Consider the following 117,491-nt stretch of genomic DNA (forward strand, 5'->3'; position numbering starts at 1 on the left):
GCTCGGCAAACGAAACTTTTATTACAGACTCGAAGGGATACATCGAGGGCTCAATCAGATCAAGCAAGAAAGGAAACATTACACAAAAACTTCCAACAGAACGTTGGAGGAGACGCACCTCACCTCACCCAAACTGCAAGCAAATTTTACAGTTTTAACAACCTAATTCCATCCAAAAAAAACTTTAAAATCCTCCACCGTATACACCTTAATGTCGAACTTTGCCTTTATCCACATAGCAACTCTAGCTTTTACCTTCTCAACCACGACCTCAGTTGTCACTGTTGCATTGTTAAACACATACTCATTTCGCACCAACCACAACGACCACAGCGTCGCAAAGAAAGAAATTTCCCACAAACTTTTTTCCAAATTTCTGAACCGATTATCCACCCACCACCTGAATAAAGTTTCCAACGATTCGGGGCATACCCATTTCACATGCCACCAATCCAGAATCTGCGACCAAACCTCCCACGAAAACTGGCAATGCAAGAAAAGGTGTTGTGGAGTTTCCAAAAACAAAGAACATATTGGGCAAAAAGAAGATTGTCCCTCTGGAATCATATTTCTGCCCAATAACACTGATCTCGTAGCCACCTTGGATTGAATAGCCATCCAAACAAAAATTTCCACCTTAGGGGGGCTAAGGTTCTTCCAAATGGATTCCAACCCCGGACTACCTATATGCCCATTACTTTCCCACTGATTGTACACCGACTTAACCGAGAAACGATTATCAGAAGACCAACTCCAATACAAGGAATCATGACTAGACGAATCTAAACAAACTGATTGAAGTCGCTGCTTTAAAACCTCCACTTGAACAACTTCCCAATTGTGTAATTCTCGACTAAAGGTCAGGTTCCATCGATCAACTCCCGGACCATTCCAGAGAGCATTGACATTCGCCTCCTTGTGAGTAGAGATTAGGTACAAACGAGGGTAGTCTTCTCTAAGAGTTGTGTCCCCCAACCATACGTGGTTCCAAAATGAAATCTCCGTGCCGGAACGAATCTGGATTCTAAATCCCTCCTGGATTATGTTCCCAATACACGAAGATACTTCCCCGAGTGCGCAAATATCCTTCCATAACTTCGTAGCTTTACCTGATATCGGCATACGAGGGAGCCAACAATTCTGCTCCAGGTTATACTTACCTTTGATCACTTTCACCCACAATGAGTCAGGTTCCTTATTGAACCTCCACCACCACTTGGCTAGGAGAGAAAGATTTTGAATCATCAAATTTTTCACACCTAAACCTCCATTCTCCTTTTTCTTACAAATCATCTCCCATTTGACAAGGTGGAGTTTTCTCTTGTCTATCGTATCCCCCCAAAAAAAATTTCTTTGAATTTTCTCCAACCCCTTTGCTACTGACGCTGGCATTTTGAAAATAGACATGAAGTAGCTCGGCTGGTTGACAAGAGAAGAATTGATTAAAGTGAGTTTGCCCCCGGTAGAATTGTATCTCCCACGCCACACGCTTAAACGCTTCTCCATCTTTTCTACAACTGGATCCCATGTTTTGATCCTATTGGGGTTAGCACCCAATGGCAAGCCCAAATACTTAACAGGAAGTTGATCAACTTTACACCCCATGACTTGCGCTAAAGAGAGCATATCCTGTTGAGAGATTTTAATACCACATAAGGAGCTTTTGGAGAAGTTAATTTTTAGCCCAGACATGAGCTAAAAACATCTAAGGATTCTTTTGATGTTGGACATCTCCTCCGAGTCATTGTTGCAAAATAAAATTGTATCATCCGCAAACTGTAGATGCGTCACCGTCACCCCGTTGGCCCCTATTCTTGTATATTGCGAGGTAATCTTTGCTTTCGGATATGTTTGAATGAATTAACTGATTTCATCAACAAAAAAAAACCTATCACCTATTTTTCTACTTTTTTCTTAAACTATCAAAATCACTCATTTCATCATTAAACTATTCAAATCCCATCCATTGAGTCCAATTAGGCCTTTAATGAACTAATTAATCCTTTAATGTGTCGTTTAATGAGTTCAAATAGTCCTTTAATGAGTCCAAATCTCATTCTTTGGATTCAATGGGTGGGATTAAGATTTTTTTTTTGCCAATCGATAAAAGAGATCATTTTACATCAGATATGAAGTACAGAGTACAAACCCGAGACACTACATCAATTATGAAAGTCCACGAGACAACCAAGCCCAACAACTCAACTAATACAAAAAACAAGCCCATTATAAAGTAGAGAAACAAAGAAAGGAAGGAAAAACCCTATAAGAAAAGAACACTCATATGCAGGTGGGGAGACTTGAACCCCTGACCTTCTAATAAGATGCAAGAGTCTTGACCAATTGAGCTAATTCCAGTTGGTTAAATTAAAATAGTTTAAGGACAAAATATGTGATTTTGATAGTTTAAGGATGAAATAGGTAGTTTTAGTAGTTTAAGGACAAAGTATAAAAAATGGTTGATAATTTGAGAAATAAAAACATTAAAAAAAATCTCATATGCGTGTGTATATATGCAGTGGCAGATCCACTTGGGCACCTAAAAGTAGCACCTGAAGTTATTTCCTTTTCCATTCTCGTTTTATGGAAATGGATCCTCTGCCCGGTCCAAATCTTTGGATTGGACGAGACAATCCATATATGGATCGTGATAGGCGCGCGGAATTCATGAATTTAAGCACCTAAGTAAGAGAAATTAGCGCGTTAGACGTGCTATTAATTCTCATTTTCCATTTAATACGTGCACATGGTTGGATTTTGTGTTTGAGCTTGATTTGCAGGAAATTGAGATGTTTTGGCGCTAATGAGAAGTATTCGGAAAGACCATGATGGAGTTAGAGCGCTAGGAAGGCTTTGGAGACTAAATGTTGAAGCAGAACTCGAGAGGAAGTGATCAGAATCTCCGTGAGCTCTACAGGGGAATGAGTTCAGCGCTCAGAAGTGGCATAGCGTGTTGCACAAAGTGATCAGAGAGTTGGCTAGCGCTACACCCTTTTTGGTGTAGCGCTACCTAAAGGTTAAGAGAAAACAACAGCCAAAGCTAGGTCAACGGAGTCAACGCCTCAAACAAGTTCGCGAGCGCTATACCATTTGTTGTATAGCGCTACCGAGGGGCTTAAAAAGGGCCTAAAACGTTGACGTTTTGGGTTAAGCCGGTTCCAATTCCGATTAATTTTAGGATTTTTATTGTTTTTAACGGGGATTAATATAAATACCTCGTTTTAAGTTAGTTTTAGGGTAGATTTTTCATTCCAGACTTTTACGTAGCAGCTTTTTCACTAACGTTGTTTTGTTTTCTCTCAGTTCTTAAGTTTTCTGCACTATTTCTTTCAATCGCTTGGATTCTGGTAACGTTTGTCGAATTTCTTCGTTAATTAAAGTTGTTCGTTATTATCTATTCTACGTGGATCTTTCTTTTATTTTTTTTCCGTCTCTTCTGCAATAGATGATCATGTTTCGATCTAGGGTTTTATTTTCTGTTATTTCAAGCATGCGTGAGTAGTTCCCCAGGGTGCAGCCACGGGACGAAGGCGTCCTGTGACTAGTTTAATCAATGTTTTACCTCGGGTACGAATTAATTCGTTTTTCCAACAGTTTTGGGATATGAAAGAAAATCCCTTTCTAATAAACAAAACCCAGGCATCATCAGATTTTAAATGCGCATGAGAGCTGGTGACAAGTGGTGGGCATTTATTAGGAACCCCTTTTTTCTTATTCTGAGATCAGTGAATTGAATAATTGTGTCCCGAGTAAATATTGGTTAGGCTAGTTGCAGACGCTGGGTTCCCACGGCTGTACTCTCCTTTAAATTTATAGTTAATTAAATCAATTCAGTGATTTAGGTAGTAAATCAATCAATCAAACAAAGGGTGGCTACCTAAGAGCCAGATTAAACTAAAGTTCATCACAATTGAGTCAACACCGTCCGTCCGTCTCTGTGGTTCGACTCCGATACTTTCGGAATTATTGTGCTACATTGGTCGAGAGTCCTACGCTTGGGACGCGTTTTTAGTCTTTATTTATTAACACCCGGTCGGTCAAGCAGATCGTTCATTTATGTAATGAATGGGTGAGATTTTTTCAAAAAATCTTCTAGGTAAGAGTTAAATAAATCCAAACCGTTAGTTATATCAATGTACTGTCCCAATCTGAACTGTTTTGTCTAGTCCAAACCGTTGGACGGGAGAGGATCCGACCCTCGTTTTAAAAATTACACACTTGGTGTGGACGAGAATTTCTTTGGGTTGTGGATTCTTTTCTCTCTTTTTTTGATTTGTAGCACTAATTTTTAATTTTCCAGCATGATTTATCTATAATGAAGCTTTATTTTGCTCAATTTTCATGTGAATCTATCGATCGTATCTTGAAAGTATTACTTTTGATTCGAAAACTAACTCTTAAGCATTTATATATAAATCATACAATTTAGATATCTGTAAAATTCGGGAAAGACTACAATACACACCCCTTATTTAGGTGTGTATCATATGCGCCTCCAAAATGTTATGAATTATAGAGAAAATGTTACGAATCGTATTGCTAAAAAGTTACGAATCGTATAAAAGTTACGACATATACCAAAATGTAATGAATCATAATGAAAATGTTACGAATAGTACTGCTGAAAAGTTATGAACTCTAGGACAAAAGTTACGAAACACACTAAAATGTTATGAATAAACCATAAAATAGGTGTATATAGTACACCTTTTTAAGGGGTGTGTATTGTAGACTTTCCCTTATAATTCATGTTTAATAGGAGTATGTAAAAATTTGGAATTTTCTTTAATTATGATAAACCATCCTTAAAACTTATAAAACATGGGTTGAAAACAAAACATCGGACTAAGGAAAGAAGGGAGAGAACCAAGGAAGTCTGGAGAGTTCTATAGAGAGAGAGAGTTCCCAGGGGAGGGTTTCCCCTCCTCCCCATTTCCGCCGCCCCCTTCCCCTCTTTCCCCTCTTCTCTGTTCCCCCCTTTTTCTTCTCTTCCTACCTCTCCACCTCTCAGTCCCCCTCTCTTTCGATCTCTCTCTCTTCTCTGGTCTCTCTCTTGTCTCTCTTTTCCCTTCCATAGTTGTGAGGTGGTTGAGACTCTCTTCTTTGGAAGACGAGATCTCCCACTCTCCCCATCATTTTTGGACTCATGAGCCAGAGCTAGGGTTCTAGATCTGGTTTTTCTTGGAATCAGTGTACCGGCGACGAAGACGGCGTCTGCAGCGTCTTCTGCCTTTAGTCTGTGGCGGGACGAGTTCAAGTTGGTGCGGAGGGTCATCCAGGAGGGGTGTTCCTACCTGGCCTCTCAATTGCGGGCTCTCCAACCCCTCTTCACGAGTGTGTTCGACGGGTCCGGCTTCGGCGTCGTGGTTCCATGCGGCTTTTTGTTTTCTTTTTTCTTTTTATTTTTTTGTTTGTTGTTTCTTGTATTTCCGGATCGGTAGTGTCCTTTTGTTGTACTGTTTTCTTATATATTATCTGCATTTTATGGTTGGTCAAAAAAACATCGGACTTGATTGTAAAGACCGAAATGAAATTCAATTAAAGAGCAATATTTTGCTAAATTCAAATGCAGTGTTATTTTCTGGGGTACTTTCCTGTAAAGTAAAACGCCAATGGTTGGCTTCTAATTACCAAAGGATAATACAATTTCTTTTCCTTTTTTTTGTTCGAATGAACATTCAGTTGCAAAAATTGATATGGCAAGGGCTTTTTTTTCCTCACATGAAAGTCATATCTTCGTTAGTGTTTTGTTGATCAAATCAGCTGAACCAACAAACACTAGCGCTCTTGGAATAAGCGAAAGTTGAAATTTATCGTGTCACGGAATTCATATTTCTGAGATTTTGCGGAAGTCACTACTACAATAATAAATATGTATCACACTAAAGAAATTCACAAAAATCACGGTTTTCAGTGAAAGTGTGATAAAAAGTGATACTTAAATTTTTATATCACAGTTTAACTCCAAAACTGAGATAAAAAATGGGTTTTAACACGGAATAAAAGACCTCGCTTTTGCGGCTTGATAAAAGATTTTAGGGCGAAAAAATGAGATAAAAGATCTCACTCTTGTGGCGAGATAAAAGAGAAAAAATCTCACCCTTGTAGCGTGATAAAGATTTTAGGGCAAAAAAGAATGAGATAAAAGACAAAACTCTTGTAGCGAGATAAAAGACAAAAGATCTCACCCTTGTGGCGTGATAAAAAAGAGAAAAGATCTCACCCTTATTGCGTGATAAAAGATTTTAGGGCGGAACAGAATGAGATAAAAGATCTTGCTCTTTTGCTGAGATAAAAAAGAAAAGATCTCACCCTTGTAGCGTGATAAAAAACTTAGGTTGGAAAAAAGTGAGATAAATAATCTCACTCTTGCGGCTAAATAAAAAGCCTACCCATTTAGGCGGGCAGTTTGAATTTTCACGTGGGCGGACTGATACTCATTTAGGCGGGTTTTGAAAAGTTATGTGAGGAAAACGATGTCGTTTAAGGACTTTGAAAAATTTTTTTTTTTTTTAAAGGTAAGAAAATAAGCCCTAATTACACTCATCCGAAAAAATCTTTACATTTCATTTTCATCTTCACGCCCAAAAAGATATATAGAGAGAGAAGACAAATTCCACGAATGGGTTTCACCAATGCCAGTTGTTTCTTCGACGATGGTGAGTCGAGAATGGAGTTGGGTTTTGAGATTTTGGGGTCCGAAGTTTCTTGAGGGGCCTATTTGGCTCGAGATCATCGTCGTCAATGGGTTTCTGAAGTTGTCTTATTTTTCAGCTAAAGAGATCGTTGGTCCAGTTTTCGGTTGGATTTGGATAAAAATTAATCTTGATTTTGTGTTTAGTTTTTTTTGAAGCCTATTTTGATGTGCCACTGGTCTTACTCTGTTTCATTACTGATCACAAGAGGATTAATTAGCAGAGAGAGAAAGAAGTATTCTTGGATTCTCGTCTCTTAATTAAGCAATGATGAATTGGTTAAGTTGAAACTATTTGCCAAGTAATTCCGCAATCTGTGTTGCTGTGTATGTAAGGATGGAACCAGAGGGTTTAGTGGCGGCGGCCGCCATGTCAAGAATTTTAGAAAATGCAATTATTATATGTGACAATTTTTTTTATCTCCAACTTATATAGTCTCGCCACTGCTAGGTTTTTTTTTTTATTTTTTTATTATATTCTAGTAACAAATCTTCTATTTTTTTTTCAAGAAAGAGGACCCAAAAAAGTATTCCAAAAATAATTTAATGGACCAAAGTGAAATAATATAAATGATGATGTGTAATTAAGAAAAAGAATTCCACACTCTAACCCTAAAACAACTTAACCTAAAAAAATTAAGGGAATTTAATTATTATGCCATTATCGATGCCCAAAATTAAAATTAGTCCTTTTTCATACTCCATGTGTACATGACAAACATCATTTAGTTTAGTTTTTGTGTTATTTTAATTTTTTCTGGAGCCGATGACTATTAATATTGTAATGCATTTTTGTATTGAGGTTCAGTCTTTACGAACTTTATCTTGACTTCAATTGAAACCCCACTAATAAGCGGTGGATGAGATCTATCTCCAAATTAGTCATTCTATTAGGTTGGATATCGAGTCAAGCAGAAAGATACCCCATTGAATTAATAGGTACCCACCTTATCAACTTATTGCTGACAAGTACGTATGTGGACTATTCAAATAGTATTGGTCTCTCTTATTGGTTTCATTTAATTAAGAATGATGGTTTGGTGTCTGATGAGAAAATATTATCAACTTATTGTTGAACGAGGGAATCAAAAGGACTGAATGAAATTCATTTCCCATTAAATTAATAGGTCCCCACTTTATCAGCTGGTGGCAAACAAGGACCTCATACGTTGTCATTGAAGCTGATTGTAAAAGTCTTCACTGAAAGTTTGCTAAAATAAACAAACGAAATGTCTCAATTGCACATTAAATGAGCTTATCCCCACACACGGTCATTCTTGTATTTGAGAAGGATTGTGTGTGGAATTTTTTTGCTCAAATCCAATATTGGAAGACTTCCGCACTTCATTAATTTATTTATTTGTTTATTTGTTTGATTGAAGATTCGTCCATTTGGATTGGAGAAGCCAATAAATGTTATTTTTTTATTGTTGTGGAAATTAGTATTTTGCGAGACTTGATTTAAGTGAGAGTTTTGGTTAAGAGTTTTTTATTGCACTTTTGGTGAGAGAATTTATAATAAATGGTCATACAATATAATATTGCAGAATGAATGAGCATTGGATCCACATTATAATATTGCATCATTATAATGTATGACCTATAATGACTTGCGCCCAACTGACATGCTAACAAAGGATGGAACAAAAGGAGTCTAATGGCGGCGACTGCCACGACGAGAATTTTAGAAAATGCAATTATTATATATGACAATTTTTTTTATCCCAAACTTATATAGTCTCATTACTGCTAGGTTTTTTTTCTTATTTTTTATTATATACTAGACATAAATCTTCTATTTTTTTTCATGAAAGAAGACCCAAAAAAATATTCCAAAACTAAATTTAATGGGCCAAAGTGAAATAATAAAAATGATGATGTGTAATTAAGAAAAAAAATATTCCACACTCTAACACTAAAACAACTTAACCTAAAAAAATTAAGGAAATTTAATTATTATGTCATTATCGATGCCCAAAATTAAAATTAGTCTTCGTTTGTACTCCATGTGTAAATGACAAACATCATTTAGTTTAGTTTTTGTTATGTTACTTTTATTTTTTCCGGAGCCAATGACTATTAATATTGTAATGTATTTTTTTTTTTTTTAGTATTCATTTCGCCACTGTTAGGGTAAAATCCTGGTTCCGTCCTTATGTGTACGTAATAGATAGGCATGCAATGTTATGCCAGAGGCATTTCCAAATCACTCACTTTCTCTAATTGGAAATCAATTCAGTGCTAAGCACATGACTATATTGATGGCATACGTAAACCTCTGGATTAGACCAAATGGGAAGTTTCAGCGTATGTATTTTTATATATATTTTAATATCATGTTAATTGCATTTCAAAAAATTCAGCAAATTTTAAAGAAAAAAAAGTTTTTTCACTTTAGGAAGTAAATATAAATATTTTTGTTTTCCTAATGTAACAGAAGTTCTTGGCTAGCTTAGTGGTAAGGATTTGATAAATCAACCATGAGTGCGTGGGTTTGAAACTTGGCAATGACAAGAAAAGATGGTCTAATAGATTCAAAGAAAAGATCACGCGCAATAATTTTTCATCTTAGTTTATGGTGTGATTATTTTAAATTTTCAATCACAGTTACAGACCGTGATCTAAAGTGACATACAATCACTTTCAAAAAAGAGAAACAATCACGCCCAAGAGAAACAATCACAACTCATAATCATGATAAAAGAGAAATGATCACGCCTTTTGGCCGTGATTGTTTCTCTCCTTCAATCATGGTTTATAACCGTGATAAAAGAGAGTGACTTACAATCACACCCAGATCCATCACGGTAGCAGAAGCGTGATAAAAAACTTACAATCATAACCAATAGCTGTGATCTTTATGGTTTATTGTAGTAGTGAGTTTTCCAATTTAAAATATGTCAAAGAGAAAGGTCATAAACACGTATAGTGTGGTCATTAGCTAGATCGGATAGTGAGGTCATGTAACGACCCAAAATTCAGGCCAATTTTTTTCAAATAAAATAAAATACTTTATTGGGTTATTTTTTTATTGATTCAATTGTTTTGTTAAACACTAAACTAAACCGAGACTAGATTTCACATACACATTAGATACATGCATGCATACACCCACCATATCCTATTTTCCTTCTGTGTTTGTCTCCTTCCTGACAATAAGCCTAGTCTAGTACCTAAACCCTTAATTTAAGGAAATAGCTGATGGCAAATATTTCTATAAAATTCATCTCCACATTTCTTTAAATTTTCGGCAGAGAGAGAGAATGAAGGAGAGTAGAGTTTATCTCTTGCATGTGTTGTCTTGTCAACCATTTTGGATAATGTACAGGGAAGAGATTGGGTTTGATTTTATCTCTTACAACCCTACACTATCCTGTACTTGAGTAGCCTAATTAATAAGCCTTTACTCCCATGCTATCCTATATTATAGACCTAGACCTACACATAACTAGGGACAACATCCCTCAAAATGAGAAAGAGACATGCATGTGCCGAGAGAGAGAAAATTTGGACTTGGTTTGTTCTCTTGCATCTACACAACCCTACAATATGTAGCCTTATAAGCCTAAAAGTGTGGAGATCAAGAAAAATAAAAATAGAGAGAGAGAGAGAGAGAGAGAGAGGGAGGAGATAAGATTTCATTTATGGCAGGCACATGCCATGTTTTCCCTTTTCTTTGGGCCCAAGGCAGGAGAGAGAGAGAGTAATTCGGAGGGAGAGAGAGAGAGAGGGAGGAGATAAGATTTCATTTATGGCAGGCACATGCCATGTTTTCCCATTTCTTTGGGCCCAAGGCAGGAGAGAGAGAGAGTATGAGTTGCCTATAAATAGCCATACATTCTTTGCCATTCCTCACCACCTCACCCATTGCCACTTTTAGAAAGAAAGAGAGAGCCGAAAGAGTGAGAGGGAAAAGGGAAAGAAATTTACTATATACACGCACCACCTTTCCACCACCACTCAAAACCACCGTTCGATTTTTCAAATCCAAAATTATAAAAGTTGTTCGGGTTTGTAGTAAAAAGAAAACTATTTTTTTTTCTTTTTATCAAATTCCAACCGAGGCGACGTCACTTTCTTCATTTTTCGACCAGGCGAATCCGCAACCCGCTACCGCCAAGAAGAACGGTAGAAACCTCCTATCTACTCACCTAAATATAGTAGTGTTACGTGATCATTTGATTTTTTTTTTAAGAAAGTATTGTTATACGAAGTAGAGTTTTATATTACAGTAGATTAATTGGAATGTTGGCTCGAAAAGATTAACAATGTGGATTTCTAATAACTGAAAACGTGAGTTAAAAGGAAATAGAAAAGCATGTGTTATTATTATTAAAATCAAAACTCTAGACTTAACTGTTACTACATGGTGAAATCCATAATGTTTAAAGTGGAAATGTTCGATTGAATTGATAGGTGATGTCGCTGGAATATTTTTTTTAGAGATGCATGAGATTAGATATTTGATGTTTTATCGCATGATTTTAGCAAGCTTTGAAAGAATAATGTGATCGCGAGAAAATGATGCATGTTTACGAGACACGAGAAACGAGACAAAAAGAGACGAGAAAACGGAATGTGAAAAGATTAATAATTGTGTGAGTATGAGAGCCCGATGGGATCAATAAAGCTGGTCGGCAGAATCATGATTCGGGTGTGCGTGTGTGAGCATGAGAGCCCGATGGAATCTGAAATGGTTAGCGGAATCATGGCTCGGGTGTGTGTGTGTCTGTGTGTGTGTGTGTGAGCATGAGAGCCCGATGGAATCTGAAATGGTTAGCGGAATCATGGCTCGGGTGTGTGTGACCTAGGAGCGTGTGTGAGCATGAGAGCCCGATGGAATCTGAAATGGTTAACGGAATCATGGCTCGGGTGTGTGTGTGTCTGTGTGTGTGTGTGTGTGAGCATGAGAGCCCGATGAAATCTGAAATGGTTAGCGGAATCATGGCTCGGGTGTGTGTGACCTAGGAGCCCGATGGAATCTGAAAGGATGGTTAGCGGAACTAGTGTCGTGTGAAAATGGTGAAAGAGCCAATGAAATGAATAAGACTGAGAACCCAATGGAATCTGAAAAAGACGGTTAGCGGAATCAGTGCTTTTGGGTGGAACAAATTAGCCTGGGAGCCCGATGGAATCTGAAAGACGGTTAGCGGAACCAGTGCTCGAGAAAATAAAATGGAAAGTGAAATCGATACTAATAAAATGGTGACACGAATTACGATACACTGCGTTGACTCTGAAAAGACCTTGACACTCTTGTTGAATTGTTGTTTATATGTTGAACCGTTAAATTTCTGAGTTTTACTTTGCAAAGTTATTTATATTATTTTTGCTAAAGTATGGGACATAGAGGTAGGAGTTAGCTATTGAGCTTAATTGCTCACGGTGCTACTTTTTGTGGCTCTGGCATCTTATGCCAGAGTTTAGAGATATACAAGTTTAGTACTATCCGTCAGAAGAGTACGGTGCTGATCGGAGACTTGCTGAGAAGGAAGAAGGATACGAAAAGTAGATTACCTTAGAGCCCACCTCTATCTGTTAAATAGATGAATTTTGAATTTGTGGATTTATGGAGTTTGTAATGACCTTATATTCATTTTTATTTAATAAATGTTAGAATTTTTTTTAATCTAACGTTCCCAAAAATCGGGGCGTTACAGGTCATATCGGCAAACAAATAACTAGTAATTGTTGATCAAAGTCATTTGAACCAACAAATAGTACTAGTGCTTATGGAATCGACAAAAGTTGAAATTTATTGATTTATTGTATCAGGCAATTCATATTTCTACAATATCGCGGAAGTTTCTCTATCTAAAATATGTCAAAGAGAAAGGTCGTAGATGCGTATACTGAGGTCATTAGCTAGGTCGGCAAACAAATAACTAGTAATTGTTGAATAGGTCGGCTGAACGGACAAATAACTGTCTCATTCAACTAATTTTTACTTTAAATACTTATTTTTTGAATCAAAGATACGTGATGTATAGTAAGAGAATGACTTGTCTCATAAGGAAAAAAATAAGGAGTACTTAAAAAATAATAACTTTAAGTACTAGTCCTTATTTTGATCCAAACTAAAAATGACTTGTCTCATATCTAACCTATCCTTCGTCTATATAGATTACATCTCGGTGAGTCGAGTTTAGCCACAGTTCGTGAATCTTGATCCAAACCCATGAACTCATCTCAGTTCACCTACTCTATACAAGTACTTTGGAAATATCCGAGAATAAACCAAAAAAAATTAGCTTTTTTTTCTCAGATATTTTTAAAATACTTGTGTAAAAGTTATACTAATTTTTTATTTTTCTAATTCATCTCGTCGAGTCGAATCAATAATACACAAAGGTTTTACGCAAAATTAACAAAGGCTAAAAAAAAATTGAATTAAAATAAAACCAAAAAATTGTGGTCTACAATCCATCAAATTTGACTCGTTTTTAATGAGTCCTAAATGGATTGATTAAATGAATCAAACAAGTCAACGTAACCTATATTACGAGATAAATTAATTATTTTTTGAATATAGATAAATTAATTATTCAAACCTTATTTACTTTATTACTCTTGTCACATCAAACTTAATAACACCACACCGAATCGTACTAATTCAATAACAAACTTGTCAATGCTGCACCAAAAATAACTAGCGCTGCACCAAAAAGTTACTAAAGCTACCCAATAGTATATATTAACGTCACAAAAATTTAGAAGAATTCCACGCCATTTTTTTTTTTTGTGTTTGTGTAATAATTATGACAAATCATCCTTAAAACTTATAAAACATGGGTTGAAAACAAAACATCGGACTTGGTTGTAAAAAACGAGTTTTGAAATCATGACCCGTAAGCTTCTTTCCCTATGTCGATTTTTGGATTCGCCACTATATATATACGTACATGTATTTACTAATTTCCTCTCGATGTGAAGCAAACCTATTCAATACTAATAGGTACCTTCTTTAAAGGGTCACAAACAGAAAATCCGTTTGCATTTTGTCAAAAGCTGAAACCAACGCGCCCATCTCTATCTCTATATATTAATTCTCCTAATTAAAGAGATTTTTCAACATCAAATTCAGCGCAGCAAGAAATGAAGGGGCAATGTTTCATCACCTCCTGTTTTCTCATCAGCTTCCTTCTCTCGGCCTCATCTGCTCGACTCCAGGTATAATTTTTCTCTTCCGTATGATTCTCGGACGGATAACGTATAACGTTATGTGAATAAAAGTAAGATTTTCTCGAACTTTTTTTCAATAAACGGATCGATGTCCGGGTCATTGTTTAGCTCAAACTTGAAAAAACTCGTGTAACTACGTTGCAACGGAAAATGTTTCATGACCAATGATTTTGCATTCGTATTGCCAATTTTCTGTATAATCGAGCTCTGTATAGAATTTTTCTTTCCTTTACGAACAAAAAAATGGACTTCCTTTTAGCAAATAATTTTTCTTCTTAGACATTTCGTAGTTTATTTGTGTTGAATATATTTGTAATGAAACAAACAAAAAAAAAAAACACACCTATTTTTTGTTGACTTTTGGGTGGCTCCACCCTCCTGTTGCTAGCACACCAGAAGAGACTTTGTGTGCAAAGTCTGCACTTCCCTGTTCACCAGCACACCTCCGTTGATGATTGAAAGCAAGTGGCCTACAAGTGGTCATTTAGTCCTCATGCAGCCATGGAGTAATGGCTTTGTCTGGCATGGAAAATCTCAGGCGTGGGTTAGCATTTTTGCAATTGATTCTCCCATGCTTGTGAACAGTGCACTGAATTGTGCCTATAAATGAAGGCACTAGTTTTCTGTAAGATGTATCTCTCTTGAGTGAGAGACCAGAGAGTGGGAAAATCAGTGAGAGTTTGAGAGCTGCATATGTATGCATTTGTATCAGTCTGAGAGTGAGTGTGAGTTTGAGTGATTTGTAATCCTCTTCCTCCTAAATATAATCTGGCTGCCCCCCCCGTGGACGTACCCGATTTTGGGGAACCACGTAAATCTTTGTCTCTGTGTTTGTGTGTGTCCCCCCCCCCCCCGTGGACGTACCCGATTTTGGGGAACCACGTAAATCTTTGTCTCTGTGTTTGTGTGTGTGTTTGTGTTCTGGTTTGGTCCTTAGTTTCCGCAACAATTGGTATCAGAGCTTGGGAAGCCAAAACACAAAGCAACATTCTGTTTTTGCCTCTGTTCGAATCTGCGTTTTTTCGAAACAGCTCGAAAATACGATCTGATCTGTCCATCTTGTTTGTCTCGTCGAGACGATTTCGGGAAGGTATAATAAGCCTTCATCCGACGACGGGGTGATCCGCACCTTCCCGGTCAAAGTTGCGCGTAAACAGTCAAATCAGAAAATGGATCTGACGCGCTTGTGATACGTTTCCACACGCAGCTGCAGGTTGAAGACGATGACATCAGCAAGATGTCATCATCCAGTCAGCGTGCACAGTCAGCATGCACAGTCAGCAGAATATTCCCTTGGTTGAAAGGAATATTCCATAATTTGTTTTCTCGATTCCGGAGCCATTCGGACTCCGTTTTTCGCCCGTGAGTAGTCGATTTTGACTATCTCGACGTTCCAGATCCAACCCCGTGCCCCGTTTTTTCGAGATTCCGTTCCGAAAAATCTGTTGGGAGTATTTTCAGCGGTAAAACTCTCGTTTTTGACTTCGTTGGATGTCCAGCATCGACGAGGAGAGCCCTAGTGTTGTTTCTTCAACACCTATGGACAAATCATCAGATAAGAAGACTTCAGACGAGCCCTCGGTCAGTTCCTACATGAGGAGGAGCTCGGTTTCGAATGCCAAATTCGAAGTGGATAAGTTCGATGGCACAATTAACTTCGACATGTGGCAATGCGAAGTTTTGGATATTCTAAATCAACAAGATTTGGAATTCACTTTGGAGGATCGTCCTGAGGATATGTTCACCTCTGATTGGGACAAGCTTAATCGGCAAGCTTGTGGCACGATCCGTCTTTGTTTGTCCAAAGACATCAAGTATTCGGTCATGAGGGACAATTCAGCCAAGGAGTTGTGGCAGAAATTAAAGAGCAAGTACATGACGAAGAGCATAGAGAACAGACTCTACTTGAAGAAGAGACTGTATCGTTTTCAGTATCAACAAGGTGCGTCAATGAACGAACATCTAAATAGTTTCAATAAAATTTTGGCCGATTTGCAAAACCTTGATGTTAAAATTGACGATGAGGATAAGGCACTTTTGTTGATAAATTCTTTGCCTGATACATATGACCACTTGGTTACTACCTTACTGTATGGAAAAGATGAAATTCGTTTTAATGACGTTTGCTCTACTTTGATTAACAACGAGGTACGGAAGAAGGATCAACAAGTTCATCGGGATCCCTCTTCATCAGCACTATCAGTAAGGGGAAGGACTGAATCGAGAAATAGACAGTCCGGGAGGAGACAGTCCAGGTCCAGGTCAAAAGGCAAATCAGCTGAAAGGAATCAGAAATCCGGTGACAGGAAGCAGATTGCAAAGGATGAGTGTGCTTACTGTCATGAAACGGGGCACTGGAAGAAGGATTGCCCCAAAATCAAGGAACAACAACAACAACGAGCGAACGTTGCAAGAGGAGAGGTTGACGACTTGGCATCAGCCTTGATTGTTTCATCAGACACAAATTCAGATGAATGGATTCTAGACTCGGGATGTACTTACCATATATGTCCCCATCGGGACTGGTTCTCAAACTTTCAGGAGATTGACGATGGCGTAGTTTTGATGGGCAACGACAATGCCTGCAAAACTCAGGGGATAGGTACAATCCGACTCAAGTTGCGCAACGGTACAACCAAGCTTTGACAGATGTCCGGTATGTCCCGGATTTGAAGAAAAATTTGATTTCTCTTGGAACCTTGGATGCAAAAGGTTACAAGATTACTTTAGAAGGTGGAGTCCTGAAAGTAACTCATGGTGCATTAGTGGTCCTGAAAGGCACTCGGAGGGGAAATTTATACTTCCTCGACGGGCGCACAGTTACAGGAGGAGTAGCCATCTCCAGCAGCAGCTCAGATGATGCTACAGATGACATTTCCCGACTCTGGCACATGCGCCTAGGTCATGCCGGAGAGAAAGCTTTACAAGGATTGGTGAAGAAAGGTCTCCTTAAGGGGGCCAAGACAGGGAAGTTTGGATTCTGTGAGCACTGTGTTCTGGGCAAACAGACCAGGGTCAAATTTGGCACCGCAGTTCATCGTACGAAGGGCATTCTGGATTATGTTCATTCAGATGTTTGGGGGGCCCACAACGACAGCAACTTTTGGTGGCAAACGGTGGTTTGTCACGTTTATTGATGATTTTTCACGGAGAGTATGGGTTTATCCCATGCAACGCAAGGACGAGGTCCTTGACACTTTCCTTCGTTGGAAGCAGAGGGTGGAGACTCAGACTGGCAGAAAAATCAAGGTACTTCGGTCAGACAACGGTGGTGAGTATACTTCAGATCCCTTTCTCAAAATCTGTCAAGAGGAGGGGATAGTCCGACATTTCACCGCCGCGAAGACTCCACAGCAAAATGGAGTTGCAGAGAGGATGAACCGTACTTTGGTGACTAAGGTGCGGTGTATGTTGTCCAATGCCGGTTTGAGCAAAGTATTTTGGGGAGAGGCAGTCGCCTATGCCTGTCAGTTGATCAACAGGCTACCGTCAGAGGCACTTGGCGGACGGACTCCCATGGAGGTATACTTTGGTCAATCTTCGATTGATTACGATCGGCTGCATGTATTTGGTTGTCCTGCTTATTTTCATGTCACAGAATCTAAGCTGGATCCTCAAGCTAGGAAAGCTATATTTGTTGGCTTTACTCCAGGTGTAAAGGCCTATAGACTCTGGTGCCCGGAGTCTAAGAAGATTATTACCAACCGAGATGTTACTTTCGATGAGTCGGCCATGCTTCAAACCAACTCTCGAAAGGTTAACACCATTCCAAGGTGTTCAGATCAGGTGGAGCAGTCAGAGCAGGTGGAGCTAGAGGTTCCTGTAGTTCAAGTTCCTACCATTTCGCCACCACAGGAGCACCACAGTGATGTTTCAGATTCAAGTTCTGAGTCTGATGATGTTTCAGTTCCCGAGGCTATAGCGCCAACACAGTCTATTGCTACTAGCCGTCCGAGGAGGGAGATTCGAAAACCTGCCCGATATGATGGTATGGTTGCTTACGCCCTTCCGGTTATCACAGGTGTTCCGAATACGTATAGGGAGGCCGTTTCAGGTTCTGACAGTTCTCAATGGAAGCAGGCTATGAATGAAGAGATGAGTTCTCTTCACAAGAATAAGACTTGGGAGCTGGTACCACTTCCCAAAGGAAATAAAGCAATAGGATGCAAATGGGTCTACGCCAACAAAGAGGACAGTTCGGTCAAGGGTGGTGTTAGACATAAGGCCATATTGGTGGCAAAGGGTTATGCTCAGCGCAAAGGGATTGACTACAATGAGGTCTTCTCTCCAGTGGTGAAGCATGCATCGATTCGCATTCTATTATCTTTGGTTGCGCAGTACGACCTCGAGTTACAGCAACTCGATGTTAAGACTGCATTTTTGCACGGCGACTTGGACGAAGAGATCTATATGTCACAACCAGATGGTTTCAAGGTCTCCGGAAAGGAAAATTGGGCTTGCCGTCTTCGCAAGTCACTATATGGCCTGAAGCAGTCGCCACGACAATGGTACAAGAGATTTGATCAGTTTATGGCTACGCAGAGGTATACTCGCAGCAGTTTTGACCATTGTGTTTACTTTCGTAAACTTCGGGATGGTTCCTTTATCTATTTGCTCTTATATGTTGATGATATGCTAATTGCATCTAAGAGCAAGGTGGAGATTTCTCGGTTGAAGGCACAACTGAGTTCAGAATTCGAAATGAAAGACCTTGGAGAAGCAAGGAAGGTCATTGGGATGGAGATTCAGCGCAACAGGAAGCAGAGCACAGTTTGCTTATCGCAGACTCAGTATCTGAAGACTGTACTTCAACGGTTTGGCATAGATGGCAAAGCTAAACCCGTGAGTACACCGTTAGCCCTGCACTTTAAGCTCAGCGCTTCGATGTCACCTCGTACTGATGCGGAACGAAAACAGATGGCCCAAGTTCCGTATGCCAACGCTGTGGGATCCTTGATGTATGCAATGGTATGTACCAGACCCGATATTTCACACGCTGTCAGTATGGTTAGCAGATATATGCATGATCCAGGAAAGGGTCATTGGCAGGCCGTGAAATGGATTCTCAGATACATTCAGGGAACAGTTAATGTTGGCCTAAAATTTGGGAGAGATCAGAAATTTGGTGATCAGCTTGCAGTTGGTTATGTAGATTCAGATTACGCTGGTGATCTGGATAAGAGGTGGTCAACTACTGGTTATGTTTTCACTATGGCAGGAGGACCAGTTAGTTGGCGTTGGACTTTACAGTCCACGGTTGCACTATCTACTACGGAGGCTGAATATATGGCTGTGACTGAGGCCATAAAAGAAGCCATCTGGTTGCAAGGTTTGATTGGTGATTTGGGTGCCAAACAGGAGCACGTCAATGTCTATTGCGATAGTCAGAGTGCCATTCATTTGGCAAAGAATCAGGTGCACCATACCAGGACAAAGCATATAGATGTCCGTTTTCACTTTGTTCGGAAAATTCTAGAAGAAGGGGACATATTGCTTGAGAAGGTTGCCACTGCAGACAACCCAGCTGATATGTTGACGAAGGTTGTTACTGGGATCAAGTTCAATCATTGTTTGGGCTTGATCAACATCTCTCTAGTTCAGAGCGCCTAAAGGCGCATTGGGGGCAGCATCGGACCTTTAGAGGGTTATCGCCAAGGTGGAGATTGTTGACTTTTGGGTGGCTCCACCCTCCTGTTGCTAGCACACCAGAAGAGACTTTGTGTGCAAAGTCTGCACTTCCCTGTTCACCAGCACACCTCCGTTGATGATTGAAAGCAAGTGGCCTACAAGTGGTCATTTAGTCCTCATGCAGCCATGGAGTAATGGCTTTGTCTGGCATGGAAAATCTCAGGCGTGGGTTAGCATTATTGCAATTGATTCTCCCATGCTTGTGAACAGTGCACTGAATTGTGCCTATAAATGAAGGCACTAGTTTTCTGTAAGATGTATCTCTCTTGAGTGAGAGACCAGAGAGTGGGAAAATCAGTGAGAGTTTGAGAGCTGCATATGTATGCATTTGTATCAGTCTGAGAGTGAGTGTGAGTTTGAGTGATTTGTAATCCTCCTCCTCCTAAATATAATCTGGCTGCCCCCCCCGTGGACGTACCCGATTTTGGAGAACCACGTAAATCTTTGTCTCTGTGTTTGTGTGTGTGTTTGTGTTCTGGTTTGGTCCTTAGTTTCCGCAACATTTTTCTCTTGCTTCTCTATTTTTTTGGGACCGAAATGACATCCAAACAGCAATATCTTTGCTAAATTCAAATGCAGTGTTATTTTCTGGGGTACTATCCTGTAAAGTAAAACACCGGGCAATGGTTATGGCTTCTAATTATCAAAGGATCATACAATTTCTTTTTCTTTTTTTGTTCGAATGAACATTCAGTAGCAAAAATGATATGGCAAGGGCTTCTTTTTTTTCTCACATGAAAGTCATATCTTCGTTAGTGTTTTGTTGATCAAGTCAGCTGAACCAACAAATACTAGCGCTCTTGGAATCGGCGAAAGTTGAAATTTATCGTGTTACTCATGAATTCATATTTCTAAGATTTCGCGGAAGTTTTCTTGTTTAAAATATGTCAAAGAGAAAGGTCATAGACACGTATAGTGTGGTCATTAGCTAGATCGGATAGTGAGGTCATTAGCTAGATCGGCAAACAAAGAACTAGTAATTGTTGATCAAAGTCATTTGAACCAACAAATAGTACTAGCGCTTATGGAATCGGCAAAAGTTGAAATTTATTAATTTATTGTATCACGCAATTCATATTTCTACAATATCGCAGAAGTTTCTCTATCTAAAATGTGTCAAAGAGAAATGTCGTAGATGCGTATAGTGAGGTCATTAGCTAGGTTGACAAACAAATAACTAGTAATTGTTGAATAGGCCGGTTGAACGGACAAATAACTATCTCGTTCAACTGGGGTCATTAGCTAGGTCGGCAAACAAATAACTAGCAATTGTTGAATAGGTCGGTTGAACGGACAAATAACTGTCTCGTTCAACTGACTTTTACTTTAAGTATTTATTTTTTGAATTAAAGGTGCGTGATGTATAATGAGAGAATAACTTGTCTCATAAGACAAAAAATAAGGAGTACTTAAAAAATAATAACTTGAGCGGAATGGGGCCTTACCTTCGTCTATATAGATTTCATCTCGGTGAATCGTTCAGCCACAATTTGTGAATCTACTCAGCCTATGCTTATGTATCAGACAGATATGTCAAAATGAGGGGTCCACAATTTTTTGATTTTGTCTTTATTCAAATTTTTTTCGTGTTTTGTTATTTTTACGCCTAACTTTTATGTAATATTGGTTCCTCTCGACGTTGAAAAATAAAAAAAAAATTATGATTCTTGTACATGTATTTTGGGAAATATCCTTGGAAAAACTCAAAAAGGTTAGTTTTTTGAACTTTTTCTCATATATTTTCAAAGTTCTTGTGTAAAAATCATAATTTTTTACTTTTCTGATTCCTCTCGTCGAGTCAAACCAAAAATACACAAACGTTTGAGGCAAAATTAACAAACACGAAAAAAGAAATTGATTAAAAATAAAATCAAAAAATTTTGGTCTACAATTGATCAAATTTGACTCGTTTTTAATGAGTCCTAAATGGATTGGTTAAATGAGTCAAACAAGTCAACGTAACCTATATTACAAGATAAATTAATTATTCACACCTTATTTACTACTTTACTCTCTCTCTTTTTTTGGTAAGTAATTTACTTTACTCTCTCTCTTTTTTTTGGTAAGTAATTTACTTTGCTCTTGTCACATCAAACTTAATAACACCACACCGAATCGTACTAATTCCAGAACAAAATTGTCAATGCTGCACCAAAAATAACTAGCGCTGCACCAAAAAGCTACCCAATAGTATATATATTAACGTCACAAAAATTTTAGTATCATTCCACGCCTTTTCTTTTTCTTTTTTTTTTGGTGTATGTACAAATCTATGGTTTATTTGTAATCGGGATAGTGAGCGGATTCGGTTTTCTCTCTTTATAACTAAGCTAGTCGGGTTAGACGTGGTTATTCACAAATCTATGGTTTGTGATCAATATAATAAGCGGATTCAGTTCCACTATTTATAACTGGGTCGGGTTAGACATGGTTAATAATTATCCAGCTAAATAGGTTGTAAAGGGATCGATCAATGACTCATTAAAAAACTCAACTAATTAATATACATCGCACATAAATTTTTCAAAACCCATCCATTTGACACCCATAAGCAATGGACGGACTCACGGGCGCTACCAAATGCCCAAAACAACGCTGTTTTGGGCAAGAAAGGGACACCACACCATAATGCAAAATGACGTCACTTTGGCAGGGCACTTGGTAGTGTCCCCGAGTCCATAAGCGACGCTAATCAAGCAATGATGCACCTATACCTATCCAGTCCAGTTCTAGAGTTGCACCTATACCTATCCAGTCCAGTTCTAGAGTTTGTTATATATATATATATATATATAATTTTCAGTTTCATTTTTCTCTCTATTGGTACATTTTTGGTTGGAAGCCCTCATTTTTGTGTTTCAAAATCTAATTGTGAGGGCAGGTTTATATTGTCTACATTGGAGAGCACAGAGAAGGAAAGATGTCAAGCGAAATAGAAGATGATCATCACTCTTATCTACAATTAGCAAAGAATAGATCCAAACTGGAAGCTAAAGCTTCTCTGGTTTACAGTTACAAGAACATAATCAATGGCTTTTCGGCCTGGCTCACCCCACATGAAGCTGCCAAGTTATCCGGTATATATACCCAAAAACGTTTTTATTCATTTTCCTGCTTCCTGTTGGTGAATTGGACGTAAATTATGTAGTCATGTTCTATTCAATACGGTCAAATTAGCATTTGTGTCCACTCGATGCAAGGTTAATTTGATGTTTTCTTATCTCTCTCGTTTCTTTTTTGAGAGAATTTTTTTATTGTCCCATACATCAAACGGACACAATTCTATTAATAAATTACTCTAGTCCAAAATTATAAAAAAATAAAAATGTAGGATACACAAATTAAAGAAAACAAACTAATACTAAAATGCGTGATTTTTATACTAATGGAAAATTACTTCTAACAACGAAGTCATTGGGCAAGACCCGGCGTAACTTTTTGCCCTTAGAACAGTCGATCCCCAAAGCTAATTCCCAGGCCACCTCCCACAAATCTCTCACCCCTTTCCACGTTCTCTCTCTCACTTCCACCCACCCCACGTTCTCTTAATTTCTAAAAAAAAAAACAAAATGCTGAGAATTTAGAATTAGGAATTTGGAGGTTTGAGAGGCACAAACACATTTATATATAGTATATAGATTGATTGATTTATACAATAAATTCCACTCGGATGATGGTGAGACCCGTCCGGACGGCCAGGGCTAGGATGTGAAGACTGAGGCCTCTAAAAATTCCATCCGGACAACAATGAATCCCATCTGGACGGTCGGGCACAAACGGAAAGGCAAAAACATGCAGTATTTTTTTAGGGTTTCTGATGTATTGTATTGCCTTGGGTTATAAAACGAACACATAGAGCAGTCCCGTTGTAACTTGAAACTTTTGTAAAAAAATCCTAGCATCCCGTGGAGTACGTACGATTAAGCAAATTACTTAAGTCAGCACAACGTTCTTTTGCTTGTATATATGATTTTTCTTGCCCTAACACACTTATACCCCTATGGTTGGCCTTCTGCACCCATTCATTTCCGTTAGTGTTTTTTGCATTTTTTTTTTTCCGTTGATTAGGTGTGTCTTCATGTTTCACAAGCCAAAGGGCGTGGATGCACAAAATTAAATCTAATGGGGTGTATCTACCATAACCCAAACCACAGGGAGGCATAAGTAGACTTTACCCTATCTTAAAATGGTTTTCGAGATTCAAAATTACTCTTTATTTGGGTCCTCGTTTGAAAATTCGCAGAAAACAAATTTGAATGAAAACTTCAACCAGGCACACATTTATTTCCCGCCTTTCTTGTTTGTATGTAAATCGGCTTATTTACCTTTTTGTCCCAAATGTATTGGACGAATACTCGTTATGTACATTGGGTGCCAAAGAGGTCAATTTAAGCCTGCTCTAATTTAATTATTTGTTGTTGAAACAGAGATGGAGGAAGTGGTTTCAGTTTTCAAAAGCCGGCCGAGAAAATACAGTCTTCAAACTACTAGATCATGGGACTTTGTGAACTTACTTGAAAGGGAACAACATTTGAATGGCATTAATAAAGAAGAAGAAGAACTCTTACAGAAAGCCAACGGCGGAGAAGATGTTATTGTTGGGGTCTTGGATAGTGGTAATCTCAATTCCAAGCTATACATATGGTATTTGTTGCATAGCTACTATAACAAATCTTTTTTCCTTATTTAAATTCCCGTTCTGCTAGGGCAAATAAGTACTTATTTGAATTAAATATGATGCGTTGTAAAAGAATGACCTATTTTTCAAAACAAAATGCAACATACTCACGTATATGTAAATATGTGACCAAATTAGGAGTAATGTTTTGCAAACATGTTCATCTTGCGTGTTTTGGAATATTAATGGTTCGGAATATGTTTGTGAGCTCGGGATGAGTCCGCTATATGTGAGTGCGGAATGGTGGTTGTGATCGAGTGTGGCCAAGCTCAAAGTGTCCTCTAACAACAGAGTTAAAAGAACCAGTTCATGTGCGCTGCCCAAAATCTTCTTCGGTTAGGCAATTTAACGTCCATGGACGGGTGGTTAAGAGTGCTACAATTTTAAAAGCTCAACATCTAAAGTTGGAAAAATTTTAAACCTAGGGTTTGATCTGTTATCAAAGTCAATCTCTGGGGTTACTTCTATAATTTTCTCAATCATATAAGTTCCCTCTTTCAGGAATGACTTCGGTGTCCCAGGTCATTTTGGAACACCGTAACTTTTGGAATAACAAAATTATTATGAGCATAACCAAAAATCATGACAAACGTAACAGAATCATAGCAAGACATAACTTGTTTGTAATGTCTTGGTTGGGTTTGGTTATGCCTTAGTTGATTTTTTGGATATTCCTTGGTTATGCCTTGTTTGGATTTTATTATGCTTGCAATAGATTTTAGTTATGTTCATAATGGTGATATTATGTCAAAAATTACAATGTTTCCAAAAAAAACCGATGACACCATAACATCATGGATGATGCTATGATGTCTCCGGTCATTTTGGGGACACCGTAATTTCTGGCATAACCGACCATTACAAGCATAACCAAGACCAATGATATGTATAAAACCAAGACCATACAAAGGCATAATCTCAAAATTCCCAGAATTTTTGGAGATTTTGGGAATTATACCTTTGTAAAGTCTTAGTTATACATATCACCGGTTTTGATTATGCCTATAATGATCGATTATGCCAAAAATTATGGTGTTCCCAAATAGCGGGTGGACACCCCTAACATCACCACCTTCTTTCATAACTCGAGTTTCGTCAGGAGCGCACTTTTTTTGGACTAACTTAATTGACTACTCCTAACCCCCCGTTGATTCCTAACCCCCGTTTATGTGTACCGCTTGGCCAAGAAAAATCTGACATCCACCAACGGGTGGGCTCTCGTGCCAGGCCAGGATTTTAGGGCGTTTGAGATTCAGGACTTGCTGATTTTCCCCTAAACCCCTTAAATCCCAATCCAACACAACCTCTCCTCTCCCCTGTGGCAATGGTCCGACTTCTTCAGTTTCATACTGGACGACGAATCAACGATCTCTCTCGAGTCCGATCAGTACCCGACCGCTTCCAAATCGATCACATGGTTGCTGTGCTTCCGTTCCATAAGGTAATTTTTGCAATTTCTCCAGTAGTAGTATTGGGAATGCATGTCAGAATGGTGCAAAAGGAAACGATCGCAAGTTTGCTGTTGCTTTTGGTCTGTTTTTCCTAGAGGTGCCAAATGGGCTGGTAGGAGTGATAAACGAGCTGAGCAATTACGCATCCTGTTCCTCTTAGCTTTTTGGGCTTTTTGAGCGTTTTGTCCTTGTTAAAAAAAATCGTGTTTACTAGTTTTGCATCAAACTTTTGTAGATTATTGGTTCGTCTCAGTCAAGACAAATCAGAGAAGTAAAAAATTATGATTTTTACCAAAATATTTTTTAGAAATATCGAAGATAAAGCCCGAAAAATCCAAAATTATTTTTTCGATTCCTCTTGTCGAGATGAATCAATAATCCACAAATGTTTGACATAAGACTAACAAACGTGAAAAAATATTGAATGAAGACAAAACTCAAAAAACCCATAAAGCAAAGGAAAACAACACCAATTGGGTGTCTGAAAGTTCAAGAGAGCTTCATCTTTGAAAGGGTGGTGAATGGTGATGAGGGTGGTTAACAAGCTTCATTTTTAGTGGGATTTTTCATATTCCCATCTTTGAAAGGGGAGCATAAAGGGTTAAGGATCCCTTTGTTAGTTTGTTTAGCAACTATACTGGACTAAATAGTGAAGGGATACGTATGGCATTGTACTAATTGTATCAGACTATCGGAGTTTTTTGAGTAATAATACCACGTCCTCATGGTTTAATAATCATCATAGTGTTGTTAGATTTCATGTGCGACCGATTCGATCGCAGAAGTTTCAAACACATACGAAAAGTACGTGGTCCCCTTAGATTAATAGTCAATGCGGTGTTTAACACCGGCAAACATATGCATTAAATCAAGAAAAATTGAGGCATTTTGTCGTGATTAATAGTCCAATGTGACGTTCAAATCCAGTAAACAAATGTATTAATCTCCGCTTTCTTTAGTAATGATTGATTAACAAACGCGGATTATATAACCAAAAAGGCTAAGGGGGGTCAATTGAATTTGTTCTAATTTTTGGAACTCAAGGGGAGATTCCCTTCACAGTTGGAAACCTCTGGGAGTCGACAGAATTTACTCTAACAACACTTGTTTAAGCAACCCACAATACAATTCTCATTTCTTATGCTCCTTTTTTTGTAACTGATGATCCTAGACCTTAACTTTTGGTTTTTTTCAATTGGCATGGTGGTAGATCATGTTTCATTGGATTCTATGTTTCCATTTTAACTGACACAAATATCTCTCAACTTAGAAATCATCTTCATTAGGAAGGTCATAGAGTTATGATGGAACTTGTGGACGGAAGGAAAACAAAATCAAAAATGTGACGAGATAATCAAATGGAAAAAAGAAAGGAAAGACCCTATCTGGTTGCAGTTTCTAAAATAAGTTTTGCAGAAACTTTTCACAAGAAAACAGCTTGTTTTTTTGCCCAAAGGTTTTGAGAGTATCCAAAATTACTCTGTGTCTCCAAAAAGTGACTTGTTTTGCTGCAGTCTTTAAGAAATAATGTCATTTCTAAACAAATTTGATGGTTTCTCATGATTTTCCTTGCACTTGGTAATCCCTCCACAAATCCATGATGCAAACAGCGTAAAAACTGAAGTTTCTGTCTTTGCATTAACTGCCTGTGTACTTGTTGATTAGTTCATAGGACACTGACAAACTTGTTCTTGCTCTCTATCAGGCGTATGGCCGGAGTCACAAAGTTTTAGTGATGAAGGGATGGGTCCCGTTCCACCTTCATGGAATGGAACCTGCGAACTTGGGGACGATTTTGAAGCATCTAATTGTAACAGGTAACTGCAAATTAACCCCTACCTATTGTCCATTTGGATGTTCAATCCAACATAAAACTACAAAGAAAAAGGAAATGCTTGACTACAGTCATGTTTTTTGTGTTTCATTTGGACACTTTTCACTTTTGTGAACATAATCCAGAGTCTACAAGGGTTACACTATACAGACGTAGTCTTCGTATTGTTTTTTAGAACAGAATCTAATGATACAAACTATTGTAGACTGTAGTGCTTCCATTTCAAACCACAACCCCCACCATTGAGTTGTGTAATTTTGAAGCTGACATTGTGAAACTCTTAAGACAAGTTTCCTGCATAAAACTTTTCTGTAAGTGAATTATTGTTTCGAACACAGTTGGGTACTTGGGTGGCATAAAGAAAAGAGATGAAAAAATTTTACCACTCCTTACCATCACATCTCTCTGCATTCTTGTTCATTGTGGCCTTCTGAGATTGTGGTGTATGTGCGATCGCATGAAAAGATCACCAATTCTTTTCCTGAAGAGGAAAAGAAGGGAAAAATAACTCCCTTTTTGAAAGTGGAAAAGAAAACCTTGGTTTATAGCATGTAGTGAATAAAGTGCTTTCATTAGACCTAACAATTGTTTCAAGTACAGTTTTTCATACCTGCCCATAGTTCAAAATGAAAAATAATGTGATTTTATGTTAACTTTATGCAGGAAAATAATTGGAGCTAGATACTATCTAAAGGGATATGAGGCATATTATGGACCTCTAAACAACGCACAGGATTATCGGTCACCCCGAGATAAAGATGGGCATGGAACTCACACAGCTTCAACCATAGGAGGCCGAAGAGTCCCTGACATTTCATTGATGGGCGGCTTTGGCAATGGAACGGCCACTGGTGGGGCCCCACTTGCCCGCCTTGCCATCTACAAAGTGTGCTGGCCAATCCCAGGCCAGCCTAAAGTTGCGGGGAACACATGCTTCGATGAGGACATGATTGCAGCCTTTGACGACGCCATTGCTGATGGGGTGGATGTACTCAGCATCTCCATTATACCATATAGTCTTGCCCCATATGAAAAAGATGGGATTGCGATTGGGGCATTACACGCTGTGAAGAGAAATGTTGTGGTGGTGTGTAGTGCTGGGAATAACGGCCCTGCTCCTTCAACTGTGAGAAATGTGGCTCCTTGGATCCTCACTGTTGGTGCGAGTAGCATAGACCGAGTGTTCAGTTCCCCGGTTTTACTAGGAAATGGCCAGAAAATTGAGGTAACATGCATTCTATTTTAAACAGACATTTCTAGCCCAGAAAAGGACTTTGTGATTAAGCTCCAAAGCGAAAATATGCCAGAAGAAAAGGATAATGACAAGCAGTATGACATTTAGAAAAGACCACAAAAGAAAGAAACAAAATTGATGACAATCAGAAATAGATTTTGTGTCCTATGAATAATCTACGCATCTACAAGACAAACAGAACTGGTTATCAAAGTCAGCCCCATAGCGGGGCCATTACGCCTTCTATTCCACTGGACTGGAGACTGGAGAGAAACCACAGGGTACATAGATGTCGAATTTGATTCCTGGTGTCTAATTTTTCTTCTCTGATCCATACATAGGGGCAGACGGTGACTCCATTTAAGCTGGACAAGATGTACCCACTAGTTTATGCCGGAAACTCGGAAATCCCCGGTACAACCACCAACGACACAACCGGGTAATTTTCTTCCTTTTCGCATCAGTGAAAACAGTATGAACAAGTGTTTGTACTAATTTCCGATGCCTTAATCATGTACATGAATTTTCCAGGCTATGTCTCCATGGAACTCTCTCCCCAGCTCTTGTCGAAGGAAAAATTGTCGTGTGCCTAAGTGGGTATTCGTTCAATGTTGAGAAGGGTTTGGAGGTGAAACGCGCTGGTGGGATTGGTTTCGTTCTGCAGAATCCTGTGAATGGCATAGGAATAGCCGTTGATGATCATGTGCTCCCGGGAACAGCAGTGTTTTCTAATGATTCAGTCACGATTCTCAACTATATTAGAGCTAGTAATAGTCCAACGGCGATGTTGATCCCTCCGGAAACTGTCTTGGGCAGTAGACCAGCACCGTTCATGGCAGCGTTCTCTTCCATGGGTCCGAATGGCCTCCAACCTAATATACTCAAGGTAAACAAGGATATGGATGTTCGACTTGTCAATTTCATAATTGTAAACGGAATATACTATTGTTTGCGAAATTTTTATGAAGAGTACCCCCATAATTTTTTTGGTTGGATGTAAAGTTTCCATGGGTCTAGCGCTCGACTACCGACACATCTCCCTCCACTTAGATAATAGATCATATCAATGATGTTCTTGCATGGAATAAACTACAATAGTGAAGGGAATATTTTAGTAGCTTTAATATCCGGTTGGTGGTTTTAGAAAATAAGATTACCTACTCCTTTTTCTCTCTTGGCAGCCTGACATCACTGCGCCTGGACTGAATATCTTGGCCGCATGGAGCGAAGCATCCTCTCCCACAAAGCTGCCTGAAGATGACCGAGTTGTGAAGTATAACATTGACTCTGGAACTTCAGTGTCTTGCCCTCATGTAGCTGCTGCAGCTGCACTCATCAAGGCCATACACCCTGATTGGAGCAGTGCTGCAATAAGATCTGCCCTCATGACCACAGGTGCTTTTTTACTTTTTCCCCTCAAAATGACTCAACTAGTCTTTAGTTCTAGATCACGAAGAGCGTAATAAAATTCTTGGAGAGTAAAAGGCAAGCCCAGAGTCCGATTTTATCCAATACTTCGGATGGTGGTGGCCTACACCATGGAATGCTCTCTCCTGTTTTCCAGCCCTCGGGATGATTTATATGGCCTAACACATGGACTTCTCTTCTTCTCTTTGGCAGCCGAGACAAATAACAACGTATATACACCAATAACAGATGCCATGGAAAATCCTGCCACCCCATTTCATTATGGATCCGGCCACTTCCAACCAGCAAAAGCAGTTGATCCCGGTCTTGTTTATGATGCAACGTACGACGACTACCTTGTCTTCCTCTGCAACACCAGTGCCACTAAATTCGATCCATCGTTCCAATGTCCTGAGGGAATTCCGTCACCAAGTGACCTGAATTACCCCTCTCTTGCTATCGTGAGACTCCAAGGCACCGTGACAGTGAACAGGACTGTAACACATGTCAGTAGCACTAGAAGTGTGTACACTTCAACGTTTGTGCCCCCGACCGGGTACTCTGTTGAGATCTCTCCGCTAGTTTTGGAGTTCAGTTACGTGGGGGAGAAGAAGAGCTTCACTGTCACGGTTAATGTGGTAAGCGGGAGCGGGAGAGTGGGAAATGAGTACTCATTTGGTTGGTACATGTGGAGTGATGGGACTCACAGGGTAAGAAGTCCCATTGTAATGTCTTCGGCATGAAAGACTTTGAAATCTGAAACTATAACAAGACTGTGTTAGGGTGCATTAGGCTTTCAATTACACAGAAACTGATTTGGAAGGAATGATGATACAAATAAACTAACTGGGTTGTCTCAGGACAGCTGATATCTGTTTGGCCGAGATGAAATCTGAGCCGTCCATTGCCGAGCATGGACGGCCCGAACGGGGCCAACACCCATGAGCCACTCTTGTGCATTTTTAATTGGGAAGTTAGGATCAACCCTTAAGGTCGACCGTTAGTATTTCCTCCTCCATTTGGTTGTTTCTTCTTTATTTTGGACTTCTTTATTTGTTGGGCTGATTATATACATGATCGTGGGTTTTCGAGAACTTTCTCATTTAGTTAATTCGCCTAGTCAATGCGCTTGTTATTACGGTTGATAAACAAGCCAAACAGTTAATTGTTCAAGTTTGGTTTGAAAACTAAACGAGTTTTAAAATATGTCTGAGCTTGGCACGTTCACGATCCGAAATAAGATTTAACGTAGCTGGAATTTTGTAAACACCACAAGTCGAACGAGCCAAATAGTAATTTGTTCATACTTGGTTTGAAAGCTTAACGATCTTCAAAAAGATGATCATTTGTTCAGGTGAGAAACTGATCCCAACTAAGCTTTTAACGAGTGAACAGTCGCCCCTACACTCCTTAAAATTTTGTTGAGAACTAGCTAGCAGGCAATTTTATCAAGTTCTTCGTATGTATGCAATCCACTTGTACTATGGTCGATAATTTTTTGAAAATTTTCTGCCGACAATCTTGAGCCCTTCTATGGGTGCACAATTTGATGTACACTGTGTTTCGTGGAATTCACACAAATAATCGGAGCTGATCAATTTTTGTAAAGCATTTAAGGGTCCCTTTAAAGAATTAGCTCTGTAAAATATTAATAAAGGCTTGATCAATTCTTTGCTCAATTTTCTGTCAGCAAATTATGTGCTACATTCAGAGGAACGTTTAGTTTTGCAAATTCTCTCGTACTTTTGGGCAAAAATCACCACTGAATAATGAGGTTTGGAGACAAGGAAGCCAGAATTCTGGACTATATACCAGCATCGGTATTTTCGGTTTGATGGGTTCATTCGGTTTAGTCAATTGTGGATCAATAGCAAAGCCCACTAGCTAGCTCACTCGTCGACTAACTAAACAGTAGTACATTAAGGTGTAAACAGAACCTACGTATAAAATTTAAACTCCTTTTTCACGAGTAATTATACATTGGTCTCTTTAACCACACACTCAGGGTTGCCTCGGTGATAAAGGTGAATGCCAGACTTAGGGAGTAATCTCCTTGGTCTGGGATTTGATTCTCTACCAGATGAGTGTTTGGTATTTAAGTGGGGGGTCGCGGTTAGTGTGTTGTAGCTAGCTCTACCCGAAGTTTTGGTTGCACAGTCGAATCCATCTAGTGGCCTAACTGTAGGGTTGTTCCACAATTTTCGAACAAAAATATATGTGGTAAAAAAGGTGTTGGAATATCACTTCGTAGTGCTCCAAGACCCGTGAATAATTTTTCCTTTCTAACATGTCAAACAAAGACTTTCCAAAGAACGTGACCACTCCATGCCACATTAATTGTGCTGTCATTTTGTAAAAACAAAGAAAGAAGAGAAAAGAAAAGGCATATTTTCTACATCTATTAACCGATCTTGGCCAAGTGGCCTTGGCTTGGAACTTAGGTGTTTGCTTCATTTTAAGGTCTTACGTTCGATTCTTCTTGTCATTAATTCTTGAGACCTCCTCATCCCACGCGTAAACGTATAAAACGACTATGGAAAAAGCCTTTTTACCAACGTGTTAACCGTCTTCCATGCACGACCCTTTACATACGTGCCCGGTGTCCCTTACAAAATCGTCTACATCTAGAATTCTGTTTGCTTCCCAAATGGAGACTTAACATCTAGAATTCTGTTAATGATCATTTTCCATGCTAATGATTAACTTATGCAGCACAATTTATTGATTTTGTCCTTATTCTAATTTTTTTCCCGTTTTTAAGTTTTATGCCAAATTTTTATATGAAATTGGTTCGTCTCGACGCGAGGAATCAAATAAGTAAAGAATTATGACTTTTACAAAAGTATTTTCGAAAATATCCAATTAAAAGCTCAAAAAGTCAAATTTTGGACTTTTTCTTGAATATTTTCCAAAATACTCGTGTAAAAGTCATATTTTTTTACTTTTTCGGTTCCTCTCGTCGAGACAAACCAATATCATATAAAAGTTTGACATAAAACTAAAAAATGCGAAAAAAATTTGAATAAAAATAAAATTAAAAAATTATTCTGCATAAATTAATAACACCCTCCGGTCATAATTAAGACTTATAGGGCATGTTTGGATGAGGTATTGTGAAGGGGGATTGTGATATCCCCTTTTAATTTGTGAGTCCAGTCTTAAAACCTCGTTTAGGAAGTAAAATGGAAGGGTATTAGCTAAGCTCCGAATTATATTAAACCCCCTAGTACCCCTGGATGGGGATTATTTATGGGGAGGATCTTAAGTGTTATTACATAATACCTCATCTCTCTTCCATTTCAATTACAAAACAACATTATTCTGCATTTTATTCTTCATTCAAACCGAGTACTATTTAATCTCCCGTCACATTAATGTGAGCCCACCATTCTTACATAATACTATTTACTGTCTTATCCCTTCATAACTGATACCACCAATCCTTATCCTGCATCCAAACGGGTCCATAATTGGTTATCTTTTGCGTAACCAACCATCATTTACATGATTACACGATAACACAGAGAGAGAGAGAGAGAGAGAGAGAGAGAGAGAGATTCGTTTGTAGTTTCTACGTCTAGCTAGCGTCCGTCCACACACAACAGAACAGAACGGGCGGTTCCGGAGACACCCAAAAAAATACCTCATAGTTTCCGATCAATTTTGGATGATCTGAGCCGCTCAATGTGTTCAGAACGTGATTTTAAGGGTACCGGCTAGAAATCAGCAAAAAAAAATAACCAGGAAGGGCTTGATTTAAGCAGTTTTTTCTGAACCGTTCAAAAAAAAACTGCTCAGATCAAGCTCTTTCCGGTCATTTTTTTTGCTGATTTCAAGCGGGTACCCTTAGAATCACGTTCTGATCACATTGAGCAGCTCGGATTATCGAAATTCAATCAGGAAATGTGAGAAATGGGGAGGTGCGGACCGGAGCTTCGGTCCACACCTCCTAACTTGATCCTGACTGTGTGTGTGTGTGTATATATATATATATATATATATATATATATATATATTCAGGCCGGTCTATAAAACCCGGAGCAGGAGGAGCCGTGGGATACGCCGCGCTGCATGGTATAGCTTTGAATCTACAGCTCCCAGAGCCTCTGACCAATACAGGAGTTAAAAAAATGAAGAGCTAGCAGTGATGGCCGGCGGGAGTACTACAGAGAGGATTGATAGCCGGCCGGGGCAGGAGGTCCAACAGAGAGTTACGAAACCTAGCTTTATAGCTCTATTTAAGAATCTAGCGTGTCCTGGATTACATTAGTCCTGTATTGGGCGAAGAGACGGCAATTTCGGCCGCTCCGACCCAACCCGTCCCATTCCCCGCCCCAACTGGGTAGGGGATTCGAGGATTATTTGGGGATCGAATAGGGTATGGGGATAATTTTTTAAAAAAAGTGAGGAACGGATAGAGGGTGGATATGAGGTAGTACCCGACCCATCCCCTCCCCGATCCCCACCCCACTAGCCTACTATATATAATGCATAATTATATATATATATATATATATATGTATATAGAGACACACACACACACATAAATTAGAGACTTAGGGTTCCTGATTCCCGCCCCAGCCCCACTAGCCTACTATATATATATAGATAAGTTAGGGTTTTTCCATTTTCCAGTCGCCACTTTAGAGACTTACGTCTCCAATCCACAGCCCCACTAGCCTACTCATCTTGTTTGTTTGAAACTGTTTTTGTTTCAATTTGATTTGTAATGCACTATGGCAGCAACTATGTGACTGTTTTAATTTAAATTTGATTTATAATGGCATTACGACAGCAGATGTGACTGTTTTCATTTTGATTTGGTTTGTAATGACACTATGGCAGCAACTGTGGCTATTTTCCTTGGCATTTGGTTTGTAATAGCAGTGAAGATTGTTTTTTTGTTTTTTTTTTAATTTAGTTTCTTGGTTCGTATTTTATGGCAGGTGACTTTTTTTTTTTTAAGTTTTGGGATCTTTGGATACCCGATTCCCCACGGGGATCCCCGTTCCCCATTTGGGACAGGGATGGAGGGTAAAAATAAATCCCCGATGGGGATTGGGGCGGGAATGGGGAGGAATTTGAGTTCGAGGATCGGGGACGTGGATAGTGGTATCCGCCCCCGACCCTCCCCATTGCCGTCCCTAATTGGGCGTCATTTGCCACAATAATCCTTGGGGAGTTCATTTCGATGATAGGAATCGATAATTTTTTTGAATCTTTTGCGAAAAACGAATCGCGTAAAAAATTATTGGGAAAGACTATAATACACATCCTTTATTTGGATGTGTATCATATGCATCTCTCAAAATGTTACGAATTATAGAGAAAATATTACGAATCATATTGCTAAAAAGTTACGAATCGTATAAAGGTTACGAGATACACCAAAATGTTATGAATCATAATGAAAATGTTACGAATCGTACTGCTAAAAAGTTATGAATTCGAGGACAAAAGTTACGAAACACGCTAAAATATTATGAATAAACCATAAAATAAGTGCATATGGTACACCCTTTTAAAAAGTGTGCATTGTAGACTTTCCCAAAATTATTTAATAAAGTATGACGTATCACATGTAAAAAGACGTTTGCCGTAAGATAAATAGGTGTCGATTTCGTATGGGTATCAACCAAATTTTTTTAAACAAAATTTGCTTGATAATCTTAATGCATGATTATTATCCAATTACTATAATTTTGTCATGATTGATGTTCCAAATAGATATTAAAAAACAAAAACAAATTGTAAATGCTATATGGGCAGTGGTGAAATTGCACAGATCCAGATGTTCACGCGAAAATGTCCAATTTGTGCGATACCCAAGTGCATAGGACAATTTCGGACAAATTTGTCTGGATCTATATGCACTTCTATTTGTCAGTAGCATTTATATATAGTCTTTTCACTTCTTCTTCTTCTTTTTTATCAAACTCAATTGCTTTTGTTGAGCTTGGGATTGTGTTCATATCTAGAAATAAGGAATTCACTTTTTGTGGAAGCAAAATGAAAGCCAAGAGAAAAGATAAAAGTAATTAGTAGCTTTAGAAACCCCTCTTGCTTTTCCTTTTATTAGTTTTATTAAAAAGACAGGTGCAGAAGAAAACTACAGCCAAAACTAGACATTATAAAAGTTTTATATATATATATATATATATATATATATATATATATATATATATATACACACACACAGTCCGTCTTCCGTAAGAACCACCTCATTTTAATAAAATGCAGACCTCCCTTTCCCGATTGAATTTCGATAATCCAAACCGCTCAATGTGCTCAATGAGTGTTGTAATGATTGCAGGCAACATGAATTTGAGCCACGCATTCAAATTTTTGTGCATATTTTATGCTCCAACGAGACAATTGTTTAATTTTTAGTGCTAATTTTTTAATACTAACAAATTAAGCAAAAAACAGTGGATGAAGTTACTATATATGGTTAGACTTTGAATTGCAATCAATGTCAACAAATATGACTTTTTGAGTGAGTGAATTTTTTTTTTTTTTTTGGTAAGGACCTTTTTGACTGAGTTGTTTGGTAGGAGACAATGCCTAAACTATTAATGTCTCTTTCATTTTAATCACTAGTGTAATGCCCGTGCTTCGCACGTTTCCGCGTGCTCATTGGATGAACTGGTATCGAAAAATGTTTTCGGTTTTCGTAATGATGATAGTAGAGAAATAGCAAGAGGTTATTGAAGCATAAATGTGTGAGTTCTTGAAATACAAGGCATTCATTTTTTTGGCACACAAGACCTTCAGATGTTCCAATCCAAGGGATTCATTATTTTAGCACACCTTGTTTTACAACTCGGATATTCTTATGTAGCTGCATTGAATGTTAAGAGAAATAGCAAGATATTTTGAAGCAGAAAATCAATTATAGATCTTGAAATACAAGAGATTCATTGTTTTGGCACACCTTGTGTAAGATTATATACAAAACTTTCAGATGTTCGGATTCATTGTTTTTGCATACCCTATGTGTTTTACAACTCTGCACTAAATGTTAAGAGAAATAGCAATTATTGAAGCAGAAAATCAGTCAAAGATATTGAAATACAAGGGATTCATTGTTTTGGCACATCTTATGTTAAGATTGATGCTCTTATACTACTAAACCCTGTCTGCTCTATCTCCATTTGCACACCATGGTGTTCGGTGTCAATGATTGTGAGCATACCTATCGGTGGTACTGATGGCAGAGTCCACCTATTTTGGACTGGTTTTTGCCTTTACTTTTTGGACAGGCAACTTGAGTGAAATTAGAACTAACTTTAAATGTATGAAAAGCTGGAAGGTCATTAGACATTCAGGTTAAGGCGTACAAGAGTATTATTTTATCCCAAAAAAAAGGCTTCCAACAATTAGGGATATTCCACAAACTACAAGTAGCCATTTAATTAAGCACAAAAAAAGACACTGAAACAATGAACTGAAGCGCCATAACATCGGTAACCATAATACTGGAAGTTTAGATTAGATAGGTATTACTTCATTGATGATGTAAGGCTGGCAACATAACAAAAGATAGTATGTATGTATCTGCAACATAACAAAAGATAGTATGTATGTATCTGCAACATCCAAGTTGAAATACATCTAGATAATAGATACCAAAAGCCATTGAAGGGATGGAAGAAGTTTAACTGATATTGGGTAATCCTAAAAAAGTAGCACGACAAAAGTGTGAACATATTTCAGTTAACTTTTCAAAAAGGCATGAGAAAGGCCAATATGTAGTGCAGCTAAAAGAGACCTGCAGTCTTTAGTACCAATTATATGTGTTGATGTGCATTCACGTCCAGCTTCATTAAAGATGAAGACACACAATGCAACTCTTCCAACTTCGAGTTCAAGCTCTCCATATCCAACCTATTAGTTACTACCGTAGCTTCCAAATGCTTGATAGTAGTATCTGAGTTCAAGGCAAGGCCGACTTTTATCAATCAAACAAAGATCAGAAGCAGTTTCCTACTATATAAGTGAAAGACTTATTAACTCCTGGACACTAATTCAAACGAAACACGTCTGCAAGCATATAAGTGTTGATTACTTCTGTCTGCGTATCTCTTCCAAATCGGAACGGCACATCATCAGCTTTAAAAATAAAAAAAAACTCCATGGAAACAGCCAGACCTAATCTTGAGAAAAAACCATAGTCTGGTGTTCGATCCAAGCCGTAAAAAACCGCCACACTAAGAGGTAAGACATTTCTACTTGTATCTCAAGATTTGGAATGCCATAATATCCTTGTATGTGATGCACCTCCCAAGGAAGGTAACAACATGAGAGTCCAAATATTGTATCTAGTGTGAGCAAAACCATAACCGCAATTAAATTAAAAACTATTCCTACTTAGACACTTTCACTCTTGTTCCCTTTGTAGGACTCATGAGATAAAATTGGCCAGTGATAATTGATTTAGTATTATATGACCCCTTAGCAGGACTTGAACTAATAGAGGTGTTCAGAGAATTGCCATGTTTTGACAGGGAATTGATGAGAGATATATTATTCTAATTGTCAGGTCATGACTTATGGGGTGGCCAAAAGTGGAAGAGGAAAGGATTGCCAAACCAAGTCCAAAGTATTTAGAGAAGTAATATATCTGCATGCAATCACCATTGAGAGACAAACTCAAAAAAGAAAATAGAATTGCCAACTGCTCGTCCAAAAGTGAGAGAAAACTGTGCACCCGAATTATATTAATGCCTACTCTTGGGGGGAAAAAAATCTAGTTTTGCAGTAACAAATCAGTGACAGAGAATATACAAATGAAATGAAATACATCATAACATACTCCTATCCTTCAACACCAAACGAAGAAATCTTTGACGAGCATTAAAGACTCAAAAGGAGCAGCATAAGCATTAAATGCTTTGAAATCCGTCAAATAAGTCATTATGTTAAATGCGTAAAGGGCTCGTATCATTATCTGAGAAAGGTGGCAGCAGCAGGAAACTGATCATACAAACCAACTCAATTCAACTCGGCAAGAAAACAACAGTGCAGTTAGTCTCAAATTATATTTTGGTCTAATCTCAAGAAATTTCTCAAAAAAGAAAAAGAGGTCACTTGAGGCATGATACAAACCTATAGGTATTTTAACGGGTTTTACTTCCTTTTGGACCTTCTGAATGTAATCTGGCAATGGTCTCCTCTTCTTCCTTTATTTTTTTTTTATCTAAATAAACCTGCTGTAAAGATGGACAAATACCAGTAATAAGTCGATTCGGGCTCCATTGTGAGCTCAACAAGGAATATGTTGTGACCAAATACATAAGAAAGTAACAGCACTACCAGCAAAATTCAATTTTAAACAGGGAAATACCTGAACTGCTAGAGCAGATCAGAATTGCACCAAGTCACCCACTGTCAATCCGTTAAAGGAACCAAGAGCATAAAGCAGCAATGCCAGATTGCAACGTTAGATAAAATATGTGTTGAAGCCCCTTCATCAACAAATGGCAGCAGATTGCAAGAGTTAACCAAGTTTAGAAGAGGCAAAAGGCACATTAGTTATCAAGGTCATCATCGGACGATGTATAGAATTATATCATAGTTAGGTGAAAAGAATAACTAAATAGATTGAATGGCTATTGCATATGCTACTATGTGATACTGATCATTAGCTTTTGCTACTACACTTTAAGACGATAAAATCAAGAAATCCTCACTCTGATATAATAAAACACAAGTGTTAGAGGAACTCTGCTGTACCACAAGATAATTACAGTCATTCATTACAATAAGCCAGGTCTAAAGGTGTCAGAGAGCGCAAAGGATATATAACAGGTAAGATTTTTGCACCTCTTCACTTAGATTAAGGAATAATGGCCCTCCAAAAAGCATAGAAACTATATTGCACATGATCTATTTCATTCAATAAATTTAGAGCTGAGTTTCAAACTGTTACAGACCTTGTGGCTAAACCAGGATTGGTCAATGCTAATCAAGTTTCCAAAAAGTATCCAAGTTGAACTACATCATCTACATATACGTACAAAAGCCAAGTATTGTAAGAAGTTAAACTCGTATTGGCTAATCCTAACCATACACTCAAAAGAAGACGTGTTATCCTTAGTAGTCTTATCTCCCAATCAAGACTGAAGATCATAGTATCATGGCATCTCAAATCATGTGCATTAACCTAAGAATTCCAACCCTGCCCAACAACAAATCCATTAATGTACTGTATTTCCCAAATCCTCATTGTTCTTATCCAGAAACGGTCAAGGTCAAGTTCATTCGAAATTTTTTGAAGTACGCTAGGATTAAATGTATTTATCAAGGGGCAGCTTATAGAAGATGCAAAGTAAATGATTGACAAAATTAGTAACAACGTAAAGATGGAGCTCCAGTTTCAGTTCCATCTTAGAACGGCGCACACAAACAGCTTCTACAAAGTATTGGCAAGTAGATGCCAAACGATCTTGTAAGCTCACAGCCATGTCAAATTAAAGAGACCTTTAGGTACAAATAAAAAATCCCTTAGATAACCAAAATAGGACAAATATGAAGCAACTATCAAGAAATAAGAAAACATCCAATCAACATATTATCCACTCGAGCAAGGTTCTGAATACCGTACCGGCTTAGGTACCGGTTTTCCTAGTGTACATTATGTAATAAATTTCGACTTTCTGTTGCTAACATTGAAAATTGAATCATCACATCTGGTCAATTGCAGCCATCTAATGGAACAGAAATAAAGAGAAATATGCAACATGTATAATGGAGGTAGGATTCTTGGGCGAATGGAGCACACATACACGATTGCACCTAAATTCTTACCGCTTCAAATCTGTGGTACCTACATCATGGAATTGGAATTTGAACCTAAAAACTACTCATATACACTGCAATAAAGAGAATCGAAAATTTGTCTTTTGCCTTATTGACATCAGTAAAATGATTGTGGAGGTGAATCAATTCCAATGACTTACAACTGCAAGATCGCTCTAATCGATCGTAAACGCAAATAAACCAATAACTTACCTTTTCTCACGCGTTCTCTTTCGTCGTAGCCGTAATGAACCCAGGAGTGAGGTGAAGGAATAACAAATCTGCCACCTATTTTGAAGACGGCCACAGCCGTAGCAACAGTATTGTGATGATGAAGTAGAACAGTGTAAACGGCTTAATAAGTACCAAATCTCCATGAAAACTGGGAAAAAGTACCAATCTAGCGAGTAAAACCAGGAGCGCCTTACCAAAACACGACACGAATGAACTGAAACCCTTAAATATCTCAAATATACTCACCAAACGGCGCAAGCAGCAACAACGCGTACAGAAATTCCATGAATTCAGCAAACGAAGTACAGATTTGGAGAGTGAAATCCGGAGAACCGCCCATCGTCGCTCACGCATCTATTGCGCTCCAGCGCCTGCCTCTCGTTCAAAGACGGCGTCAAGCGTAACAAGTACAAGAATTCGGCGAAATCAGCAAATAGAGGACCAGTTTTAGGTGTGAAAATCGGACGACAACGTTTGCTTGCAAGAATAACGTAAGATACAAAACCTCCCTATACACAAACACCTACAGGACCAAATGCAAAGGAAAAGCTCAAACACCTGCAGGACCAAATGCAAAGGAAAAGCTCAGAGGGCATTAATGTAAATTCGCACAGTGCCTTGGCTTACCAACCCAGGATCTTTTATTACAAGTGTATAGATTATCATCAAAACAACTATCCACCGCGAAGCCCTTCAACTTCCAATATTGTGAGCGGAGCTAATTATGTCTCTGACGATCAATATATATATATATATATAAGGACCTACTTAGAGCTAGGAATGGAACGACGGTATCAGGTCACTTGTTCTTATATATTTGCCCTAAACCTCTGTCATGTGTGGCCGACATAAGAGAACAGTGATATACAGCTACATTTTTCGGTACAGATGGTTTGAACTTTGAACAGACAAAAATGACGTTAAGCGGTATTAAAGTACAGGCTAATTAGTTCCAAAGACGTTGTTGGAAGAATAATTCAGTTTGTACTGTTTTCCATTCTTTTTCCATGTAATAAAATCCTAGCTCCCTGTTGTAATTTTAGAGCGTCAATGCATTGAATAGTAAATTAAGCTAGCTGGCAAAAATTTGACTTCTTACCAATTACTATTGGGATCTTATTTGAAGTGGATAAAGGCTGCATTTTTTTATTAATACGCGCATAGGCTGTATTTGTTTGAAAGAGTAAAATATTTTACCCAATTTTTCGATGTTTGATTGAACAAATGACTGGGTAAAACGTTTTACGCGTAAAATTAAACCATTTCATGCAATGGATGTAAAATGAATGACTTACAAGTAAAGCTTTCATGGATCATTATTGCATCAATGATCTTTCCTACCCTCAACTGAACATCGTAAAATATTCTTTTCTAGATAATAAAACCCTTATCCACATATATACATCCTTACCTGTCCATTTTCAATTTGTGGGCCCCACAGATTTATAACCATAATTGGTTTAGTTTGAAGGGAATTAACTAATTTGTAGAACCTACAAGCTAGCTAGCTAGCTAGCCCAATTGCTTGGGTGTTTGTTTCAGGTTCACCTGACTTTTTTAAATGAATAAAATTTGTTTGGCATTTACTGGACAACTTCGAACTTTCACCATTATTCTTTCATTCTAATATTACTTTTTATTGACGGGAAAAAAAACTGCAATTGAAATGGCAAAAAAATTTCTTCCAAAAAAAAGTTGGGCATGATTTTTTTTAAATTTTTTTGGCTAAGCAAAAAAATTTTATTAATGGAAGATTTACTGATTGGTCCTCTACAGACATCTCATAAGCCAACAAATCCACCAGCAAAAACAGATCTAGGGCACACCAGCAAAAATGCCACCTAAAAACCAACAAGGATGGCAAGAAATTAACCAACCCAGAGCTGAATACAGTCAGTCAGTCTCAAATTAGGAATTCCTTATTTTAGTTAAAATGCGGACCTCCTCATTTCTCCTATTTTTCGATCAAATTTCGATGATCCGAGCCACTCAATACGTTCAGAACGTAATTTTAAGGGTACCCGCGAGAAATCGGCAAAAAAAAATGACTTGGAAGGGCTACATCCGAGCAGTTTTTGTTTGAACCGTTCGATAAAAAGCAAACAAAAACTGCTCGGATGAAGCCTTTCCCGGTCTTTTTTTTTTGCTGATTTCTCACGAGTACCCTTAAAATCACATTCTGAACACATTGAGCGGCTCAGATCATCGAAATTCAATTGGGAAAGGGAGGTCGGCATTTTATTAGAATAAGGTGGTCCTTACGGGAGACGGACTGTATATATATATATATATATATATATATATAGAGGAATTTTCAAGTGAGGGATCCTTCATTTTGTTAAAATGAGGAAAATTCATTTCCCGATCAAATTTTAAAAATCCGAACCGTTCAATGTGTGCAGAACGTAATTTTAAGAATCTTCGCGAGAAATTAGCAAAAAAAATGACCGGGAATTGAAGGGCGTCATAAGAGCAGTTTTTTTGAACCGTTCAATGAAAACTGCTCGGATGAAGCCCTTCCCGGTCATTTTTTTTGCTGATTTCTCACGAGGACCCTTAAAATCACGTTCTGATAACTTTGAGCGGCTCGGATCATCGAAATTCAATCGGGAAGGGGAGTCCCGCATTTTAATAAAATGAGGGATCCCTCACCGAAACCTAACTCTATATATATAAATTAGGCTCAAATATAATTAATCCAAGCCTTCTTACAAAAAATGTGCCCAATGCAAATTTTGTAATGGTAAATCTTTTGTAATGGATTTTTTAATAAAACTCTTTGTATTCATTCGATGATTAATAAAATGTTTTTTGTTGTTCAAAAAAAAATCCAAAGAATGGAAGGCACCTTTCTCTAAATCGTCATCATCCTCCAAATCATCAAAAACAATAATTCTCTCTACTAGTTCGACCTCCTGCATTTCAACAAAAGTCTTTAAGATAAAATTTCTCCCCCCTAGAATTGTGCACGAAAATATTTCATTTGTTAATCTGAAAAAACTCAATTACAAGAAAAGAACAACTGTAATATGGGAAAGAGACTACGGGGAGTGCTAAAAAAGCAGAAATTGATCAATATGAAAAACCCATAATGATAGATGCACAAGACATCGGACGCCCAATATAAACTTTTTGTGACAGTGCCTCTGAGTCCCTCAGAACTTCAATTTTGTGACCTTTAAGGGTTTGTTTGGATTAAATTGACTATTATTAGCTGCAGTTAGTATTGGTGTTACGTCCAAAAGATTTAGTTTTCATCAAAATAATACTCCCTCCATCCCATAATATTTGGCATTTTCACTATTTCAACCTTATGAAAAAACTAACTATATCTTTGAATTCATAATTTTTTTTATAAACAATATGGATCTTGTGTGATAGAGTTTAATTTGTTCTATTAAACAAAGTTTAAAAAATTGCCTAAAACATTATGGATTGAAAGATATATGCAATTTAAAAATGGCACGCATTCCTGAAAATGCCAAACGTTATGGGACGGAAGGAGTATGTTTTATGCATTCATCTTGACAAGAGCAACAGAAAAAGGATAGAGATTAAAAAAAATATTAAAAAAGAAGAAGAAGTCAACTAACCTATATTTATTAAGAAAAAATTGTCAAACTTTTTTGCTTTTCAAAATAAACAAATACTCTCTCCATCTCAAAATAAATGTCCATGTTTCACTATTTGTACCTCTTGTATTATATTATTTAAACTATTATTTATATGTAATATGGATCTTGTTTAATAGAGTTCACTTAATTTTATTCTACAAACATTTTAGAATCATAAAAAAATATTACTACAAAAAGGAAATGATAATGCAAAAGGCCAAAAATTATTTTTGTTTGTGCCAAAATTCTAATGCATATAAAAGCCTTGTACCTTGCACGTGGTACAAAGAGATAACCAACATGGGGTTCAGAGGCTGTCCATAGCCCTTAACCCCAAACCTACCCCTCGTGAAGCTCAAACTCCGACCTCCACTTAGGGGGAAAATGAGATAACCAACTGAGCTAACTCGGTTTCTTTCCCCTCAGTATAGTCGGGTAAAACCTTAATAAATGTTTTTTAAAAAGGAACAGAAAAGTTCGAGAGAAACAGTCAAGTCAATATACTTAGATTCACGATCTCCAATAAAAATTGTATTTAGCTAGATTAGATATACGTAATTACAAAACGTGATTATATTAGCAAAATGAAAGCCAAGAGAAAAGATAAAAGTAATTAGTAGCTTTAGAAACCCCTCTTGCTTTTCCTTTTATTAGTTTTATTAAAAAGACAGGTGCAGAAGAAAACTACAGCCAAAACTAGACATTATATATATATATATATATATATATATATATATATATATATATATATATATATATATATATATATATATAGTCTCATTCTCCTAAGAACCACTTTAACTTAATAAAATAAGGACCTCCCTTTCCCGATAGAATTTCGATGATCCAAGCCGCTCAATGTGTTCAGAACGTGATTTTAAGGGAACTCGCTAAAAATCAGCAAAAAAAAGAGACCGGAAATGCTTCATCCGAGCAGTTTTTGTTTGTTTTTTATCGAACAGTTCAAATAAAAACTGCTCGGATGAAGCCCTTCCCGGTCACTTTTTTTGCTGATTCTTCACGGGTACTCTTAAAATCACGTTCTGAACACATTGAGCGGCTTGGATCATCGAATTCGAATAGAAAATGGGAGGAATAGAAAGGTCCTTATTTTAACTCTAAAATAAGGACTTTCTTATTTGAAAATAACTGTGTGTGTATGTATATATCACGCATTCAAATTTTTGTGCATATTTTATGCTCCAACGAGACAATTGTTTTATTTTTAGTGCTAATTTTATAATACTAACAAATTAAGAAAAAACAGTGGATGAAGTTACTATATATGGTTAGACTTTGAATTGCAATCAATGTCAACAAATATGACTTTTCGAGTGAGTGAAATTTTTTTTTTTTTTAATTTTTTTTGGTAAGGACCTTTTTGACTGAGTTGTTTGGTAGGAGACAATGCCTAAACTATTAATGTCTCTTTCATTTTAATCATTATCATCAAAACAACTATCCACTGCGAAGCCCTTCAACTTCCAATATTGTGAGCGGAGCTAATTATTTCTCTGACGATATATATATATATATATATATATATATATATATATATATATATATATATATATATATATATATATATATATATATATATATATAAGGACCTACTTAGAGCTAGGAATGGAACGACGGTATCAGGTCACTTGTTCTTATATATTTGCCCTAAACCTCTGTCATGTGTCGCCGACATAAGAGAACAGTGATATACAGCTACATTTTTTGGTACAGATGGTTTGAACTTTGAATAGACAAAAATGACGTTAAGCGGTATTAAAGTACAGGCTAATTAGTTCCAAAGACGTTGTTGGATGAATAATTCAGTTTGTACTGTTTTCCATTCTTTTTCCATGTTATAAAATCCTAGCTCCCTGTTGTAATGTTAGAGCGTCAATGCATTGAATAGTAAATTAAGCTAGCTGGCAAAATTTGACTTATTACCAATTACTATTGGGATCTTATTTGAAGTGGATAAAGGCTGCATTTGTTTATTAATACGCGCATAGGCTGTATTTGTTTGAAAGAGTAAAATATTTTACCCAATTTTTCGATGTTTGATTGAACAAATGACTGGGTAAAATGTTTTACGCGTAAAACCATTTCATGCAATGGATGTAAAATGAATGACTTACAAGTAAAGCTTTCATGGATCGTTATTGCATCATTGATCTTTCCTACACTCAACTGAACATCGTAAAATATTCTTTTCTAGATAATAAAACCCTTATCCACATATATATATATATATATCCTTACCTGTCCATTTTCAATTTGTGGGCCCCACAGATTTATAACCATAATTGGTTTAGTTTGAAGGGAATTACTAATTTGTAGAACCTACAAGCTAGCTAGCTAGCTAGCTAGCCCAATTGCTTGGGTGTTTGTTTCAGGTTCACCTGACTTTTTTAAATGAAAAAAATTTGTTTGGTATTTACTGGACAACTTCGAACTTTTACCATTATTCTTTCATTCTAATATTACTTTTTATTGACGGAAAAAAAAACTGCAATTGAAATGGCAAAAAAATTTCTTCCAAAAAAAAGTAGGGCATGATTTTTTTAAAAATTTTTTGGCCAAGCAAAAAAATTTTATTAATGGAAGATTTACTGATAGGTCCACTATAGACATCTCATAAGCCCACAAATCCACCAGCAAAAACAGATCTAGGGCACACCAGCAAAAACGCCACCTAAAAACCAACACCAATTTTGTAATGGTAAGAAATTAGAATTTTGGGATGGAGAAGAAATTAACCAACCCAGAGCTGGCTTATAGGAGAAGCCAAGAAAGCCTAAAGTTTAGGCCTCCAAATTCGTAGGACCAATATATATATATTAGGCTCAAATATAATTAATCTAAGCCTTCTTACAAAAAATGTGCCCAATGCAAATTTTGTAATGGTAAATCTTTTGTAATGGATTTTTTAATAAAACTCTTTGTATTCATTCGAAGATTAATAAAATATACGTAGTTCACTAAGGCTTGTGGCCGTATCTTTTGATGAATTCTGAATTCTTCTGGATGTAATTGATTATGCCAAACTTACCTAACTATTTTGTTTTAAGGGGTTGTTCGGCTAAATAAGTCACTTGGTTTATTTTTTTTTTGTCCTTATTTAATTTTTTTTCACATTTGTTAATTTTTTGTCAATTTTTTTTGGGATTATTGCTTCTTCATGACAAGAAGAAACTAAAAAGTAAAAAACTACGATCGAAATCAATTTTTTTTAATATAGACGAAAAAATTGGCTTATTGGCTTATTTTTATCTTTATTAAAAAAAATAGGTTTCGATCGTAATTTTTTACTTTTTAGATTCCTCTCGTCATGACGAAGCAATAATCTCCAAAAAATTGATGAAAAACTAACAAATGCAAAAAAAAAATTGAATAATGACAATAAAATAAGCCAAGTAGCTTATTTAGCCAAACAACCCCTAAGTATGGATGAATGTAAGGGCAGTGGCTTTGCCATATCTTTTGTTAACGGCATGCCTTATGTGTTAGGAATTGGAAGATAGATGGGGTAGGTTTAGCGTTTTATAGCAAGAGGGGGTAAAGTGAAAAACGTGTATAGATAAAGGGAGCAACAAGTAATTAACCCAGACAAAATTCCCAAACAAAATTTATGTGAAACATAATAGAACTGAGAGTGACAACGAATATTTACGTCATTTGGGCAGGCAGGTAGGGCCTGAATAATATAGCGTGCGCGCACACACACTCTCCGTCTCTCTCCAGCTGTTCATGTTGGCTACTTCCCAGTCAATTTCAAATAAATCAAAAAATAAGAAGAAGAATAATTAATATTGCGGTTATGTCCAGCGCAGCATGTATAACAGAAAACCAAATGGACCTACCTGTATAATCTATGCCATACCAATTTCAAAAAAGAATCTAACCATACCACAAAGATAAAACTATACACAAAAAATATTCTAAAAAATTACCTTCAAGGATAAAAAAATATACACAGAATGTTCAAAGCAGAATTTTAACTAATGACGGTCGCGTACGTACGTAATTGGATTTTGAACCTCCGATACTGTTATTTGCTTATATATTAGCTCAGACAGTTTGATATGATCCATTATCAACGGATATACAACCATATCATCAATAGCGTATGTTTTCCGAAAAAGTGATTTATAAACCTAGTTCAAAGTACGCACCACTGGACCAAACAAAATATAGAAGCCCACAATAACTTGGAAAGAGAATCCAATAAACTCGATCGGCTATTTCTCGAATATCAAATTTACGTTTCTGTTTTACTATTACAATCACAACAATTCAATGAATGAGAGAATCCGAACGTAGTCTAATGTTCAAAACCAATCACAAAATCAAAATGACGGGAAAAATCATTAATTTCCTTTTCCTTTCCTTTCCTTTCCTTTCCTTTCCTTTTCGTGCTAGTCTAAGCTAATCCAATATTACGTAAAAAATAGCGTGGAAGTCACGTTTCCAAGAAACCGGTCATTCGGAGAATTGAATTCCGGACTTGGCTCAAATCCCTTCCCTTGAGAGTCCTCCCGTTTCCGGTACACACCGAAAACGCCATTTTCCCGTCGGAAATCCGGCGACCCAGAATCACATGAGGCGGGACGAACTGTTCCCCCTCGTCGTCGTCGTCGAAGAAATCGGTTTCCACGGCCTGAATCCACGGATTCCCGGAGACGTTTTCCGGGACATTGATGGGAATGGAACTCTTCTTCTTCTTCCTCCTCCTCCTCCTCGGCTTCTTACTTCTTGAATTCTGGGATTTAAAATTACCTGGGAAAATGACACCCTCTTCGTTGAGGACATTTTCTTGGAAAATGACCTCTGATTCGAGGAATTCTAATTCTTCTTCCATGAGAGAAAATGGGTGGGGGGCAGAAGATCGAAATTCGAAAGAGCTGAGCTAGAGAGATAAACCGGTGGTGGGTTTAAAAAGATTGGGAAAATGGGGTGGGAATTTATAGGGAAATGGGTATGCGAGAATCCAAACCGTAGTGAGCACACTTTGATTGTGTCGCGAGATGGCGTCATTTGAGTGTGGCCCCCGTTTCCTCTCTCTCTCTCTCTCTAGGTTAAAGTAGTCAAAAGCAACTATGATTGCACCAAATGAACACCGGGTGAATTCTACACAAATAATCGGAAAATATGAATCCGCTTAAAACATGTTTTTTAAGAGTTGATGGAAAAAATCACTTCATATTGATGCAGCTAAGGATTTGATCTATTTTTGCCCCTGCAAGCATAGAGATAAAAGCTGAGTGAATCGATTAATCCTATATAATATCCAAAATATAATATTCGAATGAAATTAATTTTTTATAAGAACACTGAAAATAATATTTTAAGAAAATTGAATGGCTCCGATCATAATGTGCGATTCTAAAATGGGTCTCGTGCCATCCAGTGTATATTTGATGTACACCTAATAGTATACCCCTAGTTTTTTTTTTTTCGTTACTTTAATTTAGTTTTTTGTTTGTTACTTTAATTCAGCTGCCTAAACGGCTCCTTTACTTACTGCTCACGGTTTTCCTCCTTTTTGTCTTTCTTTTCCCTCTTTTTTTATTTTTAAAATAATATATAACGACTTTTTTTTTCTTTTTTATCGAATCATCTAGGTGCAATATAATCACGTTTTGTAATTACGTATATCTAATCTAGCTAAATACAATTTTTATTGGAGATCGTGAATCTAAGTATATTGACTTGACTGTTTCTCTCGAACTTTTCTGTTCCTTTTTAAAAAACATTTATTCAGGTTTTACCCGACTAAGCGGAGGGGAGAGAAACCGAGTTAGCTTAGTTGGTTATCTCATTTTCCCCCTAAGTGGAGGTCGGAGTTCGAGCTTCACGAGGGTTAGGTTTGGGGTTAAGGGCTATGGACAGCCTCTGAACCCCATGTTGGTTATCTCTTTGTACCACGTGCAAGGTACAAGGCTTTTATATGCATTAGAATTTTGGCACAAACAAAAATAGTTTTTGGCCTTTTGCATTATCATTTCCTTTTTGTAGTAATATTTTTTATGATTCTAAAATGTTTGTATAATAAAATTAAGTGAATTCTATTAAACAAGATCCATATTGCATATAAATAATAGTTTAAATAATATAATACAAGAGGTACAAATAGTGAAACATGGACATTTATTTTGGGATGGAGAGAGTGTTTGTTTATTTTGAAAAGCAAAAAAGTTTGACAATTTTTTCTTAATAAATATAGGTTAGTTGACTTCTTTTTTTTTTATTTTAAATTTTTTGGTTTTAATCTCTATCCTTTTTCTGTTGCTCTTGTCAAGATGAATGCATAATACATATTATTTTGATGAAAACTAAATCTTTTGGACGTAACACCAATACTAACTGCAGCTAATAATAGTCAATTTAATCCAAACAAACCCTTAAAAGTCACAAAATTGAAGTTCTGAAGGACTCAGAGGCTCTGTCACAAAAAGTTTATATTGGGCGTCCGATGTTTGGTGCATCTTTCATTATGGGTTTTTCATATTGATCAATTTCTGCATTTTTAGCAACTCCCCCTAGTCTCTTTCCCATATTACAGTAGTTCTTTTCTTGTAATTGAGTTTTTTCAGATTAACAAATGAAATATTTTCGTGCACAATTCTAGGGGGGAGAAATTTTATCTTAAAGACTTTTGTTGAAATGCAGGAGGCCGAACTAGTAGAAAGAATTATTGTTCTTGATGATTTGGAGGATGATGATGATTTAGAGAAAGGTGCCTTCCATTCTTTGGATTTTTTTTTGAACAACAAAACAACTTGTCGGGTTTCCAACAAAATATGGTAGAGCCACTGTCCTTACATTCATCCATACTTAAACAAAATAGTTAATTAAGTTTGAGATCTCAGACTAACAGCAGGCCTTATGTGTTAGGAATTAGAAGATAAAGGGGGTAGGTAATAGCGTTTTATAGTAAGAGGGGCAAAGTGAAAAACGTGTATAGATAAAGGGGTCAACAAGTTATTAACCCTTTTTGTTTTTGTCTTTAGGAGTGTTTCCAGTAGTGAAAAATTTATAGATTTTTATTTGTGGTCGAAAAGTTGTTAGGTATTTTCGATAGTGAATAAATTGTTGATGGTTTGTGAGTAAAATTACTACAGCAAAAATAGTGTTTGTTGACAACTTTTTCTGTTAGTGAAAACGAGATGGTAAAATACCGAAAGTTTTTTGCTAGTGAAAACGAAATGGTAATATGCATTAAGTTTTTAATGATTTTTGTTAAACGGGGCCTTATTCAACTTTTTTCCACATTTATTAGTTTTGTGTCAAATTTTGTGGATTATTAGTTCGTCTCGATGAGAGGAATCAAAAAAATAAAAAATTATGAATTTTACTGAAATATTTTGGAAAACATCCAAGATAAAGCCCAAAAAATTTCAGCTTTTTGGGCTTTATCTTTGATATTTACTAGAATATTTGAGTAAAAGTCATAGTAGTTTTTTAGTTTTCCGATTTCTTTTTACGAGAAAAATCAACAATCCATAAAAGTTTGATGCAAAATTAACAAATGCGAAATAATTTGAATAAGGACACAAAGAAAAAACAGAGCTATGTGAAACAGGGGCTTCATAATATATGTTTATGAAAAAGGAATGATTAAACATATTCTCATTTGGATGTATAAAACTATTAAAAAGTTATGCAATATTGTGAATTCATCTTAATTTCACAATATTTGCATAAAAATTCATAAGATCAAGACAACAATCTATTTTAATTTTTTTTTGTCTTGTTGTTCTGAATGTTTATGTAAATTTTAAGAATTTTTATGTAAGTATAAAGTATCATTAATTGCTGAATTCAAGGTTGCATTGGCTTATAATTAATTAAGCAGTGGCAATATATTAATGCACCCACATTGAGAAAATTATTATTGCAGAGATCGACCTGGGACAGGTGATTCCATTTCGATCTTTCTTTGTATTGGAGAATTTAAAAAAAAATTGCGATTGTGTTTTTTAAAAGAGCATCTGTTTCTTTCTTTCTAAATCACACACACAAATGTGCAAACCTCATCACATAATTATTCTAGTAGATCCGTGGCTTTAATTGGTCTCCTGTTAGTAGACAGTGGAATTGAATTTAAAAAGGCAAGAATCAGTTAATGTGCGCTTCACCTACTCATGAGTAGCTCTACAGGCTCGGCTCTTTAGTAATCGTACTGAGCTCAAGCTTGCGTTTTAAGGCTCATGTAGTAAACGAGCTGAGCTCAACACCCCTTAAGCTCTGCTCGGCTCGGCTCAGCTCGTTTGTATAAACTCGACTCATTTAATAAATAAACTAGACCCCTCTTGTTTATCCAGATTTGACACCCAAGAAGGAAATTCTAATTTTTTTTTCCCATTCGAATCTTATTAGGGTGGGGAATGGCTAGGAGTATGACTTTTGGGTAAACCAAAAACAAATCAATGTACCATTTTTTCCATTCGAATATTCTTAGGCATTCCTTAATTCATGATAAACCCCTTTTGTCAACAATCTACAATGCCGTGCACCTCAGGAGACAAAGTTCTGGTCGGCGAAGCAACAACAAATACGGAGCAAAATAGGGGTAACGAAATTATTCAATGCTACTCCCGATGTATGTATACTCCCTGGTCGCTCCCCTCCCCTCACGTAACATGTGGGACCTGCGTGGGCCCCTCATATTATGTGAGGGAGAAAGTATATACCGAGAGTATTGAATAATTTTTTCCAAAATATGAGGTCGAATGTTAAAGAGATAAAAGAAAAACGAAATTGATTTTCATTTTTCACACTGCCCTTTATATATTCACTACATTTTCTAATTTTGTGCAGAAAAAAAAAATTACATATACTTTCAACACTAAAAAACATTTAAAAAAAAAAAAAGAAGTATGAATATCAAAAAGAGAAGTGTGAAAATCACCCCAAGAAAAAATCAAAAATAATAATAATAATTACGATAGTTAACTTACTTTCCTAAATCTTTGTTGTTAGCCTTTTAGGTTGGAGACGTGTGAAGAAATTAATTGGAAAAAACCGATGGTTATGCAGTATTCTTTGTTTAATTCTTCTTACCTGCAGATTGCTTCTAGAGTTGGAAACATCATTGACCCCCTAAGTATAGGCACAAAAACATTCCAGTAAATGAAAAATATTTGAGATGTACCAAACACTTATCCACTTCTTTGCATGAATTTGATGTCATTGTACATGTCATACTCATATATAGTATTAGGCAAGACAATAAATGTGCTAATGGAATTGATGATTAATATATAGAAAATATAATCCGGCTGAAAGGTACTTCTCTAGTTCAAAAAGGGAAAAATCTACTATTCTTTTATTAAAATAATACTTCGACCACCGGATCGATCCCAATGTGAATGTGATTGTGCGTAAAAATATCCAAAAGTCTATGGCTACCGCTCTTTTTCACACCTTTCCCATTGTATTCAATCTCACCGTTCAGGACCGGTTTAAAAAAAAAAAAAAAAAAACTCTTCCACTGGAAATTTTTTTTTTTTTTTAAATCTTGACCATTGATTGTCAAGACAAACGGTGAGATTGGGGGAGCAGTGAAAGTGAGCAGTGGGAGTGGCACAGCTGTAAAAATATCGAAGAGTGTGTGGATCTCAGCGTCAATATATAGGAGTGTGTGTTTATATGTGTGTAGTGTTTGTGTAATTGTGTGTGGTAGTAGTTGCGTTGTTTTTTGTTTTTTATAGAGTATATGTTTTTCGTTTCTCCGTCAACATTTAATAATTAGAATTCACTACTTCCAGTAAAATAATGTTCGAGTTCCTCAAGAACGACGACCTGCTTCATTTTATTGCTTGTCGTGTTGCAATTACCAAGAGATTATCATATCACATACAGTAGCTAATCCAGAAATCTCACCCAAATATAAGGATGAAAGTGGAATTTCAAATATATAACGAACCCATGAAGAATCGTTAAGATATTTAAGAAACTCCAAAAAAAACGTACATTATTGAGCGACCAAGTGCCGCTAATAGAACCCACCAAAATTTGAGGGGATGTTCTGCATGGAGTCGTTGTCGCGTAATTATTGAGAGTCCATGAGACATTGTTACGTGATACTTTAAATGAAAAATGCGTAATTGGTTACCACAATTGGTCCATGACTTTTGAGTTTATATTATTCAGAATAGAAATAAAGTGGCACGTGATAAATTACCGCTATGTATCTATACCGCTAAATAACCTGTCCCAATCATCCCTATCACACCCCTAGATAAAGGCAGAGAGAGAGAGAGAGAGAGAGAGACGTATTGCATAAAATTGCCCGTGGTTTGCGTTAACAGGTACAATTGGATTATGGGAGTAGACTTTCTCCCATAGACTTTCTTTAATGCTCCTTTGTTTTGTGGGCCTCACGTGTGTGTGAAAGTAGTGTAATAATCGTTGCATTAAAAATTTTATCGAAGCTAACCACCTGATAAGCCATTCTGCGGCTTCAAAGTTTGGAATTTTCGGCTTCCGTAAAATTTGAATATGCAAGCAATCTTGCGAAAAAAGAACAAACACTTATTAGCTTTATCCCGATTTGTTGGTTAGTTGACAATATGAACATTTATTAGCTCACGCTGGTTCAATGCAATACTAATTGCTAATTAACCTTATCCGGTCACTGTTTAAACAATGTATCATATCGACCATTTTTCTCTCTCCCCAATAGAACACAAAACGTCCTAACTACATTTTTCTCTCTCTCACTCTAACCCTAAAGAAACCGCCGCCGCCCATCTCTCTCTTTCCCCCATCGGGTTTTATGCCCCAATGGGTGATGGGAGGGGAAGGATTTCTCTCTCTTGTGGCATTTTTCAATTTCCCAATTCTAGATCTCGGAGGTTTTCTCTCTTTCCCCCTTCACCCCCATCCTTCTTCTCTCCAAACCACCATCCGCCACCCCTCCTCCGCCTCTTCCACCGTGCAGTCCAGCGGCTTTTGGATGTAGTGGCTTGCAGATCGTGGTTGCCGGAGACGTTCTCCTCCCGCCAGAGTGGGAGATCTAGATGAGTGGATAAAGTCTGCTCCGGTACAGCGGACTCCGTCCGATTTCATTACCTGTTTTTCTCTTCTTCTTTTTGTTCTTTTCTTTGGTGTCCCCTGTGTGGGATTTCTCCCTATTTGTAAGACTTCTATCACCCTTTTGTGGGGGTATTTTTGGTTGTTTTCTACAGTGCTCCGTCTGTTTGGAGCGATGGGTTTAGTTGGAATTGGGTGTAGTCCCCTCCTATTTGGTTTTCTTGATCCTTTGTTTAGAGATATAATTTTCTCTTGATGTACTGTTTCTTGGATCTATAATATTACATTTCGTTGTGGCAAAAAAAAAAGAGAGAGAGAGAGAGTTTTGACCATTTCACGTGAAAAAACTGATTGATGAAATCATGTGATAGCGATGAATCATGCAAAGCAAGGGTGACCAAAAAAAAAAACTGCGAAGTGAAATGGTTAAAAACTTTTCTTCCTTTTTTTTTTTTTTGGTGAACTTTTCCTCTCTTTTTTTGGGGTTAAAAACTTTTCTTCCATTTTACTGTTGTAGAGTCTTTTGACTACTACGGAGTACGTAACATATTGGTATCAGTAGAAAAATGCAAAATGCACCACATGGTGTACTAATTTGGAATACTTATTTAAGATCTTTAAATTTATCCCAGAAAACTAAAAATTTATGCGCGAAAATATTTCATTTGTTAATCTGAAAAAGCTCAATTACAATAAAAGACAACTAATGTGGGAAAGAGACTAGGGGGAGTACTAAAAAAGCAGAAATTGATCAATATGAAAAACGCATAATGAAAGATGCATCAAACATCGGACGCCCAATCTAAACTTTTTGAGACAGAGCCTCTTGAGTCCCTCATAAATTCAATTTTGTGACTTTTAAGGGTTTGTTTGGATTAAATTGACTATTATTAGCTGCAGTTATTATTGGTGTTTCGTCCAAAAGGTTTAAGTTTTCATCAAAAAAATATTTATTATGCATTCATCTCGGCGCGCTAGAGCAACTGAAAAAGGATAAAGATTAAAACCAAATTTTTTAAAAAAAGAAGTCAAATAACCTATGTTTATTAAAAACAATTGTCAAACTTTTTTTGCTCTTCAGAATAAACAAATACTCTCTCCGTCCCAAAATCAATGTCCATGTTTCACTATTTTTACCTCTTTTATTTTATAATTTAAACTATTATTTATATGGAATATAGATCTTATTTAATAGAGTTCACTTAGTTTTATTATACAAACATTTTAGAATCATAAAAAATATTACTATAAGAAAGGAAAATGATAATGCAAAAAGCCAAAAACTATTTTTTTTTGTGCCAAAATACTAATGCATATAAAAGTCTTGTACCTTGCACATGGTACAAATATTTGGCATTAGCAACACCTTCTCTTCTCTAATTCATCCCCTCCACTTTTTCTTTTTTGCCAATATTATATACATCACCAGGGTGTTAGTATGTTAGCCAACATGGGATTCAGAAGCTGTCTATAGTCCTGAACCCCGAACTCCAACCTCTTCTAAGGCAAGAAATGAGATAACTAACTGAGCTAACTAGGTTTCTCTCCCCTCCACTTTGTCGGGTAAAGCCTTAATAAATGCTTTTTAAAAAGGAACAGAAAAGTTCGCGAGAGAAACAGTCAAGTCAAATATGGATGTTCGGACAAATAAGTCATTTTGGCTTATTTTTTGTCCTTATTCAAATTGTTTTCGTATCACTTGGCTTATAGTCATTTTTTTTGAGATTATTACATCCTCACGTCAAGAGGAATCTAAAAAGTAAAAAATTTTGACTGAAATCCAATTTTTTTTGAATAAAGACGAAAAACAATCAATAAGCCAATTTTTTCGTCTTTATTCAAAAAAAATTGGATTTCGGTCAAAAATTTTAACTTTTTAGATTCCTCTTGTCGTGAGGATGCAATAATCCCCAAAAAAATGACAATAAGCTAAGTGATACGAAAAAAATTTGAATAAGAACAAAAAATAAGCCACTGTGGCTTATTTGTCCGAACGGGTAACGCTAGATTCACGATCCCCAATAAAAAATTTTAAAAAAAAATTGTATCTAGCAAGATTAGATATACGTAATTATTTTGCACCAAGATGATGCGATGAAAAAGAAAAAGAAAGTCGTTATATATTACTCCATATGGCACAAAGATCAAGTAAAGTAACCAAAAAACAGGACAAAAGGAGGAAAACCTTGAGCCCTAAGCAAAGGAGCTGTTTAGGCAGCTGAATTAAAGTAACCAAAAAAAACTAGGGGTAAATATACACCATATGGCACAAGACCCATATTAGAGTCACACATTAATGATCGGAGACATTCAATATTCTTAAGATATTACTTTAAAGGTCCTTATAAATGATTAACTTCATTGGGATATATTATATAAGCTTGATCAATTCATTCAGCTTAAATCCCTACAATTGTAAGAACGAAAATAGAACAAACCCTTAGCTACATTCATATGAAGTGATTTTTTACACGGACTCTTAAAATCATGTTTTAAGCAAATTGATCAACTCCGATTATTTGTATGGGATTTGATCAGCTCCGATTATTTGTGTGGAATTCATCTGGTGTACATTTGGTGTAATCACAATTGTTTATTTTTTTTGTACTTTAACCTAGAGAGAGAGAGAGAGGAAATGGGGGCCACACTCAAATGACGACATCTCACGACACAATCAAAGTGTGCTCACTACGATTTAGATTCTCGCATATCCATTTCCCTATAAATTCCCACCCCATTTTCCCAATCTTTTTAAACCCACCACCGGTTTCTCTCTCTAGCTCAGCTCTTTCGATCTTCTGCCCCCCACCCATTTTCTCATGGAAGAAGAATTAGAATTCCTCGAATCAGAGGTCATTTTCCATGAAAATGTCCTTGAAGAAGAGGATATCATTTTCCCTGCAGGTAATTTTAAATCCCAGAATTCAAGAAGTAAGAAGCCGAGGAGGAGGAGGAGGAAGAAGAAGAAGAGTTCTATTCCCATCAATGTCCCGGAAAACGTCTCCGGGAATCCGTGGATTCAGGCCGTGGAAACCGATTTCTTCGACGACGACGACGAGGGGGAACAGTTCGTCCCGCCTCATGTGATTCTGGGTCGCCGGATTTCCGACGGGAAAATGGCGTTTTCGGTGTGTACCGGAAACGGGAGGACTCTCAAGGGAAGGGATTTGAGCCAAGTCCGGAATTCAATTCTCCGAATGACAGGTTTCTTGGAAACTTGACTTCCACGCTGTTTTTTACGTAAATACTCCTTTTGGATTAGCTTAGAGTAGCACGGAAAGGAAAGGAGAAGAAAAAAAAGAAAAAAAAAACTATTCCGGTCATTTTGATTTTGTGATTGTTTTTGAACATTAGACTACGTTCGGATACTCTCATTCATTGAATTGTTGTGATTGTAATAGAAAACAGAAAGGTAAATTTGATATTCAAGATTGAAATAAACAGAAAGTCTGTGTACACAGCAAAACTGTGCACAGATTGCATTGTAGGATCCATCACGGGTTCCACATAAATGATCTGAGTCATTCATTATGTTTGAAACATTTTTTCATGAGCAGCCTCGAAAAATCAGCTCAATCCGATACCTATAAGTACTTGATCTAATTGTCTAACTTTTCATGATCCAAAAACCTGGAAAAAAAAAAAGAGTTAGATGATTAGATTAAATACTTATAAATATCGAATTGAGCTGATTTTTAATTACGTCCGTTGAAAAAATGTTTTAAACATAATGAACGGATTGAATTATTTGTGTGGGACCCGTAATGGACCCCACAACACAATATGTGCACAATCTGTTCACAATTTTGCTGTGTCAGTAGCAAGGTTGAGAAATAAACCATTGAGTTTATTTGGATTCTCTTTTGAAGTTATGGGCTTCTATATTTTGTTTGGTGGTACTTTGAACCAGGGTTTTAAATTACTGTACATCAAGTATCAATGATATGGTTGTATATTGGCCGATATTAGATCATATTGAACTGTATGAGTAGATATGTAAGCAAATAACGGTATTAAAGGTCCACAATGCTACGTGACCGTCGTTAGTTAAAATTCTACTTTGAACATTGTGTGTATTTTATCCTTAAAGAGATAATTTTTTAGAATATTTTGTGTGGTTCTATCTTTGTGGTATGGTTAGATTATTTTTTTGAAATTGGTATGGCATAGATATACAGCTAGGTCCATTTGGTTTTCTGTTATCAAGACGCGCAAAACTAACACAAAGGTTATACACCTAATTTTGACCGTCCAGATGTGTTTGGACAGTCTAGATTTTGAAAAAACTCTTTCAGGAAAAAGTTTAACTTTTCCAGGGAAGAGTTTAAGCTAATCTTACCAATTTTTTATATCAATGGACGGCTAAAGATTGGTTATATAACAGTGTTTTATACAATCGTTATGTGAGTACCATTTTTTATTATTATTCTTATTTTTTGATTTACTTGAAATTGTCTGGGAAGTAGCCAACATGATCAGCTGGAGGGAGAGAGTGAGAGTGTGTGTATTATTCAGGCCCTACCTGCCCATTTGAAGTAAATATTCGTTGTCACTTTCAGTTCTACTAATCCCGTTTGTTTTGATATTTTAGATTTGTAGGTAATAAGTGTAGAAAGAAATAGAATAATGAATGAAATAAGGGTAATAATTGGAGAGAGATAGAGAAAAAATAAAAATAATGATTGAAGAAAAATAAGATAATGATTAGTATCCTAAATCAAAACCCTTAAATGAACGGGGTTAGGCTTGTTCATTTTGGTATTTGAATTTTGGATTTTGAGTAGAGAGAGAAATGAGAGTAATGATTGAGAGAAAATTTATTAAAGACCATGTGCAGAGAGAGTTCAAAATCCCAAACCAAACAAGCTTCGGACTCCAAAAAATATATACATTATTCAGCGACTAAGTGCCGCTAATTAATACTCCATCTGTCCCAAAAATGATGACAATTTTTGAAATTTGTGCCATTTTTTATTACTTATATCTTTTAATCTATAATATTTTTCATGAGTTTGAAAACTTTGTATCATAGAACTAATCGAAAACTATCAAACAATATCCATATTGCATATTTTTTAAGATTCATATTGAAAGATATATAAGAAATTAAAATTGGTACAAATATAAAAAAATTTCATCAAATTTGGGAGGGAGGGTGAGGCACTGCCGCGATGCAAAAATGCTACTAGTACAGAAATCTGTGCAAAGATTTTTTTGTGAGGCCCACCACGGGTCCCACACAAATAATCCGAGCCGTTCATTAAATGTAAAATATTTTTTCAAGGGTTTCTGTAAAAAATCAGCTCAATCCAATACCTATAGGTACTTGATCTAATTATCTAACTTTTCATTACCCAAAAATCTGAATGAAAATTTAGATGATTGGATCGAGCACTTATAAGTATTAGATTGAGCTAATTTTCTACGGGAACTCTTGAAAAAATATTTTACATTTAATGAACGGCTCGGATCATTTGTATGAAACTCGTAGTAGGCCCCACTATAAAATCTGTGCACAATCTGTTCATAGATTTCTGTACCAGTAGCAGGGCCGCCATGATGTGATACTTTAAATGAAAAGTGCATAATTGGTTACGACTATTATATTGGTCCATGACTTTTGAATTTATATTATTCAAAAATAAGGTGACACGTACAACCTGTCCCAATCATCCTTATCACACCCCTAGATAAAGGTCGAGAGAAAGAGAGAGAGAGAGAGAGAGAGAGAGAGAGAATTGCCCGTGGTTTGCGTTACGAGATACAATTGGATTATGGGAGTACACTTTTCTTTAATGTTCCCTTGTTTTGGGAATGGTTCCGGAGGCCGATTATGACTTGGTTCTTGTATTTTTTTTATATTTGAGTCAGTTTACGTGCACCTTAATTATCTTCAAAGTCTGAAGTTAACGAAAAAAATTTCAATGCAACGCATTACATATAACACCTTCTCACATGATATGGGTCCCACGTATGTGTAAGTCCCATCTCGTGTGAGAGAGACGTTGCATTGAAAATTTTCTCTAAGTTAATGACATGGTAAACCCTCCTGCGGTCTCAAAGTCTGAAATGTTCGACTTCCTTAGATTTCGAATATGCAAGCAATTTCGCAAAGACAGAACAAACACTTGCTATTAGCTAGCTTTATCCCGACTTGTTCGTTAGTTTACAATATGAACATTTATTAGCTCTCACTGGTTTAATTATACAATACTAATTGCTGATTAACCTTATCCGATCACAGTTTAAGCAATGTTTCATACATAGGGATTAGAAAGTGTTGACCATTTTCCCGTGAAAAAAACTGATTGATGAAATCATCATGTGATAGCGATGAATCATTGCAAAGCAAGGGTGACGGGTGTCTAAATTGACTAGGATTTGAATCAAACATGCATTAGACGTATGATTATAAAGAGCAAATAAATTGGGACGGATAAAATATATCGAGGTTTGAAACAAGACTAGAATGGAAGGTTCCTAAATATCACTATTATATCTATATAATGCTCATTTACTCGGAGGGTTTTTGTGGGATTTTTTCGAGCATACAAAAATTATCAAAACTCTTTTATTTTTTAAATCTCGTCGTCGAGAACATCGGTATTTCAAAAAAATCTTATCGATCAGCACATGTTCGCAGTCTAAAGTTTTTATTTAACTTGAACAGGAATTCAAGGAAATATCCAGTTTTCCAAACGAGAAGATACCAAGGCTTCATATTGGTAAATTAATTTCAGAATTCACGTATCTTGTAAGAAAATATGTACCAATCCACGATCGATATGAATTCTAACATGAGTGATATCCTCAACAAGATATGAACAATGACCTGTCCCAGTTACCATTATTGGCTAAAAAATGACGCACAAATGACTCCAACCTTTGGATGCAGTTTCTTTATAGCGATTACAGACAAGCCAACTCCATTTATAATTCTTAATTCTGATAAATAAAAAAAATCGATTTATAATCGCATACATAAGATTTATAAAATTCACGTTAGTTCTTCCTCCACATTACATTGTTTTAAATCAAACTCTTAAAGCCACAAGAAAGCCAACTCCAACTGTTACTGTACGAAGAAAGGTGATCACACAAGCTTCAATCATGCATGTCCAAGTCTTTTGTATCAAAAAAATGTATGTACCTTTGTTCCCGTGTAATTCTAACCACATGATTGTACAATAGTCTTTCTCGAGAAAAGTATTTTGAGCATTTCTACGGCTGATATTCTATGAAAATAAAGATACGGATACTTTTAGGTACAGGTGATCTAATGTGAGCTTCAATAACCTCTCAAAATGTCTTTTTTCCAAACATCTAGCTGAAAAGGACTTCAACCAAAAACCTAATCTGAGGACAAGTTCACATCAAAAACCAAAACCTTCAATCAATCAAGAATTCGCTCCGTCTTAAGCGAACATGTCAATGTCTACAACTAAAAATTAGGAACACAAATACACACACACAACCTACCTACCCTTTTTGGCAAGCATACGAACATAGGGTCGGAAATATGCACAAGTGGACACCTGAGTGATAAGTTCGGACGCCTGAGTCGTAAAAAAAACAAACTGATTGGTACCCAACTGGAATATCATGGCCTAAACATGTGATAGATATGTGTTTATGTGCACATTACATCATGCAACACTGACGTAACATTACTAAAATTGTAAACTTTTACCCTCCCAAACTTTCTCCTCAAGTGTCCCAACGCGTTCCAGCGTTTCTCACCATAACTAAACAAATCGGACGTGTATGTAGGTGTACAGCGTGTGCTTGACACAGTGCACAGTGTCTGTAGTGTGTCCGTGTCAGGGCACTGGATAAGTGAGATCGGTAAGAAAACAAACATAATACAAGACTCGGAAAATGTTATAGATGCATGCTCCTACAAGAATTGGGTATTTCAAGTCTTTCAGTCCATGTGATCTTATTTTGAACTGTTTCATGGAAAGCAGGCAAAGTAGCGGAGCCAAAGTTTCTGGGCTATAGTACAGACACCCAACTGAATTGGATTTTCACATCGATTGTAAAGAAAAGTAGTTGTCCATCAAACTTTAATTACCGGAAATGTCTACACTACAGCTCTGCATTTCTTTCAATAACACAACATCGCATGAAACAAACAATGAACATACACGAATCTATATTCCACGGCAGTTGATGCTAGGAATAGGATGGCATGAGAGGACCGAAAACTAAAAATATCTTTGCGTAGAAAGAAAGGTTTAACATGCAGAAAACAATAGTAATACCACAGTACTCTAACAAGGAACTATATATAACAGCTCTATTACACGCTTCATGTGCTTCTGTCCACAAAATTCTGTAAGTCGATAAAAATCATTTTATTGCAAGCTCTTGCTCTTTATGCATATTTAGCATTCAAAAATCACCCAAAATCTATCCAAGTACGAAACAGACCATGTAAATTTGCAACAAAAACAAAATCCTTTTAAAGAAGAATGCAATCTTCTGAGCACGGTAAAATTAAGCAAGTAGATTACATAAAGAGTAACAGGTACTTTGACAACAACAAAAAAAAAAGTAACAGGTACAGAGAGATTAGTCCATCATCCAGAAGTTCCAAATAGTTGAATACACCACAAGATACTGTTATATCGCAACTTACAAGCTTATGACATGAAGTGCATGAATCATACATGTGGAAGCATAATCAAAGGCCTTGATCCCTCAAAATGATTCCTCTGTTGTAATGAGCTCTACACAAAATAACCAGAAACAGCTAATCTTCAAATTACAAGAGCAATGATAATGGACGATAGATATCGATGAGGAAATCGCATACCTACAGTTTCTGAAAGAATGGTCGAAAATTGATGCAATGCTGCAAAGAATTCGAACACACAAATTGATGCCCTGCAGGCTACAACATACTTAGGCTTAAATATTTACTGAATCTATCCTCGGCGATGTACTGAGGAGGTCTTCCTTTTAGTTGGCACATAGGCGAAGTCACCAAAATCCACAGCACTATTCAACCTTCAAAAATGCAGGAAAATTTACTAGCTAGTGCTTGTAACAGGAATTTTAGGGAAATAAACTTAAGCGGTCAATGTCAAATCATATTACCTAATAGTACACGTGTTTCGTACATCTTTCAGAGGGGCACGAAGACCACTGGCACGAGAACCAGATGAGGGGCACCTGAATGATGATATTACAGAAACAAACCTTTCAATTGATTTATCTGCTATGTCAGAATAATTTTCCAAGTGAGAGATATTGCATCCAAACTTCCCCCCTGCAGCCTCTGTCTCTGTAATTGTATCTTCAGGGGTGAAAATGATTCTACCTGAAGCAGATAACCATATGAAGCCGACTTTTATTTTCTATAGATCGATTAAATAAGGAGAAGACAGTTAAGAGAATCAAATATGATACAAGAAAGTACATGGATACACCCTACTTTGGGGAAAATGGTATTATTAGTGCAGTGTGATTACTCATCCAACAGAATGAGTAGTGTCATGTCAGTTCAACCCATTTTTTTACATGCCTAATGCGCTTCATGTTGTGCCTAGGCCGGCCCATTATTTAACCTTGTAGTGTTATGTCATCCCGTGCCATTGTAGAATAGAAAACTCTAGGCCCCGCCTAAACAAATATCTATACTGTGTCGTGACTGACCAATCGGCTCTGTAAATCCAAAAGCAAAATTATTGAGGAAAATTGCCTATAATTTGTTTGTTTTCAGAGTTGGAACAAAACATTACAACTAACATAATACGATAAGTTTAAAAATGTCGACTAGTTTGGCTTTTAAAACTGGTAATGCAGTAAATGCCATCGCTCTAATCTTAGAACCAAATCCATGCTTCATTATAAGATACTTACAAAAAGTGTGGCCCTAAAATTACATAATAACTATGTTATAGGCCCCTCTGGCTTTGGTGCAAAACAAAAGAAGCATGTCTATGTCGTGCTCGGCCCGGTGCATGCTTCATTTCATACCCGTGCCTATGCTTTTTCATGCCCATGACGTGGGCCTCACAATGACAAGCCAATCGACCAACACCTAAACGCGACGTGCCCATGCTGCCCGGCCCAATTTACACCTTACTCCTGGGGACAGCCAATCAAACATGACCTAGATTCATGCCTAAGGAGAAACACATAATTTAAACATGCTAAATGGATCTGAACTCAAATGACACTTTATTTTACCACAAAAGTCACCAATCACATTTTGACAGTTAACGTACCTTGAGTCGGCAGAGAATCATTAGTCCGAATGAACTTACTATTCGTGCTTTCCTGAAACAATCAGGACATACATTTTAACCATTTGAGACATACAAGGATCAAAATAGGAAAAGAATACAAGCCAGTAATACATAGAGAAGCACTACCATTTGAGCACTCCCAACAGGGGCAACCTTCCTTTTCATGCTTGAGCTGTTAAAATAGCCCGAAGAAGCACTCTCATGTATGGCATAGTCACATGTACGAGCCGCAAGATCATCCTTTACAATTTTCTCATGTCCTTTGTCATTGTTATTTTCATTCACTGGTTTATGAAGAAAATAAGGACTCCTTGTGAAAGTTTTTCTGTTCTCTACTCTAGTTTTAGCATTGCCTGCATCTGAAGCAGACTTGCATTCATGCTCAGGAGTCATATCCTCACACTCATCCGTCAGAACATCCTCCTTGTCATTCTCTTCATCATCTCCCTTCGTCACCTTATACTGAAAATATGAACTCCTCATGATGTTCTTGATGTTCTCCTTTCTCGTTTTGCCCTCGCCAGCATCTGAGACAGGCTTCCTGTCATGGTTCTTATGCAATGTAGAACAAGGTTTATGAACTGAATGCCTGGACTGTTGTAACAAAGGATCCTGTGGTCTTCTGTTGTCAACCAATGTATCTTCTTTCCCATGTAGTCCTAATTATTTACGAGCATACAAGTTATGATCAGTTTATGACTTGATCTTTACATCCATATGAGAGAAAGTATGCTTACCGTGACTTGGGGATTCACACCTTTCAGGAGATTTTGTCCCATCACTAATGTTAACCTAAAAGAAAGGTAAAGTTTGTAAAAGCAAAGAAATGAAATTCCAAGTACCGAGTAAAACCAATTGAAATGCAATAGTTTCTGTTAGAATTTTACATAGCCTTCTGGAGGAGTGGCATTGCCTAGATATCTGAAGTCGTCAAACAGGGAGGTGGGTGAGCAGTCTGTTTCACAAGCAGCAGCTTCCTCAGTAACCTGTTCCGTGGTACTTGAATTTTCATTTGGTGGATTTGGATGCTTAGAATTACTCCGAGGGACCCTAAATCTCCTCTTTGCTTCAAGTGATGCAAAACCTTTAGGTTATAAAGGAAAACAAATGGCACCACATGTCTTCAAAACACCTTGAAAAATATGAGAAACATAACTTTACTGATCAATATCCTTGGAGAACCTATATCCATGTGCACTTCTGTTAGTACTTTCACTGCAGTAAGTCATATCCTCATTACAACTAAATGCACCGTCCATCACAGTATCACGCAATTCGTGCAATAATAGAGCGTGTGGATATTGGAACCTTCTGGGCTTCAACCCTCCTATTGGGATTTTTCAATGAAAGTAAAACATATTATCAACACAACTAGCCTGTGTGAAGTTCTAATAACAAGAAGCAGTATACTTTGCAACAGGCATTTTCTCAAAGTGTTACACGGGTATACTTAGGTCTTTCGGACGAAGTACTTGTCCTGAAATTAAGAAGTGATAGCGTCAATGCATCTATTAACGTAACGAAAGATAACTTCAGTGGTACTGGAAGTAATATCTTGAAACACTTCAGAAGTATCTGCAAATCTTCAAAATTAGACTAAATGGATACAAAAATAGTTGGTCAGGAGATTTTTCTGAGCGGGCAAATCTAGCTTTCTCCTTTCACCTTCAGGTTTGAAAACTTTTTGTTTGGAAGTTCCATCAACAACCAAACCAGCACCATCATTGTTCACTTCCTGTTTTCCAAAAGAAAATGGAAAGATTCAAGCACAAATCCGCTAGTTAGAGAACAGACATCAGAAAAGCACACATTAAAGTTGAAGAAAGATGCAAAAATGTTGTAAGGAAATAGTTGGTTATAGATGATGACATCCATAAAACCCAATCCGCTACATTGATGTTAAACTTATTCTTCTTCTGATGTAATTTTATGTCATTTTGAGAGGATGTACCTCAAATTTACAATGTTACTATCACACTTGCTTAAATAATTTATCAACTTATATTACGATAAAAGAGGCCGGCATAAATAACTAATACAGTTAGAAATTTGATGTTTCATCCTCTTAGCAAGCAGAAAACAGTTTTGTGACACCAAAACACAAAATAGGAAACTTTAAACAAGTCTTCAAAAAGGAAAAAAGACATACATAAGCACAAATACTGAAATACAACAGTGTATAACCATGATAACAGAGATTGCAACGGAGAAAGGGAAAAATCTTAATAACAGGTTAATTTTGCATTAATAATAGCAATATGTTTGTACACAATATATCCTCCCGATGTTCTTACTGTATGCTTTCCGAGTCAAAAAGTTCACCTGGGCTGAGGCTGCTGAGCTGAAGAAATTATGCACATATAATGAAGAAGAAGAAAGCAAAACAAACATTTTTTATGCAAGAAAAACAAATGTGGTTTAGGACATAAGGATTATACAACACAGAAAAAACATATTTACCTCAAATGGCATTTTAGTGAAAGGATCGAGATCCCCTTTTGCTACACCTATCGCTATATGTTGAGGCATGGCTGTGTTCCCGGTTAAGGTAATAATTCAATTGAAACAGTGCGTATATCCATACTTAGCAGAGAATCAAACTAGTAAGATTCGTAATAAATCAAGGATATGGACCTAAGAAGTCTAAATCATCGCCGACATCGTCAGGTAGGTCAGATAAATGTGCAATATCTTCAACCATAGGGTCATAGACTCGTTGATGCTGAAAAGTCATCATAGCTTTTCTAAAAGAGTCTTCATAGCTTGGAGGCACAGCAACTGTGCTGTATTTTAAATGCTTGATTACCTGAAATTGAAAATCTGTCAACTCCATATGCTCACCAGCAAATACAAGGAAATACTAGCTTTGCTTCACTTAACCCAAGAAATTGGCTTTTCCTTGGCCTATCAAGTCAATATGGGCAATTATCAGGTTTCCAACAATGACTCACCTTGTCATAACTTCCAAACTTCTTCATGAGTGCATGAGCCTTTTTCAAGCCCATTCCAGGCAGAGACAGCAAATAGTCACAGCCACTGAGAATACACATCTCAAGAAGCATCTGTTTAGTAAATCCTGTAAAATTTAGTTCCTTGTTCTGTGGCAGCTTGGAGTATCGAAACTCAACACCTTGCCCAAACTTGTCCATCTTGTAGATGATCTAGATAGCGGTAGGCATTGTAAGTATCCAGCAAAAACAGGCACCAATATGTGTGAAAACAAGGAAAAGGGTGTTGTTTAAACTAGGAGGAGAAAATATTAATTCAAGCAAGAAAGCCACTACACTAAGCATAAAAAAACCAACAAAAGGATGATAAACGTGCTACTTTGTGGGAGCATAGTCTCAACATAAACTTACTCTTGGACAACCAAAAGCAATTAGGTCTGAGTCCTCAGTTATAACTGCATCAACCTGCTTGCTGACTGCCAGAAATGTCATCTGTGCATCTGCCTCATAAGGAGCCACAACATAGTATACATTCTGCTGCTTTAAGACCTTCAAATGCAACCATGTGATGGAATAAGAGGGCACATCAGATTTTGCTTGGAGGAAAAAATTATTCCATCAGGCAATCCCTACCTGGATTAGTGCATACGCCACTGAAGGAGAGATATCAACAGCCTTCTGATAGCAATCATAAGCCGCAGCATTATTTCCATTTGTTTCATGCCCAATAGCACGTGCAAGATTTTCCTTCCTTGCCCTGTTTCAAGGAATTCGCAACCTGTCAAAGCTCAATAGTTTGAGGCATACCATTGCTCCACATGTTGAACATCAAAACTCCACAATTTTCTTTCAGGAAAATAAGCACATCGTTCGATCAAAGAAGGATCTCCTGATCTACCTACTTTTTAAAAGCAAAACAGGTACAAAAGAGGAGGTTGAATACAACTAGAGTAGAAAAGGACAGCAGTGTGGCTACTTCCAGGCTATACAAAAAGAATGACTGATCCTGCAGGAGGAGGTTAAACGGACAGCAGTTTACCAAAGCATAGAAGGATTTATCTTTCCACTCTGGCCAAAATGTTACTCTCATCAAATCATTCTTCAATCTCAAACTCCGAAGGAACTTCCTGACCGACCGCACAAATCAAATTCCTCTCAGTGACAATGTTGCACAAGGTAGAATCCAAACTCCAGAAGCCCCAAAAATTTGGCTTAATGACACAGATCCAATACAATGTTCAGCACCATATCTTACTGTTAGATGATGGATCTATTTGTATCTAGTGTAATTATATGTCTTATTATGTAATTAGTTTAAGTATCTAGAACCGTAGTGCAATTATTATACAGCTTGTATATATATTTTTTACGTTGAATGAAATTAACTCTAATGGGTTTTCTCCCTATTATGATTACCCTAAAACTGAACATGGTATCAAAGCGATAGAACCTGGCGACCTACGACGTTCTTCTCGTCGCTGCGTGAACAGTGATCGTGAACAGTGGCGTGAATAGTGATCGTGAACAGTTATCGCGTGAACAGTGATCGTGAACAGTGGTCGCGTGAACAGTGATCGCGTGAACAATGCTTTGTGAACAGTTCTTCGATCAGTCGGGGTTTGCCGTCACCGTCGATCAGATCTGTTCTCGCCGATCAAATCTATTTTTTTTCTTTTTCAACACTGTTTCAGTCAGATCCGAAGGTATTCAGTTGATTTTTTTTGAGGTTCTAGGATTTTTGGAACCTTTATTTATTATTTTTGGAGTTCTAAAGTTGCTGGGAACATTGTTTATTGTTTATTTGGCATTATTGTTCTGCTTTCAAGATGTCAGAAGAGAAAAAACAGGCTTCCGCTAGTGGCAAGGATGAGTTGAGTCGTGTAGGGACTCTGGATAACTCTCCACTAGATATTTGTCCCATCAAACTGGATGGCACAAATTATTTACTTTGGTCTCGTACTTTTACATTAGCCATTGAAGCTAAAGGGATGTCTGAGTTCATTGAAGGCCCTGTTACTGAGCCTACTACTGATGTTGAACTCAAGACGTTTAAGTCTCGTCGATCTTTAGCCATGACTTGGTTGTTTAATTCTATGAAGGCTGATATTCGTAGTCCTTTCTTGCTTCTTAACACTCCATATCAGATTTGGACTATTGCCACACAGACTTATTCTCAGCAGGGCAATGATGCTCAGTGTTTTGAGTTGCGAAAGCGACTTCGTACTATGGATCAACACAATCGATCTGTTGCTGTTTACTTTGCTGGTCTTAGTGGGGCCTGGCAAGAATTTGATTATTATCAAGGGTTTCAAGCAGTCTGTTCCGTTGATGCTGGTGCTTGGTTAAAAAGAATAGAGAAAGAGCGTGTGTATGACTTTCTTGCTGGTCTTGATGTGGAGTATGATCCAATTAGAGTGCAGGTGTTGGGTCGTGTTCCGTTTCCATCTTTGGGCGAGGCCTATGCCATTGTTCAACAGGAGGAGAGCAGAAGGGGTGCTATGTTACAAGCTCCTACTTCTGATCGTTCTGCATTGGTTGCTATTCCGCAGGGACAGTTTGGGTCTGGCAGTGGAAAGTCTCAGTCTGGTACTACTAGTGGGATCATAGACTGTATGTCACTCCAGTGTGATTATTGCCACAACACTGGACATACCAAGGATTTCTGTTGGAAGTTACATGGTCGTCCTTCTCGTGGGCGAGGCAGTGGACGTGGAGGTCGAGGTCGTGGTCCCGGGCGTTCTCAGGCTCAGGCACATGTTTCAGAGTTTGCTACCTTGTCTGATTCTGGGTTCAGTACAGGAGTTCAGTCACCTTCTGATTCAGTTGGCGGTTTCTCTCAGAGGGAGATGCAAGCTCTCAGGCGTCTTATGGCTCAGGCTGATTCTTCCTCTACTATAGCTCCTACTTCCACAGCAGCTCCTACTGCATCCTATTTTGCTCATTCAGGTATTCCAGCTAGTGCATTTACTGCCTCCTCTGGTATTCCTTGGATTATCGATTCTGGTGCTTCAGATCATATGACAGGTTGTTCCTCTGTTTTTGATTCTTATTCCACTTGTTCTGGTAAGGATAAGGTTCGAATTGCCGATGGATCGTTCTCTGCTATTTCAGGGAAAGGTTCCGTTCGCTATTCTCCCTCTATCTCTCTCTTCAGTCCTCAATATTCCAAACTTTGCCACTAACCTTCTTTCAGTTAGTAGTTTTACACATTCTGCAAACTGTTCTGTGACATTTTTTCCTACTCACTGTATCTTTCAGGAACTGAAAACGGGGAAGGTGATTGGCAGTGGTAAAGCACATGGTGGTATCTATTATCTGGAGCATGCACCTCATCCATCTCAGCCATCTTTATCATGTGGACAAGCTCTACGGGCAGATATGAGTTCCACTCTTTCTTTGTTACATCGGTGGCATCGTAGATTGGGTCATCCCTCTTTTGGGATATTAGAGAAACTTTTTCCTACTTTAATTAAACATTGTCCTAGGGATCAGTTTTTTTGTGAAGCTTGTGAGTTTGGAAAACATAAACGCTCTTTTTATGCACCTATTAATAAACAAAGTGATTCTCCATTTATGGTTATCCATTCTGATGTTTGGGGTCCTTCTCCTGTTACTTCTTTAAAGGGCTATCGATGGTTTGTTACTTTTATTGATTGTTATTCTCGTGCCACATGGGTGTACTTACTCCAGTCAAAAAATGAAGTATTTTCCTGCTTCAAATCTTTTCATAAGATGGTGTGCACTCAATTTGATACACATATTAAAATTCTTCGGAGTGATAATGGGACTGAGTATATTGATAAGATTTTTCGGACATATCTAGATGATAATGGTATTATTTTTCAGACGACTTGCATTGACACTCCACAACAAAATGGAGTCGCTGAGCGTAAAAATCGTCATCTTGCTGAGGTCGCTCGATCTCTTTTGTTCACTATGAATGTTCCCAAATATTTATGGGGAGAAGCTATTTTAACTGCTACATATCTTATCAACCGTATGCCATCAAGTGTCCTTAATTTTAAAACACCTATTGAGTGCCTACCAAGCAGTTGTCGAGTTACGACTCTTCCACCTAGGGTGTTTGGTTGTGTGTGTTTTGTTCATGCCCCAAAACCTTCTGGGGGCAAGTTAGGACATAAAGCCCATAAGTGTATTTTTGTTGGGTACTCTCCTACCCAAAAAGGCTATAAGTGTTACGATCCTTATTCAAGAAAGATGTTTGTCTCTATGGATGTTACCTTTTGGGAAACAGAGGTTTTTTATCCTCCCTCTAAACCATCTCTTCAGGGGGAGCATCAACAGGAGGAAGAGATGTTTACCTTTTATAATCATAGTGAGGGGGAGAAATTTTTCTATGATCATAGTGAAGGGGAGAAGGAAAACACTAGAGAGGAACCAGTATTTGTTGAAAGGAAAACACATGATATTGGTGGTGACATTGAGGAACAACTACCTGCACGACAACGACTGCAGGGAGCTGGCTTACAGAGGTATGCTAGACGGAAAAATGGAAAGTCTTCATGTACGTTACCACTTTGTCAATCACAATCACCCAATCCAGTTCCAAATTCCTCAGCTGACTCTTCTGGTAATGATTCTTCTCTTATTGAACCTCCTCCTATGGATCCTGACAATCTTCCTATTGCTATTCGAAAAGGTGTTAGATCTTGTACTCAACATCCTATTTCACAGTTTGTTTCTTATGACCGTTTGTCTCCTTCGTACCATGCATTTGTCTCTTCTCTTTCTTCTATATCTATTCCACAGAATTGGCAGGATGCATTCAAGATACCTAAGTGGAAAGGAGCTATGGTAGAAGAAATGATGGCTTTGAAAAAGAATGGCACCTGGGATCTAGTGTCACTTCCAGGAGGGAAGAAACCAGTGGGCTGCAAGTGGGTGTTCACTATTAAGCAAAAGGCTGATGGTACAGTTGAGAGATACAAGGCAATGCTTGTTGCCAGGGGTTTTACTCAAACTTATGGTATTGACTATGAGGAGACGTTTGCTCCGGTAGCGAAGATGAATTCTGTGCGAGCTCTTCTCTCGTGTGCTGCCCACTTGAATTGGCCTCTTCAACAGTTTGATGTGAAAAATGCATTTCTCCATGGTGATTTAGAGGAGGAAGTTTATATGGATATTCCACCAGGTTTCTCTTCTCTTGCAAGTGAAGGAAAGGTGTGTAGATTAAAGAAGGCACTTTATGGGCTGAAGCAGTCACTTAGAGCCTGGTTTGGCAGGTTTTCTAAGGCTATGCTGAGTTTTGGTTACAAGCAGAGCCATGCAGATCATACGATGTTTATCCGGCGAAGTAATGGTAAGATTGCTGTCCTTATTGTTTATGTTGATGACATAATAATGACAGGCAACGATGTGAGTGAGATTCATAACCTTAAGTCTCGTCTAGCTCAAGAGTTCGAGATTAAGGACTTGGGATCATTGAGATACTTCCTTGGAATGGAAGTAGCGAGGTCTGATAGAGGTATCTTTATTTCCCAACGCAAGTATATACTTGATTTTTTGGAAGAGACAGGCATGTCGGGCTGTAGACCTGCAGATTCTCCTATTGAGGCGAATCATCATCTTAGTGGAGATGTGGGGGAGCGTACTGATAAAGAGAGGTATCAGCGACTTGTGGGTCGACTAATATACTTGGCCCACACTCGACCAGATATTACTTATGCAGTAGGTGTTGTTAGTCAGTTTATGCATGATCCTCGTACTTCACATCTAGATGCAGTTTATCGTATTTTGAGGTATCTAAAATCAGCTCCAGGAAAAGGAATTTTGTTCTCTAATCATGGCCATTTGCGATTGGAGGCATTCACTGATGCTGACTGGGCTGGTTCTGTGGATGATAGGCGCTCTACTTCTGGCTATTGCACTTTCCTTGGGGGTAATCTGATTACCTAGCGAAGTAAGAAGCAATCGGTAGTCGCTAGGTCTAGCGCAGAAGCTGAATATAGAGCTATGGCTAATGGTGTTTGTGAGCTCTTGTGGCTCCAAACTTTGTTACTTGATTTGGGGTTTGCTGATAGTGTTCCGATGAAACTTTACTGCGACAATAAAGCTGCCATTAACATTGCTCATAATCCCGTTCAGCATGACAGAACGAAGCACATAGAGATTGATCGACACTTCATCAAGGAAAAATTGAACGAGGGTTTGATATGTATGCCGTTTGTGAGATCTGAAGATCAGTTAGCTGATATATTCACAAAAGGGCTGGGTAGCAAGAGTTTTCATCCTATTGTGTTCAAGTTGGGCTTGATTGATATCTTCGCACCAACTTGAGGGGGAGTGTTAGATGATGGATCTATTTGTATCTAGTGTAATTATATGTCTTATCATGTGATTAGTTTAAGTATCTAGGACCGTAGTGCAATTATTATACAGCTTGTATATATATTTTTTACGTTGAATGAAATTAACTCTAATGGGTTTTCTCCCTATTATGATTACCCTAAAACTGAACACTTACGGCTTACACAAAGCATCGGCTGGCATGACGGATAAAACTGTGAAAGCTAGGGATGAACTGCTACCCAAATGAGGTCCATGGAATTGCAGTTGAAAAACTCAAGAAATATTAGTGAACTAGTGATTCTATCGAGTGATTTGAGTCAGATGGTATGCTTGTGACACATTGCTCCCACTCCAACTATCACACAGAGGACGTGGAGCTTAAAAGAGGTTGAAATTTGATACCAAGATCCTCCAAATACTGAAGACGTGCAGGTTGTTCTTCTTTTAGTGTGGTAAAATAAGAACCCGACTTCAAGTTTAAGGGAAGCAAATTATGCCGACAAAGCACGATTTAGTATAGTTCTAACTGTTTTCCTCAGAGCACTTAGATTATCACGACAGGCACTGGCTGCCACGATCACATACATCCATGCGTATCGGTATAAAACTGATATATGCACTAAGAATATTGTTGTTTCACGCATAGTTGGTAGTACATGACCAGCTTGTCTGGAGATATATTAGACAGGTGAAAAACCAGATCGGATAACCGCAACAGTCCTATCACAATTTCTGATGCATCCAGGTTGAGTTTTGAGGAGTGTCAATACATGCCCATTCCCATTGTCAAAAGAGAACTAACGCCAAAATTTGCAAACCAAAGTCCAACAAAAGATCACTATTATATGCATTTAAGCAACAAGATCCATGCAACTGAGATTGACACTTTCCACAACATCTAACATACCTTGCACGCTTGATCTCTTGTTCACTCTTCATTGGTAGAAGACCTCCATCAAAGACAAGAATAGGTCTAACACCATAATGCCGCAGCAAGTTTACTCTGTGCATACAGTAGTCAATGTGCCTGAAATATAAAACAAAACAAGCATGCATGTTTTTGTTACATTTAAGTTCTCGATAGTCCACACGCCCTATAATAAGGCAAAAAAGTGACGGATGAGCATCCTATTACATGATTGGGGTATGTACTGAAAAGTTCATTTACGATATGCATTCAACACAGCGATAGAACCATCAACCTTTCGTGTTTAGTTCTTGAATCGAGACAAAAAGGAAAATAATAAACTTCACAAATAGGGGGCCATTGCTAGCTCTACTTGTTCTCTTTGTGATCAATTTCCTGAAACTTTGGAACACCTCCTCTTTGAATGTTCCTTCTTCAGTCAGGTGTGGGCTGCCATTGCTGATCTCTCCAGCATTCCTCTTGGTCCTGCCCTTTGGTCCTGCTCTAATTTTAAAGGGAAGGGTTTTCCTAATCTTCTAAGGAGGCTTGCTTTTCCTGTAGAAATTTATTTGGTTTGGCAAGAGAGGAATAGTAGAGTTTTTCGTGGCATTTACAGCCCTCCTTCAGCTGTTATTGGGCAAGCAGGTCAGATTTGAATTAAGGGTCAAAGCATCCCACAGCAGGAATATCAAGCCTACTTCTTTACCCTCTCAGCTCTACCAGAATTGGCACATTTCTCTCTAGGTTATTTCTACACTATAGGCTTTCGTTTTTTCAGTTTTGGTTTCTTTCTTTGTTCTTTGTACCTCTTGAGGATTCTCCCTTCGGTTTCTAATAACATGGTTAATTCCCTAAAAAAAATGAAAATGCAAATCCTCTCAATCTATGTTCTTTCTAGTCATATACCATTGATTTATTCCATTCACACGGGAGCAAGAAGCACGATTTTTCTAGTCTTCAAACATGCAAATTTCAGTTTATTCTTGCTTCAACATTAATAACCTCAATTTCTTCTGCCATTAAGCACTTTTCTTGCAGCGAAAAACAAAACAAAATCAGCAAAATTTAAAAGTTTTAAGCAAAAACTCCAGTAAATCCCCTTCATATTCTTGTCACGGAACCAAAACAAAATGCAAAGACAATTTTTTTGCAATTAAAAACCCATTTCCCTTCTAAGTATTCATTCTCATTCAGATTGTTTGTATTATTTCTCTTCCAACAGCTTATTCTAAAATCTCCAACACACAAATGTACGTACCCCAACTAAGACATTTATACCAACTTGAATTTATATGCACAGTACTTCTCTAATCAATCAGATAGTATAGGATCACAGAGGAGAAACTTACAAACAAAGATGAAAGTGAATACCTTTATATCTAAGATACTATATTGACCATGGAATCGGAATAGAATGCACGGCCGATTCATGTAAGAAAAAAACCAACTTCCTTTATGACTTGTCAAACTCATTTAAATAGGTTTTATATTCCTATTTAGCTTATTTCTACTTTCTCAACACATCAAAAATACTGCGTATAACAGCTAAATCATTGATACCCACATGAGATTACATTCATAAAACTTCATTACACCCTCAAATAGCACAGAAGGAATGAAGAACCCACAAACGAGGGGCCGAAAGGAGAATGATTTATCCACATTATGTTGGTGTGTGTGTGTGTGCATACATAGACGAGTGTTTCATGGAAATGGGTGTAAAGAAATTACATACAACAGCTGAATCAACGATACCCACTTGGAATTATATTCGTAGACCTTCATTACACACTCAAATAGCACAGAAGGAATGAAGAAACCGCAAGCGAAAGGCCGGAAGGAGAAAGATTTATCCACATTATGTCGGGGTGTGTGTGTGCGCGCACGCGCGCGCATACATAGACAAGTGTTTAATGGAAATGGGTACAAAGAAAGGTAATTACTTGGAGGTGGGTTGACCCTTGCAGAGGTCTTTGCTGCAAGAAAGGGCGCCTTTGTGGAGCCAAGAATAGGTGTCGACGGCGACCGAACAGCCCTCTAGATCCTTGATGTGGGTTGGGACCATTATTGATTTCAAGAGGGGCAAAAGCCCCTGTATCCCCATTCCTCTCTCTCTCTCTAGGAGGTCACGAACAGTGGGGTTGAGCTCTGACCTGGGCAAGTGCCCTAATCTGAAACCCCAATGTAGACGGCGAGAGATGGCGGGAAGATTTTGGAGCAAATTGAAGGTAGGGGATAGGCTGGGGTATCTTGAAATTAATAGAGGGCCGAATCGTCATTTCGTAAATGTTCATTTCATCGGATGAACCTTTCCTTGGAACCCTGTATTTTCTCATTATTACCCACATCTTATAGGCTTCGTTCAGCTGTTGTAAATGTTGCGCGCGAAGGAAATTTTGAGGAAAAGCGAAGTGAGATGAAGTGAAAGGAAATGAAATGTATTAGTAGTATTTTTCTGCATATGACAATAGATTTTGTAATAAAACAAAATTATTTTTTTTTGACAGTATTTATTTTGCAAAAAGTGTTTTTCAGTGAAAAAATTAAAGTCGTTAAGCCCACAACTTTTTTGATAATTGAGTACATAGAAAGTTACGGAAAAGTTGATTTTTTCATCCTTTTCGTGCAACTGAACGAGGCCAAGGGAATTTATATTTGCACCCTCTTTTTTATTCATACCTACACCAACTGATGCCATATTTCCACTAATAATTTTGGGCAACAAAACTATGACATTTTAGTATATTGTTCACATTAAGCAACAAGTTTTGCATCCCAGCTACAACTTACTTATTGGTTAGATGAAACAACTTGACATTTTTCAAAAACTCACTACAAACTTAAAAAATTTCAATAATTTATTTGTTAGCGGAAACAACTATGCATTTTTCAACAACTTGTTAATTAGTGAAAATAACTTGACATTTTTCATAAAAATAATCGATCTTTAGTTATTGCCTACAGGAAACAACCCTGAGTTTAGGATTAATTACATTGAGGTATTAATTTTGAGAATCCACCTTGATAAATCCTACTAATAAAATAAAGTTATAGTATTTACAACTAAGGCCCATTTTCCACTAACAAAAAATACAAAAAACTTAACGCATTTTACTATCTCCTTTCCACTAACAAAAAAAATTGAGCATTTTCTTATCTCGTTTCCGCTAACAAAAAATTTATCAACAAAAACTGTTTTTACTACAGTAACTCTACTCACAAACTTATCAACAACTCACAAACTCATCAACAACGTATTCACTACCGGAAATAACTTAACATTTCTCAATAACTTATTCACTACCGAAAATACCTAACAACTTCTAGACCACAAATAAAAATTTACAAAATTTTCACTATCGAAAACACCCTATGAATAGACAATAATGCCAGTGATCAATTATGACAAACACCCCTAGTATGTTTGTTTTGACCTGGTTCTAAATTAATTTAGGATTTTGTGGTTCACCATTTCCATCTACAACTCCAAATTTATTCTCTTTACGAGCACATAATATTGGACCTTTCTCCTCCTCGGCCTCATCCGTCGGCTTTACCGTTGTCGATTCGTCGACAGGCTATTGCGAAAGAGAGGAGCGGAAAATAGTTGACAAGTACTCTCTCTGAAAAGAAAACTGGCGAAAAATAACAAAATAAAGGTCAATTAAATGGTTTATAATCTTTATCCAAACACCCACCGCAGACGAAATTTATTGAATTGTTTGTGTTTTAGCACTTGAATAAAAATATCTAGATTTCTAGTGATTATAGTCCCGTGTCCAACTTGTGTGTTATAGTAGTCGTGAACGGAGTCTAATGGTGTATCGAATGTCAAAAACACCATGATTAATTATCACGTGTTTTGCATAAAGGCTCTTGCGCAGTTTTTATCGGTTCATCATGGTCCAGTTTTGGACCGTTGTAAGCTCGTCTTGGTCCTCAACAGGAATGGCCGATGCTGCCGAGCTTCCCTTGCAAAGCAGGTGTAAAGTGGTTGATCCGGCCGTTCATCTCAACAATCAGCTGTTCAAATCTTAATCGAGCAATGAACGATTCAAATTTGTATGTGTTTAAATTCAATAAGAACCGTCTGTACCAAGATGAATAGTAGTTAGGCACTGCTTTGCATGGAGATGCTCGGCAGCACCCCCCTAGCTATACGCCTCAAATTAAAAGACAGACTTTTGGCTTATTTTGGTTTTTATTTTAAAAAAATACATAATTTGATCATAATTTTTTATTTTCTTGATTCCTCTTGTTGAGACGAATCAATAATTCATAAAATTTGGACGCAAAACTAACAAATACAAAAAAAGAATAAAAAATAAAGACAAAACAAGAATAAAGTCATTTTTTTTTTGCCAAAACAAGCCTTCAGTATATTTTCCACGCAAAAAATCAAACCATGTTTAAGTACACCAACTAAGAACATTATTTGAAGAAAAACAAATGGGGAATATGATTTCACACTTGAACCTTCTACGTATTAATTTGTGCTTCAATAAATGTATTAGTTTGTGTCAGAGACGGAGCCACGGCCCTGCGGTGTTTCGGTTTTTTTTTTTTTAAATTTAAATTGTTTTTAGTTGTATTTTTTGTTTGTTAAGAATTATATTTTGTATTGGGTGTTATTTAAACATTTAAATGCTTTAAAAATATGTTTGTTTTGGGTCTCAAAACTCAATTCCTCTATCTGTTCATGGTCTCACATAAGTTGTTTCTTTTATCGTTAATCTCGTTTATCTTTCTATCTCTCTCCTACCCCAAAAAAAAAGCCTCCCTCAAAATCTAAACCAAACAAATCTTGAAATTTCAAAAACCTTGTTGTTATAGTCCGGCCTCCACGTTTGCAAAATTCTAGTTTCGTCCTGGTTCATGTTGCTATTGATGGATGATCGAATTGGTTTTTTTACGTGAAAGACATATTTGGCAGGAGCTACGAAGTGAACGGCGCGAATCGACATTTTAAGTCCTGGACTGGTCCCCGTCAATCCAACCTGAACCATAATGGACAAATCAAAACTCGACAGGAGCTTCGTCGGTTTGATTATTGAACCAACCCAATTCAAGCATTGACTTATCAACCAAGAAACCAAACATTCCTATTAGAGTAGGTGATACATGATAAAACTGGATCATTAATTTAAAGTTCTTGTCAAATTTTACAAGTACTATATGTTATCTAGGAGTAATATAGAGAAATATTTAAGTAAAGATGCACAACATTGTGTCAGCTGTCCCGCTCCTGACCTGACTCGTAAGTTAAAACAAGATAGACCTTTTTTCGTTAAGATTTTTATTTTTTAAGTACTTATTTTTTGTTTTACAAGACATATCGTTTTCTCACAATACAACACATCTAATAAAAAATAAGATTTATTTACAAAAATAAAAATATACTTATTTCTCATGACAGAATGAGATCTAAATGCAGAGGAGCCACATATCATTATTAAGAAAAAGACAATGATCCAACGTGGGGCCAGCACCTCAAAAGCCAGCTGTGCAGCCTTAGCCAGAAATTTTAAAATACTCGTGGGAAAGTAACTGTTGCTTGAATGTTCCAGTACTCAAAATGTTTTGCCAAGGAAAAGCACGTGTTTTTAAAACATTTGAAAGCTGATAGGTCCCACACTGTCTGAAAGATGTACATCAGCAGGGTTAACTTCACTAACTTCCCCTGATACTTCTGCCAAATACAAAAAGGTTTCCCTAAATTTGTTAGAATGTCATTGACCTCTCTTGCTTTTTGAAATTTTTGTCAAGATTCTCTGTTTCGTTACTTAACCCACTAAAAGTGTTAAAATTTTTATCCAAATTAAAAATCATTTTATGGTATTCCACTGCAAGAGACTCTAATTGGTATTGCTTGGTCAACGCATGCATACTGCATGTGTCCGATCCTGAAATTTGTTATTTCTATATATATTGTATATATATATATATATATATATATATATATATATATATAGGACTAGCTAGTAATAATAAAGAAAAATGTAATAGCAATCAGAGATCAAGATCAAATCATTGGATTAGCCAAGGTCCCCTTGTTGTCCTATACCACGATTTCTCGGTTCATAACGTGTTAAGGAGTAAATATACTGATAGACATAAATTTCATAGTTCTTCCCATTGTAATAATACATGTCAGAGACATCATCAAAGAGAGTGTCTCATTGCCAATGATATGGGTTAAGCTGGGTAGTCGTCGTCATTTGCGGCTAGCTGATGGTGAGGTGCTACAGTTTATCGCAACTACTAATAGTGTTTTCCGATAGGTAGGGAAAGAGGAGGAGAGTATAGGTTTGGTATTGGTATAATATTGGGCATGCAAAAAGATATTCGTTAACTTTTTATCTAGTTCTTGGTATTGGTGTAAAGATAGAGAGAAAGCTTTTAGGGTCACGAAGAATCACCCATTGGGAGGGGGAAAAGATATGTGAATGGCATTTTCGTGACTTAATAAAGACATTAGATTTATTGGGAACCTAGGGGATAAAAAAGATTAAAAATTTATTTTCTTTGTTTGGTTTGAGAGGGAAGAGTTATGAAAATAACAAAATAGATATTCAAACACAATAAATTTTCCTCCACACTTTCTCAAACTTTTCTTCTTAATTATTTTTTATTACTTTTCTTTCTTTTTTCCAAGTTCCATATAAGCCGTTAACACTATTTGTCTGAAAGAGATATCTTGATAATAGTTTCAAAAACAAATCCAAAAATTGATACTCCCTCCATTCTTTAATCTTAGTCCTACTTCAAGATTCTAACCTTTTTTTTTTTAGACATAATTATTGTACTTTGCAATATTCAATTTTCCATAATTGCCTCTTATTTTTTTATTCATACTAGTACTAAAAGCGAGCAGTGTGAAGTTAAAATTCAATTTGACGGAGTGATTAAATTGGTGCTAGATATGAATTGTGTGAAAAGTCAAACTTTGCCATTTATTTGGGAACCTATAACAACCTTTTGACTTTAGTTTGCTTGAGTGGTTTTGCTCAATCCAAAAAAGAATGGCAAAACAAGAACTTTACCACATTTTGGTCCTTGATTGTCACATATGGACGTTAATTTAGAAACAAACAAAAATGGAATAGTGGACCAACATTAAGGGATGGAAGAAGTATTTCAAATATCTTAGGGGAGTTGACTGTACTTGTGAGAAACCTCAGGGGATCATTCATCAAATCCCATATTGCTATTAATATCTTTTGGCTTACTCCATTAATTGCTCTATTCTCAAATATCACCTTACCATTATCAAATTTGTGAGAGAGAGAGAGAGAGAGAGAGAGAGAGAGAGAGAGATTGTTCCGTTTAATGTCTGAAGTTTGAATGGATACAGCCATGAATCCAACTGGGTTGCTGTTCACCGCTTTCTCAGTTTGCTCTGATGCAGCTGGAATTGCTGGTACTCTCTCTCTCTCTCTCTCTCTCTCTCTCTCTCTCTCTCTTCCAAGAATATGCGTGGAATCTGATTTGTGTGCCAGGATCTATTAACAATTTAATATCCAATTTATGAAGCAGAATTTGCCATCATCTTTCCCTTTATCGTTGATTTCTCCCTTACATGAGCTGAGTTGTTTATCTTCATTGAAATTATGAGCAAGAAAAATCAAAAATTGAACAATTGAATCCACGTCCTAGAATCATGGAGAGATAATTCTAGGATATATATATATATATATGTATATATATAGCTCTTGCGTTCCTCTGCAATTTGGTGCTTCTTCTCTATTACTCTGTCCGACCTGACTTTGGTTTTTCCCTTGTCCGGCCCCTACTCCAATGATTGCTGAAAAAAGGAATGGTGTTAGAAAGAAGATAGTCTAGATACTTATCTCGTTTTGTTTTGAATATTGTTGGAAAGAAGTTAGATTTCTCCCTTACGGCCTGTTTGCCGACGGGATATAGATAACGAATATACTATCACCTGAATGGTGTATCGCTATATCCGAACTACTTATTTTCTGATTTAGACGATGAATATAATATCTCCGGATTAATGTTCCCTGGGCCGGATATATATAATAGCACCACTACCGCTGGTGTTTGATACTCTTCATTTTCTTTTGCTCCATGTTGATGTACACAGTGTCATTTTTTGGAGGAAAAAAAAAATAGAGCACTTTCGTATAGTAATTTTTTATTTTTTTGCACTAATTTAAAAAACTAATTGAGATTTATAAACTGATGCAAAGTTTTTTTTATTGAAAATCTATGCGCGACAATGCTTTTATTTTTGGATCCGAAGAAACGGCATGACTTTTTGTAATGGACTAAAGTTATGGACGATGGGAGTTCAACTTTTGTCCTAGGGAAAGCAATGAGGGAAAAATGACTCGAAATTTGAGGAAATAAGCTCCCATTGCTACGTATAATTTGTGTCTCGTCTGCAATGAAGCATTGTGTGATTAACATGGTCATGTTTTTGCTTACCTATGTAGCGAATTTTCGGAGTACGAAATATAGGATTTGCTTACCTATGTAACAAGTTGAAGAGCCATTAGACAATGTACTATATTATTCTAAGGGAATCTTCAAATTAATTTTACCGTCTATCAATTTATAAGGTTTGAATTCGTTATTCTCTTTATTTCTTGCAAATTTGAATCATTTTACGTTCAATATTGATGACTTGTCAAGTTGAAGAATCAGTTCCTATCCTCAAGGTTGAAGAGACAGAAAGCCGCACCAAAATAGTGTCTCACTTTTGCTTCTTCTTTCTTTGAAGAGCCTTTTCGCTTCAATGGCTCTTCAAATCTGGACAAAGTTTGGTTTTGCATCCTCCCTTGGAAATGCTCATAGTAGAGATCATCTGTGAAAAGCTTTCACCGAAAAATGGAAATAACGTCTTCACTTAAACTGAGACGACAAGCTCAGTACTCCAGATTTTCATTCTTGGTGGATTGGGTTTATACTTTATACCACTGAACACCGAGTTGGAAGCAAGGATATACTGTACAATGCTCCTAAGACATCTTAACGCACCCCAAAAATTTTGCGAGATTGTTCAATATTCTGATGGAATTTGATGATTTTATCGAATGCAGGGAACCTCTTCGCTATCGTGCTATTTGTCTCACCCATGTAAGTTGTGTTATCCCCAAAAGTTGTTTTATACTATGGATAGGAAATCGAGAGAATTTGTATTCAAGATATGCACTTTTCTGGTGCTCCGTGCAGACCCACATTCAGGAGAATAATCCGAAGCAAGTCTACAGAGCAGTTCTCCGGATTGCCCTACGTATATGGGCTTCTGAACTGCTTGATATGTCTCTGGTATGGCATGCCCATTGTATCTCCGGGCATTATACATATTGCCACAGTTAACTCGGTTGGGGCGATTTTCCAATCAATTTACTTGACAATCTACATTATACATGCAGAGAAAGCGAAGAAGGTAATTAATCAATTCCAAGCTCAACTTTCATTTGTTTCTGCTGCAAAACGTTTTATGCAATCAACTTACGTGAAGATGTTTGCAGGTCAAAATGATTGGACTTTTGCTAGCAATTTTGGCAGCATTCATTATCATAGCGTTCGTGAGCCTCAAATTATTTGAGCCTCCTAATCGACAGATATTCGTCGGTTATTTGAGCGTTTTTTCTCTTATTTCCATGTTTGCTTCCCCACTATTCGCTATTGTGAGTCCACAAAGAACTTGGTCTTAACTTCGACTTATAAGTCTCTGCTCTTCCTTCTTCCTAATCCTAATGCATTCGCCAATGTACTCGTGTGGCAGAATTTGGTGATCAAAACGAGGAGTGTTGAATTCATGCCGTTTTATCTCTCCCTCGCGACCTTTCTGATGAGTCTCTCTTTCTTCACATTCGGAATGTTCAAGAGCGATCCATTCATCTTCGTAAGTGATCAACTATACTTTGCAACCCATGCATTTCCCTTTTGATAAGCATTTCGTTGACGTAGAACAACATTGTTAAATTCATGAACGAAAATATTGTTGCACAATATATGTCATTGCCTCCATTGATTTGCCACAAAGTGAAGCACTACTCAATTGCATTTTAATCTCGAACCCTCAGCCATTTAGATCATTTCTGCTTTTCATCTATTAGCCCTGAAATGAGGACTTCTTGGCTGTGGAAACCGGTGTACAAAATTTGAGGCACACTTCTCTAAGGGTGTGCTTGGATTCCTGGACAATTTGTGGCGTAAACGGCACATTAAACCGAAACAAATTTCTTGGTACTTTCTGTTTCATAACATGACTTTTTGCTGCCTTTGAAAAATAGGTCCCAAATGGAATTGGAACTGTTCTGGGGATCATACAGTTGGTGCTATACTACTACTACAGCAATGCATATGGAGGAGGATCGACAGAACCGTTGCTCGAGTCTTACGTATGAATGATTATATTTTGCTATATATAGAAGTATTGATCGTCCATTGTGATTGTTTTTTTTTCTCAAACTATATACGGAAGTTGGGTTTGAAATCGGTTGGATTCAGGGAAATAAATCGGCAATCATTGTTGCTGAGAATTTTACGTTTTTCGCTCAATCTTGATGCTCGATTTCTCGTTGAGTACTTGTGACTGATCAGATGGTTGTCTATGTTTGAGAAGTTTTCGATAAATCTATCGGAGAAATTTTAGATGAGTATAGTTAGTTATTTTGTGCTGTTTGAATAATTTTTGTAAAAATGACGAAAGAAAAGTGAGGAGAAAATACTAATTTTTGTTGGTTTTGTAAAGAAAATGAGAAAGATATATATTGAGAGATCTAGAGATGAGATGCAACTAAAATTTGGGAATGGAGAAGGAAAATTGCTACATCGATAAAAAAAAAAAAAAACATTATCATTTCTAGGTTCTGTTTAGAAAAGTTTTTATTTCCAGTTTTTTTGTTTTCGTTTTCGATATTTTTTGAAACAAGCGCTATAAACATGTTTGTTTTACTATTTTAAATTTACAAAATAGTACATAATCAATTCCATTAGTCTATGAAAATTCTAGAAACACAAAAAAATGCTTTTTTATTTGTCTTGAAAACACTTTCAGCAGCCCAAAAAACAAACAAACAAAAACTATTATGGTCACTAAAAATGTTTTTTTTTAAATTTTTTTGTAATAAGTAAAGAAAAATTCATTTTTTGTTTTTCATATAACGAAAATTAAAAAACTGTTAACTTTACCGAACAGAACCCTACCTTTCCATAAAGACCAGGTGAAAACATTAATATAAGTTTCCTAAGGCCCCGTTCCAGAACGCGTTTTAAGTCCTTATTTTTTAAGAAGGCAATTTCAAGCTCAAAAATTATAGACTTATTAAAATCTAAAAATATGCAATATGGATCTTGTTTGATAGATCTCATTGAGATCTTTAATACAATGCAAAAATAATTGAAAAATTATTTTTCATTTACATTATTTTTTAGTTTGAAAATGTGAAATAAGTACTTATTTTTTAAGAAGGTGTTCTGGAACGGGGCCTAACAATGTTTCGCGGAGCAAAGATGCTCCACGCACAACGGTTGTGCAAAACATCAAGCACAACCAATCTCCATCCGTCCATTATTGTAATAAATGGTCAAGATTCGTTCAAACTTTTGCTTGGAAGAGTTAAATTTTTCATTGGAAGAGTTTTTTAAAAATCTAGAGCGTCTAAACACATCCGAACGGTCAGAATTGATTACACAACACACACAACGGTTGTGTGAGTATCATTTCCGTTCGCCGAGTTTGAAAATTACTCGAAAACCAGATCAACTCTACCAGATCACCAAAATCAGGGACAAAATCCAAACTGTATTACCCGCTTATTTAGAGTGTCTGCTAACAAAAAAAAGTTGTGAACTACACTTTTTTCGATGCCCTTATTCAAAATTTTCCGCTTTTGTTAGTTTTGTACCAAATTTTTATGTAATACTGTAGTAGTTCGTCTCGACGAGAGGATTCCGAAAAATAAAAAAATTATGACTTTTACACAAGTATTTTTGAAAAAAATCCAAAAAAATGGCTTTTTCGATTTTTTAAGAATATTTTCAAAAATATTTGTGTAAAAGTAATTTTTTTTTTACTTTTTCGATTCCTCTCGTCGAGACGAACCAGTAATACATAAATTTTTGGTGCAAAACTAACAAACACAAAAAAAAAAAAAAACAAATCATAACTTTTTGGTTGGTGGAAATGCCCCATGATTATTACTCAAGATCCAAGATCTTGAGGCTAATGAGTTTGGCTAAGGGTTTTTGAATTTTTTTGAATTTATTCTTTATTCAAACTTTTTTCGCGTTTGTTAGTTCTGTGCTTGAGCTTTATCTTGAATATCTTAAAAATATTTGGATAAAAGTTATAATTTTTCACTTTTTTGATTCGTTTTGACGAGATGAATCAATAATTCACTTTTGGATATTTTCAAAAATATTTGGATAAAACTCATAATTTTGAATCAATATTCCACAAACACAAAAGTTAGACACAAAACTAACAAACAAAATTTTTTTTAAATAAAAAAAAAATTTAAAAAAACTTAGAAATCTTAACGGAACTTAACTGGTCCATAAGTAAAAATTTTACATTATTTTTTTATCCACCCACTCTTACCCTTCTAACATATCCATCCTTCTTATTTAATAACTGGGTATGTGTATATGTATATACATATACACATACGAAAAGGGGTGCTCCGATCAAGCACCCTACACACCTCGGATGACGTTGATTCCCGCGTGGGGCCCCTCGGTTTTTTTTTTTAGAATTTTTGGACGGCTCGGATCGGCCGTCCGGTGGCCGGAGATGGCTCGCCGGCGGCCGTCGGTCCGGATTCGGTCCCAAAATTTCTGTACCTCTATCATTTTTGCTTCCTAACCGTGGGTTGTAGCAGAGAAAATTTTCAGTGCTAGGTGGGTACCACGTGGTATCCGCTTGATACATTCAAGTCGTTTAATGCGATTTTGGACGGTTCATATTTAGAGAGAGAAAAATGAGAAAGAAAGGAAAAGGTGAGAGAAGAGAGAAGATTTTAATCTGAACCATTCAAAAATACATTGAACGACTCAAGAGTGCCGAACAGATACTAAGTGAACATATCCGCGCTCAGCACTGAAAAATTCCTCGGTCGTCGTGGTACGCGATAGTATCGTGATAAACGTAACCGAGCCAAACCATATAGGAATAGGAGAGATCTCATCCCCAGAGAGAGAGAAAACGTAACCGAGCCAAACCATATAGGAATAGGAGAGATCTCATCCCCAGAGAGAGAGAGAGAGAGAGCTCAGTTCAATTCAATTCAATTCAATTCGAATCCATTCAGACTGCAATGGTGGAGGAAGTAGGGTATTCGTCAGCAGCCACCGAAGAGCCACCAACCAACAGCACTTCTAGGGCACCAATCGACGACGACGACGACGGTGGAGATGCGGCTGAGATCGTCGCCGACGACGATACGACGGCGTTAGTGGCTCAACCCCACCCTCTGGAGCACTCGTGGACGTTCTGGTTCGACAATCCCTCCGCAAAGTCCAAGCAAGCCGCCTGGGGCAGCTCTATTCGCCCCGTCTACACTTTCTCCTCCGTCGAAGAGTTCTGGAGGTATTCACACACATGTTAATTTTTATTTTGTACATGTGCGAGTGATGATCTCTTCGATTATTCATCTGTTTTATCTGTTAGTCCCAGTTATTATGAACTGCGGTAAATTTAGGGCTGCAAGCGAATCGAGATCTGTTTTATCTGTTTGTCCCAGTTATTATGAACTGCGGTAAATTTAGGGCTGCAAGCGAATCGAGCTGCTTGCGAGCACCTCGAGCTCGAGTTTTAGGCTCATTAACTAAACGAGCCAATCTTAACAATCCAAAGATCGGCCCGGCTCGTTTAGTAAATAAATTAGGTTCGGCTCGTTTACAATCCAGCCGAGCTCGGTTTTTGGCTTGTGCACACCAAAGCTCGGCTTGGCTCATTTGCACCCCTAGCAGAAATGGATTCGAGGTAAATCTAGTAGGATAGTGTGGCAAAGAAGACAAAATTAAAGCCCAAGGGGTTGGCCGGGGGTCAAGGCTTGGGAGTTGGGACTTAGGTTTGCTCCCTCTTTAAGGTCTCGGCTTCGAAACCTCCAAGGTGCTATAAACTCTTATGGGGTCTGTCTATACGGGGCTTACGTTATTTTAATCGGACTACCGATAGTGGACGTGGGATTGGGTCCTTAGGGACTAGTTGAGGTGTGCGTGTGCTGGCCCAAACACAGGAGTCATCAAAAAGAAAAAATAGACGACGAAATGACATGACGCTACTACGAAAGGGAAAGCAAGTGCATAGGCTCCGTTTGTGGCTAGAACATATGAATGTGTCCATCATCTATTGCAGCACAATCTATTTATACTTGTGTACAAGCCTCTTCATGAAGTATCATGCGTTTTGCCCAATAGGCGTGTCATTTCTCAAGTGACAACCTATTTAGCAAAGCATTGTATCTGTTCCCAAATGGCATCTTTTCATCAACCATTGCAAGCCATTATGAATGGTGACTAACCTTTGCATCAATTCATACGGGAAACAAGCAGACCCATGCAGAACCCACTATCCCACACCACATAGCATTATGTCTAATCAATCACATAATCCATAATCTCTCCCTTGATTGTATTTTGACGTACAAAGCAATAAACCTGTTCCCAGAGGAAGGATACGCTTAGTATGGTCACAATAATGTCAACCATCTCTTGCTTTTGATTTTAGGGTCACCTCTCTAACCCACCATTACCTTATTCCAGGCATCCCCGAAAAACCTTGAGTAGCCGCAGCACATAACATGTTGTCTTAAGTCTCCTAAGCTCAATTTAATCCCATGTTCTTAAGATGCTGTTGAAATCTTTGTAATGACAGCCCTTTGGTCTTGGGATCTATCATTTTTGTAGAGGGTATGTAATCGATTTGATTTCCCTCTTTCTACCATGTCTCCTATAAAATGGTAGAGCTTACATCATTGTGCTTTTGCCTTTGAGACTCATTTTACCTTTGCACCATGCTTTATTAGTGATTGAGAAGTTGTACAACTTGTATTATTGCAAAACAAATTTACGTGCCCAATGGATTCACTTATTTTTTACTTCTCAATAAAGTGCTTAATCCATACTGCTGGAGTGGATGCAGGGTTGCAGGCAACATATTCAGCCTCCATCGTGTGCGTAGCAGCACAACTTGTTCGAATAATTCAAGGTCCAACTTTGCAACCAAAGCCATTATCTCTCGGATGGATACGTAGTTTAGTTGGCAACTAGAATAGTCAATAGTTATCCTCCTAATCCACTCCAGGTTTTTGAGAGTATCAGAGTATCCCTTAGCTACCAACCCGGCCTCGTACTTGTCAAGAGTACTATCAGATTTTAACTTTTTCTTGAAAATCCATTTGCACTCCAGGCATGTATCTTTAGCGATGGGATGGACCATTTGTTCCCTTAGCAAGGCGTGTGGCCTTCAAAATGAGCTAGGTGTTAGTTTAATTTACCCAAGTTAAAACCTTCAATATGCAACCAGGGTCATAGACAAAGTACATTTATTTTGTGAATGATCACATTTTCCTGTAGATTTTGAAAATAAAAAGTAGCTAAGAGTCTATATTGTCCGCTGTCAGCAATATATTCTTTTCACCATTACTTTGGTCTAGTTTTGACATGTAGTCAGATATTGATATGTGTCCTCGGGGCATTTGCTGGTGCCTGGTATCTTTTTGCTCTCATACGTAGCACTATTGAATGGTTGTCAGCAATTAACTTGATTCGATTATGCATTATATGATAATACAAAAGTTGAGCTATTTTTAGTTAATTAACGGTGCGATGGTGGCACTTTCTGAAGACGTGTTTTCAGTTTTCATGTTGATTTATAGACTTTAAATTGATGACCATTGGAAGATTGATAAGTCATTGCATTTGTAAGCGCATGTTACCCATCACCGCAACTCAGGCAAGTTGTCTTCAACGCCTATTGAGTGGGTCTTCCAACCTAACTGAAGCTGCTTTTTGTTAGCTACTTAGCTTCATTTGATCACAAACTGACCTCAAAAGCATTCATTTCACTGTGACGAGCTTGAGGTCAAGCAAGCAGATAATTATGTTATCTCATTTTCGTTTATTGAATAACATCGACCACCACTTTGTGGAATGTTACTTGATCAAAATTTAGTGGTTTAATTCTTATTGCTCCTTACATTGTGTTAATGTGCAACTGCATGTTGCTTAGTAGTCATGCCTTTGCAATGCAGCCTTTATCATTTGTTCAGTGTTCCATTTTTTACGATTCTCAATTTCATGATTCTTTTATGTATTTTACAAGTTTTCCGCTGAAAATTACTTTTTCTGCAGCTTGTACAACAATATTCACCGTCCAAGTAAATTGGCTGTGGGAGCAGACTTCCATTGTTTTAAACACAAAATTGAACCAAAATGGGAAGATCCTGTATGTGCTAATGGGGGGAAGTGGACTGTCAGCTTTTCTAGGGGGAAATCTGACACTGGTTGGCTGTATACAGTAAGTTAAACCACACATCTGTACTTTTTGTCATCTAAATATTAGTGTGCCCTCTAAATTTCTATGGAATTTTCCTGTAGTTGCTGGCGATGATTGGTGAACAGTTTGATCATGGAGATGAAATATGTGGAGCAGTTGTCAATGTCAGAGCTAGGCAGGAAAAAATAGCTCTGTGGACCAAGGATGCTACAAATGAAGCTGCTCAGGTAGCAAATAAATCTACCTGTGCTCATAGGGTGCTGTTTCTATTTTCATTATAGTATTTGCAGACTCCACCCATACAGCAGACATCTTGACCGTTGCATATCCTTCTCTCCCTTAATGTACGGATGGCGACGGGGCGGGGGTGGATATCACTATCTCCGTCCCCGATCCCTGAATCCATCTCCCGTCCCAACCTGATCAGTGATCCCTAGCTGGAAGATTTATTTACACTCCATTCCTGCCCCAAACGGGGAACGAGGGCCTGAACGTCGAAAGAAATTCTCTTGTACTATTTTACAAACGCTGTTCGGAAGAAGAAAAAAAAACGTCAGAAGCAATAAATTATGGAAATTCATAATTTGCTTTCCCCAATAAAAACAAAAACAAAAACATCATCATGAACCTTTCAAAACCAGTGACATCATTATCAACCTTTCAAAATTCATAATTAAACACAAGCACGAACCTTTTGACTTGCATAACCATAATCATTTTTGAAAACTACAAAATAAAAAATGAAAGCCATAACATTTACAGCACAACCAAGGGTACAAAGGGTAATCAATAAGGAAAAATGGGGATCGGGGCAGGTGGAAATCAGGGAAACGGGATGAGGCGGGGAACAAGGTAGGAAAAATGTTTCCCGATTTTTTTCCCAAAAACTTTCCCCGAATCCAACACGATCCCCGAAAAAATCTTCGAATCTCCTACCTGTGCAGGACGATTATAGTCGGATTGGGTAGAATTGCCATCCCTACTTTTATGCTTTAGCATTTCTGGTCATTTCTCTGCTTCAATTGGTATATTACGAGAACACAACAATAATATCACCCATCTGATCCCCAATCGATGGGGGTATGGGCGAGAGAGGACTAGAGATAGACATTGCCTCTTACAATATATGGACAATGGGACTACTATCAGAAAGTTTTTCCACTAAAATAGCGGCTTTCTTGTACCTCCAAAAAGCTAGGAACTCGATGAATTTTATGCCGTGGAACCATGCCACCAAATCAAAGCCAGAAGGCATCAAGGGAAACCTATTTTAGGCATCAAAGCCAGAACTTTGACAATATAACAGTCTCAATAACTTGGTTATTCTTAAGTAGTGGATTTGATCGATGGATCTAAAAGGGAAACCTATGTTAGATGGACTATTTAACTACAAAGTATTCACGCCGGAAACTTGTTATTTAGATAAGGGCATACAATATCTCTCTGACATGAGTAATATGAGACATATCTAGCAATTCCCCATTTGGAGATTCCAACTTACTAAGAAAACATCATATTTGCACTTGTCATATTTTTACTTTTGGCTTTTTACCCTTCTAGTCTTTTAGGAACATAATTACATTTTCTTGTTGCCAGTAATTAATTTCTAAAAGGGAGGACAAGAGAGTAAACTCATCAACTTTTGCCCATTCCTTTTTAACTTGGCCGATCTTTCTGGGCAGTAAAAAGTGCAAACACTATTTTACCTTGGGAAATTAAAGAAGCCTATTGAGAAATATGAATACTTATTCATATACTCACAACTGATGCCTGTACCCAAGGAGCAGATACAAAGATTTTGACGTGGTGGTATCCCATCTTCATTTCCTGGTTTTGACTAAAATTGAATAATATGGAACATTGAGTGCGGAAGCCAAATTTTAAGATCATTTAGTTGTGCCTAAGGAGCATATGGTTGGGGATTTTATTTGATAAACCTCGATTGTTGAAGTGCATTCCTAGTTACAGTAGTTTATTGGCTCTAGAATTTCATGAAGTTCAGGAGAATGGTGTTTTCTAGGCTGCGTTGCCCTGTGCTAACACATAGAGAAAACTGAGAATTTGATGCTATTGGTGGCAAGACTGACTACAAAATATATTGCCATCTGGATATAAATTAAACTTTTAGTTTAGTACATTAATTGAGCTGATAAAAAAGGTACATGTGAGTTGATGCACTGGTACATGTAAGTTGATGCACGAGACGTTGATAAGCAGGGTTGATTACAAATCCAGGATTGTTGTGCAAGGCCCTTCTCTCGTTGTTGGTTTCTTGTGAATGTGATGGCGGATGCCGGATAATTGCAACATGTCTCATGCATTTTTTTTCCCACAGATGAGCATTGGGAAACAGTGGAAGGAGTTTCTTGATTACAATGACAGCATAGGGTTCATATTTCATGTAAGTCTAGTGATCTCATCCATTTGATACAAATACTCCACACCTTTCATTTTTTATCCTCGTATTTCTTATTTTACTGATCAGAAGTCAAAAGGTTCTAAATGATAATGTTCTCTTCCTTTTTCCAGGATGATGCAAAGAGGCTTGACAGAAATGCCAAGAACCGCTACAACGTCTAAGCTGCGCTTTGCCTGAAGACTTGAGCAGGTAGATGCAAGAAATGCAAGTGTAGCCTGATAGATGCTTATGGTTTCCAGAACAGAATGGTTACGGCTCTCTTGACATTTTGTTTGCGCCAATGACTTTCGCCATTGAGAACTGATAAAAGTTTGGTTTGGTTTTTTGATCCAAAATGATTACAGAATCTCTCTGTTAGAGTACTAGATGAGCAAAAAGTTTGCCTGAAAATTTACCCAAATACGATTTATGTAATCTTATTATTTTAGTACTCCACTTAATATCTCAAGTCAAATGGTAAGCCCTATCAATACAGTTCTACTATGCCCACATATTACTTTGTGGGGCTGATGTTTTACCGAGCCACTCAAAAAAAATATTTTATAATTAATGAACGGCTTAGTTTATTTGTATGGGACTCCAAAGTGGATCCCACAAAGCATTCTATGCACAATCTGTGGGCACAACTTTTTCGTTATGAATAACAATCAAAACAATTTTAAATCTTTTGGTGAAAAAAGTGAAGGTTAGTTTACTACTTTGTTCCCTTTTCATCTGGACTAAATAGGGACAGATGGTTGTTCTTTACGTGAGAGCGCCCTCCAATATACGAGCGTCACAGATTTATAGACCAACAGAAATGACTCTTTATTTCCCACATGAAAATATACTTCACGCTAGTGATTAACTTATGCATCACAATTTTTTGATTTTGTTCTTATTCAATTTTTTTTTTTTGCATTTGTTAGTTTTATGTCAAATTTTTAGGGTGCTGCTATGTGTACATACCATGTACATATAGATTTTGTGGAGCACATCTCGGATCTCATAAAGATGATCCTAACTGCCAATTATTTTTAAAATATTTTTTATGGAGTCCTGGAAAAAATCAACTCAACCTGATATCAGTAAGGATTTTTTTTGAATTTGTAGGGGTGAAACTAAGCAGCTAAGTAGTTTCGCCTCCATAAATTCAGAAAAAATCCTTACCGATATCGGATTGAGCTGATTTTTTACAGGACTCCATAAAAAATATTTTAAAATAATGGGCTGTTTGAATCTTTTTTGTGGGACCCAAGGTGAGCCCCACAATACTCATATGTACATGGTATGTACATTTCATATATACCCATAGCTTTATCGAAATTTTTATCTACTAAATTTTTTTTACTTTATCGATTCCTCTTGTCTTTACTCACTCATATTACATAAATGTTTGGTGTAAAACTAACAAATTAAAAAAATTGAATAAAAATAAAATCAAAAAATTATTCTGCATAAGCATAAGTAAATTTCTAATGTAAACACTTAGAATATATATATTTTTTAATCGATAGGACTACGATTTTATTGATAAAAAAATAACAGAAACATTAAATCAGGCACCAATCTTCTGAAGAGAAAAAGAAGCCACACTGGAGGCCTAAACTCCCACACCGAAAAGAAAAGACCTTGACCTCTTACGGCTCTTGAGCGATACTGTGGGCAACCCCATTACCGTTCTTCCTCACAAAACACACCTCTGCTCCTCTTACAGATTCCTTTTGGTTAACCTAGTCTTGATTTTTGGAAAATGACAGTCAAAGACGTGTTTTGATAATTAATATCCGTCAAAGACATGTTGAGAACATTTGTTAATATTGAAAATGTCCTTGACGGGTCTTAATTATCAAAACGTATCCTGAATTGTCATTTCCCCTTGATTTTATTTTACATCAGATATGAAATACAGAGTACAAGCCCGGAACACTACATTAATTATAAGAGTCTATAACCGAGCCTAATAGTTCAACTAATACAAGAAATAAACTCATTATAGGGTACAAAGAAAGAAAGAAAGGAAAAGCCCTCTAAGGGTTAAGAAAAGAACATCCACACGCAGGTGGAGAGACTTGAACTCTTGATGTATTAATGAGATGCAAGAATTTTGGCCAACTGAGCTAGTCCCAATTGGTTAACCTAGTTTTGATTTGTGGGGTAATTTTTATTTTTGGAATTTCGTAAATATTATGAAAGATCCCCACTAACTGACACGTGATTTTTACAATTATAATATTGACACATGATTGATGTTCTGTGTATCTGTAACTATCTTTTCTAGTCTAGACAATAAAGAAGAACCCAATTGTCGTGAATTTTAAAATTTTGAAATTATTGGATTGATTCTTTATTCAACATAGAATAACTATTCAAATCTACAAGATTCGATTCTCACTACCTAATTCCACTAGTAACAAATTAAAAATTAAAATTAATTTAAACCGTGGCATCACGTCGGTGAAAAGGCTTGAAAGAGAAAATATTGTTCCAATTAAGACTGTTCAGCGGATGAACCGAACCCCCTAATCTGTCCAATCTGCACCAAATCGAACCAAATTAAGGCATGCTACGGACGAATACGGATCTAAAATACTAATTCTGACGGATCCGAATCGGTTCCGCTTAATCCGCAATGTTCTTATTTCTCTTCCGAAGGTTATGGATGATGGTGAGTAATTTGAACAAAATTTCATAGGTAATAAAGTAATAAATATGTATTCTATGATATTTTTATATTTTATGTTGAAAATGTTAATAACCTTCTCTATTTTTTTGGTACATTAGAATCTGAATCAAGTTCATGTTCTAGTTCAGCTCCAAGTTTGAGTATTATTGACGTCTAATAGTTTATCTTTAAACTTTAGGGTGGATGAATGTAACTTAATTTTAAGTACTGTTGGTTTAGATTTTTTTGAATTTGTGGCGGACTTGAAGTTTTGAAGCTTTTATTTTCAAATTTTTGGTGTATATAAAAATAAATAAATTGCATGTTCAAATTCGCTGAAACCGTCCAAACCGCATCCAAACCGAACCAACCAAACAACACTACGGACGATTGACGAATGAAGAAAACGATAATCCGCCGTGAGCGGATCAGATTGAGAACCGGACCAATTTGCATTAACTGATCCTCGGGTAGCCCTAGTTCCGGGTAATGCAATTATAGAATGGAAATTCCCTCTAGTACCATTTGTATTAATTTTAACCCCATAGTTTACACTCCGTCTCAATTTGGTCCCTTTCGCTAATAGTGTGATTGGAACAGACGGAATTAACACAAAAAATTGTCATTTCTCTTGCCACAGGGACGAAGTTGAAAAGGAAAGTACGATACAAAGACAGAATATAGCCATTGAAAAACAAAACATGATATATATAAATTTAACTTAGTTGTTGCTTATCTAATTTCCTTTTTTTTTTTTGTAATATATAACAAAATGAAAATTTTAATTTTCTCATATTGTTTTCATTATTCAGTGAAATATTAATTGAGGTGAGAAATATAGTATGGAGGGTGTTTTTTTTGTTTTTTACAAAAACAAAAGTAAAAGATAAAATTTTACAAATAGTACTCCTTCTAGTTGCATGAAATCTCAATTTTGGCCATGAATTCCCTCTGTTCTGATCACGCCGTTAGTGAGAGGGACAAAATTGAGACCGAAAATTTCGAATGTAAACTATAGGGTTACAGTGACACAATTAGTACTAGAGAGACTAATAATATTGAGATTTTAAGCAAAATAGAGGGACTGTTTTTATATTTTCCCTTGATTGATCTTTTATTCCATGACACGTGTTTCGTTACTTTCGTAACATTGATTAAAAAATCTGAGTCGATACTTAAAGTAATCTCAAGGGAGAAAAGCATGCATGTTCATAATTGTAGGATTGATAATCCACTCGCGTATTCAAACCTTATCACCAAACAAGTACTATCCCGTCCCAAAATGTTTGTTCCGTTTGAAAAACGAGAACTTAAAAATATTGCATTTTCTTCAAGGAAAAATTCAATTTTTTTTTTTATAAATTAATAAAACGCATTGGTATCTAGTAAATTGTTGAAAAAAGTTTGGGAGTTTTCTTGGAAAAAATGTATCATCAGCTCGGCAGGACATACACCCTGTTAGATTTTTTAGAAGGTTCCAACTTAAAATCAATTGGCTAGATTACCTCTAGAATATATTAACCAAGCTTGGGTTCCAAGAAATCCAACATGGTATTAGAGTTAGGTCTTGGGTGGTCTCACCTCTCGTGGAAAAGTTTCTGTCATCTCTGTCGCTCAAGTCAATCGCTCAGCTCCTGTTCGGTCACCTCCACTTGCACCTGCATCGGGGCTGCACGTGAGAGGGAGTGTTTAACTTGTTTCACATCGCTCATTTGAGCCACTCAAGCTTGGTCAATATATTTTAGAGGTTACTCCACCTATAGCCAATTAATTTTAAGTTGAAACCCTCCAAAAAAATCTTATACACCCGATTGGGCACTTCACTCCTTGAGCTAACTTAACTATCAGAGGACATTTCTAGCCAGACACCACCAGTCGAAGTGTCATTGATTGGTCTGAATTAATAGGTAGCAACCCAAATTAAGTCCACCACGTGGCGGAACTGGAATTCTGAATTAGGTAGCAACCCATTTTTCTAGTTCCTTTTTAGCCCAAATTTGAGTAAGTATTAATTTGAGCAAAAGCTTCATTTGATATGAAGCACTCCAATATGTAAACCTAATTTAAGTTCAAATTTGAGTAAAAGCGTTATTATGACATGTTTGTAAATTTGGGAGGCAAAAAATAGCCTTGCAAAATTTGAGAAAAAAAACTCACGTCCGCCTTGGTTTGAGGAAAAAATTGAATAAGATTTAATTTGGTATTAGTTTGAGTCGAGGAGTGAAGTACTAGATTTTACGGAGGGGTTTACTCAATTTTTTGGTCTTGCTCGAGACGACGAAGAAGGAAATAACGTTAACCAGCACGGGAGGGACTTTTCCCTTATAAGGAATGACAAGAAACTCATACACTAGGCTAGAATCTAACTATAGTAAGTCAATAACCATCAAGTTTTCAACTCGAGATCGTGGTGACTTTGGAACACGAACCCGACTAGCTAAACCAGCTTCCAAGTTCGAACGAGAGTGTAGTATTCAACTCGAGTTCGGTCGAGGTGACTTTGGAACACGAACCCAATCAGCTGTGCCAACTTGCAAGTGCGCGCGATAGCGATTGTACTCGATAGTACTCTCATCCGATTGAAATTGTCGTTGATATTTTTTTGGGCTCGGCATTGAAATTGTCATTGATGACGATATGTTACCCAGAAAGTGGAGTTTATGGATTGTGGACCCCACAAACGGTATATTCCAGAGTACAGTCCCAATCAAACACGTGCTTCATTTAACCATATCGTACTAATTGAGCAAAGTCAAAAGCGTGTGCTGTGTGGAAAATTAATCTCCACTGCTAAATTGATCACGTTTATATTTCAATTATATAAAATGAAACAACCAATGTAACACGGAATCCATGAAAATAACACCCTTTTTTTTTTTTGTCAAAATGTCGGGAGAACTTACACAACTTTATAAATATCTAGACGGATCAAAGGGAAAGGAGACGTGGGGTATGAAGTATAAAACACCACAGCAGCAGGCCGGGCCGGCTCTGAGCCGAGTCCACAAGCAAAGCGACAGACTTAAGCCTCCTGAATTTTGGATCAAAATTAGGGCCAAGACAAGTATAGCTAGTTCATCTAGCACATATATAAAAAATAAGCTAGCTAGCCTAGCGGAAAAACTTAGTTCAATTTTTCAAGAGATACATGGTTTAAGTCTGAGGGGCCTCTTTTTTTCTTTCCCATATGTATATTTTTTCCCCCTCATAAGTTCGTCTTAGGCCCCGAGAATCTCAAAACCGGCTCTGCACAGTAGTCTGCATAATGTCTTCATAATTTGTTTTCAAAAATTAATAAATTTCTCTTTTTGCCGATATAAAAAGGAAAAAAAAAAAAAAACATTACATCGCGGATAGCGAAGTTTGGAGTCAAGACCTGCCCCTGATTGGGAGGGTCAAGGAAGCGAGCCCATTGGCGAAAATAACACCCACTTTTGAAGAAATAGTACTTAATCTAGCTGCTGATCGATCACAAGCTATAAATACCTAGTAGCTTGAATTATGGCTTGACTAACTAGTTTTGTCTATAATTGTAAGTGGCCAATTACGATGTTTTATGCATGTGATCCATCAATGAGTAGATTATTACTTTTTGATCCTTTCCGTTTCACGTACGGGACTGCATGAATCTTCCCTTGAATATATTGTTGCATGTGTTGTTATGATCACTTGCATGTGTGAGTTTTTAAGTAGCTTAATGCCTTTCACACTCTGGGATTTTATAAATAAACTTTGAAACTTGTCATTTAGTGCTTAAAATTACATAAAACATAGCTCTCAGGACACGCTGGAAGACAATTTTTGGAGTGCATGTACCGAAAAGTGAAGTAGTACAAGAATCATTTTGCTTTACGTAGTATATTTGGTTTGTTTGACACGAACTATTGATCTAGAGCAGTGAACGTGTTTGCGATAGCTATGGATATAGATATTCTACATTTTAGCTTTCGATTCTGCGGCAAATTCTAGATTATTTTCTAGATGCAGATATACTGTATATATGTCCACGATAACGATGAAATTCTGATTAAGGTATAGGAAAAGCTGATATTTTTTATTCCAAAAAGTTGAAAATTAATCAGCTTCTAGAGTATTTCTAATCTAAAAATTGACCAGAAAAGTACCAAAAAATCAGCTTCTCTAGAATCAAATTTTATACCCTATTTCAAATTCTAGGGATCCGCAGATTGTGGTTATCCAAATCTGTTGATAATAATTTTTGACAAACACTCACAATAAAGCTTTAAAGTTAAAATATCAAAATCTACTCAGAATTTTTCGTGAACCCAGTATTGATTAATTTGACCAACGAACTTTAAGGCTATTAAGCGAACCAAGTTACTCAAGTACGAACCAGTTTTTGCTAGTTGTAGATCAGTTTGTTGCGCAAGGAAATCATGTTTGTACAGTAGTAGAACATCGTTAAGTTTTTAAGCCAAGTTCGAAAAACTTGGTACTCTGTTTGTTAAGTTTTATGATGAATATATAATTAATTCAAGCTACTCAGAATCGACTTATATTCAATTTGATTCAAACTCATTTCAAATCAGCAATTGTCTCATAGACAGACTAGACCTTAAACATATTTTGGAAGCCTTTTAAGTTCAAACCATGCTTGAACAATACTTTGTCCGGCTTGTTTATCACTTGTAACAAACTCAGTACTACAAGATAGGAAGAAAAATAAAAATAAAATATAATGAATGTTTTTTCAATTGAATTCAAGATTAATTTGTTGGGCTGCTTTGGGGCTTTAACCTTGTTTTGGTTCTTGGCTGTTTTCGGTTTTTGGAGTTCTTGGCTGTTTTCAGTTTTTAGTGTTCGATTTGGCGTCTTGCTTGTCTTTAGGTTTTGGGTGGCTTTCTGCCGACTTGCCCTTAATTCTTTAAATCTTTGTAATTCTTTATAAAAATTAATAAGAAAATACCTAGAAAAGGTGCAGACTGCCAAGATTATCCGAGTCCATCAAGGCTCATCCACCACAAGATTAGCCGTACTCGACACTGACTCAAGCCCAACGTAAGAGTTTAACTTTAATTATCTGTCTGGTTTTTTTTTTTCCTCGGCAAAAGAAAATTTTCTTTTATTAATCTTGTGAAAGGGATACAAAAGTTAAAGGGACATGGACAAATAAAAGCAACTCGAGACCCGACCAAAAACACTGGCAAGACACCACCAGAGAAAAAGAAGCACCACAAAACACAGCTGCACCAACGAAAAACTATCCGCTCAGCCCCTGCAACTTATCGGTCTGTTTTTCACATGGTATGTGTTGGCATTTACAAAACAGTCGTATTCTTATTTTTTCTTATCTTATTATGTAAAGTCCCTTTAGGGGGCCTGCATTATTAATGCATGAACTTATTGTCTGTAGCAATCAAATGAAGACTATTCTTTACCCACCTTTCTTTTTTATAACTTAGGTGTCCGGACAATTCTAATCGCACCAGCCTCGACTAATTTTCGGAGCCTAACCCTATCGTCTACTTGCAGAGAGCCAATTAAAGCGAAGCAAAACTCTGTATGGATTGACTCCGGAGGAATTGGTAGCATCTGATTAGAGGTTTCGATTATGAAACCTTAGGAGATAACCAACTCCTAACTCATAGGCCCTAACCACTAGGTCAGCCCGTTGAGATTAGTTTACCCACCTTTAATTCGTAACCTAACTGCTTGAGTTTGGTAGAGAGAGAGAGAGAGAGAGAGAGAGAGAGAGAGAGAGAGAGAGAGAGAGAGAGAGAGAGAGAGAGAGAGAGCCACCTTTAATTCGTAACCTAACTGCTTGAGTTTGGTAGAGAGAGAGAGAGAGAGAGAGAGAGAGAGAGAGAGAGAGAGAGAGCCACCTTTAATTCGTAACCTAACTGCTTGAGTTTGGTAGAGAGAGAGAGAGAGAGAGAGAGAGAGAGAGAGAGAGGGAGGGAGGTATTTGTTCAAGCAAGTCAATGAGGATCTCTCTTTCTACTTGAAGATTATCGTCTCCAACACTTTATTGGGTTGGTCCTTAATTAGATTCCCATGCATATTCATAAATGGGAAGCTAGCTCGTCAAGCTCGTGCAGCGGGGAAGACCACAACAAGAAGGAGTGATCAGATATGTGCTCAAAAATTTAACCACGCATATGAATCATATGATAGCTAGTTAATTAGCTCAACCATTTAAATTTAACAATAAATACAACGTTTTAATTTACACCAAGATTTAGTATATATCCACACATAATTATGGTTTACTTTTAGATACTGATATACCAAGTGTCACTGATGACATCGCGGTTAGTTCCGCCTTTATGTAAACAAAAGCTGAGGGCCAGTAGTTGCTCCAGTCCAAAAAGGGATTCCCCTTGTAGCCAAAGATGTAGAAGGGGACAACACCCGTTTGGCTCAACAATGGGTCGAGCGTGTATCCTTGCGATCAACCTTGGATAACATGCAAAAAGCTAACTTCGAGAGATCTTGACCAAGGTTGTGAAACAAAAAGCTAGTTCTGCCTTAATCAATATTCGGGGAGAACACCAGTTTCAACACCACTTTAGCATGGGAAAAGTTGCTAAAGAGCTCACTAAAAAAAAACCTCTAAATTGAAAATGTGCACTACACAGCTCTGAATGGAATAATCACATACATCCAAGGAGAACAATAAGATAGTAAAATTGTGTAGACTGCAACCTTCGAATTTATCAATATCATAATTCTAGCTTCTGAGCAGTACTACGTACTTTTCTTGTAACTGGTCTATTATTAAATCAATGAAACTTATAACACCGTTGAAGACTTGAAAAGTGCTATTGAATCGCACCGAAGTTCTTGTAACTGGTCTATTATTAAATTAATGAAACTTATAACACCGTTGAAGACTTGCAAAGTGCTATTGAATCGCACCGAAGCCATCAGATTAGACTGCGTTCTTTTAAATTTATAAGTCTGAAATTTATTTTGGTATTTTTTTTATTTTTCATATCTTTTTGTTTAGTTTTGCGTCGTAATTTTTGGGGTTAATCGTTTGTCTCGATGAGACAAATTAGAAAAGTATAAAAATATGGACCGATGTTGAAAAAATTCAAATAAGATGACACGTTAAACAAATGAGACAGTTGTTTGATGTTTTTTTAAATTCGTCTTTAGGAGTGAACTTTTTTTTTTCCGGTCATAATTTTGTACTTTTTAGACTCTTCTCGTCGAGACGAATGATTAATTCAAAAAATATCGCTCAAATCTAACAAAAATTCAAAAAAACGAACAAAACACACAAAACGAAAAAAAATAAAAATTATGTTTAAATGAAGCCTAAATAAAACTTTTTTTTTTTGGGTAAATTAGCCTAAATAAAACTTGTAACACCGTTGAAGACTCATGTAACACCGTTGAAGACTCAAAAGTGCTATTGAATCGCACCAGAGCCACCGTTGCCCATTTTACCATATGGCTTATCAAAGTGCGGACAATCTTGCTCACCTTCCCTTCGATGTACCCATTTCGAATTTATAAAAGTTTCGTTTGCTGAGAAAAACCTTGCTCAGCCTTGGAGCTGAGCAAGATGAAGAACTGGTGGTCACGTACGACATCCTAGAAGCCACATGGCCGATTATTAGGGAAGACTTCCTGGAGTTTGGACACCTCCAGGCGTTAACCCCATTCCAAAAACCGATATAAGTATTTATTTTTTAAGAAGACTATTTCAAGCTCAAAAATCATGTGTTTACACAAATAATTTTCCTACCACTATAGATCTTGTTTGATAGATCTCATTGAAATCTTTTAAACGGTGGAAAAAAAAATTGAAAATTTATTTTTTATTTCTTTATTTTTAAATTTGAAAATGTAAAATAAGCTGCTTATTTTTTATGAGGATTTTTGGAACGGGGCCTAGTCCTTTTCTCTTTGTTTTATTTCCATGATGTTTTTCTTTTATGATATTTACGGACTCGAAAGTTCCCAAAAAAAGAAAAGAAGAAACTTATAAAGTTGAGCTATAGTACCAATGAAAGAAGCCCCTGCGGTTGTTCGGCTGAACTCGTTGGCTCTGCGCTCTATTGGGTCGGATCGTTTTGAATTCATAATATTTAGTGTAGAAACTTACAACAATTTATTAAACAATTCATCGAAATGCATAGAAGCTTAAAAGATTAACATAAAATTTCAGAAAATTTGCTTCAAAACTCCTGAATATAAAAACTCATGGCTCTCAAATGTTGTGGATTCAAGGTTAATGTTATGAATTTATGTGCAAATGCTACGGATTTTTACGAAAAATGGTTATGAAATCAAGGTGAATGTTATGAATTCGATGTAAAATTTTACGAATTGAAGGTGGTCAATTGAGGGGTCCATGTATATCGTACACATCCAAATCAGAGTATTAATTGTAGCATTCCCCATAAATCTGAATAGGTGAAACAAAGTTAGATATCACTTTTTGCTAAAAATATGTTTTAACACTTAATTTTGCCTCTATAAATACCTAAACTATGTGCTTCTCTTAGGCACACTTCTAAGCAATGGAATCACCAAAAGCACTGGGCTTAGGGAGTTCACTGATGAGTGTTCAGGAGCTTGCCAAAGAGCCCATGCTTGCCATCCCACAACCCTACATCCGTTCTGAAGAAGAAGAACCTTCAATTCCCTCCCATGGATCTGATTCCCTGCAAACAATACCTGTTATCGACATGAATCAATTAGTATTTGGCCAAACAGATCTTGAACTAGAGAATTTGCACTCTCTATGCAAAGAATGGGGCATATTTCAGGTTTTTTCTCCACCACATATTGATACTTAATTTTCCGAAGCAAGTTGTATAAGTATCAGTATCAGAATACGTATTTGTATCTCTGAACCGGTTATGTATAAGGGTTTATCGGTTAGTACAGTATGTTTGTTACCAAAAATTGGCTCCAAAATCTCGACGGTAATTAACACATATGTATGTACCACTTCTATATACTTGAAGTATATTTGTAGATGTAATAAGATGAGTGTGTGCATGAAAGGAAGAGATGTATATAGCTTAACATAATTATTGATGTGGTGATGATGATGTCAATATGCAGTTGGTGAACCATGGAGTTGAATCTTCAGTGGTGGAGAAACTGAGAAATGAAATTCAAGGATTCTACAAGCTCCCTTTGGAAGAGAAAATGAGATACAAGAGAAAGGAAGGTGATGTTGAAGGGTATGGACAAACCATAATCATGCATGAAAATCAAACAGTTGACTGGGCCGATAGATTTTACATAATCACCAACCCTGTCCATAGAAGGAAGGATCACCTACTCCCAGAGCTCCCTTCATCACTTAGGTCCTCTCTCTCTGTGTGTGTGTGTGTGTTGTGGAAGCTTTATATGTTATAGGCTTGCAAAAGGAATCAAGCTACTCGAGTTCAACTCATATTTGGCTCATTAGAAACTTGTTAAAGATGCAATCCTAACCTGATTACCTATTTCGCTTCAGATAAACAAGTCAAACTTAACACAACTTTAAGTTCATCAAGTTCTAATGTCAAGTCAAACTTAAATAGCTCTACTCAAATTAACTTGTTTAATAATTAGGATTATGTATATATATATATATATATAGATCTTTAATTTCTTTAAAATCTGGTTTTGTTTTTCCATGCAGGGAAAGCATGGAGTCTTACATCTCAGAGCTGCAAAAGCTTGCGATGACGCTTTTAGGTTTGATGGCGAAGGCTCTGAAGATAGAGGAGAGAGAGATAGAGGAGATTTGTGATGATGGGATGCAAGCAGTGAGGATGACATACTACCCTCCATGTCCGCAGCCCGAAAAGGTGATGGGCCTTACGGCCCATTCGGACGCTACCGTCATCACCATACTTCTCCAAGTCAATGGCGTCCAAGGGTTCCAAGTTAAAAGAGATGGGATTTGGATTCCTGTCAATGTCCTCCCAGATGCCTTTGTTGTCAATGTGGGAGATGTCCTTGAGGTTTGCCACATGCTCTCCCTGTTCTGTTCCACAAAAATAATATACATCGAAATTAGTACCGGATCAAGTACATAATCTAAACGGTCGTTTTGAAAGCAAAACATATAAGAAAACGAGCATCGGTTTGAGCCTCCAAAGATAAAAGGTACATGAACAACTATTTGATCTGGTTTATTTGATCATCGGAGATTTTATGAGTCCCCTTCAGGTAAGGACGTCCTTAATTTAAATAAAATGCGGACGTCTCATTTTCTCATCTTTCCTGATCAAATTTCAATGATCCGAGCCGCTCAATGTGTTCAGAACGTAATTTTAAAGGTACCTTTTAGAAATTAGCAAAAAAAAAGATTGGAAAGAGCTTGGTTAATTTGAGCAGTTTTTATTTGAACCGTTTGATAAAATACAAACAAATATTGCTTAGATCAAGTCATTTCCAGTCTTTCTTTTTTTTTTTGCTAATTTTCTGCAAGTACCCTTAAAATCATGTTCTGAATATATTGAACCCTTGGATCATCGCAAATTGGTCGGGAAAGGGACGTCCTTAACTAAATACGATAACGGTGTCCTTACTTGAAGTTTTGTGGGGATTCTATATATGAATCTATGACGTAAAAGTCCGTTATACTTTAGTGAGGAAGTGATGAAGGGCTTTGGTAGGTAGACTAGATTGTGCACGATTTTTTTGCAAAATTTGCGACCATCGTATTTGAGTATCCTCACCATTAGTTAGGCCCACTTACTGCTTACGGTCCATTTGTTGTTGGAAAAATGACGGCTTAGGACGTTTGATAATTAATACCCGCCAAAGACATTTTCAGCATTAGCAAATATTCTTAGCTTGTCCTTGACGGCTATTAATTATCAAAACACGTCATGAGCCATCATTTTCCCTTTTTTGTTTAATTTTAAGAGTGGTAAAGTTCAGGAAAGAGAAAATAGGAAACTGTTCATGATAACAAGTCAACAGTCCAGAATTTTTTCTTGGAAGGCCAAATCTTTTTTTGGAAGAGTTTCTTTAAATCTGGATCATTCATTCGTTTTCCTAAAGGGTTTCATGGTCCAACTGTCCAAATTTCTATCTTTTCTGTTTTAAGAAAGATTCATACTTGGGAAAAATCACAATTAGGGCTGTCAGATGGGTGAGTTTGGATAGGTTGTAAATGCCTTCGATGCTGTTTGATGGTCATTAACTTATTTATGACCTGATTAGCTAGATAACTACTATTGATATTTAAGCGCTGACCCTTTTATTTAAAGTAATAAAAACATAACCGTTCAGTAACCTAATTACATATCTATATTTACATTTAAATATCGAATATATATTATATGAAAAAGGTGTGATGTTGCAAACTATTATTTTCATATTTTTGCTTGTCTTTTCTGATTTTTTTTGTCAGATTTGTGTCAATTTTTTTTGAATTAATCATTCATATCTTGACATGAATTTGTAAAATATTTAAAAAATTGGAAATAAAGAGAAAAAAATTAAGAAAATAATTTTAAACTATTTTCATCTTTAGTAGTGTACTCTATGTTGCTTTTGATCGTAAATTTTTACTTTTTAAACTACTTTCGTCGAGAAGAATGATCAATTCAAAAAAATTACGTGAATCTAACAAAGATTTAGAGGGGAAAAAACGAAGAAAATACCAAGACAGTATTTTAGGAAGTACATGGCCTAAATGGTTGGATTAACACTACTCATATGAAAAAAACTACGTATCATTTAAAATTTTTTTTTTATGGTTAACTATCATGATTCGAAAATTGTAGCTAGGTACCTAATAGCAAAATTACGCCCGGTTCGGCTAAATAAGCCAATTGTTTTTTTTTTTTTTTTGTCTTTATTCAATTTTTTTTCGCATTTGTTAGTTTTTCGTCAATTTTTTTTTGGAGATTATTGCATCATCATGATGAGAGGAATCTAAAAAGTAAAAAATTATGATCGAAATCCATTTTTTTAATAAAGACGAAAAAATTGGCTTATTTTTGTTTTTATTCAAAAAAAAAAAGTTTTGATTGTAATTTTTGTTTTAGATTCCTCTTGTCATAACGATACAATAATCCCAAAAAAATTGACAAAAAACTAACAAATACGAAAAAATTTGAATAAGAACAAAAAAATAAGCCAGTTGACTTATTTAGCCGAATGAGATCATACATGTTCCTCCATCTTTGCCTGCATGTAACCTACGTGTGTGTGTGTATATATATACACACACGTATGGTTTGTGTGGATACCGATACTATGTTTAATTTCTATAATATGTATAGAACTATCATTTTGTACTCTTTGTCCTCTTTCCATTGTTATCTTGCGATTTTGCAGATATTCAGCAATGGTCTCTACAAGAGCATTGAGCACAGGGCAACTGTGAACTCGGAGAAGGAGAGAATATCCGTTGCTATGTTTTTCAATCCAAAGTTCCAGTCGGAGGTTGGACCATCACCCACCCTTTTGAACCCGCAAAACCCTCCACTGTTCAAAAGGGTTGGAATGGAAAAATATGTCAAGGATTTCTTTTCTCGTAAGCTCGACGGGAAATCGTTCTTAGAGCAAATGAGGAGATCGAGCTGAAAAATGGAGCTGACAACACTACTATGTGATCGATCATGGTTACCAGTTGCAGTTGGAGTACTACTTGTCTAAAAATAAAGGACAAAATAAAATCCTGGTGCATGTGCTTTTGATCATGTCATGTAAATAAAGTATCGTACGTAAGTCCTTCCTATTCGTTTGAATAAAGGAGCTGTCGGATTCGGATTTCGATCCAATTCGGTTCATTGATAGGCCTACTGCGGGGTGGTCCAAGTAAAGTCGGAGTACTTTGTAATTTGCTCGATCATCGGTAGTGATGCTACTGTTTAATTCATGTAAATATAATGTGACAATGTAAACCTGCAGATTGCTCTGGGATATTCTCCTATATCGAATTAGGAGGTGTTCTATCATCTATGAGCTGCCTTATCTCTCTCTCTCTCTCTCTCTCTCTCTCTCTCTCTCTGCTAAGTAAAACCAAGACCAAAGGAAAAGAAGGAAAACAAAACTCTCAACAGAATACTCTTAGGATCTCGGGACTCGATGGCGGCACAAGTTAGTTCAGGGATTACATGAACGGCTCAGATTTACTGTGCAGTGCATTGCCCATTTTCTTTGCACCGAGCGTTTCTCTCCATATATAGACCCAGAAGATTATTACCGCATAGCCTAGCTAGGCAGCGAACTCATGAAGAACCCGATTATTACTCTGTCTCGGCAAGAAGGAAAAGGACCGAGAGAGTGTATTTAAAAAAATACCTTTCATATATATCTTTAACCCCAAGGACTTGGCCAATTAAGTGGTCTTGGTCTGAGACTTAAAGGTTTTATATTTTGTTCTCTCATGAGGTCAGGTTCGATATTTCTTTTTACTAACAATTCTTGGGGCCATTTCACCTTCACGCATAAGTGTGTAAAGTGGATGTGAGAAAGGCTGTGGAAATTTGTCCGAGGTGGCAGAATGTATTAAAATATCAGAGTTGCCTACAATAACCTTTAATAGTAGAAGAAATTAATTGCAGAAGTAGAAGAAGAGTTAAATACTCTTAGTCGAGCATAAATATATTTACGCTAAATAGGTTAGAAATATTGACAAAAGTAAAGCAATAATAAAAAGGAAAACTATATCTTAAAACGTTAAGTATATTATTATAGAAAAAAGGTAATTACATATACTATACACACGCGTAGAAGAGGAAGAAATTATATTTACGGCTTTAACAATAAATTTCCTATTTCCAATATATCAAATACAATTAGATTTGTAGGAGGACCCCACTTCAATCCATAATTAATTTTTTTAACGTGTTTAAAGCATAATATGTAGCAGTAACATATACTTGAAGACTGCTTTGTAATTAGAAAAAAACCCAGACTGAAACAAATATGAAAGGGTAAATTTCTTATATATCCCTTCAACTTTACTTCAAATTCATCTTTAGTCATTCTATTCATGACTAGTTTCAATGTCACCCCTTCGTGGACTTCCATCTACCTTTTGGGTAAGGGTAATCATCGGGCCGGGCGGGCTGGCGCTGCCCAAGTCCGCCCACGGGCAGGGCTGACCGGGCTTTTTCTTTTTGGCGGGCCGGGCTACCTACCATAAATTAAATCCCAAGCCCGGCCCACGGGCTAGCCCAATTGGCGGGCCGGCGGGCCAACGAACGGGCTTAAATTTCCTTAGGCAAAACTAAACCAAGGGAAAAAAGAAAGGGTTTTGTGGGATTTTAGGCTAATAGGCGGGCCCGTTGGGGGGCTATTGGGCGGGTACCATGGGCGGGCTCACAGGCCAGGCCGAGTAAAAATTCATAGGTCCGAGCCTGCCCATTACAAACTACGGGCCGGGCTAGCCCGCCCGTTTTACGGGCTCGGGCCTTCGGGCTAAATGATGACCCTTACTTTTGGGTGGAAAAATTAAGACTAAAGTGAAATTCGAAGTAAAGTCAAAGGTACATATCAATAGTTTACCTTAAGAATGAAATTGGAACATTTAATTAACATAAGTAGGGGTGTGCAAAAAAACCGAGACCCAACGAACCCGACCCGACCCGAAGGGTTTCGGGCAGGGCCGAACATGTGGTTCGGTCGGGTACGGGTACATGTTTCCAAAAAAATCAGTTTTCGGTTCGGGGCTCGGGGGGACTGTTTTTTCTTACCCGACCCGACCCGACCAACCAGACAAAAAAGGTAACGAATTCATATAGTTTACTTCGGTTTTGGGCGGACCCGACCCGACCCGACCAAAAAAATCGGTTACATGGCCGGGTATCCCTCCTCCTTCGGTTCGGGTCCAAAAAAAGCGATAACCGACCAGTCGGGGTCGGGGCCGAACCCGACCCGTTCGACCCGTGCACACCCCTAAACATAAGTAAAGACAAAGAACGAAATTGAAACATTTAAAATAAGTAAAGACCAAATTGAAACATACATATAACTATGAGGATGAAATTGAGATTTTTAAAAATATAATGACCAAATTAAAACCTACCCATAAACTGGATAACTTTTCACTTTTAGTCCACTTAAACACAATTTCCCCATTTGATTATTGATATGAATTCATTCAATGCGTCTGAACCACAGTCCAAAAAAAATACTTACAGATATCCGTTGGAGCTGATTTTTCACAAGATCCCATAAAAAATTATTTTAAAATTTATGGGTATTTTTCTGTATTTTTGTGGGACCCAAAGTAGGCCCCACATCTAATGGGCTAAAAGTATTTTAAGGTTTTTCTCATCACTTCCTTTGGAATTGGACACCTAAAAATTATTCAATGTCCTTGGGCCACAACCACGCAATTACCCAAATTCTTCTACTTCATATTTGTATAGTTTTTGCCACAAAATCATATAATTATATGATAGAAAAGAGTTTGGGTCACGCCACTAGTCCAAGGGCTCTTGGATACCAACCTGAACCAGGAGAGAATTGAAAATTGATTATTTTCGTCTCTTAGGGGCTGTTCGGCTAAAAATTAAGCCAGCTTTCATGCCAAAATCGGCTAAAAAAGCCACACTGCTTCAGCTAAAAATAGCCAACCTCAAAAAGCCACACTAAAAACGAAATAGAGCATCTTACGTAGGCCCCCTGCAGAAGGGAAAATTACCAAAATATCTTGGCAAAAGTTCTTATTTGGGCTTCCTCTAACCCTATCCTTTTCTCCTCCTCACCGACTCTCCATAGAACCCACATCTCCTCCACCTAACAATTCCTTCGTCCATCTCCAAATCCCGTCAGACGCAGGAAATTCCCCTCAGGCATCACCCCCCTTCCGATCCTCCTCACCAACAACTTCGGCATCACCCCCCTCCGATCGCGAACCCTACACAGCAGCAAGAACTTCCACGTCCTTCTAGTTTTTCGGAGGCAGATCATATTCGTCCAACCTACATCCCCTCTCTTTAACACACGACAGTGAGTTCTCAAACTCTCGTCCAAGTTGATGTATGTAATGTTTGTGCTTGTTTGTATTTCTGTAAGGATGATGATATGTGAAACTTCGTTTGTCGCATACACGTTGATGTGTGTATGGAAATTGGTTTGGTGTATGCACCAAGTGGGGAGTGGGATTGGTGGGTTTCTTTTCTTTCTTTTCTTTTTTTTTCACGGGTAGGTGGTGTTGTGCGGAAGCCGAACAAATAGACGGTGATTATGAATATTCGAATCAAAGAAAAATAGATGAGTGAAGCAAACCAAACTAATCAAACCAGACGTGAGAGAAGGAGAGAGAAATCAAACAAAAGGAGAGAGAGACACACAGATATACGTGGTTCGGTCTTACTTTGGGATGTAAGCCTAGTCCACGGGCAGTCGATCGATGGCTTCACTAATCAAATACGAATGCTCAAAGAGCTACAAAGAAGAAGTCTGCAGAACTCTCCTACCAAAAGCCAAAACAAGAAGGCAACTCTCTCAAATCCTAATCAAATACCTAATATTTGCTCTCATACCAATAAAGAGGCATAACAAGTGTATTTATACCCAAAGATATAAGTTGCCTAACAAGTCCTAACCATATAGGGCTTTGAAGCCCCCAAAAAAAACCCTAGAAACGAACTCCAAATGCGCAGATCCGTGTGCCCGTTGGTCCGGACCAAGTGTACGGTGGTCCGGACCAAAAAAACAGAGAGCGACGATCAAATCTGGAACAATTGGTCGAAGTTCGTCGGGATGCCTAAAGGTGCCGAGGTTCGTCCGGACGAACTAGTCCGGACCAGACCGCAGGCCAAAATAACAGATTGCTCCAGAAACGCATAACAAGCACTGATCTGGACCACCAAGATCTTGGTCCGGACTAACCAAGCCGCGAACTCCAAAATCGAGCCGAAATTCAACAAATCTCCACCTCGGCGAGATATCCAAACCCAAATACCAAGCCAAGCCAAAACCAAAAAACAAATCGAACTGCCACAAACCAAACTCTCTCTAAAAGCTCGAACCAAAAAAAGTCAAAGAGAGGACGAATCAAATCCAAGGAAGCAACCAAGTCCTCAACGAACATAACAAACCAATCACCAAACTGCAGATGAATCCAAAACAAACCAAGTATCGAAACAACCTCAAACTAATTAATTTCTGAAGCTTTGAGCAATCTTCAAAACCAAAAACAATGTTGCAACAACTCTAAAATTCCAAGTTCCGATAGCCAAATCCAAATCCATAACCAAACCAAAGAATCTAACCAAACCAAGAGCCAACCCCAAGACGCAAAAGAACCAAACCGTCTCCAAGCTTGCCTCAACCCACGCCCTAAGGCGCGTGCACCCGAAAGGGCGCTCAAACGAGTGGAAGGCGGATTAAGTCCAAAAAATCTTTGAACTTAACCCCATAGACCATGGTCTTCAAATCTGCAGTACCAAATACCAATATTCCAACTCGCCGTTGAAACCTAAGTTAGTCTTCAGATGATCTATCTCCACCAGCAGAAAATACCCAAACAAATTCCCAAAACCAAAATCCAAAGTATAGATCCAATAGCAACGAGAATAAAAATCGACTTACAAACCAGATTGATACGTACCTTCAAGAGAATCAACATTCACCAAAACAGACCCTGAAACAAAGTCAAGTGCTCCAATGAAGCGGTCGACGCCATGCCGAACTTGACTCTAAGTTGCTTCTCCAAAACACAATGCTCCCCAAAACGAACCCCATATTGCTTCCCCAAATCATCAAAGCATTCGTGTACTAAAGCAGTAGTATCCAGAACAGACTCCCCAATATCCAAAGCTCCAGTGGCTGCTCCACCCAACACTGTACTCCCTTCAAGAAAATACAGATTATTGCGCCTAACGCCCTCCATCACAACCAGATTGCCAAATGAAACTTTTAGAGCTCCGTTCTTCAAAGTGATCACCGAACTGCGGACTCCAAGGCACCCAGAGAGATGAGATTATATTTCACGCTCAGTACATACCGAACGTTATCCAATGTCCAAATGAATCCATCATGCATAACCAAGCTGATTGTACCTATCCCCAAAATCTTGCAAGCATGGCCATTACCCACAAGAATATCACTGTCATCTAACTCTTTCAAGCTAGAGAACCAATCCCTATTGGGACACACATGACAGCCACAACCAGAATCCAAAATCCACTTCGACTCTATCGAGTGGCTAACAGGCATGAGACTCACCAAAGCTTTCAAATCATCATCCTCGTCAGAAGCATAATTGGATTTGGAGTCCTTCTTCCTCCTTAAGACAGGACAATCTCTTTTCCAATGACCTTTGTTGTGACAGTAAGCACACTCGTCTTTTGCAATACCTATTGTATTCGCAAAAGAGGGAACTTTGCTCGATTGGGGCCGAGTCTTATTCCCTACAACCAAACCCTGACTGAATGTGTCCTGATGGGTCTGCTTATCTCTTAAACAATACTCATTATTAACTAGAGAATTCGACACATCCTCAAAACGAATTTTTTCCTTACCATATAACAAAGTAGTAACAAGGTGATCATACGAAGTAGGAAGAGAATTCAACAAAATCAAAGCCTTATCCTCGTCGAGAATATTAGCATCCAAATTCTGAAGATCAGCAAGTATTTTATTAAAATAAGACAAGTGCTCGTTCATAGAACTACCTGCACGGAACTGGAAACGGAAGAGCTTCTTCTTTAAGTATAGGCGGTTTTCTACGCTCTTGGTCATGAACTTATCCTCGAGCTTCTTCCAAAGATCCTTCACCTTCGTCTCCCGCATAATAAAATACTTTTGATCTTTTGCGAGACATAGCCGAATGGAACCACACGCCTGACGATTAAACTTATCCCAATCCTTATCGCTCATGTCCTCCAGTTTGTCCTCCAAAACAAAATCCAACCCTTGTTGAACCAAAACATCCAGAACATTACACTGTTACATACCAAAGTTGTTCGTCCCATCAAATTTTTCAACTTCAAATTTAGTATTCGAAACCAAAGACCTCACCGTATAACCGATGCCGCGCCCGGGTGGTACCGATTTCTTGGACGACTTCTCAGACATCCTTCCAATTTTCCTAAATCACCAAACCAAAAATCCAAAGAATCAAGCGGAACAAATCGAAGCCTAGGTAAAAAACCTGGCTCTGATACCAGTTTGTTGTGCGAAAGCCGAACAAACAGACGGTGATTATGAATATTTGAATCGAAGAAAAATAGATGAGTGAAGCAAACCAAAACTAATCAAACCAAACGTGAGAGAAGGAGAGAGAAATCAAACAAAAGGAGAGAGACACACACAGATATACGTGGTTCGGTCTTACTTTGGGATGTAAGCCTAGTCCACAGGCAGTCGATCGATGGCTTCACTAATCAAATACGAATGCTCAAAGAGCTACAAAGAAGAAGTCTGCAGAACTCTCTTACCAAAAGCCAAAACAAGGAGGCAACTCTCTCAAACCCTAATCAAATACCTAATATTTGCTCTCACACCAATAAAGAGGCATAACAAGTGTATTTATATCCAAAGATATAAGTTGCCTAACAAGTCCTAACCATATTGGGCTTTGAAGCCCCCCCCAAAAAAAACCCTAAAAACGAACTCCAAACGCGCAGATCCGTGTGCCCGCTGGTCCGGACCAAGTGTACGGTGGTCCGGACTAAAAAAACAGAGAGCGACGATCAAATCTGGAACAATTGGTCGAAGTTCGTCCAGATAAAGTTAGGACGGGGTCCGGACGCCTAAAGGTGCCGACGTTCGTCCGAACCAG

The 117,491-nt window shown here is 37.3% G+C and overlaps 7 protein-coding genes and 1 long non-coding RNA gene across 10 annotated transcripts; 5 read left to right on the forward strand and 3 right to left on the reverse strand.

Moving 5' to 3' along the window:
* The first annotated feature begins 13,622 nt into the window (after positions 1-13,622).
* On the forward strand, positions 13,623-31,261 carry LOC131312362 (subtilisin-like protease SBT5.6). 2 transcript variants are annotated; one of them, XM_058340063.1, is made up of 9 exons: positions 13,623-13,864; positions 22,446-22,641; positions 23,992-24,180; positions 27,399-27,510; positions 28,191-28,752; positions 29,103-29,200; positions 29,293-29,647; positions 29,943-30,156; positions 30,382-31,261. In XM_058340063.1, the coding sequence occupies exons 1-9, from the start codon at positions 13,790-13,792 to the stop codon at positions 30,909-30,911; spliced, it is 2,331 nt and encodes a 776-aa protein (XP_058196046.1). In that variant the 5' UTR covers positions 13,623-13,789; the 3' UTR covers positions 30,912-31,261. The 2 variants fall into 2 exon arrangements, with proteins under 2 accessions (XP_058196046.1, XP_058196047.1); XM_058340064.1 differs by lacking the exon at positions 22,446-22,641 and having other exon boundaries at positions 13,726-13,864.
* Positions 31,262-37,733: 6,472 nt separating this feature from the next.
* Positions 37,734-41,329, reverse strand: LOC131312364 (uncharacterized). Its single transcript, XR_009195850.1, has 3 exons — positions 41,182-41,329; positions 39,515-39,635; positions 37,734-38,098 (listed from the first exon to the last, which is right to left on the reverse strand). It is a non-coding gene; the product is annotated as an uncharacterized LOC131312364 (long non-coding RNA).
* Positions 41,330-49,187: 7,858 nt separating this feature from the next.
* Positions 49,188-49,710, reverse strand: LOC131312365 (protein S40-1-like). The gene has a single exon (XM_058340065.1). The coding sequence runs from the start codon at positions 49,672-49,674 to the stop codon at positions 49,276-49,278; it is 399 nt and encodes a 132-aa protein (XP_058196048.1). The 5' UTR covers positions 49,675-49,710; the 3' UTR covers positions 49,188-49,275.
* Positions 49,711-58,585: 8,875 nt separating this feature from the next.
* On the forward strand, positions 58,586-59,911 carry LOC131312366 (protein S40-1-like). Its single transcript, XM_058340066.1, has one exon. It carries the CDS (start codon positions 58,673-58,675, stop codon positions 59,072-59,074), a length of 402 nt encoding a protein of 133 aa, XP_058196049.1. The 5' UTR covers positions 58,586-58,672; the 3' UTR covers positions 59,075-59,911.
* Positions 59,912-64,338: 4,427 nt separating this feature from the next.
* Positions 64,339-78,489, reverse strand: LOC131312367 (exonuclease 1). The gene is made up of 15 exons (XM_058340067.1): positions 78,217-78,489; positions 76,274-76,393; positions 69,691-69,814; positions 69,469-69,606; positions 69,061-69,270; positions 68,740-68,915; positions 68,570-68,642; positions 67,718-67,844; positions 66,997-67,193; positions 66,847-66,901; positions 66,236-66,768; positions 66,089-66,140; positions 64,956-65,178; positions 64,672-64,865; positions 64,339-64,585 (listed from the first exon to the last, which is right to left on the reverse strand). Exons 1-14 carry the CDS (start codon positions 78,375-78,377, stop codon positions 64,784-64,786), a joined length of 2,271 nt encoding a protein of 756 aa, XP_058196050.1. The 5' UTR covers positions 78,378-78,489; the 3' UTR covers positions 64,339-64,585; positions 64,672-64,783.
* A 5,020-nt stretch (positions 78,490-83,509) lies between these two features.
* On the forward strand, positions 83,510-86,806 carry LOC131312368 (bidirectional sugar transporter SWEET2-like). The gene is made up of 6 exons (XM_058340068.1): positions 83,510-83,693; positions 85,336-85,372; positions 85,469-85,685; positions 85,771-85,929; positions 86,028-86,147; positions 86,539-86,806. Exons 1-6 carry the CDS (start codon positions 83,618-83,620, stop codon positions 86,650-86,652), a joined length of 723 nt encoding a protein of 240 aa, XP_058196051.1. The 5' UTR covers positions 83,510-83,617; the 3' UTR covers positions 86,653-86,806.
* Positions 86,807-89,369: 2,563 nt separating this feature from the next.
* Positions 89,370-95,639, forward strand: LOC131312370 (eukaryotic translation initiation factor 4E-2-like). 2 transcript variants are annotated; one of them, XM_058340069.1, is made up of 5 exons: positions 89,370-89,837; positions 92,606-92,771; positions 92,852-92,977; positions 95,086-95,151; positions 95,280-95,639. In XM_058340069.1, exons 1-5 carry the CDS (start codon positions 89,566-89,568, stop codon positions 95,328-95,330), a joined length of 681 nt encoding a protein of 226 aa, XP_058196052.1. In that variant the 5' UTR covers positions 89,370-89,565; the 3' UTR covers positions 95,331-95,639. The 2 variants fall into 2 exon arrangements, with proteins under 2 accessions (XP_058196052.1, XP_058196053.1); XM_058340070.1 differs by lacking the exons at positions 95,086-95,151; positions 95,280-95,639 and adding an exon at positions 94,986-95,066 and having other exon boundaries at positions 89,421-89,837.
* A 10,594-nt stretch (positions 95,640-106,233) lies between these two features.
* On the forward strand, positions 106,234-110,652 carry LOC131312371 (protopine O-dealkylase-like). The gene is made up of 4 exons (XM_058340071.1): positions 106,234-106,557; positions 106,859-107,106; positions 107,427-107,751; positions 110,084-110,652. The coding sequence occupies exons 1-4, from the start codon at positions 106,309-106,311 to the stop codon at positions 110,330-110,332; spliced, it is 1,071 nt and encodes a 356-aa protein (XP_058196054.1). The 5' UTR covers positions 106,234-106,308; the 3' UTR covers positions 110,333-110,652.
* Positions 110,653-117,491: the final 6,839 nt, after the last annotated feature.

This window comes from Rhododendron vialii, chromosome 13a, assembly GCF_030253575.1.
Source record: "Rhododendron vialii isolate Sample 1 chromosome 13a, ASM3025357v1".
NCBI lineage: Eukaryota > Viridiplantae > Streptophyta > Magnoliopsida > Ericales > Ericaceae > Rhododendron > Rhododendron vialii.

Coding starts and splice junctions, on each gene's coding strand:
- LOC131312366 (XM_058340066.1), top strand. CDS start 58,673: ATGGAAGAAGAATTAGAATTCCTCGAATCAGAGGTCATTTTCCATGAA.
- LOC131312367 (XM_058340067.1), bottom strand. CDS start 78,377: ATGGGGATACAGGGGCTTTTGCCCCTCTTGAAATCAATAATGGTCCCA. Junction 68,643..68,739: donor GATTTAGACTTCTTAGGTCC/ATATCCTTGATT, acceptor AACCGGGAACAC/AGCCATGCCTCAACATATAG. Junction 64,866..64,955: donor CGAAACACGTGTACTATTAG/GTAATATGATTT, acceptor GCATTTTTGAAG/GTTGAATAGTGCTGTGGATT.
- LOC131312371 (XM_058340071.1), top strand. CDS start 106,309: ATGGAATCACCAAAAGCACTGGGCTTAGGGAGTTCACTGATGAGTGTT. Junction 106,558..106,858: donor AAGAATGGGGCATATTTCAG/GTTTTTTCTCCA, acceptor GTCAATATGCAG/TTGGTGAACCATGGAGTTGA. Junction 107,752..110,083: donor ATGTGGGAGATGTCCTTGAG/GTTTGCCACATG, acceptor GCGATTTTGCAG/ATATTCAGCAATGGTCTCTA.
- LOC131312362 (XM_058340063.1), top strand. CDS start 13,790: ATGAAGGGGCAATGTTTCATCACCTCCTGTTTTCTCATCAGCTTCCTT. Junction 13,865..22,445: donor CCTCATCTGCTCGACTCCAG/GTATAATTTTTC, acceptor TTGTGAGGGCAG/GTTTATATTGTCTACATTGG. Junction 24,181..27,398: donor TGTTGGGGTCTTGGATAGTG/GTAATCTCAATT, acceptor GCTCTCTATCAG/GCGTATGGCCGGAGTCACAA.
- LOC131312368 (XM_058340068.1), top strand. CDS start 83,618: ATGGATACAGCCATGAATCCAACTGGGTTGCTGTTCACCGCTTTCTCA. Junction 85,686..85,770: donor ATGCAGAGAAAGCGAAGAAG/GTAATTAATCAA, acceptor AGATGTTTGCAG/GTCAAAATGATTGGACTTTT. Junction 86,148..86,538: donor AGAGCGATCCATTCATCTTC/GTAAGTGATCAA, acceptor TTTGAAAAATAG/GTCCCAAATGGAATTGGAAC.
- LOC131312370 (XM_058340069.1), top strand. CDS start 89,566: ATGGTGGAGGAAGTAGGGTATTCGTCAGCAGCCACCGAAGAGCCACCA. Junction 92,772..92,851: donor ACACTGGTTGGCTGTATACA/GTAAGTTAAACC, acceptor ATTTTCCTGTAG/TTGCTGGCGATGATTGGTGA. Junction 92,978..95,085: donor CTACAAATGAAGCTGCTCAG/GTAGCAAATAAA, acceptor TTTTTCCCACAG/ATGAGCATTGGGAAACAGTG.
- LOC131312365 (XM_058340065.1), bottom strand. CDS start 49,674: ATGGAAGAAGAATTAGAATTCCTCGAATCAGAGGTCATTTTCCAAGAA.